Source organism: Mauremys mutica, chromosome 9 (assembly GCF_020497125.1).
Source record: "Mauremys mutica isolate MM-2020 ecotype Southern chromosome 9, ASM2049712v1, whole genome shotgun sequence".
Classification (NCBI taxonomy): Eukaryota; Metazoa; Chordata; order Testudines; family Geoemydidae; genus Mauremys; species Mauremys mutica.
In genome coordinates, this window is record NC_059080.1 from 7,631,189 (window position 1) to 7,775,367 (window position 144,179).

The 144,179-nt window shown below is 41.5% G+C and overlaps 1 long non-coding RNA gene across 1 annotated transcript; it reads left to right on the forward strand.

The window, feature by feature from the left end:
* Positions 1-46,679: 46,679 nt before the first annotated feature.
* Positions 46,680-93,534, forward strand: LOC123376996. Its single transcript, XR_006582029.1, has 3 exons — positions 46,680-46,739; positions 91,601-91,692; positions 93,486-93,534. It is a non-coding gene; the product is annotated as an uncharacterized LOC123376996 (long non-coding RNA).
* Positions 93,535-144,179: the final 50,645 nt, after the last annotated feature.

The window sequence follows — 144,179 nt, forward strand, 5'->3', positions numbered from 1 at the left end:
TCAAGCTCTGTTCATTAATTTTGATTGATCAAATACACGCCACATTGTTTCTATTTTCTGTGAGGCTAAGCACAAGTCTTATAATCAGGGAGAGCATTGAAGAAGATCATGATAACTTGCATCTCTCAGGAAAATGTGGCAGTATTAGAAGATTTTAGAAGATCTTAAAGCCTTTCTTTTCCTGGGCAACACAGGACTTGCCTGGGGGCATCAGCTCTAGAAAGAAAGTAATAAGATTTATGGTCTCAGCGTTGAGTTTCTTTCTTTCTCTCTTTCTCTACTTCTCACATTCATGCAAATTGATGTTTTTCTTAGGGCAGGTCTACACTACAATGGGGATTGACGTTCTGAGATCGATCCACTGGCAGTCGATTTAGTGGGTCTCGTAAAGACCCTCCAAATCGACTGCAGATTGCTTTCCAGTCAACCCCTGTACTCTACCCCCAATGAGAAGAGTAAGATAAGTTGATGGGAGCTGCGGTGTAGACCTCGTGGTAACTCGACCTAAGGTACGTCAACTCCAGCTACGTTCTTCACATAGCTGAAGTTGTGTAGCATAGGTTGACTTACCCTGGTAGTTGCAAACAGCAGAGTGTATCCTTGCCTAGCTGTTTAATTGCTATGGTTAAGCAGCATGCAATTCCATATACAATATTCCAAGTACAATGCCTTTACTATTGTCATTTTCTATCATCCCCATGACAGCGACACAAAGTAACTGCTTGCACACATGCGGCTTCAGCTGTGATCAGCAGCAAATGGAACAGGTGTGGTCAGATTGTTGGCTGTTTTTAGCCCTCTGCTGAGGGCTTTGGGAAAGCTGCCTCTCTGCTGTGTCAAGCAATGTCCCATCCTATACAAAACATGCCACTTCCGGTGTGAATAACTGAATTTGGAGGCTTAGAGGCATTGCTGAATTGAATCCAGTTTAAAATGAGTGAATACTTCTGAGAAACATCTGGGATATTCACCCATCTGTAGAGTAGGCCACACTACCATACAAGCACAACACAATAAAGTTCTAAATGCTGCCACAGTGTTCAGACAGAGTCACCAAAGCCCTGAAATTCCATCCAGGAATTTAGGAGAATGACAGAACATTGGTGGTAGGTAGAGTGCACCCATGAGCTCCATCAAGGGTTGCACATCATTGCACCTGGAAAATCCCCCCACATTTAATGCCCTTGTTCTTGATCATTAACCCCACAATCCAGATGAACATGTAAGCCTTTATTTAAATGTCAGCATGGTAGTGGTCCCATTGTAACAAGTGGGACCCTCTCCTGTGCTTAAAGTGAAGCACGCGCTTAAATGCTTTGCTAGGTCGAGGTGTAAGAGGTGTTGGAAGGGCTGCACATTTGGGTAAGGTTGTGTTAAATAGCTAGAAATCTAGCCTCTAGTAGTTTGCTAGGGGACTATATCCATTACTGGGAACCCAATTCACAAGTGTCTGCCCACTCTGATGTCTGTTGCCTCCATCCATTCCCAGTGGTTGTTTGTGTTGCTGATGGCTGTCTGCTGGAGATACGCCCAGCCGGGAGGGTTTGCCTTGGCTGATTCTGTCCCTGTGTAAGGTGCAGATGGCGTGATATATATTACCTTGATTGATTTTAAAACTTGCCATATGGGAGTTGTGGCTTTCTCTTTAGTTTGTCATTTCCAGGGAGAGAGGAAAAAAGCAAGAAAGATGCTGTGCTAGCCAAGGCAATGTACCAAATCCTGTCTGAAGATAAAGGGATCAGTTGCATGTTTGAGCAAGAAAAATATGTCTTGGCATCCACTCCTTGACCCTCGCTTCAGAACCAGATGGAAAACATTCTCTTGCCAGACTTTGATATGGAGAACAGGCAAGTCATTTTGCTAGTGAAATGGCAGATGTGTCGGAGTCAATAGACTAAGAAACCTCACAGCATGTGCCTCCTTCTGACACAAGAAGGGAGTGCTGGGAACTGTAGTGAGCCAAGAAGCAATAGCAGTAGTAATAGATGAGTCTGTTCTGCAAATAAGGCAGATTCCTAATGACATGCCAGAACACCTGTTATGTCTCTAATGTGCTGGTCCACCGTTTGTTGCCATGGATTGTTGGGAAGTGGATTCTAGGTGCTATGAATCATCCTCAGAAGCCAAATGGTGGTCTGTAGTATCATGTTGTATTTTCATTGCTGACATCTGACTGTGGTGATGTTTCATCACATCCATCATGTAGCACTGCTCTTGGTTCCAAACATGTCACCTATAACCTGTATTGTGTATTCAGGGATCCGGACATCAGACTTCTATAGAGTGTAATCTACCAACACCTCTCGCAGCACAGAGGTCCCCATGTGCAGTCGGCTAGGCATGATTCTGGCACATGTAGGGAGGAGAGAGGACCATATATAGGTGGTGCATACTTTGCATTGCATAGAGCTTGGCTCTCAGGAGCTTCCAACTTGCTGTTGCAAAGAATGTTAGGGAGTGGCCCAGGGCCAAGCAGAGAAGAGAGAGCCATCAAACAGAGCTAGAGGATCCACAGCTATGGGAGTTCCCTATCCTTCCCCCAGTCAGGTGGATATGGGAAGGAGTTAGGGGCTTACTCCACCAACATAACCTTTATTTGCTTTACTTTGGTTCTGAAATTTATCTAGCCTGTTTAAAACAAGTTCCAGAACCCTGTGTAACAGAGGGCTAATGGATACAATTATTCCATGTGTGTGACGGGAGATGGAAGAGGAGATGGAGATGGAGATGGAATCATCTACATCATGAATCTATGATGTAGATGATTTGATGAATCTATTGTAGATGCTTTACACAACTTTTATAGGATAAGAGCATTGATAGAAAAACATTTGAATCCTTATAGGAGTAATTAAACTACAGGGAGTCCTCAGACTTACGACACAATTCATTCCTCAGAATTGTGTTGTAAGTCAAAATGTTGCAAGTCGAAACGGCTTTTCTCATAGGAATCAATGGTATGAAGGCGGGATTGGTTCCTCAACCAAGGCTTGATACACTATTTTCACCAAAATAACTCAGTTTTTGTACTAAATGAATTATAGATGACTAATGTTGCAACATCAATGTATTTACTGTACACTGTATTTTGTAAACAGCATTCAAATAAACATATAAACTCACATATCCTACTCAAAATGCCGACAACACAGGCTCAGAAAGCCAGGGAGAATGGTACACATGCTGAGCCTCAGCCAATCACTGTCCAAGCTTTCTGATTGTCTGAATCCGAGGCTGGGAGCCAATCAAAATTAAGTGCCAACCCTACGTGGCAAGAAGCTACCCTGCTGCCTTGAAGCCAATCAGAAGCGACCCCTTTCAGCTCCATACCAGTATAATATAACCAGGAAGTGATTTCAAGCAAACTTTAGGCAAATCAAGCATCATAAAGGCAAAACAAGCATCATAGGGGCGAAATGGGCAATCACTTGAAAAGCATCGTAAGTGGCGTCCGACTAAGTCAGGAGTCGTAAGTCCAAGGACTCCCTGTACTGAAATGGATACATTCAATAAAGTAATTGATACCACTTTGTTAACTTTTATCATAGGATTTGTTTTTAAAGGTATGAAATCAGTTTTAACAGTCAAAAATACATATGTTTAAAACCCACTTAAATACAGAAACAAACAGGAATATACTTCGTGCCAGATTCTGATGTATGTCAAACTGTCTTAAAATTAAAATACAATAACAGTTCTCTTGCAAATATAAGTGTAACATTTCTTTTAAAAGATTAACCATTTGATGAACCTAAGCAGATGTCTTAATTAAAGTCAATGAGACTAAAGGTGGCTGAGTTAATCTTTCTGAATAGATTATCTAAAGAATTTAGCCCTTCAGTCTGCCCTCCAGCTGATCCTAGTTTCTGCTACGGTATTTGTTCAGATGTGCCGAATAATCTGGATGAGCAATTCACATCCTGTAGGCTATTCACAAAGTGTTTGCTTTGACTACATGTCATTTGCTATACTGTATTGATCGATTGGTCACTTAAGTCGCATAGTAATGTTGCTACCCCCTGATTGGATGACTGAAACTCTTTATACAGGAAAATAAAAAAAAATAGCATCTGACCAGAGGCAGGGGCGGCTCTAGGATTTCTGCCACCCCAAGCAGGGCGGCACACCGCGGGGGGCGCTCTGGCGGTCGCCGGTCCCGCGGCTCCGGTGGACCTCCCGCAGACGTGCCTGTGGAGGGTCCGCTGGTCCCGTGGCTCCGGTGGACCTCCCTCAGGCACGCCTGCGGATGCTCCATCGGAGCCGTGGGACCAGCGGACCCTCCAAAGGCATGTCTGCAGGAGGTCCACCGGAGCCGCCTGCCGCCCTCCCACGGGACGCCGCCCCAAGCACGTGCTTGGCGCGCTGGGGTCTGGAGCTGGCCCTGACCAGAGGTGAAGTTAGATTTATTGGTGCCCTGGGCGTAAAGAACATTTGGGCTCCCCACACCCTGGGGGCCCAGGGGTACTGGAACTGGGGAGAGGGCAGGAAGGCCATGCCCACTTACTTTTAACCTCCCAGCTGTGGGGGGGGGAGGGCTGAGGTGGGCCTTAGCTCCCTTCGCCCTGGGGCTCCTCCCCCTGCTCCTCATCTCCCGCCAAGGCCCATCCCCTGTCCCAGGCCACTGTTGGGCACCCCAGGCCCTCCACCTGCCTTGGGTGGTGTGCCCAGAGTGGTGAGGACACGGGCCAGGGGCTTCTCTCAGTTCCCCCAGCTCCCGACCCAGGGCAAGTGGAGGGCCGGGGGCTCCCCAAAGCAGCTTGGGCTCCCTGGGTGGCTTTTACCACAGCCTGACTCCCGCTTCCAGCCTGGCCAGGGGCAGGGCCTTTGGATGAAAGAGAAGGAACAGGGGGCAAGGCCATGGTTCCAGCGCCCGTGGCTCCCCACTTTACACAGATTCCAGCGCTCCTATGGAGGCTCCCAAATTGGCCAGGTCCCTGGACATGGGCCCCATTGGGCCTGTCCATTAATCTGCCACAGCATCTGACAAATGGTGAATAACAAACGGCAAAGAACAAAACTTCTTGCTTTTGCCTGAATGTGTAACTCTAGGTATTCATACAAAAAGCAACTATTCCTTAAACATTCATGCAAGGCAAAACCAATGACCTTAACAGTAGTGAATAGCAAATCCTAAATGGTACAGACATGATTGAATTACACAGTCATTCAAGATTTGAACAAATCTTCATGAATACCGTCCTTGTCTCCATTGAAGACTATATGAATGATAGTTGAAATGATACTATTAAAAGTACAAAATACTAGATGTTGAAATAAGTCAGACCGGGCTGACATTTATCCTTGATTCAAATGGTGTGATGTGTCAAGGACTGTCAAAGTTACAGAAGGATGCCAAGTTCAGAATCTGCCTTCATCCCTGTTAGAGGTGGTTTCTATCTAGGCCTTACATTATCCACCATGTAATGGAATATACCTCTCCTGCACTGGACAGGAAGGAGTTAACCTCATACTGTGGACTGAGGAAGCCACGCCCCCGGCCCCTGCTGGGCATGCTCCAACTGGAACCACAGTATAAAAGGGAGCAGCCCAGCTCAGTCTGGGCTGACTGCTGAGGAGAGAGGATATGTGTTGCATGCTCCTTCCTGGGAGCTGACAGAGCCTCAGTCCACAGAGACCCAGGCAAATACCCGGCTTCCTGTGGAAGCCCATGAAGGCAAGGAGTCATAGCGAGTTTTGCCGGCCAATGACCTCAGAGACCCAGACGACCTGTGGACTATATCACAGGAAGACAGGGTAGGAGGTAGCAAAGGGGAACTAGACATTGTTCCAGTTGTAGAACCAGGCACAGAATTGGCAAGTTTGGGACGGATTACCACTAACTCCATGGCAAATATACCCACTATTAATAGGGCCCTGGGTTGGGTCCCAGTGGAATAGAGAGGGCCCGGGTCTTCTTACCCCAGCTTCCAATTTACTGCTGTGTGGCAGCCCACCCCTGCCTGATCACTAGGCCATACTGCGCTGCTTAGAAGGGCAGTCCTATTGACTTCGGCCCCTAGGCCATACCACCCTGTCCAGGAGAGAAGCATGGCCCCATTGACTCTGGCCACTAGGCCAGGCTGCCCTGGGCAAAAGGGCAACCCCATTGACTCTGGCCATTAGGCTGGACCACTCTGTACTGAAGGACAGTCTAATTGACTCTGGCCATTTGGTCATACTGCCCTGAATCCAAGGACAATCCCCTGATGGAGTATACCTGCCCTGTGGTATACCCTCACCACAATGAGAAGCAATTTCAGTGTGTGGACTAGTATTAGCTATGACAGCAGCATTATCCAGATGAAAACTCTCCTTTCACCTGTATAAATGCCAATTGTTTCAGTATTCAGACTTGTTAGGTAGTAAGTATATCCTGTCAAGTACATGTATACTAAATATATGCTTGAAGGCAGATTGCTTTTATAGGTGAACAAAAGTTCTCATGAAGTGAGGTCATACTTTCCATTTAGAAAAAAGCTCCATAGATATTGGTGGCTTCTTCTCTTGCTAGCGGTTTGTTGTCACGTGTAGTGATAACTTGAAATGTTTCATTAAAAACATTTTTTCATACAAAAAGTGGCCTTTTTAAAGATAAATATATTACAGAATCATTCCCCCCACCCCAGCATTTCAACAAAAAACTGTAAGACTTTGGTTTTCAAAAAAGCAAATGTGCCTTAGATTTGGAAAACAACTTTCCAAACCTCATGAGTTTTCAGTTTTTGATGTATTGTTGGCAGGGGAGCTGCTCTATGTATCTCAGTGGGTAGGGTATTTAGTAACCAACCCAGCTATTGCCACACATCAAAGGGGGGTAGGGCCGCAAGGGGCTCCATGTTGTGGTTTGCCCAGGCCTCAAGATTGCATGAAACTGAGAGTGTAAGAAGTAGATTAGACTTTCAGCTGTGTCAGAATAGCTCCATTGCTTTCTGCTGACTTAAGCTAGATGGAGATCTGCCCCGGAGTGTCTATTTTGGCAGGAATTTTCAAGCCGAAAGGATTGCTTTTTGCATGGTGATATAAACGGCAAGTAGTCCTTCCTACTTTACCCTTACTCTATACGATAGTGCAAGAAAAAAAACAGGGAGAATGGGAGGTTTTCCCACTTTGATCTCTCCCCACCCCCACACATAGTTTTTTTGTGCTGTGTGGGTTTCATGTGCGCAACTGAAACAATTTTGCTAAAGAAAAGAACTCTTACCCGAGGGGCCATAAAGAAATTCAGTCCTTTCATTGTCTCTCTGTATTAATTCCTCTGAGTATTTATTTCTTGTTCTACTTGGTGCTGATGAGAGGTCAGTGTATAACTAATATGTTAGCTGTGGTGGAAGTGAACAAATACCATATGTCTCATTATAATGGAAGTTGTCAAGTAGATAGGGAGAGAGAAGGAGGTGGAGGTAATTCAGATACTAAGTTACCATACTGCTTAAACAAGCAGAAATGCAGGATGACAGAAGCAAGTTTATACAATACGTAGAATTTGTTAGGCTGAATAGTAATTTGTTATGTTAATTGTTCTGTCCTTGCCATGTTAGATGCATTGTCCTTTAATAAATCTTCCTGAATATGCACTGCTTCTGCTTAACCACAGATGCTAATACTGTGTATATTTTTATTCATACGTCCATTGCTGACAATAGATTCAAGCTGGAAAGATGGGTTTTATTGGGCAGCTTCCAGAGGGTGCTATTAGATATATATTAGAATGTATTTTTACATTAATACAGATTCTATTTAACTGATGGGGAATTATACTCCTGAAAATGATGTGTTAATTTTCAGTATTAATGGGGCGTGGTGTTATATATGGTTATAATTATTTTTTTAGATGTGAGTATATGTAACCGTTATAAGCACCTTTCAGAGTTGCGTACAGCATATGTCAATTTTGTCATCTGTGCTTCCCAGTCTTTGTCCTACTCTGACTTTACCAGAGGTGATCTGCAAAAAGTCAGATAGGGGTGAACCTCATGCTAGGACTAAGCTCTCCTGTGGGCATATCATTATATAAATTATAACCTATTCCAAATTAAACATCCCTGTTATTTCTAAATTTGTATTCAGTAGTATAACACACTTGGCTTCTTGATTGTATTGTAGGACTCCTCAGAATATGAGAAGTAATAATGAGACCTAGTAATGTGAGGGAGGGGGCAGGTTTAACTAATATTTTTGCCCCTTTTCTCATTTTATGCTCTATTATATTTCCTTTTGTGCACTCTCTTTGTGTTCTGTGCCTCTCTGCATGTCTTTTTAAGGATAAGTGGAGGATTTCAGTGGGATAGTGATAAAGCAACAGGATATGCAATGAACTCCATACGACAACACACATTCCAGAATGTGTATGGCGTTTAGTGGTCACAATGGACAACTTTTTCAGCGGGGGCAGCAGCCTTAGCCTTAAATCTCCTTTGCTTCAATAGCTACAAGAGCGCCTGCCATTTTCTCAAATGATCTATTTCCAGTAGGCACGTGAAGCAGTACTTAGCAACACAGCCCACAGTCCATAACTTCCATTTCATGCTTCAATGTTTGACTTTTATCTGTGCAGCTGAAGTACAGCAAAGCTGCTTGTTTTAAGTCAGACACCTCACTGTGGATATAGGACTGACACTTTGCATTTCCAATCCAAGATAGTTTCATGGGACCATTAAAAGTGATAGTTAATTATAGATGAGCAGACATCTTGTCAGCTAGGCACTTGAGTTCATCTATTTATTTATTTTTGTATTTGCCAAAAGGAGGCTAGTTTTTTGGCATTTACAGTTAGTGTCTTTCTACCACAAAGCACTTAACGTTCCTCTGGCTCTATAAAGGCTGCCTGATCTAATATTTACCACCTTTCTGGCTGCAACGCCCTTGTACCACAGAGCGGTCAGCACCACAACTCTTGGATAGCTCCTTGTGAACCAGGCAGCCATTTTTGTTTCTGGACACAACTAACTGCCCATGTGCATCTTCATGAATTCTGAAGTTGGAAGTTGTCCATTAAAACTGTCTATTGTATTATTTAAGTCATATTGTTCCCATGCTGAAAGCCACCTCTCTCAACCCACGGTAAGGCTTCCAGGGAATGTTTCATTGCAGACAACACAATAGAAATTGTGTCCCTCTCACTTTGACTCATAGAGTGGGTATTTATTTCACCCTCCTCTTAAACTGTGAGTAAGAATGCTAATGGCAAAAGCTAGCAGGGGTTGGAGTTGGAGAATAGGTTGGAGAAGGAAAATGTTGCAATATTAAATCTATTGTTTATTTAAAATCTTCTAAATTTTTGGAAAGAGAATATTGTTAACACATTGTGGGCCAAGTTCTGTCAACAGCAGATGCAGTTCCATTGACTTCAATGGTGTTTGGTTTATTTACACTAACAGAACATTTGCCACCTTGCTTGCACACTATTGGGAAAATATAGAGGCAGATGGTTATCTTTGTAAGAGACAGCAGCAAAATGCGTAGCTCATCTGCGAAAATATTCCGCAAATGCAAAAGTCAAGCAATGCTCAAGAGATACTGCGAGTTCCCAGTGTTATAAATCAAACAGGAGTGTGAGACCGATGCCCTTGATGTTCGGTGGGTGTGAAGCAGTAAATAAGTGCCTTCTGTACAATCTCTTTGAAAGAAAGGAGTGTTCTTTGAAGATGCATTGAATAAAAATGATCTCATTTTAACTGCTGTGTTTAACAGCACAAGATCTGTCTATCTCCTGCTCTGTAAAATTCTGCTGCAGTGACTCTCTTTAATCTCAGGACTGTTGTATTAATTGCAATGGAGTAAATGGTCCCAAAGAGTCAAAGGTGTTAAAATGACCCTATAACTGTTTTAGCATTAAACAACATTAAAGAAAGTTTGATGTCTGGTACACAGTGACCTCAGTCTGCTTAGTACCATGGAAAACACACCATTATTTTTTGTTAACCCTTTATTAACGATCTATGAGATGAAACAGTTAAAGCATTTGAAATATAAAGTATTAAATAAGGTGTTTATTTTAACAATGTTCCTGTTTTTTAGAAGGAAACCTCCCCCTGCCCTCGCCTGACAATTTTTTAGATGGTAATAACTGTTCGGGGGGAGTCGGGGGAGAAGAGAAGAAGTTAGTTGAGATGAAATGGCTCTGTTAAAGTCTGATCCGATTTTCTGGAAGACAAAACAAGTCACACACAGGAGAAGAGAAAATAGAACAGCAAAGACTGAAAACGCAGCTTCTCTCTCTGGTGTCGACTCTCACTTGCAACTTTATTGCTGGAAAAACACAGGTTCGGGACGTGGTCTTATTAGGCATTACAAGACCTGGCAGATTTGTAGCAGCATTGGGCTGTTGCTTTTAGCTGACTCTTTCTGGTCACAGGCTTACAGCAGTGTTGCAAAATATACAGCCAGCTAAGCCAGACTCTTATTAGACAGAGGGGGAAAGCAGATGGATAGGAAAGAGAAGAGATACGATGGGGAAGGAAAAGAACAGACAAAGGGAGGATGGAGGGAGGTGACAAAGTCTCACATCCCTCCCAGGCGGTGTTTGGGATGCAGCTGGAGCCAGTGGAGGTGAAGGTGGCAATGGCATCTAGTTCCCTTTCATTGGCTGGGTCTGATCAGGACATTTCTTGGGATTAGAACAATATAGGCCCAACAGTATAAGAGTGGGTCCCAACACACCAAATTTCCAACACACCAGTTTTGGTCCACTGATTTCTGGTCCCACACTCCCCTTGTTTACCAGACATAATTTTAACACAGGTCTTGAATTATATGAGTACGTTTTTTTGTTCAGAGCAATTCCATCTTTCTGTCTTTTGCACCTTTTTCCCCATCAACAGCTACTGCTATAGAGCAGGGGTTCTCAAACTTCATTGCACCGCGACCCCTTTCTGACAACAAAAATGACTACATGACCCCCAAGAGGGGGGGGGACTGAGCTCGCTCGAGCCTTGCTGCCCCAGGTCAGGGGGGAGGGGAATGGGCAAAGTCCAAGCCCCAGGTGAGTCGGGGGAAGCCAAAACCCAGGGGCTTCTGTCCCAGGCAGGGGGTCTGTAAACGGAGCCCCACTGCCCAGGGCTGAAGCCATTGGGCTTTCGCTTCAGGCAGTGGAGTTCGGGCTTTGGCCCCAGAAAATCTAGCCAGCCCTGGTGAACCCATTAAAATAGGGGTCGCAATCCACTTTGGGGTCCCGACCCACAGTTTGAGAACCGCTGATATAGATTGTCGTGACACTTTATAAACTTTTATCCACTTTCCTCCTAAGTGGGTGAGGCCTACTAGGCCCCAGTTATTACTAAAGGCCTTATTTTGAATTCCAGATTTCAGGAGGATTGTAAAGGCTTTGACTTAATCAGGATTGGCCTTTGTTGTGAATATGTGCCTCTGCAGCCATTCCAGTGGAAAACCAGATCAATGATCCAGATAGGACATCACACAAACAATGAATGGTTGTATTTAAAGTTCCAAAGTCTTTTGAAAGATATTAATCCAGACTTGTAACCATGCTTCAGAGAAGTGAGGCATTGAGCTTTCTAGAGAAGGAAGGCTTTTATGTGAAGAAGATGTAAATCAACATATTGTCAGGCTACAAAACACTATTCCAGCATCATCTTAACTAACCTGCATCAGGACAGGATCTCATCAACAACTTCTACTAGATAATTATCTTGGGGAGTGTATAGACTGTCAGTGATCAGCTGAGAATTGTCGTCTTGTGGGTTGTTTATAAGCAGTTGGGGGCCCTGGGTATTGTTTTTTTAATGTACATTTTTTACAAATGTTTGCTAGCCCATTTATTCTACTCAGGAATATGGAGGAAATGTACAGCTGCTCCTTAACACTCTATGCTAAACCAGCAAGAGATAATATTTTATATCTCTGTCGTTCCAGATCCACAAGTCGGGAACTATTTATAAGCAGTGCAGTGTACAATATCCAAAGGTTGCACACTTCAGTGTCCTGTTTTTTACCATCTCCAGGTTTTGGGCGGGTGGTGGTGGTTTGGTTTGTTTGGTTTTTATTGTGTTTAAAGCAATGTTTAGAACAAAAAAGTCACTGGCTATAATAAAGAATACAGCAGTTCTAGTTCTGGGGACGTATTTCTTAACCTTCTTTAAATATTCATTATGTATATGCCTAAAATGTCAGTGCGCACACTTAAAATTTCACTACCCAGGTTTTCACGACCCTAACTAAAGTACCCATAGACAGTAATATCTCTTTTTTTTTACATTGTACATATTACTACATTATAGCCACAATCATCTGTATATGGCTATAAGAAAGGTGAATGAGTTTTATTTCTCTCTGACAGCATTTTGTAAAATCCATGTTACTGCCAGCTGGAGAATACATAATACGCTGTAACAGTTTTCTTTACTTCCTTGGGCATGTCCTATCCTTTCCCTCCACTAATCTGTTTCTCATTGCAAAAATAAGTAATTCAATACCACTTTGGCTCCATGATTAAGCAGAAGGAAGCAGTAGGCATAATGGTTCTATAAATGAAACACTGAAAAAGAAGAAATAAAAAGGATTTTAATTATCTGCTACCTTTAACTGTGCCGTTTATATGATTCTGTGCTTTATTGTATTGTGAGGCAATGCTCACCTTCCAAGTACTCTGGAATAATGTATAGGCATGTGTAATTCTAATAGATGAATGAATATTTATAATTTATTCTAACAGATATATAGATATATAGATAATGGTATCAGCAAGTGAAAAATGTATCAGTTCTGGTGGATAAAGTGCAGGGTTTTTCAGTATCACAAAGGACCAGTCATATTCTGGATGCACTTTGGAGATTTTCCTCTGGGAAAGCTGCATTTCAAAACAAATACAAAGCATAGAAAACTTCAAAAGGAGCTACGGGGACTCAGTCCATGACAGAGCAACTCCCAGCTGGCAGCCACAAGAAATGTTTCTGGGACTTTCAGTCCTGCCATGAGATCTTAAGGGAATTGCGCAATTTCCAAGGGACGGAATGAGAGAGAGGTTGTGAACAGTGAAGGACAACAGAGCCACCTTGAAAGTCAGAGGACGGTTGAGGGATCTGTAAATAGCTGTTTGCTTTCTGGTGAAGAGACATTTTTCCTTCAAATAACATCTCAAACTTAAAATTTTACAACACACTCTCAGGCATGTCCTAGGCCATTTAGGACATTATAGGTCATAACCCACATCTTAAACTCCACCTGGAGTCCAGTAGGTATCCCATGGAGATCCTAGAGCTTAATGAACAAGCTGCTGCATTCCAGTTTCCATCTCTGAATGGATTTAAAGAGCAGCCACATGTATTTGTTTTTAATACACATTGATACAATTGCTGAGCCAGGATGGCAACGCCATTATAAATACACTAAAAGCTGCTTAATTCTTCCCGGTGCAGGCCAAATGCTGTAAGGTGCTGGTGACTTCTAGCTGACCATCGCTTCTGGGCTTGCATGCACTCACCCTGGGTCTAAATATGGCCCCAGGGGTACAGAATAGATGTGATTTACTTTGCCTTCCCAGCTGATGCACCAGTATTTTTCTGTTCTGTTTTCATGCCAGCTGAATGATTTTCTGCTGTGCTGTGTTTTAGTATAATGCCAAACATTGCCCACAGCATTCCCTCTTTAGTATACTGGTTATTTAATGGTCAGGGCTATGAGTCAGCAGTCCTAGGTTCCATCCAGTTTTCTGTGATTTGTTGTATGTAACACAGGATGGCTGACAAAGTCCCAGTGGTTGTTTGATGTACAGCATTTGAAGGATTTCCGGTGAGAGAGAAAAAGGATTTTTAGTTTTAAAAAGGACAGCTCATAGACTATGGGAGTGATCCTGTAGTCAATTGCAAAGCTCTCACAGATTGCAATAGGAGTAGGATCGGGCCCTGGGATTGGAAGAAGAGCTACTGTAAACCTGAAATTCCTCTTAGAGCTGCTTAGCTCTACTGCTACAAAGATCACTTTTTTAGGAACCTAAATCTGGATATAGGAGACTATCTGTAGGGTCCTATTTTTGAAATTCTTGGCCTCCGATCTGTTAGATTATTATAGGCAGTTCTCTGTGTATGTGCCATGAAGCCCACTTCTTGACACAGAATCATGCTTCAGATTCTAAGCTTTCATTAAAAAAAATAATTCTGTTTCTATCCAATAGTTGTGAAGAAAACCCTGAAAATATGAAGTAGGCATAAAGCAATGCAGGTGTATCTTGCTGAGTCAGCAGAAGAAACAATGGCTCACAGAGGGTTGAACTGCCCCATTTATCTCAAAGGATTGTTACATTTGCTAATCATTAGAGCTGCAACATCGAGCTAATGTGCTTATGATGCTATCCCAGACCCCTTCCCATGCCTCTCCAGGCTCAAAAATCTTCTACGGGAATTTAGCTGACTGAACTTCCCGATTCATTGTGCACCATCACTATGAAAACCTTTAGCCTAGTGAAAACTGAAAATATGGGAATGGTGTAAAATAAATATAGACACTTACCATCTAAATAAATAACTTAGGGTCCATTCTCCTGAACGTATGCGTTAAATTCTTATGTAATGTATTAATAGCCTATTTTTTTATTTAAAGAAAACTGTTGCCAAACTTACAATCTGCTGCACCGAGAGGTGCAGTATCCAGGAATCATGGCTTGGAATTTGAGTCCGCTTTTGTAAATCTGTAACAATAAATGTTGATGGGGGAAAAGGTGCAAAATCGACACAAACAGATCCTTCACTGAAAATCCCTCTGCGCAGATACCTTATTTAATTCCCCTTGTTTTAACTGATAGTTATAGGGTTGTCTTGCTGCCTTGTTCAGTTCGTCCACTCTTGGTGGGGGGGGGTTCCCCCCTCTTCTGGGATGTATTTCACCACCACATGAATACTGTTGTGAATGCAAATTTTCCAAACCGTGGCTTATTCCAGCCACAAGGCTCTTGACCTTGTGTCCCCGTCAGCTTCTTCAGATAATACCCTGATAGTCTGTTGTCAGAGCTGATTAACATTACCTTTAAAAAAAATGTAGCAGGAACCCTGTGGGCTACTTTAGTTCCGGCCGATTTATACGCAGGCTGCTATAATTTTTTGGCCGTACTCCCAATGTTGACAAGCTGTGTCCATTGAACAGCCTATAATGAAAGACCGGCATATCTAAGCATAGCAGTCCGTACACTTCTGTACCTCCAGGGAGAAATGTATAGGGTCACTGTCATCAAGAAAGGCTCATTTGTAAAACATTTGGGACTGATTCTGTTATCATAAAAACACAATGGAGTCAGTTATCTGGGTGTAAGTGAGGTCAGAAGCAGACTTCTTATCTCCATGTTTAATGATGGAAGACAAGATTAGACCTCATTTTGATCTAGAAAAAAAACAAACAAAACCACTGGGTAGGTTTAATTCTGAGGCAAGCAAAGGGCACCATAAATACAAATTATTATTCTAAGCAATGAATGCACACAGAGAAACTGTGCCTTACATGGAATGGATCAATTAGTTCCCTCCATATTTGTGCTGTCACTTATTCAGCTGAGGAAATACATTCTAGGCATGGGGTAGCCAACTAATACATCTGCAGAACAGTGTGGACATGAGCCCAGTTGAACAAATTAAAAGTTTCCAGATCCCAACTGGCAAATTGTTGTTATTGTTGATTACACGTAACATGGACTTACTTTGCATAAACTGAATCTCCAGCCAGACCACTTTCCGGCACTAGCTAGAGATCATTCCGGATGATGCTCAGTCTGCAAGGAGGCTACCCTTTGGGATTTGCCATGATGATAACTAGTAATGTGGTTTTAACTAGAAACCCTGATAAGGGATCGGGTCCCCATGGCACTGAGCAATCTACACACATATAATATAAAGACATCCAAAGAAATTACAATCAAGATATTCCTCTGCCAGGTTTTGTCCAGCAAGATGAGAAACATATTGCTCTGCCCACTTCTTGTCACCTCTGTCTCAGTCATTTCTACTATTGGGACCAGCACTAGTGCTGCTGCCCATTAGCACTGGTTTATTAATATTAGTTTAGTTTAATTAATATTAGTTTATTTCTATTGTTGGCTGTTTGCTTATGCATCTCATTTCTATGGCTTAAAAGTCTTATAGCGTAAGAACATAAGAACAAAAGAAGCTGACTTAAAGGACAATTTCATAGTGATAAATAAACAAGGTTAAAGAATTTTATTTCTGATATTAACTTAGCAATGTAAAGCGCTATCATTATAGCCAATCTCAAGTGTTCAAAAATCATGAATCAGGCATCCAAAAATCATGAAATTGAATTAAAATTATATATTTAGGTTCTTTTTATTTGCCTGAGTTGTAAGCCTTTAGGCTTAATATTGTCAGGCTTTTCTCTACAATTGTGACAGCTAGGAACTTCTGTCTGTCTGTCTATCTATCATGAAAAGCTGAGATACTCATAACAAGATGACTCCAGTAACTGGGACTTTAAGAGAAATACCAAATATTTTTAGAATCGTAATAACATTGTAAGAGTTGGCAACACTGCCACCTATGTGTTCACTGCATGAAAATGGATCTTCTGAATGAATGTGGTGTTTGTAAGGAGTAAGACAATTAGGGTGACCAGATGGGATGAAGAAAATATTGGGACACATGGCGTGGGGGGGAAAGTCCCGCCGGTGAAGCAAAATCAAACAAGGAGTGTGAAATATCAGGACAAATTGACAAACGCCTAAATATAGGGACAGTCCTGATTTTATCGGGATGTCTGGTGACCCTAAAGACAATCTGCACATTATGGACATGATTCTCCTGTCACTTATACCAGCTTTATTTACACCAGAGTAATCCTGTTAATTGAAGTGCAATTACTACACATCTACACTGATGTAAATTAGAGAACCAGGCCCCTTGAGTTGCAGTGAATGGAGATCCAATCTGTATAAGAAAGGGAGGGAAGGTAAAGCCTGTGAATATCAAAACTGCCTGTCCATCTGCTGACACGGCCTTTATGATCTGTAGTGTTTGTGTCCCTTCAGAAGGGAAGGGCTAGTAGACCGCTGAGAGTCTCTTTGTGTTTTGCAGAGAAGGAATAAAATGCTCCCAGGTAGCAGTGAAGTAAAAGCGGGGAAACGTTAGCCATTTATAATATTAGAACCAGATGCTCAGGGAGGGTAAAGTGGCCTCACTCCATTACCTTTAATGGAGCTATGCTATTTACTCCAGTAGACGATCTGGTAACTCGTTGTTAGGTAACCACCTTCAGTATTGTTGAGTGTGCTGAAGTATTCCCTGATAGCTATAATCTTCCTTGACTCTTGGAATTGGCGATGGAACTAAAACCATTTAAATAAAGAGCTTCCTTGACTTCTAGAAGGAAAATGTATTTGTGGATGGGAAACTAACCCTGGAAAATCTACAAGATGTGTAGTGGGTTATGGTGTTTGGAAAGGGGAAGGTAGGAAGAGGGGAAGCTGATAGTGGCCCCAGTTTAACAAAGCACTTAAATATGTGCTTAAAATAAAGCATGTGCTTAATTGCTTTGCTGATTCTGGGCACTAAGATGAGTCCGGACTATACTGGTGGTGGTGGGTTTTTTTTTTGCTTTTTGGGGTTTTTTTTTGTTTTTTTAAGGTAAGAGCCACATTTTCTATAGTCAACAAACTGTTGAATCAAAAGCCAGTGCAGAAAGTGTGGCACAGTGGGTTGATGATTGGATGATTCAGTCCTTATCAGAAATCCAGCTGATGCATTCTGGATTTGCTGACGTGGACACAGAGCATTTTCAGGAGACATTGCAATAGTCAAGTGCACTCATGCCAAGTGCTTAGATGAGAGTCTCACCTTTGGCCTGGATAAGGGAATATTTCACATAGGATAAAAAGCTGACTGAGTGTCAGCAGCAATAGACTGGAAAAAGGACACACGCCACGATACTTAATGGATTTTGCTGGCAAAAATAGATATTCCCTGGAACTGCAAACACAGGAAACTCATCTTATCCAGCCTTTTCAAAGAACTATTCAGCAGTGAATCACCCTCCAAAAGGACTCCAGACAGAAGGCAGTCAACTTCTTGCCAAGCATGGGATGCTGAATAGATAGTGGATGCCTGGAGAGAACTGTACATTAAAGACATATAGCTTTGAGTATCATCTGGATAGCACTGGAAACAATGGGCTGTACCAGTCCCTGTAGATCTGTGTGAAGAAGGGATTCAGAAACAGTATATTTCCCTGAAAGGCTTGAAAAGAGCAGAAGACGGGCCCATTATCCCCTGTTCAGATACTCTGTGTGGGTCAGTCTCTGGTATACATATGTGTACGGGGAAAGAATGAATGAGGTTAGGAAGCCAGATCCTCACTGGTCTCCTGTGAACAGCAGAATTATATGACAAATAGTCATCTCATAGATACTGGTTGAGTATTTACCAGACCAATCCAGGTTTGTTTGATATGAGCAGACCAACACTTCCAGTTCCTCTATGGCTGACAGAGTGGTTTGAAATTCTTCTTTGTGGAGAAGAGTAGAGTTACTACTGATGTGGGCTCTTTAACTGGAAATGTCCTGACTTCTTCAGGTTTTAATGCCTCACTATCCAGGCAAGTATTTTTATTCTTTATTATACAAAGATTGCTTTTTATGTTTCATATACAGCAAAATTAGAAATATCTATATTCTACATGTAGGATCATGTACAAAATCACACAGCTGTTAGCAAGCAATACAAATATTTGCAAATCCGATGAGGCAGACAAAACACACTGTGCCTTTATGCTGACTTACCATCCTCTGTGTGTCTCCCTTGGCTGAACAGCAGAGTATTGAAAGTTTGAAAATACTAAATGGAGCTAATAAGTAAGATGGTCCCTACAGGCAAAGGTATTAAGCAGATTTATACCCTGAGAAATTCAATCTGGGTCTAGATTGCTTAAAAAACAACAACAAACTTTAATACCTTAATCAGCAAGGGTTATTATTTTTATTATTTACATTGTAAAAGCACCCAAAATGTTCTAGGCTCTGTACTGACACACAAGAAGACACAATCCCTGTCCCAAAATGTAACAATGCAGTTCCTCATCCTAAAACCACATAAACATATACTTAACTTTAGCCACATGAATAATCCTATTATTAAAAGTGAAGCACGTGCACAAGCATTTGTGGGCAAGAGAAGCAACACATGGAGGGTGCAGGAATACAAGATAACATAGAAGCAAATGAGCAAGATAATGATAGGTATGTAGCATGATACTTGTTAAAACTAATCATATATATATAAACAGGAAGTAGTAGATTCCCTCCTCTGCTCCTGGCCTGCTGGGGTGAGTCACTTCAGGTCTCCATACCTCTGTTTCCCTTCCCATCCCTTGTTGTGCATATTTAGATTGTAAGCTCTTCCTGGGTAGAGACTCTCACACCATGTGTACGTACATATCCTAGCACACTGGAGCCCCGATCTCCAGCAAAAGCTAGGGCCTGTTGGTGCTGCTGTATTAAAAATAGATACAATTATGGAAATAAGTCTATATGTCAAATGAACTACAAGCCCTATCAGAATTTTCTCACACTGAACTAGCACTGTCTGTAGTGTTTATTGAGTGACCTACTGAAAACTCCATTTGCAGCAGAGACTTTGTCAACAGCATAGCCAAGAATAATGAAAGGTGAGTTCAGCTCCAGCGTGCTACAAGACCACAACATACAGGGAAAAGGAAAGCTGGTAGAGCTCTGGTAAAGCTTCCTGATTTGCTGTGGCATATTTACCAACAACCTGAGGACCTGAGCTTTTCAAAGCTGCCTAGGATATAGATCTTCCATTCGCTTTAATCCTGAATCCCCTGGGCCACTTTGCAAGTCTCAGGCTGATTTCTCAACTGAAGCAGCCTGTTCCCTTATGCTTTGGCCGATGAAGGGTTAAATATTCGTAGACAGGGAAGCTAAGTTTATGTGCTGGGATGGAGATGGGAAACAGCTGACGTTACAAAAGGTCTAAGTGAAATATAAATACCTGGATATTGGGCTGGGGTTTGATTCCTAAATGCAGCTAGAAGAAAGAGGAGGTTTGGGGGGTTGTAGGGAGATTATGGCAGAGAGTTATTTTTCTAGAACATCGAACAGGGCTGAAGGGAAGTACAGTAACTCCTCACTTAACGTCTTCCCGCTTAACGTTGTGTCAAAGTTACGTCGCTGCTCCATTAGGGAACAGGTTCGTTTAAAGTTGTGCAATGCTCCCTTATAACGTCGTTTGGCTGCCTGCTCTGTCCACTGCTTGTAGGATTCTGTGGAAGAGCAGTGACTTTACAAGGGAGCATCGCACAAGTTCCTCTTCTCCGCCTCCTCCCCCTCCCTCCCATCGCTTCCCCCGCCACCAAACAGCTGTTTGGCGGCACTTAGGACTTTCTGGGAAGAGGGGGAGGAGCGGGGAAGAGTTTGGTGGCGCGTAGGACTTTCGGGAGGGGGAAGGAGTGGGGATGTGGCCTGCTCCGGAGAGGAGGTGGAACGGGGGTGGGAAGAGGTGGGCCTGGAGTGGAGCGGGGACAGGAAGAGGCGGGCCTGGAGCATTCCTGGCAAAGTCGGCGCCTGTTCTTCTCGGGGAAGCTGCTGCTGCTGCTGCGAAGGTGCTTCCTAGTGTCCTTGCCTGCAGCGGGCTGTGCCTGTTTGGGGTAAGCCGGGGCACTTCCCAACCACAGTACAGTACAGTACAGTATATGGTGCCTTTTGTCTGCCCAAAACAAATTTCCTTGGAACCTAACCCCCTTCATTACATTAAATCTTAGGGAAAAATTAGATTTGTTTAACATCATTTCACTTAAAGTTGCATTTTTCAGGAACATAACTACAATATTAAGTGAGGAGTTACTGTACTCATGTACTGATATGATTCTGCGAGTGGTTTGACCTTTGCTAGTGATGGGCAGATTTATCTGAAGCCTGACTCTCTCACTTCACCCCCCCGATTCTCTCTCTGCTTTGAGAGGTTCAGATAAAAGGGACTCCAATCCAAATCTCTCCTTGTGTACGTTTTGGAAAATCAAATTCAGCATTGTGTTTGGTCATTTCTCGTATTTACGGGATGAGTAATAAATCTTTGCTAAATACTGGATGTTTGAATCCTACATTTCAATACCATCACTTTCCCAGTTGTGATGCACTGAAGTGCTGCTGTCCTCTCTCCCTAAACCTGATTGGGTTTTTAAAAAATCCTATGTCATATTTTTAGTGTGATGATAAACCTAGTGCCTTTGCATAGATATTGGGTAAGTTTGTGTCTAATTTCAAGTTTTTAAAGTTTCCAAAGTTCGACTTAAATTCTAATGTCATAGGATTTATGTTCACTGAACACAGATTCTGGGGGGTGCAGAGGGGTAGACAAAAAAATCCAATGAACAATACGGTGGGAATTGGAGTAGAGAGTCATCAGAATGAAAAGCATGCTAGAAAAGGGATTTCAGAAGGGCTGAGAGAGTCTAATCTCTCTCTCTCTCCCTCTCTCTCGTCTCCACTGTCTGGCATGACTCTGAGATTCCCTTTAGCTAGAAAAAAAGCTATGGATGTGTTTACAGTGAATCCCTTTAGAAAATACTGTGAGTTTAAATCAGGAAGGAGCATTCACAAGCTGGCACTTGCAAATATAGTGTGACAGATTTTTGCTAAACCTCAAAACTGCAGGAAGCTCACCCATTCCCTGCATGGGAAACCACCTCTTTGATACTGCAGATGGCAGTGTCACAATGATCAATAAACTTCAGAAGAAGAAACCATAGAGAAAAACTTGAACTGGCCAAGATGCTTAACCCACTCCAGTTCCCCCAAAGAAAATAAAGAATAGACCGAGAAATAAAAGAGTCCTTTGAGTTCTACTGTGAATCACAGTGGCAAATTAATAGCTAAGGTTTTACACAAATTCTAATCAGCCCTCCTATTTCAGAACCTCTCTTTATAATCAAAGCTATCTCTATTTCCTTTATTTAAATCCTTTTTTTAAATGTAGGGTTGTGTGCTTTTGCCACATGGAGCAAATAGGTGCCTGTTACTTGAATGGTTTATCAGATTTAATTAATCTAGGGCAATACAAATAATTTAATTAGAAAGTCTGCTGTCTATTCTACCTAATGTCAATGAAAATCTCCCAGTGCATGCAACAAAATAAAATAAATCATTATTATAGTGCTAAGGTTACTAATATATTGCGTTCATTATTAATAGACCCTGTCTTGTGCAGAGGATGCGTCTATTCAGGCATGAATAGGCAGCCTACTTGAAAACACAAGGTTTGTTATAGTGCAGAATAGTCATACCAAGTTCCCTTTAGTGTATAGCAAAGCTATACTGTGTTGCTGGATTGTCCCAGGTGATTCCACATATTTACTTTGTGGTTGCTGAAGTTCATGTCTCTGTTTGCTGTTGTGACTTGGTCCCAGTAGCTGCTGCATATATCTTCAATGAGAGCTATTACTATGGAGTTTGTTTTTAATAGTACCCGCAATGTGAGAAGCGCTTCTGAAGGACAATGGAATGCATAGTCCCTGACCCAAAGTACTCAGAAGCTAAAATCAAACAAAGAGAAGTCTGGGTGGGGCGGGGAGGGGATGGACAGGGTAGATGAGGTGATAATTATCCAGGGTGATATATTGGCTGAATTAAAAGCATGAAAACGATAATAAAAAGAGACATAGAATACACCTCTTGAGTTCAAATAGCCTGGCTATTGTAATCTGGATCCCTCAAGCCAGAAGTGGGTCTTTCAGAATGTGCAGAGGGCCATCCACACATAGGGGCAATATGGAAGAAAGCGCAGAGATGTATGTGTGAGAACCTGACAAACGGGAAGACAAGGCCGGTATCATTGCCGGGGCAGAGGGGGACAGCGGAGGGAAAGATGGCATGGAAAAGGCAAGGATGTATAAGTACAGAAGTGAAGGGTAATGGAGGGCCTTGAAGAGGAACACAGAAGAGTGGGAGCTAGTAGAGGGTTGCAAGACAGGGTTTATATTGTCATAATTCTTCTCGCTGCTCTTATGGCATACAGTGCAGGCATAGAGACATTAATGGACTTGGCCAGAGTCCCAGAGAAAGTAAGGGCAGAACTGAGCACACAGCTAGTAAAGGTCACATCAGGAGACTGAAGAATTATAGAAACCGAGTCAACTGATAGTAGCAGTAGTGTTGTAATTATCAGACCCATACTATAGAAACTGAGGCATAGGGAAGTTAATGGACACGTCCAAAATCCAAAAGAGAGTAAGTGGCAGAACTAAGACTACAGCTCTCACTCCTTGACCTGGGCTTTGGTTGCTAGAGCATACATTTACATAGCAAAGCACCCATTGGACATTTATATGGATAGCAAGACTATCTAGCATTATAACAGTTAATGCTAACAGAAAGTTTGGAAGGGATATAAAACATCATGCCTCGGGTCTTAAACCAGTTTAAGATTATCGGGCATTAGGATGAGACCTTCATGAGGGGCCAATAATCTCATATCTCCACCTTCAGGGGGATTTTGCACATTCCTATGGAAGCGTTTGATACTCACCGTTGTCAGAGGCAGGATACTGGACTAAATGGACCAGAGGTCTGATTCAGTCTGGAAATTCCTGTGTTTCATCGACAAGTGGCTCTAAAATCTACCTGAATTGTTACTCCATCTAGTTCCACCTGGATCTTTTAACACATTTAGTAGAGAATTAGAATTGTAGGATCAAATGCAGAAGTGAGTCTAAGCTGGTGTGTAATTTACACGTTCTTCCAACCTCTTCAACATGTAGGCTATGTCCTCAGGCTCATGTCTCAATTTGGTGCATAGAGTTTGAGATGTGTGCGCTAAACATTTCAACGTGAGGAGGAGGGATGAGCATCCTTCTGAACTGCACATAAATCAGAAAAAAACTCTGAGAATTATCTAGAAAGCTTAGTGAGAGCTGCTTTTGCTGAGGTTATTTTTTATTCTTGATTGATTTTTTTTTTATTAAAGATCAACACTGCTCACTGGGTTCAGATCAGTTTTCCTCAAAGCCAGTATTCAGATATAATACACTTGTAAACAAATAAAGATTAGAATAATTTAATAATCTCTCTGCTGTCCACTCAGTTTCTCTTCTAAAACAAATAGCCACTTTCCCAGGATAAGTGTATCAGCCACTGAGCACCAGAGCAAAGTTATCTCAATATATCTTTAAATCTGCATGAATATAGTGAAATATGTATCTATGTTTATATAGCCCCTTTCATCCAGAAGGATCCAGAAACAGTTTATAACCTTGAGAAACTGTTATACAAAGTACATGAAGGGATCATTTCCTCCATAATTGAAATGCAGGCAGAATACCAGACTTGATAGAGCAATCATCTGCTCTGATATGGCATATCCTATGTTGCTGTGTTGAGGTAGGAAACTCTGGGGAATATGTGCATAGAATTGGAAATGATATATTGTACTTGATATATAACTTTATTCAGTAGTTTGGACTGGTAGATATGGCTGATCACAAAGCTGTTTCTATCATCAACTTTCTATACAATAATTGTTGCATGTATTTGACTGGAGTATTAACTGTTTGGCTGAAAATATTAACATACAGTTGCTGGACCAGTCCATACAGTGAGGTAAATGCCTACTTCAAAGACTAAAAAAAACCCACTTCTGGAGTGTGAATAGTGTATTGGAGACCGGCAGACATATTTCTCTATAAATGCCAAAGTACAGTTTACAAAAACTAGAGGTTTTGAAGGTGAAACTTACATTAGCTTTAGGTTAAGTACCCTTTCAGTTTAGTGATCATCAACATTAGGTTTTTATGGTTCCAATTAAAATTAAGGAATTATTATTATTTTATGTGCATTTCAGTATCATCCAGAGGCTCCAGTTAGAAATTAGGGCCCCACTGTTGAAGGTGCTGTACAGATTCGGTGTATGACTGTCCATGCCCTGGAGAGCTTACAATCTACGTAAATAAGACAGACAGCCACTAATAGACAGATAACATGCCCACAATGTGTTAAAAGGAACAAAGGTGGTTGCCTCATAGTTATTTGTTGGTTTCTTTTTATTACTTCACCCAACCTATTCCTTCTCCCCCAACACTCGATACAAGTGCCCCAGCTGACCAGCACCACTGTTGCTGGCCCAAAAGAAAAAGAATGCAGGAGCTGTGATGAAAATTGTTAAGACAGACATCTTGCACAGAGACTGTGAATTCACACTTTCAGATAGCAATCCAGCTCTCTTGTGGAGCCTCCAGGAAGGGCTTTCTTTGGGCAGAAAAATATACCATTATATTCCTCTCTTTCTGCGGGTGCTTCTTCCCACCAAGACCAAAACAGAGGGTACAAATGGACATCTGCACTTAGTTATCTAAGGAGATGGTCTGCGTCTTTGGTGGGCAACCCTTCCGTGGATAAGTTAAGCTCCAAGAAAAAAGAACAGAAGTACTTGTGGCACCTTAGAGACTAATACATTTATTTGAGCATAAGCTTTCATGGGCTAGAGCCCACTTCATTGGATGCATGTAGTGGAAAATACAGTAGGAAGATATATATATATATATATATATATATATATATATATATATACACACACACATACACACACACACACACAGAACATGAAGCAATGGGTGTTACCATACACACTATAAGGAGAGTGATCAGTCAGTGAGTGATCTATTATCAGCAGGAGAGAAAAAGAACTGTTTGTAGTGGTAATGAAAATGGCCCATTTCCAGCAATTGACAAGGAGATGTAAGGAACTGTAGGGTGTGTGTGAGGGGGGAATAAACATGAGGAAATAGTTTTACTTTGTGTAATGGCCCATCCACTCCCAGTCTTTATTCAAGCCTAATTTGATGGTGTCCAATTTGCAAATTAATTCCAATTCAGTAGTCTCTCTTGGAGTCTGTTTTTGAAGTTTTGTTGTTGTAATATTGCGACTTTTAGGTCTGTAATCAAGTGGCCAGGGAGATTGAAGTTTTCTCCAACTGGTTTTTGAATGTTATAATTCTTGATGTCTGATTTGTGTCCATTTATTCTTTTACATAGAGACTGTCCAGTTTGGCCAATGTACATTGCAGAGGGGCATTGCTGGCACATGATGGCATATATCACATTGGTAGATGTGCAGGTGAACAAGCCCCTGATGGCATGGCTGATGTGATTAGGTCCTATGATGGTATCCCCTGAATAGATATGTGGACAGAGTTGGCAACGGGCTTTGTTGCAAGGATAGGTTCCTGGGTTAGTGTTTTTGTTGTGTGATGTGTGGTTGCTGGTGAGTATTTGCTTCAGGTTTGGGGGTTGTCTGTAAGCAAGGACTGGCCTGTCTCCCAAGATCTGTGAGAGTGATGGATTGTCCTTCAGGATAGGTTGTAGAGTGCCTACATGACCATAAGGACTTCTCTTAGGCTCTTTAAATTTCCCCCTAGGTAGCCAGAGCGATGCTTTATGCCAGTTGCTCCCTAGGAATCATGCAAAAGTTAACAGTGAATTTGAGATTCTCAGTATGCCTAGCTTTTGTGAAAGCCACTTAGATTTAGGCAGAACTAAATCTGTATTGTATCTACTTTCAGTATAAGTAATTGTGTTCAGAGAGGACTTGTAGTTAAGTAAATGGAGAGACTCAAGAGATTGCGCTTCAGTTCTTTCTGCCACAGACTCCCTGTGTGTCCTTGGACACGTCACTTAATCTCTCTGTACCTTTGTTTCCTATCTGTAAAATGGGGATAATAATTCTTGCTTTCTGACACTTTGTTCTGCCTTTTCTATTTAGGCTGTAAGAACTTTGGGGCTAGGTTTCTCTCAGGAAGTGTTTGTACAACACCTAATACCATGGGGCTATGATCTCAGACAGGGTCTCTAGGTGCTACTGTAACACAGATAATATGAACAGTTCTTGGTCCCTCTGCTTTGCTTAAATCAGCTTCCATTCGCCTCTCTAAAAATACGAGGCTTTCTAGCTTGAGCTAATATAGAGGAGATTGTTAATTACAATTTCACAATTCAACTTAAAATTAACTTTAATCAAGAACTAAGATATGATATTCTTGAGAGTGTGTCAAACATGAGAAATTTCAGCCAGAGGACAGAGTGCTTGGTGTTTGGATTCTGTATGTGTGTCTGGGGAGTAGGGGTCAAGGAGGCCCTCTTCTAGAGGTCCTGGCTTCCTTTCCTTTTAAAGGTCCTTTCATCTTTCTTCAGACTATGCCTCAGTTTCTACTGAAGATTAATTTTTGTTACTGGGGTGGAGAATGGCAGGCTGGTTGCAATAAGGTGAGCACCAGAGGGCATGTTGACTGCTGAGGTATATGCACTCCTCTCTCAATAGAGAACATTACATTGGTAAACCAGCTTACCTGTGGGTGAACTTGAAGAGTTCATAATCTTGCTGTGTTCTGAATGCCATGATGCTTCCAGATAGACTCCCAATATGCAAATTGTGGGTTTTACAGACTGGGATTCCTTAGCCAAGTTTAGGATAGTTTAACGATAGTTTAGGATAATTTAATTAGCCAAATACTATCTTCTTGCAGAATTGTGATTTTGGAATTGTCACATTTCTTTTACACTTTGTAGATATTAATTTCAGTTCAAGAGTCTGTGAAACGTAACCTTACCCGCATCTCAGGTAACAATATAAGTCTACAACATTTGAATAGAAGCATTTTCTGTTCAACAAGAAATATCACTTCAGTTCAAATAACCAGTCCAAACTGTACAGTTATAAAAAAAGTTATTTCCATATTGCATGGATTTTTACTAATATTGGTAAGAAGTATGCAGTGACCTGGGTTTCTATGCATGTAGAACGTAGAACTTCTTTAGGACTTTGCTTTAAGGTAAGGCTAGTGTGAGTGGCCTGATTGTATTTTCACAAATTATATTGGACTCCCTTTCAAGTTTTAAAGCAAAGGAGAACGGCAGTTACTTTTCTCATCAGGAAAACGTAATCAAAACTCAATCACGTTTATAATGTAATCATCTAAATTGATACCTGACACAATCAAGCACGGCCTTTTAACATTTACTATTTTAATTAATTTTCTAAGGACCAAAACCCGAAACTCATATAAAAAGTACAATAGGGATAATAAAACATTAAAAACTAATACAATAGTTCCATACCTTGAATACTGCAAGGTCCATGCAGTGTTTATTGGAGCAATAGTACCCTAGGAACATGGGAGAAACCTTGACACAAAACAGTGAGTAAATCATGGTTTTGAAGGTTACCAGGCTGAATCCTCCCCTTCGTACCTTGAAAGGTATAGGAGGGAAGGATGGACTCAAGGCTCCTGGAGCAGCTCCGGTCTGATGCAACATCCCCCAACTTGAGGTGGTGCTGGTAGAAGAGTAGGTTGCATGGGCCATGACCAGCCACTCTTGCAAAAGGTGGAAATCCACATCAAGGAGGCTAGTGTTCACAGCTCAGCTTATTTGCACTGGCTTATAGGCTCTTTGAAGCATCAGTAGCATAGTCCTGCTGTTCTGCTACTGCCTGCCCCCAACTACCACAGTCTGTTAAAACCATGTGGCCAGAGTAACAGCTGCTCAAGATAGCTGTAACTTCCAGTACAAGTTACATCCTAACTTAGGCTGCCGTAAGAATGGTACATGCTGTGCAGAGCAGCCGTTGCCCTGATTTCACAGCTACCCATAGAAGCGAGTTCACATATGAGCTTCTGCTCTCTAATGCCTTTGTCTCTCTCATATTCTGGGACCAACACGGCTACAACACCACTGCAAACTCATCAATCCAAGTGTGATTTTCTTGGCTACCTTCTGCACCATACAGTGGAGCGGGTGTGGGATGCGGGGAGTGGGGAACATGGGAAACATTGTAGATGCCTGGACTTTGAAAGGATGTATTAAGCCAAATTGCATTTTGCCTTTCTTGTGAATCAGTGAATTTTGGAAAACCTTTTAATCTTAAAGGGAAGCAGCAATACCTTTGAAGTGAGTAGAGATTTGCACAAGGTCATGTTGAAATTACATTAAATATGTTATAAAACAACCATTCGGAATTGTACCATTAGCTCAATTCGTCCTCATTTTAACAGGTTTGTAACTATCAAGTGTGTCTTCCTATGGGATAATTATTGCAACAGGGACATTACAATGCAGCTAATGCACGCAGTGAATTTGGCTGTAAATGCACTGTATAGAGGAAATTGCAAGGGCATCTTATTTCGGTAAAACTCTGCAAGTGGTGTCAGTCTCAAACGAATTCCAGAGCTTCTCACTGGGGAATGCTATTGAAAACAGTGATCCCAATGGCTCTGAAACAGAACAAATTAACATGGAAGATTCTTGTGCCCTGCGGATTCCGAGTGATAAAGGGAACACAGCCACAGTAAGGCCAAGATGAGTGTTGTACATAGTTTTGCTTTGTAGGCATCAGGCTCTGAGGAAGGCCATTTAGAATTGTGTATTTCAGAGGGGGTTACTGAACATATCAAGAGTTCTGAATCAACTCTAGCAGCCAATGCTGAATGGTAGGACCAGACTTCCAATCAGAATTAAGTTTTTCTATTATCTAGTAAAGAATACATTCTACAAAAAAGTTGGAATTTGAAATGGAACCAGCTCAGACGCCTGGATCTTAACAGCTCCAAACTTAAGGAGATGTCTGATCTGGCCCTTGTCACTGTAGTGGGCTGAAATAATTCCCCTTCTCTGAACTGTTGGGAAGCCTAGATCCCATCTTGGTAATCTGAAAAATCTTCAGTTATGTCTACTGATCTTATCTAGCTGTCTTAAGCTTTTTTATAGCTCCTATCACCACAGTATCTAATGCTTATATGCATTTTTGTCTTAAACATATTCCAAAAAGAGACTGTACTGTTCTTAAAGCTTAACACTTCATCATAACACACTGGCATATTCTGATAACCAGCTCATTCTAATCAGGAGAGTTTTAGGGAAGTCTCCCATCTACACTCCAAACAAGAATGTTTGTCCATTTACATACAAACACAAACTTAACTGCAATGACATGTATCAATGCAGAGGATGACTTTAGGGATTGGGGGAAGGTGCTAAACAGCAACCAGGATGCTCACCCAGAACTCTACTAAAGAAAGTCATGGGGATGAGGGTCATTTGTGGGGGCAGTTTGTTGTTAGGGAAGAGCAATGAGAGCCTTTGTGTTGAGGTGATTTTGGAGAGGGCAGCTGAACTGGAAGTCCTCAGTGGCAGGCTTAACTTCCCCATTCTTGCCAAGTCCAACAAGTCTGCCTGTACTTTTGTCTCCCTTTTTTTCTGATGCCTTCAATTCCATTTCTTCAGCTATCGACAGCCGAGGATCTCTGAATTTATCCATTCCATTCAGCAGAGGTAACTTGTGTCCCGGAGCTTCACCATCTGAACAATGACAAATCCTGTTAAACTTGTCAGGAAAGGACTTTTGACTAAGTGATATTTTCCAGTTCTAGTAGTGTCTTTCGGTTGACGTTATGCTCTGTATTTCCAGGGATGTGTGCCGTTTGATAGCCTACTAGGAAAGCTAAATGTTGCATCCCTTGAAACACTGTATTCAATTTAGGATGACAGGTAGAGAACAGCAGACCAATTTGTCAGGAAAGAAGACCCATTCTTGTCTTGATTCATGTTTACGTGTTGCCGTATGGACAAATCAAACATTACCAATTTCCTTCCTGGCCAAATAGTGTTTTGATGTGTAAAATTCCAGTGCTGCTTACAACTGTAATGATTCTTTGTGAGAGCAGAAGTTGTGCTGCAACTTGAATGAATGTTCAAAGTTAAATTATTTTGTCACAGGTGCGATTAACTGCACCATGCTTGCCACTGTCATTGAGTGATAAGAGCTAGAAGTACCTTATGATCAATATCTGACAAGGAGTCCTATTCTGTGCAGGCATCTTCACGAGTTGCATTTCGCTGTCTTATTCTTGTGCTTCATTTAGGAACTTTTATTTCTGCATCAGGTGCTGCTTCCTACTTGTTACCTCTTTTCACAATATGTTTTTCAGGCTCTGTCTGTTTTTAAAGATGGCTACCACTCGGAAACCTAATACAGAGTTTGTTTAATGTCAGAGGAACAAACTTCTTGTTACAATAGTTTTAAAGTTTCATTACCAGTAGTTTAGAAATGCTTGGACATCTTAGATGCTCATGTCCTGATTCTGCTCTCACTTAAATCTCCACTTCCTGGGCTATGCTGAGTTTTGTCTTCATTCTACAAGAACACATTAAGATGAGCAAAGCTAGAAGTCTGAACCCTCAATGCACCTGGACCCATTTAGAACCAATCTCATCTCTCACCTTTCGCTGATAACTTTCTTATCCATCAGACTCAAGTGCCAACGGGTTTCATTTCATTTATTAATCCTTGATCCTCCCCACAACCTTTAGCCACATATCAAGTCCTGGCAGATCTGTTTTAGACTGGCCAAGAAACAGCTACATATTTTTGGCACAAAAACAGATTTTCTTATGGTCAATTGTTGAAATTTTGGAAATCAGAAATACTTCCTAGATTGAATATAGGTCTAACACTGCTCCATTTCCTCCATGCTGGGCCTCTGGAAAGGAAGAGCCAGAATTATTTTATTTACCATATATACTCGTTCATTAGCCCATTCGTTTATAAGCCGACCCCCAAAAATGGATAGGTAAAAATAGCAAAAACAGTATGACCCTTTCATAAGCTGACCCTATATTTCAGGGGTTGGAAAACTTTGGCTCCCGGCCCGTCAGGGTAAGCCGCTGGCGGGTTGGGGCATTTTGTTTACTTGAAGCATCTGCAGGCATGGAGCCCCTCAGCTCCCTTTGGCCTCAGTTCACTGTTCCCAGCCAATGGGAGCTGCGGGAAGTGGCGCCACTTCCTGCAGCTCCCATTGGCTGAGAACGGTGAACCGCGGCCACAAGGAGCTGAGGGGCTCCATGCCTGCAGACACTCCAGGTAAACAAAACAACAATGTATTAGATATTCAATTCAGTGATTCCATAGAGTTTAAAATCATCAAATTTTGGTGTAGACCCAATTATAAGCTGAGCCCGGCTCTTTGATGCATCACTTTTTACCAAAAATATTCGGCTTATGAACGAGTATATACAGTATGTCCTTTATAAAATAACGTTAACTCCTACTGATACAGTGTATTGACTCTTCTCCATCACTGCTGCGCTGAGCCAAGTCAGCTCACCGTTACATAGATAATTTTGTCTCATTGATTGGCAGGAAGTTCTCCATGTGGCAAAGAACAGATTCAGTGTGGAAGTAATATCCATAGGGCCAATATAGAAATAACTAAATGTATTGTTGCTTTTCCTCAGGCCATAATGAAGAAGTAATATGAGGTGAAAAGGTCCAGCAGGCTGGGTTTAAAAGGCAATGTATCCTGATAGTGTTAATTGAGTAGTTTCATAACAGCAGTTCTTGCATATGTGACCACATTCTGCTCTCAGTTAAACCAAAGTAAATCCAGAATAACTCCATTGACTCCAATGCATTTTGACTTTGAGATATTCAGAAGATCAGTAACATTGTGAGATCAGCAAAGGGTTACTCTACCAAACACATTGCGCACTTTCAAAGCTGAAAAATTCATTTTGGACCTTTTTAATTGTTTTAAATAAAAGTTTCAGAATCATTAATAAAGAATAAAGGCACATAGATAAACCTGAATGCAAAGCACTAGCAAAAGAGAAAATAAAATGTTAAGCAGGCATTTGCCTTGGGAGTTGGCTATGACAAAATATATTTGGACAGCAAATATCATGAACTGCTTGTGGCATTTAGAGGAGTTGCAATGAATGAATCAGTTGTTATCAGGTGCCTCTGGCAATCAGATTGTACATATGACATCTTGAATAAATGACACATATGTTTAAACCACATGGACCAGATTGGACTTTTCCCCTAAATACTTCACTCACTGAGCTATGGGTTAGTATCATTTTAAATCCAACTCCATTGCACCACATCCCCCAAAACCCCAAAACGTTCTGGTCAACCAATCGGTTGCCATAGGCTCGCCAGAGGAACAGCCTCTAACACTGTCTGACATTCTCTTCACTAGTCTCTGTGGCAGGAGACCAAGAACATAACTTTTCTTGAAGCTTGACAGTTATCCACTATGAAACCTGGCTTTTCTGAAGGACTCAGGTGTCCTTGAAATTATTGGTGAAATTATTATAACACAGGGGACATTTCCATGATACTAGACTCATGCCATAAGAAGGGGCTCTTTACAAAGTTTTTATATGTGTTTAACTTAACCACTGTCTGTCCTTTCCACACACATCTATTTTGAGGTGTCAATCAATTATGGAAATATCTAGTCAACAGTAAATTCTTTTGAATTGCCAAGTTATTGCCAATCCATTTGGCACATCTTCAATGAATACATTTGTCAACATAACTAAAGTAAATGTAGTGTCATTTGAAATGAAATGAAGTCCACCCTTCCTCTGCTTTTTCATTAGGAGATGTGTAACCTTCAACACATTTAACTCAAATGCCAACATGTTACTTTAATTTTGTATAAAAAAAGATACAGCTGGGCTTACAAACTTTTCACTGACACTTGGCTTATTAATATGACACTGATTTACCTCTGGTCCAACTCCATAGAGTTCAGGACAGACTTTGGCTCTGTGTTGTCAGTGCAGAAAAACTCCTTCCAACTCTTTTTTTTTTAAGCTGATATCTCAGTGGTTGGCAAGCTTTGGTGGTTGTATCTCAGCTAAGTGCTACATCAAACAACAGCACATATAAGCGATTACAGAGCACTGTCTGTAAATTCTCTTTCCACTGGGTGGGCAGGGATTTTTCATTTCATACATCATTCACAACCTGCTGCAGTGATTCCACAAAGCCATGCAGGAGGCTTAAAAAAGTTGATGGAAAAGAAAAACTTTGTTTTAGGGATTTCTCCTCCCCCACCCCCTTTTAAGTTCTGACATTTTTTTTCTCTCTGTTTCCAACACTGCTACGGTAGCCAGGGACATGGGATGTTAGCTTGAGTTTGTCAGTTTAATCTGGGGAAAACCTTGGAGGTTGTAGCAGCAGGAAATAAATGTGACCTCCACCCAGAAGGGGAAAAGGATAGATTAAAAAATATCCAGTACTGATCGGGTGTTGCCAGTCTGACAAAGCCATGCACTGATTCATCCGCAGGCTCCAGGGATATGCTGAAGTTTCTATAAGATGCTACAGAACAAAAAAGGGTGTATTTTTGTAGCATTGGGATAATAGTAATCCAAAGATGGTTTGAATTTAGGGTAGTATTGTACCATAAATGCCATCCCATATGAAGCTGCAGTCAGTGGAAACTAATGGTATTCAAAACCTCGTAAGAGGTGCTAAGTTTAACCCACTGTTCAGTGTGAGGGCTGAGCTCATGCTCTGTGGCTGATCTATAAAGGGAAGCTCCTTGCTACTGCTTACAGTGATAGGTTAGTTCTTTAGCTCAAGTGTTAGGCAACTGTGTTGCGGTGCAGAGGGTCCAAGTTTCAAACTCAACAGTCTACCCGTGCTAGGGGTTGTTTTTATATAAGAACATTTCAGGACTTGTTTCTCGCTCTTTGTAAGGTAGTAAACATTGAATGACTGGTTCACCTCTTTGTAAAATGAGTTAATTAACTGGCATTACAGCTGTTGTTTCCCATGCTCATTAGAGCTTAACTTGGAATTATTTCAGTTGATTGCTTATTGATTGTTTTCTACTTTTGTTACGATGTGTAAGATATGGGAATAATTTAACACCAGTCTGACTGAAGAAGGGGATGTTCTGCATAAAGAACTTCAGGTGAGGTCATTGCTAAATAGATGTAGGATAAAGGAAACTACAAGTGAAAACTAGGCTTCTGATGTACTGCAAGATTGAATTGAATTGTTATTGGGCCAGACACTGACCTGAATTATACCAGTGTCAATCCAGAGTGGCTCCATTGAAACCAGTGGCGTTTCTTAACCAATGTAAATAAGACACTAATTTCTGTTATACCAGTAACAATCCAGAGTAACTCCATTGATGCTAGTATGGTTTCTTCACCAGTGTACATGAGATCAGAATCTAGCCCATACTTTCTACTAAGCAGATCATTTTAGAGCTGTATGAATATGGGGAAACAAACTTATGGTTAGATTCAGCACCGCGTGACTGCTCTGCTCTGCAATACTAGTGCAAAGTGGTGTATATCACTCCAGTTAAGTGGTCCCTATCACTACCTTCTCCTGCCTGCAGGCGGAGGAGCATGGCCAAGTGCAAGTGGGTGTGGAGAGGCTGCTGTATTGGTCCCTTGTGACCATTGGCAACTGATGCAAGTTAGAGCAGCCTTTAGGGAGCTTTAATTTATGCAAGGACCACCCCCACCCCCGAAAATCCTGAAGAAATCATAGTATCTCCCTATGCTTACAAGCAGATTCCAAATACCACAATCACTTCAGTGTAGCTAATTTGAACTTATAATGGTGTCCACTTTGCATCCCTTCTCTCCTAAACTGTTACAGTCCTTCACAATATGACCTCCTGTATGTCCAGCCAACATTATTAGCATATAACAAGAAAAATAGTCTCAGTTAATTTTAAAAGGATGTTTATGAAGGGCTAATAGATGATCAATAGATGTCCTAATAAATGCTTAATCAGTTGATCTAGGCTGTTATAGAGTCCAGCATGTCAACAGCTTGCTTAAAACTATGCCTTATAACTATCTTTACCACCCTCTGCAGATGTATTTATAATCATTTATAATACTAACTATTCAGGTTCATAGCATGCTTATAACAGCTATTAATCATTTATTAACCCTTTATACACTATTTATATATGTAAACCTGATGTAAAATGTCACCAAAATGTACTTTATATTACAGAGAAAAACACAACCGATGAGCTTTAGATACATTTTTATAGCCAGTATGTCACTGGTGTAATTGATCTCAGACCTAAATTATTAGTTACTCTGGAAACTCAGAGCTGTCAAGTAGAAATGTCTAAAACTCAGTGAGTTTGGTTCATGGGAGAGGGTATAATTTAACCTCTTTCCCAGTTGGCTCATACAGGTTCATATCCCCAGTGTTTCACTTGGACTTTTTGCCTTGTTTTAAGTTGAGTTCAAAGCACCACACTGTCCTATTGGCAAGTTCTGGGCTGGTGCTATGTGGTTAACCCTCTCATTGAACTTACCTGACATCTGCTCATGAGTAAGTCATTGGGACTTGGGGATGATCAGCACTGAATTCAACAGCACTTGACTGCAAATGCACCCTATTGTCAGCTCCTTTTTATCACTGAAATAATATTAACTTGCATGAGAAGTCCCATGTAAGTCAACAGGATCATTCACATGCTTAAAGTTAAGCCTGTACATTAGTATTAGGAGGATCAGGGTCATAAATTGGATTTGTGGATGCTGTGAAAACCAGGCACCGGATATATTGCCATTGGATGCTTCAGAAATTTACCAAAGTTAAAAAAAAATCCCTACCATTTATGAATTGAGTTTGGCAAATTATTTTCTGGCAGTTAATTATTCATATATATGAGGCAGAATTATTGTGCAAAATCCAATAAAAAAGTCCAATTAAAAACCTAAATTATAAGTTTAATCAGAGTCTTCAACAGCCCCAAACTGATTTGCATATATTCTTATTGAGAAATGCTTTGTGGAAGATGAACAATTGCACTTTAGTGCAGTCTCAGCTCTATTAGTTATTTCTGCTGCATAAATTGTAGTATATCATTTTATCAATTGCATTTTTTTTCTTCTGAGACTGCAGTTCTTAAAAAATCTCAGTCCTTCTCCATCTTAAATCATCTATGCTGGGAATCCAGTGAGTTCTTCTCTTTTCTATACCACGGGTACATAGCCAAATATATGGCTTAACGCAATACATTGAACAAGATCAAGGGACTGCTGTGAAAGCAAATGTTCTCTTTACCCCAACTATTTACCATTTTACTCTGTTGAATGTCAATGGGACAGTTGTGTTCAACGTTACAAAAACACATTAATAGGCTCTGGAGTGGCTTTATTGGGTGACTAAAATCACACTGTTTCTAGCAGCATCACTGTAGAACAGCTATAGTGGTGATATTAGTTAACTAAGGATAACAGCAAAGTAGCAGTGAGAGCCCTCATGAAAACTGATCTTATAAATTATGGAAGGTAATTCAATTTAAAAAAAAATCACTTGAATGCTCATGGAACTCCTATTAGTATAGTAGGAGATATGCAGGTCCGAGCAGATTTTAGTCCAGGGTAATTGAACTGCAGTGGTTAAATGATGCAGATAAGGCAGGTTTTAGCACAACAGAATGTTTGGAACAGCCATGGATCAACAAGATAAAGACAGGTGGATTTGTAGCTCTGCTGGAGGAATAAATGTATTCTGCAGGATCAGATACACAGACTTTCAAAGATCAGCCGCCTCTTTCCAGCTTTTCCTCATGTACTATCCTCTAGCTTTCAGTTTATATCTGAGATTTTAAAATACATATTTATTTCAAGATTTGATATAGCCTGGTAAGGATAACTTGATACACTGTTATTTTTTGCATTCAAAAATACTGATGTACAAGTAGGAAATGTAATTTTTTTTAATGATTGGGAAATGTTCTATTTCAGTAGTGGACATAAGTGCCCTATTTAGGCAGAGAAAAAATTATTTTACTGTTAATATGTGAATAGGGAGCAGAGTAGGAAAGCTACAGAAAGAAAGGAAGAAAGAAAGTGGCTGTGCATCAATAGTGATGTGATTGGTTAATTATGTTGGAGTGAGGAACTCTTTGGAGTGCAATAACTAATTTCATATGACCTGGTCTCACTGGTATTCACATTCTCTCCCCAAGGCCACTCTAAAGCATAAATGACTACATCAGTCCTGGTTCTTTGTGATCTCTTGTGTCCTGGCAAATTCTTCAACTCATGGTGCAGCCCTGTTGGCAGGACAAGATCCAGAGAAAACAACTTAATACCACCCCCATCTCTCCTTCATCCCACCGTAAAGCACCAGCGTCGGCACACCAGATACTACTGTGATGAAGCCTGTATGAACACACACACAGCTCAAAGGACAACCTCCCTCTTCTATGTAGTTGTATGGGCCTCAACTCTCATAAGGCTATCCCTGCACCTGCTCTATATAATGCTCCCCATCAGAGATGGGTTTATTAGCTCTTTAACCCATTGTCTGTAGGTTGTGGGATGATAGGTTGTCCACAAGACCAAAGAAGAATGGTATTTTACCTGAGGCAGGCAATGTATTTTTCATAATAAGGCAACATTTTCTCTCCACTCATTATTACTCTATGTGGGAAAGTGTAGCATTGTGCTGGAAGCATCCACTTCGCCTCACCTGCTGTGGTCTTATTCATTGTGTATCTCCGTAAGAGGCACTTGGGTACTACGGTGATGAACATGTATAAATGCAAACACTGGGGAGAAAGTCCTTGTCGTCTTAGGTCTGCAGGGCAAACTGCACCGACTGTCATTTACGTTGTTTGTACTGTGCCTAGAACAATGGAGCCTGGGCCTCCAGGCTCAGCTGGACTTTCCTAAATATGTTTGTAACCGTCAACTATGAAATCAGTACCACAAAGCAGATCAGTAAGTGCAATCTCGGATGGCTATGATGTTAACTTACAAAAAAAGAAGACATTATTTAAAACTAAACAAAGAAGGGGGAAAAAAATACAAGCAAAACAAATTCCCCATAGGACCCTGACAAACACACACAGATTACAAAAAGGCCCCTGAGATGATATCTAGATGTGACCTACACACTTAGAAAACCTTTTTCAGCTGAGCCTTGTGGTAGAGTTACAAAACACAGAGAGAAACCTTGGAATAAAGATGAAATCCACTAAAAAAGTCCAACATTAAGCAACTACTGCAGCAGTTAGACTCAGAAATGAAATCATCTGTGCCTAGGAAAAAGGAACTGAGCAGAAATGTCAGCAAGAGCTTCTAAGGAGGCAGGCTATTGGTGAGGTAGTTTCATAGTTAGACATTCACATCTCATGGTCTGGGAGCACAGACCCAGGAGCCGGGATCTGGTTATATAATGTGTTTGGGGAGAAATGTGTATTTTATCGAAAGCTGCATAGAATAAAGAATCTTTAGGCATAGCAGCAACTGCAGATGCATGTTAGCCAATTGTCAAGGTTAACTCTCTCATCCACTTGATTTATTTATTACTTTGAGAAGAACAAAAGTAAGAAGAACGTACCATGGACTAGCTGCTTGCCAAATGCCATTCCTTAAAAGAAAAACAGAAAAAAACACCAAGGCCATTTCTTTTAGTTATGGGAACACAGGAAGAATATTAAAATGGTAATGTTCTGGCATCTCTCTCTCTCCCTCTCGCCCAACCTCAGCCTGCCTTATTTATTTTTTTTAAATGTGCACAATGAGACATTGCTGGCCAGCTGAGTTTTTTTCCTATTGCAGGTACTCACTCTTTCCTCTCCATGGGAGTGTTTTGGGGTATTTTTTTCTGTCTGTTTAGAAACAAAATTCAATTTGTCATTCAATTTGGATTAAAGCATTTGTCCCGTGGAAATATCTCTTGCACACAATGTGCTGCTTTATTGCAGGACTAAATTCTACCAGTCGGTTATCACACTATTATTGTTTGCTTTAATTCCTGTCATGCTCTCATGTCTTGTTTTTCAGCACCTCCCTGTGGTTTGACTTGCAGGGTGGTATGCTTTGGTCTGGGTGTCAATCTATTTATTTTGTTGCCAGCTCACCAGTGCTGTGAGCTGGTAAACATGTGAACCTCTCTGGGTCCATCAATCATCTACTGATGGCTGTATGAAGTGTTTCAGCACAACCTGTCCTCACCACAAGATGTCCGTTGTCCCACATCCCTCGGATCACGTGTTGGGAGTACCCAGTCTTTGACTGGCATATCTATTTCCCAGCCTTGATGTTTAATACTGTCAAATGGTCATTCTGACCACCCTGGCATCTGTCTGCTGTCATGGAGATTTTGCTACAGAGAGGACAGAGAATACCATGTGTAAAGCTGCAACAGATGGGGTTAGACTTATTCATACCTTTTCTCAGTGTGTCTTAGAGGTGAGAACATGCAGGATAATGTTGCATCCTGTGACCACTTTTCCCTTGGCTCTCTCTTCTTCTCTCTGTCATGCCTAGCGTATGCACATGACTTATTCTAAGCTATCCACCCTCCTGCATGCCCTGGGGCAACATCACATTTTGCATGAGATACATTACAGTAGTTACCTGCTGCTGTAAATTGCCTCTGACTGCACCTGTGACAGGTTCTGCCTGCCCACATTCAGATGTCAGGAGCCTCGCTTGATAAGTACTGTGGTAATGAGCTGAATAAAGGGAAGTCTACAGTATATAGAGAGTAACAATAAAAATAAACACAGAGCATGCACTTAGTAAAAAGCACTATATATAAGAGCAAGGAAGCCCTTAAGATACATAAGAATTTAGTGGCAGACCAAATAGAAATGAGCTTCTCAGTACTTGAGCTATAATGGAGCTGAATTTGCATGATTGCTGGTATTCTCCATTGCTGTATGCAGTGTTGTTATAGCCATATCAGTTCCAGGATATTAGAGAGACCAGGTGGGTGAGGTAATATCTTGTGTTGGACCAACTATTGTTAGTGACAGAGAAAAGCTTTAAGAGCTCTATGTAAGCCTAAAAGCTTGTTCCTCACCATAAGAAGCTGTTCCAATACAAGATATTACCTCACCCAACTTCTTGTCTCTCCTGGTATTCTGTCAACCTAGATTTTACTGAAAGTAAATTAATTCTGTAATGCTGATGGGATTATTATTCAAGAAAATGTTAATGTGGAGATCAGAAAAATAGACATGTCTTCATGAGGGAGAAAACAATACAGTTACATTTCTGTATATGCAGGAATCTGGATTACCACAAAGCCCCCAAAGAAAATAGTTGTGCCCATGTTGTAAAACAGAAATAAATTCAGAAGCAATGCAAAGAATGGAAAGCCTGTAAATCTGAAACTAATGAGCCGTTTGAGTAGGGGTAATGAAAAAGAGAATGTGTTCAGACACTTAATCTAACAGCCAGTGAGCGAAAATTTAATTGAAATTAAATTGGAGATGGTCCTCACTCACTCCAGACATTCCAGCTTGCCGGAGGCCAGTTCTGAGGATGTGTTTGTTCTTAATGGAAGAGCATCAGTGTTTACGCACAATCCCACTACTAGTCAAGGGAATATGAGCTGGGATAACACCTTGTGATCAGCCACATAAAATCCATCCTTGCAAATCACAGTGATAAACCACTGGGCAATGGACTGTGGATTAGACCATGTAAGAGCAGGCATTCAAACCCACCAAGGAATCTGTGACATCCAGATTCTGTATCATCCCATCATCTACAACTCCCAATTGTTTCACTGGCATGACACTAAATTAAAAACAGCAGGAGAAAGTGAAAGCTGAAAGAAATGATCAATATGGGTGTTGATCTTAATCCTAATTACAGCGCCCAAAATAACGACTGCCAAAGAGCCATCCAATCCCCACTAAATCCAGAGAGTAAAATTGTAAATTTGGGCTAGTATGTTAAGCGCATGGCTTGAGGCCAGGAGCTCATAATTTCTTTCTCAGCTTCTGCTATTGATTTGCTGAATGGTTGAGACTTGGTTAACCTCTTTGTGACGCTCTGGCCCCATTGGTACAACGAGAAACAGTAATATTTGCTTACCTCTTGGGTCTGTGGCTCATGTTTGCATGGCATTGTGAAAATTTGGTGTATGCAACAAGTGTTAGTTTTTTTTATAATTAAAAGTGATAAAAGCCATACAGTTTACTGAATTCAGATTATTGTGTGATCCTCTGGATCTTGCTGGAGATGCCCAAGTGTAAGCGGTGATCATGAGAAAAATTCTGTATCACCAAAGTTAAGAAATCATTTAATTCAGTGGGAGCAGAACTGGCCCTATACATTCATGTTTTGAAGCTGTACAAAATTGCAATATTTTGGGAGAAGATTATTGAAAAATTTTGAAAAAAATAGTTGAGATTTTGGGTTTAATCTTCCCAGTTTCACTGGAATATTTAGTGCATGATAAGATGGATTGCTTGAAGGCATAAAAGGAAAAGACATTAAACCTGAACCTGAGAACCCTTATGTTATATCCTTGGGGGGGAGCCGGATTAGAAAGAAATCAGTTGAGGCGAGAGAGCTGACAGCTAACAAAACCACCATTTTATTTACAGAGACAGAGAGCTCACTCAGCCGGCTGAAGCTGGCTGAGCTAACCCATAATAATCTAACTCAGTTGCCATGGCAACAAAAACCATGACAACCAAATACACAACATATTCCTCCCCCCCTAATAAGAACATCCCCTAAATAAAACACACACTAGACTAGAGAAGGAGGGTAGACTGCCTCCATTCCCGGCTAAACCCTGGGGATTATTTTGCCCCATAACCGTGGGTTCGCCCTAGCTAAAGATCCAGCCGATGAGGAGGCCTTCTGTCTCTAGGCGGATTACGGCGAACTTCTGGTGTTATTGCACCCGAAAGCACTAGGGGCTCAGGGTCTGCAGCACGAACGGGTGAGGAGGTGGTATCAGCTCGTGCTGGGCAAAGGGGTATCTCAGCCGCCGGCAGTAATGGAGGAGAACAGTCAGGAACAGGTGACTCGTGATTCGGTGCCTCACCAGAAGTGGTGAAGTCAGACCCCTCAACTGCAGATGGGTCCTGAGGACTGGCATGACCTGGCAACAGCTGATCTACATGTCGCCGCCAGGTAAGATTCTCTGCAGTCCGGACTGTGTAGGAAACAGGTCCTGTTTGAGTGATGACTGTGGCCGGGACCCATTTAGCTCTGGAAGTATAATTCCGAGCCAAAACTGGCTGTCCCGGGCTAAAGGTTCGGTCTTTTGCTCTGGGTGCCCGTCTGATGACTTGATATTGCTGCTGATGTTGCACAGTTTGTCGGGGTTCAGAAGGTTTCAGCAGATCAAAGCAAGTGCGCAGCTGTCGTCCCATCATTAGAAAGGCCGGAGATGCGTGGGTCGTAGCATGAGGTGTGTTTCTGTAGGAAAGTAAAAAGGTATCCAGACGCTTTTGAATGGAGTGTTGTCCCCTTGCTGATTTCAAAGCGTTTTTCATTGTCTGCACAAATCTTTCAGCTAATCCATTGGTGGACGGATGATATGGTGCTGACGTGATGTGGTGTATCCCATTTGCCTTCATAAAATTTTGAAACTCCTGAGAAACGAACTGCGGTCCGTTGTCGCTCACAAGTTGTTCTGGCAGACCAAAACAACTAGTAGTTTTTGGATAGTACTCTCTGCAGAAGTGGACTGCATTATAGAGACTTCTGGCCATTTAGAATGGGCATCTATTGCCACCAAGAACATGCTTCCTTCAAGGGGGCCAGCAAAGTCAACGTGAATACGTTGCCACGGGTTTTCAGGCCAGTCCCATGGGTGTAGGGGTGCCCACTGGGGTGCATTCCTCACACCCTGACATGACATACAAGCTTTTGCCTTCTCTTCAATAGCGCTGTCCAATCCAGGCCACCAAAAATAGCTTCGTGCAATTTCCTTCATGCGCACTATTCCACAGTGACCGGAATGTAGCTGTTCTAACATCTGTGATCTCAGTGGTGGTGGAATAATGACACGTCTCCCCAACAACAAACAACCAGATTGGACCGATAACTCCGTCCGCTTGGACATGTAGGGAACAAGGTTGGATGAGACCGGAGAGGTTTGTCGAGATTTTCCATGCATCACCAGGTCCATAACTTGGGACAATACTGGGTCAACGCGAGTTGCCTTCTTTATCTGAGTAGCAGTGATGGGTGTATTCTCTACCTGTTCAAAGTAGAAGATTTCCTTTTGGGCACTATCTTGGTGTTTGACTGGCAAAGGCAATCTTGAGAGGCCATCTGCATTGCCGTGCAGAGTGGATTTCCGATATTTGATTTCATATGTGTGTGCTGAAAGTAACAATGCCCAACGTTGCATACGACTAGCAGCTAATGGGGGAATGCCTGTGTAGGGTCTAAAACTTGATGTCAGAGGTCGATGGTCTGTGAGAAAAGTAAACTTTCGCCCAAACAGGTACTGATGAAACTTCCGAATTCCAAAAACAATTCCTAATGCCTCACGTTCGATTTGGGCGTAGTTAGTTTCTGCTTTGCTTAGAGTGCGTGAAGCAAAAGCAATAGGTCTCTCTTCTCCTGATGGCATAATATGTGACACGACTGCTCCCACTCCATAAGGGGAGGCGTCGCAGGCCAATTGCAGTGGTAAGGATGGATCAAAGTGCGTTAGAACTTCAGAATTTAGCAATGCATCCTTAGCTTTGTTAAATGCAACATCACAGGCTTCAGTCCACTTCCAGGCCTTTTTCTGCCCAAGGAGCTCATGAAGTGGTTTTAGCAGTGTGGCTAACTGTGAGATTAACTTTCCATAATAGTTCAGGAGTCCTAGAAACGAGCGCAGCTGGCTTACATTTCGAGGTGGGGGAGCCTCCACAATAGCTTTAACTTTTGCAGGGGCCTTATGAAGACCTGCAGAATCAATGATGTGTCCCAAATATTCAACAGAGGGCTTGAAGAATTCACACTTGTCTTTGCGAACTCGTAGGCCATACTCTTCCAGTCTTTGTAGGGTAGCCTCTAAATTCTTTAAGTGATCCTCTTCATTTCTTCCAGTGACCAGGATATCATCCAGATAGCACTGAACTCCTGACAAGCCACACAAGATCTGGTCCATAGCCCTCTGGAACAGGGCGGGAGCAGATGTTATTCCGAAGGGTAGGCGACAGTATCGATAAAGCCCCTTATGAGTCGCAATAGTCAACAGCTCTTGGGACTTTTCATCTACGTGCATCTGTAAATATGCTTGACTCAGATCAATCTTACTGAACTTTTGTCCCCCAGCCAGGCCTGCGAAGAGGTCATCGATGCGGGGAAGCGGGTATTGCTCTGCACACAACACTGGGTTGACAGTGACTTTAAAATCACCGCAAATCCGGAGAGAGCCATCTTTCTTCACGATTGAAACGATAGGCGTGGCCCATGAGCTATGGGTAACTGGTATTAGGACTCCATTGGTGACCAGGCGCTCCAGCTCTGCTTCAACTTTTGGCCTGATGGCATATGGCACAATTCGGGCTTTCAGATATTTTGGTGGACTGTCAGGTTTAATGTTCAATGTCACAGTGATTCCCTTCATACTTCCCAAATCATCTCCAAAAACAGCAGCATGTTTCCTTAGTATAGGGGTTAGACTGGTTTCTTCTTTAGTCATCCGGTGCACTTCTGCCCAGTTCAGTTGAATCTTCCCAAGCCAAGACCTACCCATTAGGGCTGGGTAGTTACCTCTCACCACAAACAGTGGCAATTTAGCAGCCTGTCCATTGAGCTCCACCTTAACATCAATAGTGCCCAACATGGGCACAGCTTCTCCCGTATACGTCTTCAGAACAGTTTTTGTTGCCTTAAGCGGAAGATGCTGTAGCTTTTCTTTATACACAGTCTCTGAGACCAGCGAGACGGCTGCACCGGTGTCCAGTTCCATGCGTATAGGTTTGCCATCCAATAATGGGGTTACCCAGTATTCATGTGAGCCCATTGCCAAAGACAAAACATGCAGTAGCACTTCCTCTTGCGATGAGGTGTCACCTTGATCATCCTGGGTCTGCTCTAGGGTATGCAGGGTTCCTCTTTTTGTCGGCCAGACCACAGGCCTCCTTTTCTTTTGTTTACAGGCACACTCAATGTGTCCCTTTTTGCCACAGTGTCGACACACCAGGTCCTTACACCAGCATTCCGATGCCTGGTGACCCGGCTTACCACAGCGGTAACATTCTTGACTCTGCACAGTTTTGTGGGTCAGTTCTTGTGACACTTTTTGCACCCTAGGGGATGCACCGATGTATTGCGCCTCCCTTGTAGCCAGTTCCATGGAGACAGCAATATCAACAGCCTTCTGTAAGGTAAGCTGAGCCTCTATCAGTAGGCGCTTCCGTATAGCTTCACTGTAGAGGCCACACACTAACCTGTCACGCAGGGCATCATTTAACATTTCTTTAAATTCACAGTGTTCTGCTAGCTTTTTTAAAATGGCTACAAATTGTACAACTGTTTCATCTTCCTTTTGGTCTCTTTTGTGGAACCTATATCTTTCAGCAATTACCAGTGGTTTTGGGGAGAAATGGGACCCCAGGATTTCCACAATGTCACTGTAAGATTTAGTCTTAGGCTTAACAGGATGTAGTAAGCTGCGTAGCAGGGAGTAGGTTTTAGCCCCTATAATACTTAAGAATATTGGCACCTTCTTCGCTTCTGTAATGTCATTTGCAATAAAAAAAAGCTCAAAACACTCAATATACACATGCCACTGCTCCATATTCTCATCAAAAGGTTCCAGTGGCCTGGTCAGAGTAGCCATGATTTTAGTTTCACTTTCACAGTCAGTGCAAACAAGCAGCTTTTTTGTTTGTTTGTTCTTTACCTTGACTTCTACTTCCTTCTGTTACTGGAGCAGCACCGGAATCTCACCCTCGTCGCCACTTGTTATATCCTTGGGGGGGAGCCGGTTTAGGAAGAAATCAGTTGAGGACAGAGAGCTGACAGCTAACAAAACCACCATTTTATTTACAGAGACAGAGAGCTCACTCAGCCGGCTGAAGCTGGCTGAGCTAACCCATAATAATCTAACTCAGTTGCCATGGCAACAAAAACCATGACAACCAAATACACAACACCTTACTCATGCAAGTAGTCATGAGTCATGCTGGTAGCCTCACTGGCTTTTTTCCAGGCGTAAGGACAGCTAACAGTCAGTATATATGGCCTCAAGCTCTTTGTTCATATCTATTAGTATATTTGGCTCTAAAGGTGTGTGTGTGGATGCTTTGCTTTAAGAAACTGGAAATTAGAGTCCCATCAATATAAAGGGGGTGGAGTGGACAGCAGATGTCCTCTGAGATACAATTTCATACTGATTTATATACTTACAAGGCAAATTGGTGAGCATTTGTTGGCTATTCTTGACACACATTTTAAGCACTTTGAGATGCTCAGATGAAAATTCGTAAGTTCAACATAATCGTTGTTATTAGAGCTGGTAAAAATGTTTTCTTGTAAACATTTCTTTCCAAAACTAGCTTTTCAGATAAAAAGGATTTTTGTATATTTTGGTCAAACTTTTACAAACTGGAAACTGAAAACACTAAAAAAAAAAAGAAAGGTTTCAGTAACAATTTTCAGATTTTGAAAACCACCTCTTTTACTGAAAATCACATTATTTTTCTCCCCACAATTTCCCTATGAAAAATAATTAACATTTTTGGACTAGTTCTTCTCATTGTTAATTTATCTTCCTCTTCTTTTTGGTGTTTTCATGCACTTCCTCCTTTTATTCTGAAACGGGTTGGGACTCACCCCTGTGGCGCCTCCTGCTGGTGGAATTAGCTCTTTCCAGTGGAGCGCCTCCTCCTGGTGGTGTCCCATCCGTCGTTCTGTCCTCCGTTGTTGTCTCTGGACCCGCGTTGCTGCGTGCTCGGCGGCGTCCTCTTCGAGGCCACTGCCCTCCGGCAGTGCCCTTTAGTCCATCTGCACCCCCTTCTGGGGGTCAGTGCTCAGCAGTCCCACACCTCAGTCACTATGTCCAACCACCCTTTGAGTCCAATCCCTTTTGTCAGGGATCTGGCATAGCAAGATGGCCGCTCCCTATGGACAATGGCTGGGTGCACTGCAAGGAGTGAAGGCGGGGGGACCCAGGCCCGCCCTCTACTCTGGGTCCTGGCCCAGGGACCCTCTGTCGTCAGCCTTGCTCTCCTTCTCTCCCCTTCGGCTGTCTGTTTCCCTGGGCCGCTTCCCCTATGGCCCCTTGCACCCGCTAGGCCCTTCCCTTCAGGGCCTGCAGCCTGGCAGGCTACCGGTTCAAGCTCCCTAGCCTCCCTGAGCCTGGCCAGCACTGCGCTGTCCGCGGTGCTAGTCTCCTCCCTTGGAGACTGACCTTCCCCTGTCGAAGGCCTGGGACAGACTGACTGCTCCTGCTCTGGGCAGCCCTTTTATATGCCTGAGCCTGGCCCTGATTGGCTCACAATAAGCCCCTCTCTGATTGGCTCACTGTCTGCGCAGGCGCCCTGGCCTGCCGCAGCCCCCTCTCACAGGGAGTGGGGCAATCCGCCCCACTACAATTCCTTCGTCCTTTTCCTTATCTCTTGTGTTTTCACTCCACAAAAGCATGATTTTGACTATTTGAGGTTCTAAATTAACCTGTTCTTTCTTGTTTTACCTTGTTTCTTTTATAACATCCTGCGGCTGTATTGCATAGCTCAGTTCAGACTATATAGACTTAGGAACTGTACGTTTAAAAACAGTAAAATTGTATATTAAGAAAACAGAAAGCTGTGCTAAGACAGCTCTGCAAAATGGCTTTTGAAGTTAAGCAAAGTTGACACAATCCATTTACAAAGTGCAAATGGCAAATGGAAAACACCTACAGTGAGACACATGGAAAATACTCATCTTTCACACATAATTGGAACACCTGAGGGTGTAGTGTTCAGGTAGGTGGAAATAAAACAAAACAGGATACAAGTGTTAGGGAAATTACTGATGACTGCACAAAACAGGATGAAAAACCCACAGTGGAAATAAAGGTAAGTATCAAAAACATCTTAATATTTTGCACTTTGTCTTCCATCCCAGGATCTGAATCCATTTTATAAACATTAATGAACTGAGCCCTACATGTCCCCTTTGAGGTCATTATCCATTATCATCCCCATTTTATGGATGTGGAAACTGGGACACGGAAACATTTAAGCCACTATTTTCCATGAGTTTTAATGATTATATTCTGGAGTTTTAGTGGATGAGAAGATTATTCTGCCCTGTATGTTCACATACTTTCACCCAAATGCAATAGCCATTTTATGGAATACTCTGCTACCGTAAGGACTTAGACATGTGACTAGTCCCGATGAGCTCAGTTCCCATTGGGAGACATTGTGTTCATTGACTTCTGCGGGACCACTTGCATGCTTGAAGTGATGCATATGCTTGAGAGATTGGACCTTGTGTCCTGTGTTCTCACAGCATTTTCACTTGCTCCTTTGTGGATCATGATGGATGTTTGGAATAACAATTAAAGCACAGGAACGACCTATGTGAGTAGACTTCCTTTGTGAGCTAGCAAAATCCACTTGGCCTGTATTTTCAAAAGTAGCCTCCGGTTTTCAGCTTCTCAGGGCCCAGCTGTGCATCTTAGGACTTGATACTTCTGGGTGCCAACACTGCAGTGCCCAGTAATACACTGATGCCTATTATTATTACTGGGTGCAGTTTGTTTAATCTTCATAGCATGTGAGTAATCCGGGGCATTTGTAAGCAACGGTGCAGGGAGCTGGGGAGATGAAATTCACCTCTCCAGCGTGACTCTTGGTCTGCTGCACAGACATTCCATGGCTCCATGACATTTGGATAGAGCGCGGGGGTTATAGCATTTGTATAAATGTGTATCCAGTCATTCCTTCCGTAGCCTCAACATCACTACTTTCGGCACTGGTCCATGAAGGACCAGTGCAGAGATCCTCTTTACAGGACACAAAGGTACCATAGGCAGCCCTGCATAGCTACCCCATACCAGCAGCTGTCCCCTCTTCCCCACTCAGCTCTAATGGAGATTTCTAGTGGCGTAGAAGGTGCACAGAATCCATTCCAGCATGTAATTATGTACTCTGTGTGTGTGGCTATGCCGCTTCCTTGGCATGAAGGCCACTAGGAAAGAGTTAGAGGAATATGCCTGACTAATAAGTAGCTCATCTCTGCACTGCTCATGTTATTAATATTACAGACAGAATGATTCCAACTGATTCAAAGCATTTGGAAGGTTTAAATGATAGAGAAGCTGCAACAATGAAATGTTATTAGAGCAGACAGCTCTCTCATTCCAAATGGTGAAAATCACATTTTAATATTTTTAAATATTAACAGGGAGAGGAATGGGGAAGGATAAAAGGGACACAAGAGAACGTTATTCTGGGTAAAATTCACCCCTGTGCAGAACATGTACAAGGCCTACTGACTGTACAATCCATCAAATTGGGGCTCAAATGAAGCATAGGCATTGTGCTGCCTTTCTGCACAGGGATCTGAGCATCATGTCAAGGAATAATAATAATATTATTCACCCAAGATACAGACAGAAGTCTACATGCCTGTGAAAATAAATGGCTTAGAAAAATGCTAGGTATTAAACTAAATGAATTTATAAAATACCACCATTTGTCAGAGTTCGACAACTCCTTTTCTCCAAAGTTATCCAGAAAAGATGATGGAAATATCTGGGACATAACATAAGAATGGCTGTACTGGGTCAGACCAAAGGTCCATCTAGCCCAGTATCCTGTCTTCCGACAGTGGCCAGTGCCAGGTGCCCCAGGGAGAATGAACAGAACAGGGAATCATCAAGTGATCCAGCCCCTGTCGCTCATTCCCAGCTTCTGGCAAACACAGACTAGGAACACCATTCCCTAGCACATGTGTTAAGAATGAAGCCAGAGCACCTGCCATGTTAGGTCTGCCATTGGGCAGCTGGAGGAACATGCCAAAGGAGCTGACCGAAAAGTTGAACACTACTCAGAGAGAAAACATATGGGCCTCGACAATATGGAGGACTTGCAAAGGGCAGCCCAGGAGAGAAAGGGATGGCAGAACTTTGTCTGTAGCCTAAACAATGTCCGATAGTGAAGGAAGGATTCAGATTCAGAATGCTTAATACATATACCGTTCACAGCATTCACATCACTGTCCAAACATGAACTAATGATCTTCCAGTGGGATAAGATGTGGGGGACACAAGAACATGGAAAGTAAAGGGGCGAACTTTCCTGTTGTAGTTTCAATGTCATTTCCTTCTCTCAGACCAGGGGGAGATTAGACACTTTTCAAAATCTCCCCTGGAATGACTAGTGAGCTTTTCAGACACAGCTATTCCCTTACTCCATTTAGTTAGTATTATGGGCTCTTTTTCATGCAGGTTGCTCCTTGGAATATGATTTAAACTCAGACACGCTTAAATTACTTACAGTCTACCTGATTTTATCTGACAGCCAGGAACACTTTACAATTGGTAACTGGTTCACATTTTTTAGAAAATCTGAAGTAGAATCGGGATTTTTTCCCCCCTTTAGAGATTAGCCCTGTGTGTCTCTCATAATTCAAACTGTAAAACTTTCCTTAGTTAATTAGTATGCAAATTCATATTTCAGGACTCTATAGTGCACCATGGAATTTTACATATTAAGAGCTAACTCTTAATGATTAACTACTAAAGAAAGGGACACAAATGTAGAGAAAGATGTTTCACATGCTCTCACATGTGTCTTGATATTACTGAGGCAATTAGTTTACTAGTATCTGTTGGTATACTGGGTGGGGTGAAGTCAGTGCAAATGACTTCACCCTTCTCCCGCTCTGCATAGAGGGCCGGCGGGGGAGGGAGGGTGGAAGAGGCACACAGTGCTATGCCTGATCCTCGGCTGGCACAGCATCTGGCTGCAGCTGGAATAGCTTGGAGGTTGCTATAAATTATGTTGAGGCCATTGTAGACCCCCGTGAGCCTGAGTCAGCTGGTACGGGCTGGCCATGGGCTTTTAATTGCAGTGTAGACATACCCTCTATCTAGCTATGGACTCAGTCCTATATATTTACTCTGAGTCTGTGCCCTATATTTACACTGGTCACTGGTTCAGTCTATAGCACCCTGGATGTTTCCTCTGGTTACTGTGTTAGTAGGAAAGGGAGGAAGTGGTGGGTTTGGGGGGTTGTGTACAGAATTTTCATACCAGCCATTTCCCTTCTCATAGATTCCTGTAGATTCCATTTCTCACCGTCTAGTCCGCATCATCCAGAGAAATAACACTGACTGCTATTACAGCAGTCTCTCTGTTTCATTCCCCAAAGAATGGAAAACGGAACATTACAAATAAATAAATAAATAAGCGTCTTTTAAATAGAAAAGTAGGTTGCCCTTCTGACGGGTTATTTTTCCCTCCTACAGTGTTGAAATGGGCAAATCTACACTTTTTCCATGCAGTCACCTAAACAATGCAAATGCCAAATATTTGTTCAGGATTGAGTACGACAAGTTATTGAAAATATTTTGTGAAAATGTCAGGTTTCACACCTGATTAACCCAGAAACAAGAATTGTTCATTTCTTCCCGCTCTAAAGAGAACTGCAGTGAAACAGCTAATGTAGGGTTGCTACACTCAAAAGGCTTCTGCCCAGCCTATACATTTGTGTGTCAAAAATTGGTAAGTGCACATTTTTTGTTGTGAAGTTTTTGCTGTATGTTTTCACAGCCCTGAACTCCGATTTTCAAGTACAAATAGTATTTGCATATGCCAGTTGAGTACTTAATCAAACTACCTGATGTCTTGTGCACAAAACTGGTTTGAGCATGCAAAGCTTCATTTTTAGAGACACAAAATGTATGTGCCCCAAAAGGTGCATGCAAAATTTTAGGCAAAAAAATATTTTGGCCTGTTTTAAAAATGTGGCCCTATGTTTCTTCATAGTAACTTTGCAGGTCGATGGATGTGAAGGAAAATGTGTGTGAGGCTGATTAGGATCCTTAGTGAATCCAGCATGTGGACTAGACTCAAATGTGAGACTGAAAGTGAACTATACATGAGCAGATTTATGTCCAAGTAATTATTCAGCAACAAAACAATATTTTTATAGAAAAAAAGCCCTGCAACATTCTGTATTGTGGGGTCTGTTATTTAACAGCATTTTAGAGACTGTTGTGTGCCTTCGCTGACTCAGCTTTTCCCCAATATGATATTCTAGAAGTAATACAACAAAAGACAGAGGGACAAATTCAGCACTATTATCAGTGGGCTGAAGTTAATAGGTGCTGTACATGTTTACACCAAAGCTGAATTTGATCAATTGACTGCAAAATTGGCTCTGAATTACACAAAGACCTTGTTAAACCCATAGTAAATAAGATCAAAGCTCATTCTTAGTCTTGGTATACTATGGTGGTACAGGGTTTGTTATAGTTGTAGATAATGCCAAGTGAAGTTTGTTTATTCTAACCAAGTGTTTGCCCTCATTATTAAGAAATGTGTTAAATCTCCTGACAAGTATCCTTCATTGATGTGGAAACCCTGACTGGGTCCTGAGAGGGGAGAATTTCCTCAGCTGGAAGCCTATCAACTGTCTCAACTGGATTGTCTCGATTTGGGACAGGTTTCAAGTCTTGCTCTGCTTTTCAAGAGTCAAAGATTCCAAGGCCATCTAGCCTGACCTCCTGTAGAACACAAGCCATGAAACTTCCCCAAAGTAATGCCCAGAACTGATCTTTTAGAAAAACACCCGATCTTGATTTTAAAATGGTCAACGATGGACCATCCACTACGACCCTTCATAAACTGAATCCAACTGGTGCAAGATCATTGCCGTATTGCCAAGCCCAAGCATTAAAAAATAATGAGATTTAAAAAAATAATAAATGCTGAACTCGTTTGCCATCTGCTTTTGGCTCCAGGAGCTGGGGCTTTGAAAAACAGTGAATATTTGCAACACTTGCAATAAAATTAGACTGTCTTTTTCTCGTGTGTTTGTACAGTGCTCAGTATTATGTGATCCTCTTATGTGACTGGGGAAGCAGCAAAGAATCCTGTGGCACCTTATAGACTAACAGACGTTTTGCAGCATGAGCTTTTGTGGGTGAATACCCACTTCTTCGGATGCAAGTGCATGTGACTGGGGCTCCCAGTAGACTTACTGGCAATACTATTTGTGGGTCCCCTCTTCCTCCTTTCTTCTTACACTGCAGCCTTCCCCCAGTTCCCCAAAGCCTTTCATGTTGAGGATTGTGCTTTTCAGTCTGGGGGACTGTGTACAAATTATTTCTCCCCATTTGGGAATCATGTAAGCAAAATTAAAACGCAAGCAACCTTTACCTTTGGCTTTTTACCTCCACCTCTGCGATGAGTGACGCAGATGCAGATCAGAGACACGTGGTCTAATGCAAGACAGAGGCATGATCCAGTTGAGAAATGGGAAGCAAGTGTTGGGGTTCCCTCGAGACCTCTTCCGCTTAGTTTCCCAAGAATTCAGTTTGACTCCAATCTCCTCAGTCAGGTTCCTTTATTTGGCATACAGCAAAATTATGCTGAGTTGATCGGACTCAAGCCTACGGGATAGGTATGGAGCATACCGTACATCCAGAGTTATACAGCAAACCTTTTCCTTATGTACATTTCTACCAACACTAATAACATGCATTCCTCACTTTACATTTCATTACACACTTCATGATTGGTTTGGTTACTTTTCAGGAACCAATCCCTGTCTATGTGCTGATCATGTATAACCTGATCTCTAAATTCCAGGTATATTTTGTCCATTGTCCCTAGTACCAGGGTGTTCCTGCTTCTCAAAGGGTACGTCTACACAGGGATAGAAGATCATCTACATAGCAATTTTTCTGCCTTGGAGCTTGTTTCCACACACCAGAATCAGCTGACCTGGGCCAGCTGTGAGTTTTTTATCTCTCTGTAGACATACCGTTAGCTAGCACAGACATACTGACTGCAGCCTGATGCTCGTTACATCCTTATTTACAACTTAACCTTCCATTCACATTCCCAATCATACCCACTGCAAATGAGACAAGTTATTTATGTCAGTTTACTTATACCCAGGCCTTCAGCAAGATGTCTTGAGTTGATTAGTCAAAACTGTGGGGGCTAAATGCTTTTAAATAGTAAATGGCATTTTAATAAAACAGAAATTATGTGGGGGGGTCATTTTCTTCTGGTCAGCTTTTGACGACAATTTTCAAAGAAAATGGAAAATAAAAATTCAACAATTTTAATGAAGATAAAATATAATTTACTCTACTCCCGAGGTCAGTTGGATTTTTGTGCAGAAAATGGGGAGATCAGACCCTGGTTCTAGTTTTGGGCAAATTAGTTAACCAGTAAGCCTCAGCTTAACCATTCGTAAAATAAGGGTAACCTTACTTACGTCAGAAGGGCCTTGTGAGGATTAGTTAGATATTGATTGTAAAACAGTCAATGTCTGAGCATAACAGTCAGTGTGTAACTTTTAAATATCACTGTGTGGAAGTTTCAGAAGCAGTAAATGTGGAATTGCTGGTACTGATGAAAGAAGTTTGTTTTCCTTTCCTACGTCCGTAACAAATCAAACTGGAGTTGAAAAAGTGATTTTGGAGCATGTGGCCTAGTGGACAGTGCACTGGACTGAGACTTGGGAGACACTAGTTCTATTCTTGCTGGGGGGACCTTAGCTAAATTACTTCCCTGCAGCATGCCTCAGTTTCCCCATCTGCACAATGGAGATAAAGATACTGACCTCCTCTTTAAAGTGCTTTGGGTTTTAGAGATGAAAAGGGCTGCTTAAGAGCTGGGTAGTGGTGTTATTATTTATAAAACCAAAGCCCACCACTTTTTAAATAACAGAGAAAAAGCTGGCTCCTGTACCAATACTGTGAACTCAGGCTAACTTGTACAATGATGAATTATGATTCTAAATTATAGTAGCATACATTTTGGCTATAAAATATGGAGTCCTGCTGCTTCCTGAGTTCTAGCCAACATTTAATTTAATGTTAAGGATTCACTATTATAAGCTAAATAGATTGTCTCCTTAAATCATAATAGAGAATCATAGAATCATAGACTAACAGACGTTTTGCAGCATGAGCTTTCGTGGGTGAATACCCACTTCTTCGGATGCAAGAAGAATGCATCCGAAGAAGTGGGTATTCACCCACGAAAGCTCATGCTGCAAAACGTCTGTTAGTCTATAAGGTACCACAGGATTCTTTGCTGCTTCTACAGAACCAGACTAACACGGCTACCCCTCTTATAATAGAATCATAGAAGATTAGAGTTGGGGAAGAGACCTCAGGAGGTCATCTAATTCAACCCCCTTCTCAAAGCAGGACAAACGCCAGCTAAATCATCCCAGCCAGGGCTTTGTCAACCTCTAAGGATGGAGATTCCACTACTGCCCTCGGTAACCCATTCCAGTGCTTCACCACCTCCTAGTGAAATAGTTTTTCCTAATATCCAACCTAGACCTCCCCCACTGCAACTTGAGACCATTGCTCCTTGTTCTGTCATCTGCCACCACTGAGAACAGCCGAGCTCCATCCTCTTTGGAACCCCCCTTCAGGTAGTTGAAGGCTGCTATCAAATCCCCCTTCACGCTTCTCTTCTGCAGACTAAATAACCCCAGTTCCCTGAGCCTCTCCTTATAAGTCTTGTGCCCCAGCCTCCCTAATCATATTTGTTACCCTCCCTGGACTCTCTTTAGTTTGTCCGCATCCTTTCTGTAGTGGGGCCCCCAAAACTGGACTGTACCAGTGCTCACTGTGTCAACACTTTTTATTGTAGCGCAGTAGAGTTTTTAACTAGCGATAGTATTGAGATATTGGCTTTCCATTGTAACTTGAAGAGACCTGGCTCTCAGCAGGTTAGAATATGCATTGATTGGAAATACAGGTTTGGTGACCCCTCAATTAATATAACTGATAGATCCATTTCTCTTCATTTAGTAACTTTGGTCTCTCATCATGTATTTAATAATTTAAAAGTTGTGTCTGTAAATTTTACAACACCCTTTTTTTAAAATGAAAAATGACTTTTAGACTAAATAGAAAATCTCCCCCCCCCCCAAAAAAAAATTTAATTGCAAATTTTCAGGTTTTCATTCAAAAACCTGTAATTTTTCAGTTTCCAGGTTTTCAACAAACAATTTTTTTTTGGTTTTGTAAAAGTCTCTGTGCGTAGTCTGTACATTGCTCTATGCTCACGTATAGCCCCGAAGCCGGTCCATAAAAAAATTCCTTCTATCTGGTTGCTAAGGGGAGGTGGGTCCTGTTTTTCACAGGAACTCTTTGCTATTTAGTGGGTTTGATGGTGCAAGGCAGGGAATCCCATGCAAGACTCTTGGATGTTAAATCTTGTGGACTGTATAATAAAGCTTTCAACTCTATGATAAAACTTATTGTGTGCAAAATGAATTGGGAGCCAGCACAGATCATAGCTCACAGAAATGATATGTTTCCACTGAGAGACACCATTAAGTTAAGTGGGCTGCACACTAGCGGGTTTCATCCTGCACTCAGTGAAGTTAATGACAAAACTCCCATAAACTTAAGTTGAGCAGAATGAGGCCTTAAAAAGTTCATGGTCTTCAGGTGTGGCCTGTTGGAGAGCGCATTATAGTCAGTCAGTCTCCAGTGTGTTTCATTGTGTTCAGGCTGATATACTTGCATAACTAAGGAGCATCTGTACATAGTAAAAAAAGGGCGTTTGTGGATGCTAATCTCTATATATTTTACTTGCAAAACGCCTTGGCTCCTAATAGAGAAACTTGGCAAAACCTTTAGATTTTGCAGGTCCTTGTACAAAATATTAGGCTCTCTCCTTTCAGTCTCTCTCCTGTGATGGTTCTTGGGGTACACAGGGCTGTGAATCCTCTTCCCCCCCCCCGCCTTCAATGAGGTGGAATCTTGTCTGTGCTTAGCTGGGTACCAGCTACCTAACACTGCCAGCCTCCTCTGGGGTGTGCCAGCCCTGTCTAACGCTGCAGGTTAATAATAGCTGCACCCCAGTCGCCAAGTGCCTTTGAATCATTCCCCTGCAATATCCAGCCCCTGACATTGGCAGTGTACTGACGTTTACTAGTTGTACCATAAACCACCACTCCTGTAAACCACATTGCATTTATGAGCACTTATAATAGAGCAAAAGCAGGTTTATTTAAGAAAGATTCTACTAGAAACAAGAGAGAATGATGGCAACAAATGATTACAGCACAAAGCAAAATCATAAAACATGAACCTGGGTCTATACTTATTAATAGTTACCTTGCCTATATAATAAAACTGATTGCCTCCCCGCCCATTCTCCAAGGTTCAGTCTGTCACAGGAACCTGGATCCAATTTATCTTGAGAACATCCCCACTCTGGAGATGTGTCCTCAGTGAATGGATGCAGAGGGTCTCTTCCCTCCTCTGTGTTAAACAGAAACAATCTTTTTTTTCTGTTCATAGGGTGAACCCCTGTCTCGTTGCAATGTTCCTTTTTTACCTTCAAGAGGTAAAAGTTGTTGACAACTTACAAGTTTTCTTTTGAATAAAAATCTCTCTGTCATACCTCCTACCCATGCCCCTCCCCCAATTTATTTGCATTATCCATTGACCTTATCCCTTACTGAAACTTCAGAGTTTTCCTTGGGGGGGTCATGCAGTAAGCCTGAGTCAATAAATACTCTTGCACAGAACCTGCCAAAATCGTTCACATGGAGCATTACAGTCTTCTCAGGTGTGGCTCCAGGGCAAAAACTGCCTGATAATTCACACTGCAGAATGGGTTAATTTTGATATTTGTATTTCATTTCATATTGGGAGGATGGGGAAGGTCATTGCATTTTTAGGTCTGCACGTTTAGTAATAAGGTGCCGAACAACCACACTGCATACCAGTATCTTGATATACAAATTTAGATATTGAATGATTCTTATGCAAGAGGTTCATGATCCAGAATTAATTAAATCATGACGGTGGAGGAATCAGTGGATACTCTTACCAACAAGTCCTTTTAGTTCTGAAATTCTGGGACCAGTTGGGTTTAATATTGACATTGAATGGGGATAAAGAAACCACAGATTACCACATTTAATGATAAATTTCAGTGAATCGTTATGGCCATGCAGGCATAGGCGGTTTGACTGCTATCTTTGGCGGGGGGAGAGGCAAAGCATGGGTGCACATGCATGTAAGCCCAGGGCGCACTCTCCCTCGGGTGGAAGGGTTTCCACCCCAGCCAGCGGTTCACGCACCACCCATGTGCACTGGCCAATCACGCCAGCCTGCGGGGCTCCCCAAAGTGTGGGGCCCGGAGCGGTCGCCCCGATTCGCCCTACGCTAGGGATGGCTGTGTGTACGCCCACATGTGCATGCTGAAGCCAGTTCCCTTGGCCCACTGGCTTTCTCCCCCTGCCTGGAGTGGTACCTGGGCTGCTGGTGCTGGGGGGTGAGGGGTGGGACAGGCTGTCTTAATGGGGCAGTCCGATGTGGCTGGTCTGGTGCTGCTCTGTGCTGTTGCGGCTGCCTGCTGGGGCTGCTGCTGCTGCCATGAGGATACCAAATGCTGGGCTCCTGCTCCCCCCCTTCCTGTGTCCCCTTCTCTTCCCCATCCCCCCTCGCCTCCCAGCTCAACTGCTTTGCCCCCCCAAGGGCATTCACTATTGTACAGGAATAAGGTGGGCACTAGGACCCAGGAGGTGGCGTCCAGCTGCTTAGGTAGCAACCTGGAGCAGCTGCTCTGTCCTGTTGTTTTCTCTGCATGGCCTGCAGGGGTGGGGAGGTGCAGTGTGGGAAAGACAGAGCCCCCCTCCACCCACAGGCTGAGCACAGCAGTTCGGCGCTTGCAGAAATGAGGGGGAGTGGCACGTGTCCCTGCGTGCCCCCCCCCATGCCTGGCCCCTGTTTGAGGGGGCAATGCCCCCCCTGCAGAACCCCAAACTACACCCGTCCATGCAGAAGTATTTGCAACTAATTGATAGGATGGTAGATTCTCATAGGTGTTGGTACAATGAGACACTTTAACTATTTGAATTATGAATTAAAAATAAAATGTATACATTTAAAATTTTTGAAGAGGATCGTCAAATGTGGCCACAGTTGATAAACTGAAAGTCATGCAGTAGCAGTCTCAGCCCTAGCCTACTAAGCTAAATTTGGGTTGAAAACAAAACTGGTTTTGATTTCACAAAATTAGGAGTAACTGAAAATTATTGTTTATTGAGCATTTGAAATATTTCCCCTTTTTTGTTATATTGCTGCACAGCGACTAAAAACATGGCATTGTGAGGCTCCATGTCTGTTTGACAATGACTCCCAGATCAAATAGTCTCAGTTCATAGTTACATAATAGGTAACTGCAGCCTTCTGTTGTTGCCAGCTAATGCAGTCAGTCCTTTAGTTCCAATATAGAGGTCTCTGGTGCAGCACTGAAGGTTTTTAGAGGTTAAATCCTGATGTTGCTGTGTAGACGGAAGGCTTGTTATAGTTACAGCAGCATGTTGTTTTTAGTTTTATCCTTATCCAAAATACCTAGATACAAGAAAATGCATGAAAAGGTCATAGAATAAAAGACAATATCAGAATATATTTATACATGGGGCAGAATTAAGGTGGCATGGGCAACCTTAAATCTGTGTTTTCCTAACTTCTGAGAGCTTGACTTTTCAACTTAAACCGTCTTTTAGCATTGCTTTGTGAATGATATGTACAGAGATTGTTTATAGTAGTTTGGTAATGTGAAATGGGACCATTTGCATGTAAAGCAAACATATTTTATATGTCTACTTTCAGTATGATCACATACATGTGGTGGTTACTGGACAAACAGGTGCTTTTCTCCAGGGGATTAAAAAAAAAAAGCTATACAAAAAATTCATACATCAAGCAGAAGTGTCAGGGCAAAAATGTTGTCATTAAGCTGGTTTTATAAAATACGGGGGAAAGATACACATTCTCTTTTGCAGATTTGTCAGAGTTAGCCAAATGAAACTGCTTTGTTCTTACTGAAAATGAAACGTGTGTCACCGAGAAGCCGGAGAGCTGAAAATGAAAGGTTGGCGTTTTCACAGAGCAAATGTTAACCCTGTGATTAATGGTTATTCAGAGTCAAACCCAGGAGCAGACAGGGATATGGGATACAGAAAGAAAGAGAGATCAGGTGAGCATCACCAGAGAAAATATTTGAGAAACGGACAGCAAGGCCAGGAAACTGGTTCAATCTTTATTTGGTTAATAGTTTTGTTTTTATCTTTTGTTTAGGGGAGATGACATGATGGTGGAAGGAAGCTAGCTGGGTAGGGCATACTGCAGAGGAATTTACATGCAGATCTTAGCTAGAGACAGATGATGCAGTTTATCTTTATATAATAAAGTGCGTAGCTATTAAAGCTGCATACTCTGCACATGGTCAAACGAGGAAGAGTGGACTGGAAGTTTTATTCTACTAGTGCTTTTTAGCGTAGCATTCATTACTGTTGTGAGTCAGAAATCAGTAACAGGTAACAGGACAATTCAGTTAAAGTAGGGCTCAAGGGAGAGGAGGAAAAAATGTAATGCCCAACTGACCTGTTTTCTCTGAATCTCCTCTAACCGAACTGCTGCAAAGGGAAGTTCAGGAAGCATGAGCAAGTCTTAAAGTCACTGGGCTGACATTACCACGGGCAGTGACATGGGAGAAATAGGCATAGCCATGCTGGGGTTTGGAGCCTGATTTTGCTCTCCGTTGCATTGGTGGCTCCACTGATGTCAGGGGACTTGCACATGGGTAAAACTGGGACAAATGCAGGCAGAATCAGGCTCTTTGTCTGCAGCTTGGAGAGCAATGTCATGGCTCAATTTATAAGTCCCTGGGAAGCAAGTTTAAACTGGAAATGATGGCTCACCCATAAAGATAGCAATGCAAATGCTACTGAGCTATTGATGACCGTGTGTGTAATATTCATTCATACTCTTGTCATTATGATTTACAAGCTGCTGCAAAATCACTGCCTAACATATTGCGGATTAACTGGGTAACTCTTTATGTGCCTGTGGAAGTATTCACTGTTATACACACCATGCAGTGACACTGTAGATGCACTGAGGGACCATGGTGGCTGCTTAAGCATTAGCACATGTAGATCAGTGAAACTGAAATATTATCATAAACCAATCATCATCTGGATGAAAGTTATGGGGTACTTCACTGGCCCACCTTGGATCAGGGTGTGATCCTGCATAATTGGAATATGACAATTTATATAATTGATATTGCCGCTGTTATACAATTGCAACAAATCTTGTGCAAAGCATGCCCTGTACCGTGTCAATGGAAAAGTCATGATTTGCTAAGTATGATTATCCAGTTTATACGCAAGTATCATTTTCATATCTGAAATGATGAATATTGGCCAGGGATTTGTATTTTATGCATGTGTTCGTATTCCTGGGTAACACCCACCAGATACAATTTACATTGAGGCCAGATAGCTACATATTGACGGCCCATCAAAGACACTTAGCTCTCACAATGGGCCATAGAAGAAACTCATTCCACCCAGATAGCTCTTCCTGTGGATGCCTAAGCCTCCAAGGGGCCAATGGCTACCCCTTGTGAGTCAGCAAGCCAGGTAAGGACATGGATATGCTCATGTGATCCTGGACTCCACCTTGAGTCAGTAGCTTTCCACAGCCTGGGCTGTGAGCTTCATTTGAGACAGTACATTTCTAGGCACATGGCAGAGGATATAAAAGACCCCTGAGATATCTCCATTTTGTCTCTTTCCTGCCCGATTCTCTGGGCTGTGGATTTACAACTAAAAGGAGCATACTGAACTCCAGACTGAGGACCTTCCAAACTTTTGGAAGTTACCAGAGAGACTTTACAAGCCAGCAATCTATTCCATCATGCTACAAACCTTATATAAGGACTTTATATAATTATTGTAGGTATATGATCTATTAACCATGATTAACTCTCTTCTTCTTTTCTTTGACTAATAAACCTTTAGATTTAGTTACTGAAGGATGCTCAGCAGTGTGATTACTGAGTAAGAGCTGAATTATATATTGACCTGGCTAAGTGGCTGATCTCTTGGGATTAGAAGAACTGTATGTTTGATTCAATTGCTTTTCAGTAACCACTCATCATTGAGCGCAGTGTCTGGGTGATGGGGCCAGGGCTAGAATGCCTAAGGAAACTGCATATTTGACTTCTTGCTAACCAATATGGTGAGACAGTAGTTTACTTTTTTACTGGCTTGGTATGATTTAATGAGAGAATAACCCTCAGTCTGAGGTGAGTCTGCCCTATTTCTTAGCAGTTTGTCCTTTATGTGGCATTCTCAGCTATGACCTACTGAGGCACGGTCATACCATCAATGTTGCATCAGTATTTTTTATAGTGAGAAGTGGAAGCAGCCTTTATACTGAATTGCTTAACACTTTCTATATAAGAGGCTCTTGCATCCTTTATTTGAGAAGCTCAACCACCTCCACTGTTTGCAGCCAGCCTTTGGAATTCAGCAAGGAGAAAGCCTCAGGCTAGAGAAATGCCTTTTTATTTTGTGGTGGTTGACAAAGTTCTAAATTGTTAATAATCACCAATTCTCCTCTCTCACCTGTGTTCTTCAGAGAAATTTTGGCACCCTATAAAAACAGTAATTGACCCCAAATGTTTTAAAGAGTCAGGCCCATTCTGCTGCCTAACTAGCACCAGCACCAGTGCTTTGCCCTGGGGTTGCATGGAAGATGCTGCATCAGTAAGAGAGACAGGGTATAGTTACACTTGCAGCTGTACAACTGAGCAGGGAAAGCGCTGCAGTCTGTCCACACTGACAGCTACCAGTGCACTGTCATGGTCACATTTGCAGCATCTGCAGCAGTGTTGGGCGTGGTGCATTATGGGCAGCTATCCCAGCGTTCAATGTGCTTTTCAAAAGGGGGGGGTGGAGTGTGACAGGGAGCGTGGGGGAGAAAGAAAGAGAGTGGATTTTTGGAGCTGACATTCTGTCAGCAGCTGCCTTGCAAGTTCTGACCCCCTCCCCCATCCCTCTCTCATTCACTGAAAGCAAACAGAAGCTGATAAGCAGCCTCAATGAAATGGACCCCCGCTCCCTCCCTCACACAGCTCCAGGATCCCGGAGTTCACAACAAAACAAAGAGAGTAATCTTTACTTAAAAGGATTATGGGAAGCTTCCGGAGGTCAGTTACAGCGTACTAAGATTATTCCCTGTTTACACTGGCACCCCAGTGCTGCAGCAGCAGCGCTATACTCTTTATTCCTCTCGTGGAGGTGGAGTACAAGCAGCGCTGTAGCCAGGGAGATACAGCGCTGTATGTGCCTTGCCAGTGTGGACGGGGAGTGAGTTACAGCACTGTAAAGCCACCACCAGCGCTGTAACTCTCAAGTGTAGCCAAGGCCACAGTTCAGGCACAATGCGCGTTGTGATCCAGTCTTTAATTGCATGATTATATACTATTTTTTGGCACTGGATCCTGGCTTTCAGTACAACTGACAGGACAAGGAGACAGAATTAAGGTTGCACAGGCAACTGTAGACCTGTTTGTTCCTAATTTCCGACTGTTTGAATTTTAAAAAAAACAAACCCACAATGTTATTTAGGTTGTAATGTAGGGGCTGGTTGTATGTTATTATTTATATAGTGCTCAGAACATGCTGCTTTGCTATAAGGACAAATTTTAAAAAACAGTGCTTGATCCAAAGCGTTTTCAATCTAACAAGAGACATGGTGACAGGCTACCTCACTAATTTTTTTTACACACCTTTCTTTGCATTTTTGTTGTGTAGTCTCTTTCTGGGGCCTGCTATCTCTGGAACTAAACTTTGGCAAATTAGCTGGAAAATTAGTGATGTTCTCCAGTGACTTGACTGTAGGTGCAAATCAGGTAACTAGAGGAGCAAGATCTTTGCATCTTGGTTGCAATTATTTTGTGGATTTAAAAATGCCAGCACACATTGCATTGAGTGCAAAAAGATAGGCCAGGCCTGAGTCTGTTAGAAAAGGGAGCCATGTTCCTGTATTGAGCCCTGCGCGAGGAAACTTATTGAAGTGAATAGGGCTTAATGCTGAGTTTATTGCAGAATTAGAGGTCATGTTTTGTAACACGTAGGGCCATATTCATTGCTGGTTTATTTCCATTGACAACAGTGGAATTACATTGGGGCAAGATGGATCCACAGACTTTGATTTAGTTGGAAGATGAAGCTGCGCCAAACATTGCCAAATTACCAGGAAAAAAACAACAACTCCTCAGGTTGCTTAAGGTTGCTTAAAACCTTCTGTTTGTTGATTGCACAAACAGTCAAATGAGGGATTCAGCAAAAGGTTCATCTGAAGTCAGTGTCTGTTCCCAATAGATGTGGTTTTTATCCTCCATATCATAATCCTTTTAACATGGATGGATCTACTTCTTATTTATTGCAAAGTGTCCACTTCTACAAGTACTTGGATAGTTACACGTTAGTGGTGTTCAGCGCTTCATAAATGAAGCGGATGCCTCTTGACTTGCTCATTTGCAATTGGTAAAATCGTTAATCATGTAGAGTACTCTTACACTGTGATGTGCTAGAGGATAATAAGGACCCATTAGCACACAATAATACTAGGCCATTCTTTCCTGAGCCGTTTTTTATTATAGGATGAAAATGCTAGTCAGTGTAGACTCTTCTGCCCTCATTGAATTTATTTCCTTTAAAGTGAATTTAATGTTCCTGGGAGGTCGGTTCCGGTGATATCTCTAGAGACTCAAGTCCTCTAGTAATCTGTAGCATAGGTACAGCCTGAGAAGTGCACCTTGCCATCTGGTGTCACGTCTAACCTGATGGGATCGCCTTTAGCAGCAAGAGGCTAGTTCATCTTTAGGGTGCTTGGCCTGACCTCTGAGAGGGAAAAATGGATAACATTAGTGAGGGTGGAGTTTTGTCCACTTCATTGCAATCTCATGAAGTCATTCAGTATGAGAGAGAGGAACAGAGAGGACATTAGGTTAGCGACCTAGCCTAGGATTCAGGAATCCTGGAGGTCATATGAATGCCTTGGATAGAGAGAATATTAGATTACTGAGAAAATATCTGATCTCCTCATCTTGCTAAAGTTTGTCAGACTCTCTTGGGGTGACCAGATGTCCCGATTTTATAGGGACAGTCCCAATATTTGGGGCTTTGTCTTATATAGGTGCCTATTACTCCCCACTCCTGTCCCAATTTTTCACATTTGCTGTCTGGTCACCCTAGACTCTCTATTTGTTGATTGCACAAACAGTAAAATGAGGGATTAATCACAAGGATTCATCTGAAGCTAGTGAGTTTTATTGCTCGTGTTTAATTATAGGATTGAGAATCTGATGAATGTCACTACTTCTTAAAACCACTGGGTGTCTGTCAGAACTCACTAGGGCCTGGTCTACACTATGGGGGGGGGGTGTCGAACTAATGTACGCGACTTCAGCTACGTGAATAGCGTAGCTGAAGTCGAACTACCTTAGTTCGAATTTCCTACCTGTCCAGACACCGCGGGATCGAACTCCGCGGCTCCCCCGTCAACTCTGCCACCGCCGTTCGCGGTGGTGGAGTTCCGGAGTCGACGGGAGCGCGCTCGGAGTTCGAACTATCGCGTCTAGATTAGACGCGATAGTTCAAACTCTGAGAAGTCGAACTCTCCACGTCGACCCGGCGGGTAAGTATGGACCTACCCTAGTTTAGTCTGAGGGCTTGGCTACACTTGAGAGTTGCAGCGCTGGTGGAGGCTTTCCAGCGCTGCAACTTAGTAACTGTCCACACCTGCAAGGCACATCCAGCGCTGCAACTCCCTGGCTGCAGCGCTGGCTGTACACCTTGTGGAAGCAGGGAAAGAATTAACAAGGATTTGAAGGGGATCTTAATGCATGTCAGTTAGTTAGCAAGAGTTAGCCCAGCTGTAACCCTAATGACATGAGACTTCTAGAAGCAAGGATAGTGTGAGACATAGGGAAAGAACTGTGTACAAAGTTATTACGACCTTGTAACTGATAACCAAATATGCAGGCTTGCTTTTCCTAGGAGTGAGACAAATAAGATAGCAGAATGGCTTATGTATAAACAAAATGTAGTTGTTGCTCTCTATTGTCTGTATTATTGCTAGTTATTGTCTGTAACAAAAGTATAAAGGCTTGCTGTAATTGTTTACCAGTTGAGAGACCTGTCCGGGACTGGGGTGACCCTGTGTCCTATGGCACTCTCTCCCTCCATTGTAATTACTGGAGAAATAATAAAGTATTTGATTTTGCTGCACCCAAACGAAAAAGCGAGAACTGAGTTTTTCTCCGACAACCTGGTCTGCTTGGGGTATAACGAGTGCAGCGCTGATGATGCAGTGCTGCTCGTCAAGTATGGCCACACACCGGCACTGTTATTGGCCTCCAGGGTATTAGGAGATATCCCAGAATGCTTTTAACTAAATTACTCTCTTTGTTTTGTTATGATGCCTCTCTTTGTTTTGTTGTGAACTCGGGGCTCCAGGAGCTGCTTATCTAAAAAACAAACACAGCTCCTGTTTGCTGTGATCAATCTGTAACTGACTGTGAACAATCAATTGAGATAACCCACTACCTTGCTGTGAATGAGGCAGGCAGGGGGATGAATGTTAGTGTTTGCTTGAGGAGAGAAACGGGGGAGGGGGCGGAGGGGGAGAAAGGGAGTCCGTTGGAGCAGCTGCTTATCTGGTCTGCAGGCTATTTGCAGTTAAGAGAGAATGAGGGGTTGTCTCCAAAAATCCACTCTCTCTCTTTCTCCCCCGCTCCCTGTCACACTCCAGCCCACCCCGCTCTTTTGAAAAGCACGTTGCTGCCACTTGACCGCTGGGATAGCTGCCCATAATGCACCACTCCCAACACCGCTGCAAATGCTGCAAATGTGGCCACACTGCAGTGCTGGTAGCTGTGAGTGTGGCCACACACTAGCGCTTTCCCTACACAGCTGTACGAACACAGCTGTAACTCCCAGCGCTGCACATCTGCAAGTGTAGCCAAGCCCTCAGAATTGTACTGGGTGCTGGGATTCATTTGAACCCTAAACCAAAAGCAAAATAAATTTGAAAAAAAAACCACACACATGGAAATATTGCTTATAAACCTAGACAGACATATTTTTTCACAGTTTAATGCCAGTGATTTCAGGATTATGTTTTTAGGATGCATTTAAACCAACAACCTACAAGAGAAAGCCTCCATAGTAAATTTCCAATCCTTGTATGTTTACAGATCTTTCACACTGAGTTACTGCTAAAAGAACCTTGCAATTGTCTTATAAATGGCCCTTTGCAGAGACATTTGAATGTTTCAAACAATTTCTTCTCTTCCTTTGTTTCTTTAAGAGAGAGCCACTGCTCCCACTTTTCTTCCTTTTAAGAAGAAAAGCTGCTCTGATGCTGCAAAAAGTTGACTTTAAAGGCTTCAAAGCAGAGTTGTTGTGCTCTTTTTGTAACAGAAATCAACTTTAACTGAAATGAGGAAGGCAGAAGAAACTTCTTAAAACACAGGAATAATTTTAGGTGTTTCATTTTCTAATAATGGGGGCAACGTGATTTTTTTTTAACGGCATGTAAGCAAGGCATAATGACAAGCATTAACTTGAATGCTGACTTTTTACATAGATTTAGGTATAATCACAGAAACTCCCCCAATTATTCTTTTTTTCCCCATCTGCCTGCAAATCAGGGAGTCTGACAACTAAAAGCTAGAATTTACACCTGAAATGAACTTTCCCTATAATTTGTACCTGCAAGTCCTGACGGTGGATTGAAGCCCATTTTAAAATTATGTTGAAAACTTGCAAATTTTATCTCTTGACTTTTGGGATTATTTACATTCTAGTAGACACACTGGCATAATAAATCAAATGAAAAATATATTTAGATTTCCAAACATTTTTAAAAAAATCATTTACATTAATTCTACTTTCATTAGGAAAGAGTATAAATCCGTTTCTTTGAGAAGTGAACAGAAATATACTGTACAGTATACTATGAGACCTGTTTCATCTGTTCATAAATTAGAAAACATCCATCCTATAATACAAATCCCACATTAGATAGTCCTGTGAAGTTATACATGATGCTATAGAAGTGTTCCAGATAAAAGTAATTACTTGCTCCCTCAAAGGTTATGGTATTGTTATGAAAGAGTGAAACCTTGTTATAAATTGAGTTAAAAATCTCTGAGATTGATTGGTGTGAATACACCTATCAATTAATATAATTGTAAAGATAAATTAATCACAATCTGCAACCTAAGATAATTTGGGGCCTAAAAAACAAGAAACTACGCCTTTTGCTTTTGGTTCTTCCTGCATTCAGAGAAGAGGACTTTGTACATCCCTTGTAAATAAACAAAACTGCATCAAAGAAAATACCTGACTCCTTGAATTTCTGCTCCACATGGAAAATCCCCAGGCTCAGAACTGTGAGTAGGTGCTTGGGTCTAGGACAGGCAATAGTACGTCCAATTTCTCCTCCTCAACTGCTTTCTCCTAAATTTCCTTTTCACCCAGAAGCAGTGCAAAGTGCAGGTGTTGTATAACAGTGTGCTGAACAGTAGCACTCCATTTTCCACATCCCTTAGTTTGAAAACCTTGTGTTACTGTAGGGCACGTTGGTGTATTATTTGTCTATTCTTTAAAAATAAAACTGGATTGCATTAGTGTTAGCTTTCATTTTTGATAGTCCCTTTTCTTTTAGGGAGATATTTAGAGTACATTCAACTTGTATAGGAAAAATATCCAATCTCACACAGTAGATGCATATAGTTTAGGAATTAAGGTGCAAGCTATGGATCTGATCCTCAGCTAGTGTAAAGCTATATTGCGAAGCTATATTAGTTTACACTAGCTGAGGATCTGGCCTACATATGTTTGCCAACAGAATAGAAAATGGACTGTTGTCAGTTTATAATTTTGTATGTGTAAGCCACTTATCTGAGGAAACTATCAATCTTAAACCATTAGCTTAAAACACTGGTACTCTGTTAAGTAATCAATACAATCTGCTTAAGATGCAAAAATACATTAAGAAACTCCAGCCAAGATCAACCGTGTCACTTTCTGATCTTCACCAAATGCTTGATCCTGCAAGATGCTAAGCATCTCTGACATAGTGCTGAGTGCCCTCACCTTCTATTGACCTCCACTGAATTGCTCAGAGTTCAATGAGAGTTGAGGATGCTTATCAGCTGACATTTAATGATGGTGAAGGGCCGAATACATGTTTGCTTGTTATAAAACAATACATGATAAAGGGCAAACCCTACAAAAAACAACCAGCCCCATCCAAGATTGAGTCCTTACAAAATATTTTGACATTTTGGGCTATGTTCTCCAATGACATAGCCCCACTGACTTCAGTAGAGCTATGCCAAGTTACACGAGCTGAGGATCTGGTCCATTAAAGTGTAAGGAACCTGGACCCATATCCCCAAAGATATTTAGGCACCTAATTCATGGGAGTTAGGCACTTAAATACCTTGGAGGGCCTGGGCCTTGCTGCCTCATTTCTGGGTACCTTCCATCCACTCCAGCTGAGCTGGTGGGAAGGGAACTAGCCATTGGAGGGGGCACTGCATTACCCAGTGCAACAACCAACTCTAATTTCCAGAGCACAGGAAAAGGAAGTTTTACACCATTAGGTCACAGGGAGATGGGAGAGACAGAGGCTGTGTGTAAACAGATGCTGGAAGCAGCAGCCTAGGCACTAGCTTCAGAGAGACGACGGTGGGTAGCCTAGGGGGCTGGGTTAGGATCTTGTAACGGTTAAAAGTGACTGTGCGTTGCATGTTTGCACCTTAATTTGTGGCAGGCCTAGTGTAAGGATCTTATTACTTCCTTGGAATGTGTGGGGGTTAATGGGAACCAACCGAAGGTTAGTCTCTATAGACCTAAGTGTCTGGAGTGCCTACAGCACTTTCCTCCGAAGTCACGGAACACAGAGCATGTTCCCAGTCCTCTAAAATAGACAGAACGCTCACAGCAACCCCTTGCAGCAAGGCCAGTACAACTTTCTATGGTTTAGGGACTGTATAGTTCTTTTCATGATGGAATTTTAGGTATTTTATTTACACCAGAGGTAAACGCAAGGAAGGTAACAGAAAATAAGTGGGAAGGAATGTTTCTTTAGAGCAATGCTGTTTTCGCCCATAGGCCAATAAACAAGTGTTCAGAAAACAATATTTCTATTGACTATGACATGTACCAGCATATCAGCCTGTCAACCGAGGCATCTGGTACAAATGTTCATTTCATTCCAGTTTTTAAGCCATTGATTAAAACTTTAAGACATTTAGACAAATGACTGAAAATGAGGATGAGGCATTTTATCAAGTGCTTCCATTCATTAAATAATCAAAAGACTGAGCCTAATCCAAGCTATATGTTTTTATACCACATATCCTGGTTTATCAGAGAAATTGAAGCTCAACTGACATTGTTTGTTATGCCTCAGCTTCTTTTAGGAGCATTTACACCTGTTTGGTTTGCACATTCAGTTTGGCTATCAGAGAAAGATTTTTGTTAAATAGCTACTCAGTCAGATATGACCGTCTCAGGATTTACATCATAGTCACTCATTAACTTCTAGGGAATGAAATGGGTGGTTTTCTATCCTTCCTTGGAGGATGATATGAAGACTAGAAGAAAGGTTTCTTTAGTAGGGGAAGGTCTTTCTTTGTTAGGAGACAATTGTCATTCCCAAAACTACTGATTTTTTTTTAGTCGGTGCTAGAATTGCCAGTGGTTCATCTTCATATTGCACACATCTGTTCTGGGACATCCAGTTACATACAACAGTCTGTTAGTTCCATTTCCCCCTCCATATTGAAGAAAGCAGCTTCTGATGAGTTACAAGTAGACCCTTGAAAAGCGGAGCAAGCTTGAGCCCAACATGTAGCTTGAACCTAAAGCATAACTCAGGTTGGTGTTGTACAAACTTCCCTGCACAATTCTACCGACGTTTCTCAGTCATGACCTGAAACCTCCATCTTCTCCACCCTGGGACCTCTCTTGATCAGGGTCTGTCCATTGGGTGCTATGCCACTGGAGGTTGGTTACTATATGGAATGCTATTTTCTTTTATCCAGCATGAACGTATGGGAGTGGAGGGGACGTCAATTACATAACATATTTTAAACATATATTTAAAGATGATGGATACAATCGATAGATATTACAGAGAGCCGTAGCAACAATCCTCAGCTGGTTGAAATCAGGAAATCAGTGGATCTATGTCACCTCACACCAGCTAAAGGTCTGGCCCTTAGTTTGTATTGCACAGAGCTAACCTTGTAATATTTTCAGGATCCTTTATTTTCAACGGCTACTGTGAGAGTAGTACATTTATAGTTCACTCTACAGAACAACAGGTAGTCTGTCTAAATAATCTTGTGACACTAATTTGGATTCATGGCCATCACAGGCATAAATTAGAGAAGTGATTCATTTATAAAACTGTCTTTAAGATGAGCTTGTGTTACTAAAAGACTAGGTTTATGGCCATTTGTTAGGTGTAATTGTTTGTAAACTTATTATTGCTAAGGAGGTTATCAGAAGTCTGAAATGCCAGGTTTATTAGACAGCAATCTGCCTGCACACCTCACTCCTGATGTTATTATAGAAAGGTAATTGAAAATGTTTTCGGTCTTTAAGTTTGCTGGTATTTTGCTTAGTGACTATAAAATTAGTATAGTTTTTATGAGACACATTTAATTGCATAATTGTCATGATTATCCAAATTACTTCCCATAAATGCTTGAAACATGATGTATTCTAAACTCCATAATTTGGTTTACCTTCAATGGTTACCTCTTCTGTTCTGATGCTGAAGAGTTTCATTTGGAGACTAAATAATTAATGCTGGACAGAGTAAATTGGCATTAATACAGGTATTAGTGCACAATTATATAACAGGATATTGTCCTTGACCAGGCACAAGTTTAACAGGCTTGTCTCCAATCCATAAAAGTAATAGGCAGTCTAGAGATAAGTCAATAGAATTCTACAGCTCTGTGCTGGGATGGGAGCAGTGGAAAGCTTTATATATAATTGTCTCCTGAGTTAAGCCCTTCACACTGTGTAGAAGAATGCTCACTTCCCAAAAATATAGAGCTTAATACAATAAGTACTGTATATATCTATGACTTGGGCATCACCCCAAAGTATTGGATAGGTCCATTACAAATATTTGGCATGGTCCTTTATTTACACTGTTATCAGCACCCACTGTGGGCAACCTTAAAAATTGTTCCATTTCCAGAACTAACTCTTTCTTAACTCCAATGCTGTAATCCTGTTTTTGCTATGACAGGAAGAAGACGCAGAAATACTGTCATTCTTTTCACTGCTATGCTACTCTTGCAGACCAGGTGTCAGCAGCTCTATCATTTCCTGCTTGCTCCCTCTAGCAGCCAGGGTGAGAACACCAGGGCAAATATAGTATAGAACACATGGAGAGATTTTCACAGGCACAAAGGGCATTTAGGCATCCAACACCCATTGAAAGGCCATGGAAGCCGGGTACCTAACTCTCTCATGCATGCCTTTGAAAATCTCCCCAACATTGCTTAGGTAATTTGAATTAACCGGCCACCCATGCCATGTTTCTTATTAGTTCTCTGAATTTTGGGTTGTTTGGCTAAAATACAGACTAGTGAAATCTTACAATTTTGTACATTTTATTGATCAGATTAAAATGTAATGTTCAAAAGGAAAGGACGGGAAGTAAACTAAAGATGGTTATATGTTGGGTTGGCCAGAAAACAAAAATTCTGTGCCGGGGGGATGAGGATTTGAAATTTGTTTTCATTCCACATCAAAATGAACCCAAGACCTTTTACAATTTTATGAGACACACACCCCATTTTAGCTAATAGTCTGATGGAGAATGGGGATTTGAACCTCAATATCCTACATAACAGGTGAATGTCTTAACCACCAGATTATTGGCTATTCTGGTCACCATCTGATTTTGACTGGAAATTCCATCCTGGACATGAAAAATACTACTTGATTTTTTTTTCTGATGTTATATTTCAAAAGAAAAATTTTCTGATGAGAAAATGTACAAATATTTATAAAAAAATAATTCCAACCAGCTCTAGTTAGTGTGTAAAAAGTTTGAATTAATTTAACATAACATTAGTCAAAAAGTAATAGATCACATCAGAATAAATGAAAAAGTCCTATCACACAATTTATTCAAATTATGTACTAATTGCAGGACATGATCCTGGTACCATTATGGAACTGTGGATTTTTAATGAGTTCTTTGCTTATGGGCTATCAATGCCAGTTCAATCAAAAGTGATTGGAAAGGCAACATTTAAACAGTTACTTAATTAGCAAAATGTCCAATCAGTTCAAAATTGCCTGCCGGGTGATAATTCATTGTCAAGCCTTTTCTTTTCACACACTAACCCCATGCATGCAGTAAATGATTCAAAGCTGGGTTCTTTGCAACACACCAGTAGGTGTAACCATGGCTAATCAGTAATCCTAACCTTAGTTCACTATCAGTTCTTATGTTATTTTTACCAGATGTTATAACAGTGGTAAACTCTTCTAGTTTATATATCATACATTCCTGAAATCACGCTTCTCTCTCTTTAATAAGTTGTCATTTTTGAGTGACAAATCATGTTATCTCTGGGTTGTAATTGCTGCTAACCTTGCAAGGTTTTTTTTTTGTTTGTTTTTTACAGGTTTTTTTCCTAGCTTTTCACTACACATAAACACAGTTGCTGTTACACTAGTTTGGGAAAGAGCTTCTTTAATACATTTTCTCTAGTCTCCCACCATTATTTGAAAGCACATTACAAAGGCTGGCAAATGTAATTTTAAAGATGGAGACACTGACGTTGACAGAGTTACAGATAGAAACCTACTATTGTCTGCTCTAACCACTAGAAAGTGCTTCCTATGCACATGAGGCCATCCACCAATCTAATGTTGGAAATAACACATTGGGGCAGTACCTCATGAAGCTGAATGGATCAAGAGATGAATAGTTTGGGGGTGCATGCGCATTGTGTGCTGTGTGATTGGGGACCACGTGGGGCCAAAATGTCTCATTGAGATAGTGGAGGGCGAATGTATGTGTCTCATAGGGTAGGGTGCACGTAAGAAATCTTATAGTGGGTGGGACAGTCTTGGAGCATGGACAAAGAGGGATTAGTGCCTCAAAGGAGCAGTCACAAGTGAGCTGATCTTGCATGAGATGAGGGTGTCTTCCTGGATTCATAGTATAAAGCCAGATGTTACCATTGCGATTATGAAGTCTGGCCTTCTGTGTAACACAGATCATAGGACGGCCCTGAGTTCGTTTCTGTTAGAACTAGAGCAATTCTGTTAGAAAAAAACACCCAGTCTTGGTTTTAAAATGTCCAGTGATGAAGAATCCAGCTGCAAGTGAGTTGCCTCTGTTATAGGGGGAGAAATATGTGAGTAGTACATCAGAGAACAATCAATAAGTATACTCCCTAACGTCATGTGGTCCAGGGGCCAATCTGGAAAGCAGCAATCTTCTATCATACGTACCCTGTGGGGAGGCATCCATGTGAGTATCTTGGTAATTAGGTGGGTGTCAGTATGATTTAAGATGGAGAAGAAAAAATATTTTTACACAGTGGATGATTACCTTGTTTTTTCAATATTTATTTTTAGCTAAATGGAAAAGGCATTCATGATTATCCAAAACCGTTCTATTGCTTGCACATGATGGATATGCTGTGTGGAAGACAATTAATTTCCTTTTCAATTCCACATTGCATTTACTGTGGAGTCAATAACATTGGATGCTAAACTAAGAAACACTTTGGCAATTTTAATACGAAACATCAGCAGGGTCAGGATTAGGCCTGAGGGGTATTGTATTTGCTCCCTCATACACAGCATGGGTCAAATTCTGCACCACATCACGTCTGAAATCTCCCTGAGGAGCAGACTAACCCCAACGATCACAGCAATTCTTGCTAATGTTTGCTTCATTCCAACAGTGAGAAATAAATATTGGCATTAGCACCAATGTGATATACGCTGCATTTTTAACATCCTTTCCTTATTCCCATCCAAATCTGGATTCTGCCATTTTGCTTATTCTGAGCAGCACCATACTCTGAGAATAGCTCCATTGATTTCAGTGCAACTACACGCTGGGTCAGGTGGGTGAGAGTAGCAAAATCTGTCTCTAAGGCCACGTTTACAGGTATCGATTTATCGCATCTCATCTAGATGCGATAAATTGATCCCCGAATCGATGCCCGTATTCCGCCTCGACAGGAGGAGTAAATAGAATCAACAGGGGAGCTGCCGCAGTCAACTTGCCTCTGTGAGGACAGCCAGGTAAGTCGAACCAGTGTAGACCAGCCCTTAGGCTGAAAATGAAGGTGCTTGATTGTTCCTGGCTCTGCTGGACAACAGAAGCATGGGGGGAGATAGTCCACTGTGCAGGACTGGCCCAAATTAGTACTTACACACTGCTAAATACAAGGTCTATAGAAGTCTAGAACTGCTTCCTGTTCTAAACTCTCCATCTCCAGAAACGGCAGATACAAAGCCTCAGCCCCTGCACCAGGCACTGGTATTAATCGTGTTCTGGGGAGGAAAAGACATATGACACATTGTCAAAAGATGCATGGCTTTGGTAGCTGCCAGAACTATTACAATCATGCTTATTTATTCATTTACTGAATTGGGGGCTTTTTTCTTCATTTTTTTAAGCTGGATCAGAATCTGATCTAAATGACCCTATTAAATTCAGTAGAGTTACCCATCGTTAGCCCCTTGTAATGGAGATAAAATTCTAACCATTTATTTCTGAGTTCTGTAGGCCAGAATGTAATGGTGGAATACACTGAGCCAGTGTAGGTCAGTATAGGTTCACTGACGTCAAAGGAGCAATGCTGATTTACACCAGCTGAAGATCTGGTCCATTATCACTCAAACTTTAATCAATGAAGACTTTCATGCCAAGAAGTCTGTTTTGATCCAGATAATACTATGATATAAAATACTTGTAATGTGAAATCCACTTAAAAGAGATTAATTTAGGAATTCAAAACAAAAATAGTTTGTTTTTAATAATTAGTTGTTAATTCATTTATAAGGAGGCTAAGAAAAAAAAAACACATTACCAATCCAAATAATAATCTTATGAGTGTCAGAGAATCATCAGTGGCTTTAAAAATATGTGCATAAAATTGTAATTAGAGTTGAGAGGGAACAAGCTAATCTGACACTTTAATCCTCACTGGGAAATACCATGGGGGAGCACACTGTAACCCCCATATTCCTCATTTTCATGTAATCGGGATCTTACATATAAAACATGCCTTGTAAGGTATATGGGTCAAGGTTATGATCTGCTGAAAGTCATTTCTCTATCCATATATGTGTATCATTAATGCATATGAAATTATGAGAATTGTGTTGTATGGTGGTAACTAAAACATTCTGTAAATTGGGGAATCAGCCAGATATTAGCTCCCCAGAGGCAACAGCAAGGAAAGTAACCAACACCTGGGTGGGGTGCCAAACAGCCTATCAGCAGTCATTGTCCAGAAAGGGAGCTTCAATGCAATGACTCGCCTGTATGAGGCCACACCAGGGGAATTGTTCCACCTTGCTTGGAGAGATTCAACAATGTCCCCCAGACATGCCTGGACTTGTGCTCCCCAAGCACATGGACTGAGGGTGTAAAACAGGTGGCGTGGACACATACTGGCCCTTCTCCTAACCCCACCTGTGTTGCAAGCAAGCAAGACACTGAGAAGACAAGACTCCAACACAGGAGATTGGCCCAGGTTTAAGGAACACACCTGTATATTAAGGACTGCAGTATCCAGTGGGGTCCAGGCATGTTAAATGCCTTTAACAACACTCGCAGGACCGTACAGAACAAGCTTCGCAAGATGCAGGACTCCTGGTTGAGTGCCAAGGCAGGTGAAATCCAGATGTTTGCTGATAGAAACGATGCCAAACGGTTCTACGAAGCCCTCAGATCCTTGTACGGCCCTCGGCCCTCAGGGAGCTCTCCTTTATTGGATTTAGATGGTGTAACTCTCATTACTGAGAAGACTCTGATTCTACAGCGTTGGGCTGAGCATTTTCAATCCGTACTGAACCGCCCATCTTCCATTAATAACGAGGCGATTGATAGAATGCCCCAGGCGGATATCAACCACAGTCTGGACGTTCCACCATCAGAGTCTGAAATCCTACAGGCCATCAGCCAGCTGTCCAGTGGCAAGGCCTCAGGATCTGATGCGATCCCAGCAGAAGTTTATAAGGATGGTGGTGCAGTGCTTGTTGACAAACTCACTCAACTGTTTCAGTCCTTCTGGAATCAAGGGTCTATTCCTCAGGAATTGAAAGATGCATCCATCGTACACCTCTACAAGAGGAAAGGAAATCGAAAAGTCTGCGACAATCATAGAGGAATATCATTGCTTTCCAGCGCAGGCAAGATCCTTGCACGAGTGTTGCTGAATCGCCTGATTGACCACCTGGAACAGGGTCTATTACCCGAGACACAGTGCGGCTTTCGTAAAGAGCGTGGCACTGTGGACATGATCTTCGCAGTCCGACAGCTCCAAGAGAAGTGTCAAGAGCAGAATCGTGAACTGTACACCATCTTTGTGGATCTCACTAAGGCTTTTGACACTGTCAGTCGTGAAGGTCTGTGGCGTATCATGTCGAAGTTTGGGTGCCCTGATAGATTCATCCTGATGGTACGTCAGTTCCACGACGGCATGACGGCTCGTGTTCTGGACGACGGAGAAGCTTCAGAGGCCTTTCCCGTCACAAATGGCGTCAAGCAAGGGTGTGTGTTGGCACCGACCCTGTTCAGCATGATGTTTTCAGCCATGCTGTCAGACGCCTTTCAGAACAGTTCCTTGGGAGTCAGCCTGAGATACAGGACTGATGGGAAACTGTTCAACCTGCGAAGACTCCAGGCTGTCACCAAGATAAAGGAGACTGTGCTACGAGACCTCCTTTTTGCTGACGATTGTGCCCTGAATGCTGGATCAGAGCAGGAAATGCAAGCCAGCATGGACAAATTCGCAGCAGCATGCGATAACTTTGGCCTTCTTATCAACATAAAGAAAACCGAAGTGATGCACCAGCCAGCTCCGAAAGCCCAACACCAAGAGCCCACCATCACAGTGAAGGGCAAAAGCTGCAAGCAGTGGACCAATTTACATACCTTGGCAGCACCCTCTCCCGTGCAGTGACAATTGACATCGAGGTCAACTGCAGAATCGCCAAGGCAAGCTCTGCATTTGGCGGACTGCTGACCAACGTGTGGGACCGCCGTGGAATAAGCCTTGCTACAAAGCTTAAAGTCTACCGAGCAGTAGTGCTAACTACCTTGATGTATGCCAGTGAGACCTGGACTGTATACAGGAGGCACGCTAGGCAATTGAACCACTTCCACACGACTTGCCTCCGCAGACTTCTGAGGATTCGGTGGCAGGATAAGGTGCCTGACACAGAAGTCCTTTCCAGAGCAGGCCTGCCGTCAGTTTACACTCTGCTTATGAAAGCCCAGACACGCTGGGCAGGCCATGTTGTGAGGATGCCAGACCACCGCATCCCCAAACAACTCTTCTATGGTGAGCTGTCTCAAGGAAAGCGATCGCACGGGGGACAAAAGAAGCGATACAAAGATACGCTGAAAGCCTCTCTTAAGTCCCTGGATATCGACATCACCTCCTGGGAAACCCTGGCACAAGACCGATCGACATGGCGTACGCTGATCCACCAAGGCTGCCAGACATCTGAAGCTAGAAGGATAACACTAGCACAAGAGAAGCGAGCACTCCGTAAAGCCAGAGCTGCAAATGTTGTAACAGTGGTGCCCACGCATGTCTGCCCGACATGTGGCAGAACATTCCGTGCCCGTATTGGCCTTACCAGCCATTTGCGGACGCACTGTGGACAGCTCACAACCTGATAGATGTTAAGGTCTTCTTCGAAAACGATGGACGAACATCATCATCATCATCCAGTGGGGTGAGCAAAACTGCTTAATCTACTTGCCGCCCAGTCTAATAGGGTTGAGAGTTTAGACTGCATGCTTATATTTTATTTTATTTTTGTAACCACTCTGACTTTTTGCCTATCACTTAAAATCTATCTTTGTAGTTAATAAATTTGTTTGTTTATTCTACCTGAAGCAGTGTGTTTGGTTTGAAGCATGTCAGAGACTCCCCTTGGGATAACAAGCCTAGTACATATCAATTTCTTTGTAAAATTGACAAATCCTATAAGCTTGCAGCATCCAGCAGGCATAACTGAACACTGCAAGACAGAGGTTCCTAGGGTTGTGTCTGGGACCAGAGATATTGGCTAGTGCCATTCGGTTGCAAGTAGCTGGGAGTAGCTTACATCCCAGAGGCTGTGCAGCCAAGGAGTGGGGGTTCCCACATTAGAGCAGGGTAAGGCTGGTTCCCATAGTCAAGGATTGGAGTGACCTAGCAGATAACACCAGAGGGGAACGTCACAACCTGCATTGCCAATTTTTGAAGGGTAGGAAATTAATATGAATTCTATAAACATGTCAGAAAATAGTTCTTCATTTTATTGCTGTTGAGGGGAATGATCCTGTAGTTCTTGCTCAAGCAATGATCCATAAAATGATGATCATCCTAATCCAAATATTTGTAAAAGAAACCAATTCTCCATCTTCAAGGAGGGATTAAACTTTACTAGACATTTTCATGGTGAGTGTCATCACTCAGTAACAAGTGCCTCTGGTTAACATTCCACAAACTCATGTTCCGCATTGATCTTCAAAAAGGATAGGAATCCTTCCCTAAGATTGGCCCCAACTGAGAAAAGCAGGGACTTAAACTGAATTTGGCCTCAAAAGACAAAGAAATTGTTTCTACCTAAATGGGTAAACTCGATTGATAAATGAGGACAAACACCCTAGCAGTAATAGAACAGGAAATTGGGATTCCAAATAAATACATTAATAAAACTGAAATAAAATGTATATATAGTGAAAAGTGTGTGCTTTCCACTGAAAATTTCAGTTTATGATTGAAAAATTGAATATCTGTACAGTTATTTGTTTGGTTGGTAGGTTCTTTGTTTGTAAACTTTGAGGCAAAAACTGAAAATGTCAATTGAGACATGCCACCATGGTGCCTCATGGGAGTTGTAGTTTGGGCACTACATACCCCCATTCTCCTGTATGGGCCAGGCTTGCCAGCGGAACTATTATCCTCCACGATATGCTGCCACCATATGGTTCGGAAGAAGGTCTGCAGCAGCTCAGGAAGAGGGAAAGCCATGGTGCATAATGGGAGATATACTCCAGCCAAGGAGCCAGGCCCAGAGAGAAAAATATGGGCATAAGGCAACTGAACTTCCATCCCCATGAGGTACCATGGCATAATTTCTGAATCAAACTTTTCCGCCTGAAGTTACCAAGTTCTGGCCAAATGAATGAACTTTTGCTTTGTTTCTGTTATTTTCCTGGGGCAGAGGCTGGGGGATTCTAACCAGCTTTAGGAACAAGTGGCTTAGATGTACCTGACAGATCAGTATAACTGAACCCACTATACTGCAAGTTTTACTGGCTGTTTTATGAATATTTTGTTCATTTCTGGCTGAGTGTTGGGTCTGGCTGAGTCATGCTGGCTGAACCATTTTTACTTGGAACTCTACATATGACAGTTGCCTTTTCATTCTAAGCAGATCATGACCTTCTAGGGAGCTCAATGGCCTTTTTTTCAGTAACTCAGCACTTTGGCTCAGTCCCAAAGTAAAGGAAGAGCAGAAGCACATGCACTGTGACCTAATGGAGGGAAAAAACAAATTTTGCTCAGCCTCTGGAAAGCTTCATTTTGTGTTTCAAGCAAAGGTTGCTGTTGACTCTTAATTTAACCCTAGTAGCTAGTCCAGTCTCTCTCACCGGGCAGTCCCTTGCTTTACTGTTTCTGCAGAATCACACTGACATTGCTGCAGAATCTTTATTTCTGACACACAGATGATTTCACCAGTGAACACCTTCTGTTGCCCTAATCCTCAATAGCAAATTATCACCTTTGATTCTGCTCAACCCCTCTTTCCTATCCACCTGTGCACTTCCCTCTCTTTCTGCACAGGATCTTGGTAACTTCTTTAGAGGTGACATTGACAGGATCCAGCAGGAGCTCTCAATCCTTTGCTCCTCTCCTCTTCAACTGACCCCCCTTTCCTCCTCTGATTTTCTCTTTTCACATGTGTGTACTTTTCTAAAGTCTCCAGGCCTCTGTTCACCTCAGACCTGTGATGTTGACCCCATCTTCTCATGCCTCTGAAGCGCCCCCCTGGTATCCTCCCTCTCTCCCTCCCTTCTGGTTTATTATCATCAAACACTCTCTCTCCTTCGGGTGCTTTCTCTCTGCATTCAGGTGGCAGTTCCCCCTACCTTAAAGGAAACCACTAGACCCTGCATCTCTCCCTATTGTCCCCACCCTCCCTCCACTTCCCCTTTATCTCTAGGTTATTCAGTGCCAGGACTACTTCTCCAGTTCTCTCCTCAGTCCCCTCTGGTTTGCCTTTTGACATGTCTCATGGAGGTCACTCAGGCCCAATTCTCATTTTCACTACAGCCCCTTTGCGCCACTCTGGGAGTGTCCAGGGGTTGTGTCATGGGAATACAGACCCCGTAGTATCCCAGCAGTTAAATGGTTACCAGGAGTTGAGCTGCCTCCTCTGCTGGGGCTGATGGTTGGCCCACAACAGGGCAGAAGTGAGGGATGACTGCCAGGGAGGCTGAGGAACCACTGAGAGCAGGATTATTCCAGAAGGGACTAGCAGGAAACTTGGGTCTTCAGCAGAAGAGGATCACAAAGTGTGAGTCTGATAAACAGCCTACAAGAGAGGTGTGGTAGGGAGCAGTCCAGAAAAGAAATGAGGGACTGGGAGAAATCAGTTCCAACTACCTCATACAGGGTCCTTGGAGGAGTGAGTGGACCTGAGTTCCCCTACTAACCACAACAGAAGGGACAGTAAAGCCTGAAGAACAAAGACTGGAGACTGTCATCCCTTCACATAGAGGCTGGAGACTGTCATCCCTTCACCAAGGTTACCGGCCTCCTGATTCACTAGACTCTGCTCTGAAATGGAGAGACTGTTAACAATCTGGCTGGAGTCATACTGAGGAACTACCAGACGTGGGACAAAATGGTGATTGTCTGAACAAAGGGGAAACTGAGATAGGCTTCCCCAAAAATCCTGCTCAACCACAAGGGAGCTGAAAGCAGCCCTGGACACATCATAAATTTACATTTACATTTTTGTCTGTTCCAAGGCCCCTTTACACCGCCAGAGTGGTGTAAAGGAGAATCAGCCCCAATCACGTCTCTCCGTCTCTCTTTGACACATCCTCCACTCTCTTCTCGAGATGCCCTATATCTGGGGCTTCATTGACTAATCAAAATACAGTTCCACCTTCTATTCTGTTCTATACACTTCCCTCATCTCTGTAGCATGTGAGCACCTTCATGCATTAAGCAATGCAACTAACATCTATCACTTCAGGTTCATTCTTCTCCTCTTCCCAGGAAGATAATTGTGTATGCAATGAAGTGGTTTAAGGTTTTATTTATTTGTGTCCACACTGCTCTATGAGTGCTAGAGAAAGAAGGTTGAAGGAGTGAACCTTACACTTGTCGCAGAATATGGTCAAGTTTGGGATGGTCCTTGGTTCTGGTGGGAGTTAATTCCACAGTCTCAGAGTGGTGTCTGAGGAGAAAGTTCTGTCACCCACATAGCTTTAACCTTCTGGGAGAAAATTCCATTGTACCTGAGGAGCAGAGTTGTCAACCACAGACTTAATCCCTGAGTTTTAGGCAATCTTTTAGATATTCTGGGACCAGGCCACTGAGCTCTTTGAAGATAAGGATGGACACCTTGCACTTGAGTCAATATTCTATGGAAAGCCAGGATAGAGAGTAGAAGATGGATTTGGTGTGTTCACAGTGTCCCATGGTGGCTGAGGAGATATTCTGCATGTACCACTCTTTCCCCCACTGACTTCCTTCCCTCTTGGCCTTTCTCAGGGTGCACATACAATTATCACAAGTCAATGGCAAAACTATCTTTGTCTTCAATGGGGACAGGACTTAACCCATTATATCTATTTCTTTTACCCACATCCATCTCATCCTTATCCCCTATTCTTCAGTCTATCATCTATGTTAGTCTCATTTAGATTGTAAAATCTTTGGAGCAGGGACCATAGCTTTCCCACCCACCCCATCGTTGAAAAGAGCCAGGCAAAATTATGGAGCTATGTATGTGTTAATATTGCCTTTTGCTTCAGAGCACTGTACTAATTCAATAAATGTGCATTATAGATGCCTTTTCTCTGTGGATGGTATTTACCACTATTGAATATTCAGCAGTTGAACTAGAGTACAATAACAAGTCTGGAATGTGGTACTGTATTCTCTTAACCATCTTTTGTTCCCTTTGTTCCATCAAATGTTTCACTTAATTGATATAAATCCAGCAATTGTCAAGTATTTCTCCATAAACCTTCTCTGGAGTTTAGGAAAATTTACAGCTAAATAGCATTTGACATTTTAATAAAGAGGAAGTGTGGCATTATGCTGCAGTCAGCATGCTTGACTAGAAAACAGCCAACCATGCGGAGAAGATTATAAAGCTTTTCTTTTGCCCTTTAACTTGAATCCAGTCATCAGAAGATTGATTTAGTTCCCAGACTTAATTTGCCAGCATAATTCTATTATTTAAAGAAAAAGACACGATCTTTTTAATCTATAGGTTTCGCTCTGCTCATAATAAACTGATATACCTCACCACTCAATTATTCCCAAACACTGCAAGTGCTGTGATAAGTTTGGACTTCATTACCTTAAAAAAATGACATCGTTGCTCTCATTACAGTCGAACCATGTCTGTGATTCCAAATAATCTTTATCCCTTAGATATGGAAGGATATTAGTTTTAAGAATTGGGGCATGTTCTGTAATCAGTTCAGGGAAAGGAATATCAAAGCCTGCTCCTGGAATGTATTCCAGAGTACAAAAAGAAAACTCAAATATTAAGACAACCTCACAGTTGTGTTTTGTAAAGATAGATGTAATGTAAAATAAAGCTCTTAACCTTTGTCCTAACAGGTACAGCTCCAAGTTTCAGAGCTTTAATTAACTTTTGATATTTTCCTGGTGATGTACATAGGGATAGAGAAATCTGTGTCAGTTTGTGGAAAGTTTAAGCCAAATAAACTGAAATCTGTATATTAGTACTGGAAAAGCTATTAAAGAAAAAACCCAACACTTTGCTACTCACTCTTCAAAACTGGAATAGATTAGATGGGCAAAATTTTCAGACATAGATGCTTTAACATAAGCATCAGAATTGAAATTTAGACACAGACTGGTATTTTTCAAAGGCTCCAATTGAGTTAGATACTCAGAGCTCACTGAAATTCAATGGGAATTGGGTGCCCAGCTCCCTTAGGTTCATTTGAAAATCCCAGTCTTAAATAGGTGGCCTGATTTTCCAAGTCTTTGAGAATCAACAACTGATCCAGACTGGCAATGCCTATGTTTCCTTAATGCAACTTGTACTTAAGGGTGAAGAGGCCATTCTTCCCTTCAGTTTTCCTGCTATATATGTGAGTGTGTCTAGGGAACAGAGGTATTCTATCATAGCTAATAGGAAGGCTACCCATCTACTGGCAATGAAGACATTGTCTCTTTCACCCTGCACCACTCCAATTGCTGATTTCATGATTCAGAGGAGCGATAAAGAGGTTTCTTGTCCCTTCTTCATATCCCTACATGACAGCTCCATTTCAAAGCTCAACCAAGGGTGTTCCACTCATAGAATCATAGAATATCAGGGTGGAAGGGACCTCAGGAGGTCATCTAGTCCAATCCCCTGCTCAAAGCAGGACCAATTTCCAACTAAATCCTCCCTTTAAATCTCTTCCATCCACCAAAGGAAGTAGCTACCTCTTGACGAGCCCTCTTGAAACAGAGGGAAAACTCCATGTCTGCCTTGTAGAGCTGGTAAAATTCTTCTGTGTGGAAAGTGTTTTCTACCAAAAATATTATTTCATCTCGACTACTTTTTTCATAGGGATTCCTGAACAATTTTTCAGATTGGTTCAGGACTTCCCAAGGGAAACCCGACATTTTCCAACAAAAAAATTGAAATGTTTCTCTTCTCCAGAATTTCTTAGTTTTCAGAAATTTTGGTTTTCTTACCAGCTCTGCTGCCTAGCAAGGGAAGCTTCATAGATATTCAGTGAATGAGCATCTATGGAGCTGGCTTTCTGCTAGTTATGGGCATTTAGCTGGATTACTGATCAGGCAGTAGATAACCCTACAGCACCGTGAAGATAGCAGTTTAAAACAGCCTATTAAAATGGAAAAAAAGGCCAGAGCATTTCATGAATGTAAAACTAGCCCACTTCATCATGCAGTGACTCAAAAATGCTCAACAGAGAGAAAGACATTGCATACTAACTCTGAAGTTATACTGAGCCTGTGTATAGCCGTAAATGGTATCTGAGTGATCATATATTCATCTTGGACCTCTGAAAGACCAATTCAAAACAAAATGAGTTAATGTTGGAAGGGAAGCCGACATTAGAATACTCTGGACTTTATGGAGTTAGGCCAGATTTAAAAGTTTATTTAGCATTTTAGTTAATCTAATGAACTCCCCCTGTGATATGTAAAGAAATCTCTTGATTTCCCTCTTATTTTTTCCAACATTAATAATCTAATATTTTAATATGATGTATTGCAGGGGAGTTTTACTCTAGGGTCTAGTCATTACCTTTCTAGGAATAAACTTTGCAAGAACAGAAGATGTAACGGGATATAAAGTTATTTCAGTCTTCTAACAAGATAATGAGAGAAATATTTTTTTAAGTTTTGATTAATTAACAGCTGACCTGCCAGGGAAGAGACCAATAAAATAATTCAGGAACATCAGTAAGATGCATGCTATACAACTTGCAGAGAATGAATGTGTTGCAGAAGAGATGCAGTTGCTGTCCTGAAGGGTGTTGATCATTTTGCCATTGGGCATCCTCTAGTAGCTTGTTCATGTTGGTCTTTGGAATAATCTATTAAAGAAACTGCGTACTTAGTATTTGGGAATTTTAAAAGTGCACCCTGTCTCTGAGCACATGCACACAAATAAAATCAACCCAATTGCATAATATTGACAAATGTCAATTTAATAGACTCCCACCCCAGAATAAAGTTCAGTGTATTCCCCTCAATCACACCAGCAGGCAAAAATATGAGTAATGAATAGATCAGCCTCCCTTTATGCTCTGGCGGTCGAGAAATGTGGACTCTGCTGGACTAAAAAGAAACAGTTAATTCCAGAGCTAAGGACTCTTACTGAGAATGTCCTGTCTCCATTTGTGCACAGCTAGGAATGTGGAGCCATAGCATCTCAGTTGTCACAAGGACAAGTAGGTAGAGCATGGGACACAAATCAGATAGGACTTTAAAGATCCATATCAGTACCTCTGATTTCATCCATAAGGAAAAAGGAAGTCAGTGCAGTTTATGGAAAATTAGTGTGACATGCTCCATATGGTTATCACCACTAGATAAGCAAGCAATCATGTTGTGTAGTAGCTGCAGCTTTTGAATGGTCTTCAAAGGTATTTCAATATAGGGCACATTGTAGTAGTCCTGTTCTGGAGGCCACAGAGAAACAGCTAATGTCAGAGATCACGACTACATGGATAATGCCAATGAGATCTTCACAGAAAAATTCTTTCAGACAATTAGCGAAACATAGCTGGTGTAGCCTGATTTGGGGTGGGTTAGTAGGGTCGGTGGAATTTATCCACTTAATTTAATTGTATTTGGTTAATTATTTTTTTAAAATTAATTAGTAATATTAATAATTAATGGATATTAATTAATATGGGTATGGCTCGCCAATGTGTATGATCAGAAAATAAAGTTCGTCCTGAATCAGGCTTCACAGAGTTTATAAAAGGAACTTCGGGGTATATGACAGGAACTTACACTGAGACAGAAGGTGGCTTGTTTGTATACCATGTCTGATGGCTCATTAAACTAAACCCTTCAAGAGGCATTGTCATTGTATACAAGCCTCATTGAACTTATTGATTGCCCGCTAGGAAACACTGAGGCCAAGATGTAACTGTTCCCACACTGGGCTGCCAGGGGGCGCTCCAGGGCAAGTGCCTTCTATTACAGCTGGTGCGTTTCCATTTCTTTATCAGTAAAACTAGGCTTGAATTGTTTTACACGGCTACAGAAGAATACTATTCAGTCAGCGAAGCATGTATCTGAATAATGTGTTACTGTGAACACTGCTGTGCTGTGAGTGTTTTAGTATAAACATTGGTAACCACCTGAGTGGAGACTATGTGTGTTATTGCGTGGGGGAAGGGGAAACGTGTTATTCTAGCGATGATTCAGAGTCTCCCACTTCGACTCAGTCTTTCAACGCTTGTATTGCACTAATGAGTATGAAACTGTTACGCCATATTCTGTGAAAGTATTTTTTAAGGTCAGATCTGCCAGCATTTACCAAATGAAAAGCAAGAGAGAAGTACAAATAACACACTTCCACCATTGTTTTTTTTTTCTCTGTGTGATTCTAAATTCCCTGATAAGTTTAATATCCTGATGTTTAACTTGTCAAAAATATTCTTTACAATAATAAGCCCTAGCTCTTAGCTTGCCCTTTTCATCCATAGATCTCAACATGTTTTTCAAAATAAGTCTGTATCATTTTTCCCTTTTTACAGATAAGGTGCAGAGACTAGCCCATGATCATACAGTAGGCCAATGGGAGAGTGAGGAATAGAACCCAGCTTTCCTGAGGTCCTGTCCAGTGTTCTATCTACTAGGTCACACTTGACTGAAAGGTTTAGACTTACAAGATAATATATAGGTCTGCCTCCATACTGTTCAGAAAGTAGTAATCACAAGGATGGATAGATGGGTGGGTGGATGTACAACTTGCCCAACAAGTAGAAATATCAGATTCTGTGGCAAAACAGAACATGAGAGCTACATAGTCATATAAGAGAAATGGATGCAGAGCTGACTCTTGTTTTTTTGTATAAAAGTTATAGCAAGTAGAGTGCTTGTCAGAAAGGAAATCTGATTTCATACATCTTTGCAGCATCCATCGCCTGCAGGATGAGCATTTGCTGTTAGAACTCAGACATGTGCAAACACTGCACTCCACAGACTCTAGTGTACTGTATGTAAAACCTGCGCTGAAGGCTACTTTCACAAGCTGCTCCTGTGGGTTCACTCCCATCACATACTCTTTGTTTTACAGTCTTAGACCAAATCCACTGTCTGGAGCAAAGCTGATCTTGTGTGTATTTTATAGAGGTACATTAAAGATCTTTCTCGCTTACACACACAGTGTTGTAATCCTGAGACGCCTGCTCCATATTAATGCCAAAAAACAAATGAAAGTTATTTCTGGCTAATCACATGACCTAGCAACCAGCTTGTACTTTAGGACAGCAAGAGAACTAGCCAGGTCATAAATTTCATAGTAAGGATCAACACTTGTGCATTTACTTACACTACTGTAGTTCCATTGGCTTTAATGAGACTAACGGCTTGAATAAGGCAAGCAGGGTTTGGGCCACTGTTCTTTCTTGGAACAACCAAGTGAATTATCTGATTCCCTCGTTCCTCTGCTCTAGGAGAAATAAATGATTGACTGCGTGGTGCTTTCTGGTTATTTAAAGTAAAGTTTTCAGGTAGAAGTGGTGCAGAATGTTGATAAATTATCCAGGAGTCAAAGGAATTCAATACAAAACTTAATGACCCCGCCACACTCTGTAGCTCAGTATCAGTCATATTTCATGAGAGCACTGAGCCTAGTTATCAGATAAACAAACTATTTTATGTTCACATTGTGAACTTAATGGCAGCTCTTGTGTAGTCCTTCCAAGTGTCTCCTGGCGTTCTAGAGAGGGAAAAGAAACATGGAGAAGCTTCTAAAAGAATAATCCCTCAATTAAAAATGAATGGATAAGGAGCAATTCAATATACCTTGTTGGCAAAAGAGTCTTCAAATGAACCAGATATTACCTTGTGTGTCTGCGTCTATGTTGAATAAGCACAATCATAATAAAAATAAGTACTATTCATTTAATGATTTTGTTGAATAAGTATTATTAATTATTGTACCTGGAGGCCCAGCTAAAACTAGGCAGCAAGTCAGCAGCGGAACCAGGACCACAACTCAGATTTCTTGAGTCCCAGTCCCCATGCCCTGTCCACAACGTCACTTTCTTAAACAGCCCTCAGTGCTTTTTACAAAAATGTGCAATGTAAAAAACCCAATACTGCAAGCCACCCGTCACACCTGCCATGTAACTCATGATTTGACTGATGATCAGTTAAAAAACCCTCATACTCAGCCACAAGACTCAAAGAAAGTTCTATGTACCACCCCTACGGTATATGGCCCTCATCCATGTAGTGCTTGAGAATCCATTAATATATTGACCCTTACAAAAGCCTATCAAGTAGGAAACATTATTGTCCTTATTTTACAGATGGAGAATAGAGGCACAGAGAGATTATCTCACTTGCCCAGGCTCACACAGAGGGTCTCTGATGGAGCCAGGAACCAGGGCTGCCCAGAGGATTCAGGGGGCCTGGGGTCTTCGGCAGTGGGTCCCGGGGCGGAAGGATCCCCCGCCGCGGGTCTTTGGGGCACTTCGATGGCGGGTCCCGGAGTGGAAGGACCCCCTGCCACTGAATTGCTGCCAAAGACCCGGAGTGGAAGAAGCTCCAGGGGCCCAGGCCCTGTGAGAGTTTTCTGGGGCCTCTGGAGCAAGTGAAAGACCCCGCTCCAGGGGCCCCAAAAACTCTCATGGGGGCCTGGGGCAAATTGCCCCACTTGCCCCCCTCTCTAGGCGGCCCTGCCAGGAACTGAGCTCAGGTCTCACCAGTCCCAGTCCGGAATATCCTTCCTCTGCTCCCCAAATACCCAAGATAAAGGACGGGCTTTGTAAAAGAACCAGAACATAACAAAACTGGGCTCAGGGGACCTAGGGGGGAGCAGATTCAAGGGGCATTGGATTCACTGTTAGCAGTTCACTCCTATGGAAACTGAGAGAAAGAAACACCATTAAATTAGGTAACATTCAGAAATGTATCTGCCTTTTGTTTTTCAGGTCTAAGTGCTGCATTTAATAATGTCACCTATCATCATAATATCATAGCACTAAGGAATTGCACAATTAACAAGGCTGAGTGGCACAGTTATTTGCTGTATGATCTACAAAACAGGGGCCCTGACACTGTACTCTTAAATTACTTTTAAAAAAAAATCTCAATCTAAGTACTATACATAGCCTATGCCCAAATCCTTACAAAGGATTCAAGTTGCTTCTTACTTTAAAGTAAGGCGGTGTAACACAGTATCTTTTGAAGTGTAATACTGTTTAATGTGCACGTCAACCTTTTAACATCCTTTGGGCTGCATGGTCTCTCACACAAAAGCATTCTTCAAAAATCAGCCTTGAAATACATCTGTCAAAGCAGCTTGTCTCTTCCTCTCGAAGGGAGAGGCAACAGAGCCAGAGGACTGGTCTGGAGAGGCTGACTCCTGGAGCACAGCTGTCTGGTGAAGGAAGCATTTGTGCTATCCAGTGTAGCTTCTGGAATAGGCTGGATCCCTGTTGGGCTAGGAGAGCGGAAGCATGTCTACACGGCAACCCACCTGCCCCCGCCCACCAGCGAGACTCAGAGCCCAGCTCTTCAGATTTGCAGTAAGGCCTTAAAAATAGCCATGTGGACAATCGGGCTCTGAAACTCACCCCCATCGCCGAGCTTCAGAGCCCAAGCCCCAGCCTGAGCGTGAACGTCTACATGGCATGAGCCTGTCTGTAGACCTAGGCTCTCTGAGACTCGCTGCCATGGGTTGTTTTGCCACGTAGACCTACCTAATGGGTCTGTAAATCATGGGCCTGTAAATCATGGGCCAGATTTTCTAACCAAGTTATTTTCATTGATTTCTTAGCAAATCTTATGAGGACAGTTAAATCCTGCAACGCTGGAATCTGAGGTCATCTGAGGCATTGGAAACCAAATAACTGGAATCTGCAGAATGAGGTTTGTTTTCTTACAACAAACTCCCTGTGATGTGTCTGTTGTGCTGATCCCAGGCCTTTGACAGAGCACATGTGATCACATGGCACAAGTGATTAAAACTATAAGCATGGGTCATAGATTGAGACTACTATTTTCAGGAGACTAAGTAATTATTAAAGAGGCATTTTGGATCCAGTTTGGCATAAGAACAGATGCCTCTAAATCCTTAAGTAACATTGAAAATAATTCTGGCCCAAGACCCTCTATACCCCTCCAGCATACAGGGCCTCAATAAGAATTCCCTTTATGATGCCCCACCTAGGGCTTGGATTGGAGGTGGGATGGAATTGTGCTGATACTGCTCAGTGCCATGATTCTGGACTGCCCGTGGTAGCTGTGGGGATCCCATGGTAGCTGTGGGAAGGCTGCTGTAAGTTAGATCAGCCCCACACGCTCTGTAACTCACACTGGGGGCTTAAAACCATCTTTGCCATCCATCCCCCTGGCTGCCTTCTACATGGTGCTTCTCTGGAGCCGCAGACCAGAATAGGCCCTTTTAAATAAAATGGGCACCATCAAAGCCTTTACGAGGTCTCTCTTCATGTCTCCATGTGGATCTCAGAGCAGTTTATCAATATGAATGAATGAAGTGTCATCACCCCTGTGAAGTACTCACATCCCTGTTTTAGTAAAGCTAGAACTAAGAAACTGCTAGTCTGGGTGACTTGCCCCAGGTCAAGGAAGTCTGCTGTGGAGCTGAGAACTGAACCCAGAAGTCGTGTATCTGAGTGTAATGTTTTAATCACTGCACCATACTGTTATGTCACAAACAGCCCTAGACAAAGTTTAGCAAAACACTAGCATTGGTCTTTGCAGCATGTGTCCTGTAGTGTTTAGGGGTGGAGTTACAGACACAAGCCTGTAACCTCCAGGCATGGCCAGTGGCACTACCAAGGTTGAGAAGCTCTACACTTTCCTTGGTTTATAAATTCTTTTGGGCTGGAATCACCTTTGTGTTGTGTGTGTACAGCACCTCACACTATGGGGTACTGGTCCATAGCTTAGTCTCTTAAGCATGCCTATAATACAAACAATAAACTTCATACTTGCTCTGGCCCATGCTGCGCCCCCTGTCGCCACTAGCAGGAAGGACATTGCAAGTGGCTTGCTCTGGGAAATAAATCTGATGCCCAGAGTTTGAGCAGTGTGCTAAATATAACAAAGTGGGAAAAGATAAGACAAGATGCAGGAAGATGCATTCTGAGTTGCATTGGAAGTAAAGAGCTGAGAATTATCCGTAGTGACTCAGAGGGCTATTTTTTTTACTGTTTTGTTTTTAAAGTGATTCTTTATTATTATTATTTTTTTTAAATTAAAAGATCTGCCCAGTGCACAGCAGCTCTTTCCTGTTCAGATCAATTCTCTTTCCCAAGCCTAAATGTGGGAATAATGCATTTATAAATAAATGAAGAGCGGGATAATTTAATAATCCTGCCTCTGCTGTTCACTTGGTTTCTCTGATAAAAGGCAAACCACTTTTCAGGACTAAGTGCGCTAACTTCTCTGCACTGTGGCAGTGGGATTTTAATATATCTTGGGATCTGAGATGAATGAACCAAATCAAATTTCGGCGTTAAGTACAAATTTGATTTGACCTCAAGCAGGAAGCCAAGCCTGGCACCTCTAGCGAAATGACAAACTTGCACTTATACTGCATCTCCCAGCCAGAAAGACCCAAAAGCATGTTACAGACTCAAGGCCTGCTCTAGCTCCCACTGAAGTAAATGGAAATCTTCTCATTTTCTTCTCCTCAGAGAGGCTAGACGGTGGAGTGCCAGAATCCTGCCCAGGACAAACCCAGGTTAGACATTTCTTCCTTGATCCTGCTCGACTGGTCACATAACCTCCCCCCGATACAGTACAATCTCTGTGTCTGTTTAAGTGGGTAACCATTCCCTGTACAGCTACCTTCTCTCTATAGGGCTGCTCTTTAGCAGCAATGATATTTGCCATCTATGGCTTAGTGAAGGAGGAAGTATATCCTATAGGACAAAGACTGCCCTTAAATGGTCTTTCCCTGCTTTTTGGCCTCTGGCATCTCCTTCCCTTTCATTCTACCATTTTTTTCTTTGCACTCTGTGCACCTAAGTAATAACAAACGTAAGTGGAAAAAGCCATTCATGCTTCCTATGCCTTGTACCCAATGAACATGAAGGCGGAGGAAAGGCAGGAATGAAATATTCATTTATTGTCCAGATCTTTCTAGGATGGTTGTTTGTCAAAGGGCAATTTGATGTTCCAGTTTTTAACCCCACACCCTCTTTTCCCCCCACTGCCTCCCTACCTTGCACGTCTAGCTGTTGTGGTTAACGGACTGGGACTGATCACAATCATCTCACTGTTACCTCGCCAGACCGGTCGGTCTGTATGGGTCCGCTATTGTCTCTCATCTTATTCTCCGAGCGTAAGCGTTTCTTCAGGGCATTTTGGTTATATGTCTGTACAGCAACTTGCCCAGTGGGGCTCGAGACCATTGGCCCTACTGCAGTACAAATACTATTTAATACTCATTGTATCCAACTCAATGTCCACCCTGACGCAGCAGAGTTTACGCTTTCCCCGCATTGCATAGCAGCTTCCGTACAGTTGATGCCTCTGTGGGTTTATTTAAACATTTATTCAAACGTTAAGCATTTTAAATCATCTAGATAACACCGTAATTAGTTGTGTCAGACGTAAAACAGAAGAAATAGCATCTCAGCTCCGCTTTTTTGGTTCTTAAGCCATTTTATCTGGTAACAAAAAACAAAGCAATTTCCCATTCAGTGAATAGCCAGAACAGGGCTAGCCTATTTCCAGTAGGAGATATGACTGGGCTGCAACACCTCCAAAATCACTGATACAGTATAGTCCAATGGGTAGGGTACTAGAAGGAGACGGTGTGGTCTATCCCTGGTTCTTCCACTGGCCTGTTGAATATCCTTGATCAAGTCACTTTGCTTCACTGTGCCTTGGTTTCCCTATCTGTGAAATGGGGAAAATGATACTTGGTTCCTTCATAAAGTACTTTAAAAACCAATGATAAAAGTAGCTATCTAAGAGCTAGGTCACTGTTGTATTTAGAATCAGTTACAGTTAAATGAATCATTTATCCTACTGCAATATTCTTTTGCAGGCTTGTTTTATTTCCACGGTAGACTTGTGGGCTATTCTGTATTTAAGATTTACATATCTAATTATTAAAGGGAGCTGCAACTTCACAACTGCAAAACTGACACTTTAGCTGATGTGACAGTTTCTTTATCCTGTTGCTTCAAAGCCTAGAAAACAGATTTGCAGAAACAATAATTTAGATCACAAACCCTGGGTCTCATGCTTTGTAAAGTCAGAAATAGCATGCTAAGCCAAAGCTAATGAGTTATCCACTACAAACTGCACATCTATATTGGCTTGCCAAGCGCAAAGCAGTTCAACATTATAATCATTTCTACATCTGCCTGTGACTATGAGAGATATCTCTCACACACCAGTTTTAAGTCGCAGAGGAAAAAGTCAGTGTCCGCCTACTGCACGTATTTTGTTTGGGTAGCCAAATAGATATGAAATATCAGCGTTGCCTTGATTTAGTGGTAAGACTGATACAACACATTGCCATACAGGGTCCAGTTTCCTGTGAGCACGTCTTCAGTTTTAGCAATAACTCCACTTCCCTGCATTAATATTTGCCACCCCTCTTAGCTGTACTTCATCTTAGCTGCTGAGTGTAACAAACTGTATGGCCAGGCTGTTATCAATCCATCTCTTTAGCACCAGTCAAGCAGACACAGAAATGACATCAATTCCGCCTACAGATAGGTGGAGGTACAAAAATTGCTCCCTCAAAATGGGAGTCTGAATTGGGCCGTCTATCAAAATCACCGGCTGGTGTGTTGGAACTTGTATACAGGGCTGGGAGCACAGCAAGGAGTCAGGGGGAAAGAAACCAGCCTGGAGCAACTGGGAATAATGAGCAGGGAGACTGGGCGTGTGAGGAGACCAAGACTGGTAGGACAAGAGGACCAGGGATGAGAAGTATGAGGACTGGAGATTGGGACTGGCTAAATAAGAATAGGCCTGGGATGCGGAGGTTGGAGCGGGGAAGAGATAGGACTGGCACAGGGACAGGTTGAAGGAGATGGGGCAGAAGGGGACAAGCTTGGAGGGAACAGGAAGTGGAGTCATTCAGTGTGCGGGATGGACATGTTCAGGGGATAAGGGTTGTATAGTGAAGTAGAGTATTTTCTGTAATAACTGTTTTCTATAGCTTCATTTGTAGCAAACGTTGGAAGGTGTCTAGTGAACGAGGCAAGGGATTGCAGGAAGAGAAAGGATAGTTTCATGGTTAAGGCAGTTGAATGCTGCCCTGAAGAACTGGATTCCACCCTGCTACAGAGTTCCTGTATGATGCTAGGCATGTTACTTAAACTAGGCTTTTCACAGGCAGTCACTAAGTGTGTGCTCCTCATTTTCTGGGTTCCTGGATTGAGACCTCGTGGTCTGATTTGCAGAAGTGCTGAGCACTCACAGCTGCAGCTAAAGTCAACGGGAGTTGTGCTTTGAACATATGGAGTGCTGTATAATGCTAAATGCTCTAAAGACCTAGATACCTCAAATTGGGCCCCCTAATTTGTGGATGCTTTTGGCCTTAATCTTTCTGTGTCTTTGTTCCCTATTTTACAAATGAGGCTAATATCACCTCCCTCCCAAGGATGTTGTGAAAATGTATTCATGTTTACAAATGAGGCTAATATCACCTCCCTCCCAAGGATGTTGTGAAAATGTATTCATGTTTGTGAAGATTGGCTCGTCTATGGCAAATTGCAGCATAGACGAGCCAATAAGAATATTAATAATTCTGTCTTCAGAGCGGGGTTTGAATAATGTGCATTCTAGGGCCACGTACAACAATGAGGAGAGAACAAAATGTTGAATGGCTTCTCATTCAATGAGTACTGTCCATCCTGCATGTTGAAAAAGTCAAGGCCCTCTGGAAAAGATAATATGTGATCATATAACTAAAGACTGTATCATAAAAGATATGCTCATGGGGGAAGAATTAAGGTTGCATAGACAACATTAATTCTGGCCTTTCCTAACTTTTGAGAGCTTGACTTACTTTAAGAATAATCTGTGTGTGTTTGTGTGTGTGCAAAATACATGTTGATAGAGGGCTAGATCCTCAGCTGGAGTAAGGTACTATCCAGTGTGAGTAAGAGTGGCAGAATCTGGCCCGTGCTGCACAATGTTAGTTAACTGCTGTACAACTAATGGAACAAATATGTTCCTCCAGAAACATGGATGCCCATGCAAAGTGTACCACCCTATGTGTCCATGAGGAGAGAGATAAAAGAAGGAGAATTCCTGTCATTCATTTGGTGGAGATTTATACTGTAAATAGCTAGATATTTATTTAGAAGATGAACAGGATAATGCTCATGGACTTTTCCTGTTACACAAATTTCTCCATTGGAAACTCCCTTAGTTGTCTGTCAGCATTGGCAGCTGGCTCTGTGTGAGAAGGATGCTATTCTTAGAGAATGGACTAAAAGATTTGATTACTGTTTAGGTATCATTGATTTTATCTGAGACAGGTCATGAGAAACTGAATCCTTTTGTTTCCTCAATGTGGTTAACAAATACAATCACATTATTTCCTCGTGCTTGAAATTATACCTAAAGCGGATACATTTTCCATGAGAACTGGAGAAAGATAAGTTAGTTTACCTTTACATGGTGACCCTCAGTTTTGAGAGAAGACTGCCCATTCTAAAATTAATTTGAGTGGGGGGTGAGAATATTTAATGATCTGTATTAAAAATTCCTCCAACCAGATTTAAATTTATTCGCTAACATCTGGTTGGAGCTGACCCAGGGACTCATCATTCACAACATGCTGAGTGTGACTTGTTTGAACTCAGTTTTGTAAAGCAACATGATACAGTATCAATTTGCTCTCCACCGGAATGCCATATTTCAGAATTAAATGAATAATTGCACAAGGCCAAATTGAATTCATTTTGATTTCTGATATGTAGTCCTCATGACTACATGAGATTGTGAAACAGACCTTTGCATGCATGTTTCACTACTTCTGTTTGGGTATTTCATACATGATAATTCCTTGGCAAGGTTTTTCCAAAAACTTTTGCCCTCAAACATAGGTATGAACCAAAGCACTGACACCACAAGCACACAGATTGGGCCAAAACCTCAGCTCCTCTGGAAGGACTACCATAAGTTATGACATGAAACCACAGCTCTTCATTGGGGGCAAGATGGAGAAAGAACCCACATCAGATCTCTGGGAGGCTTAATGTTCACCTCAAATCCTGGGGAGTGCAGGAACCATACCACCTTAGGTTATAATGTTCTTCTCCAGCCATTTCTGGCCCTCTCTGTTGGCTGGTGCAAATGTGTGGAGCCATTGTCTTGCATCCACAGTGTTCCTTTGCATATGCTAATGGGCTTTCCCTTACTTGCACTGTAGGCTGTTTCAGTCATTGGTGACCTGAATAGATCTGCAGCCTGGAGACAGGGAGAAAAATCCTTTTCCTCCTGCTCCTTGACTTTGTGCATCTGTCCCTGGCAGTTTGGTCTGTGTTCAGTGTCCTGGATTTGGGTCTATCAAAAAGATAATACTCCATAAATAAAGATACTGATGGAATTAAAAATGCAAGACCAGACCTGCTCCTGCTGGAGCATTTCTATATGGGGCCCTGTTTCCATATACAGCCGTCATTTCCCCCCACTTAGAATAACAGACTCAAGGAAATGTTGCCAGGGTCAAAAATAAAAATAAAATGCAAATTTAGAAAGAAATCTTTCCTTAAAGCCTCCCTCTTGGTGATTCATTGGTGGATGGTAAATTGCCAGAGCCGTTAGAAATGTTTCACGTTAAAAAAAACAGCAAAGCAAACACACCGTTGTGGAAATCAGAAAAGGCAGCCTCAGAGCAAACGATCAACCTGCTGCTCCTCCAACTGTGGACAAAGGATAAATACTGTGTGACTTGCTCCATTTGCACTTTACAATGACCTCAGTTTGAACCCTAAATGCATGGCAGTTTCAGAACATTTAAGGATAACCTTGTAGAGAAAAACTGTTCATCTCCAGTCTCAATGAAAATGTGTTGACATAATATATATATATATATGAAGCTGCCCACTGCTAATTCACAAATTCAGGTCAAGTTTGAACCAAGGCAAATTTTGAGAGCATTTAATATGAATATTCAGGATGAATATTTCAGATGGTAAGAAAGCAGTCAGCAGGAGCTAAGCCATCAATTGAAAGAAGAGCCGTACTCTCGTTGTTTGAGACTCTTTCTGCACTTTTACTGTGAATGACTGTTGTATCAACCAGGCAAGGTACTAACAAACTTCCACAGGACTTTATTTTTACAGTGGAAACCTCTTTACCAAGCTGCTGCTGCACCCGCTGCAACTCTCACTCTGCCTCCTCAACTCCTCCCCCCTTCTTCCTGTTTCCTGGCCTTTCAGACTCCCAACAGCCAGTGCTCCCAGTTCTAATAATCACAAGAAACATCTAAACCCCACAATGACTTCTATGCATTCAAATTCAGGTCCAGGATACTCTGCTTTTGATTGGAATAATAGAAATCTATTTACCAACAGCACCAAATGAGCCATGCAAATGAGCCAAATTAAGGACTTATTCCAACTCCCACTGAAGTAACTGTGAGACTTCCCATTACATTCAGTGGAAATTGGATCATGCCCTACACCACAAGCTGTTGTATGGCTGTGTATCTGTCAGGTGCGTTTTTGCATTTGTTCTTCACCTTCTCCAGCCACATGGATTCATCTTTTAAAAATGCAACTAAGCACAGTATGGTACTGGTGAAACAAGACAGGTTCCCAAATATAGCACCTGCTGAAGTCAATGGGAGTTTTTCCATTGACTTCAGTGGACTTTGCAATGGCCCTTACCCAGTTACTCTGTGTAAAGGTTTTTAAAAGTTCACAGAGTTTGGGTTACAATAATCCGATGATGATTCTCAAGTACTTAATATCCTTTTTCTTGTCAATTAACTCAATCATTCTAGGGACAGACCGTCTTCTCAGGGATTCTATAACCTCCCTTTAATCTTTCCGTTATTCATTAGAGTTTTAAAACCCGGAGGGCGGGGGTGGCGTTATCCTTTGATATCAAAATATTATCAAATATTTCATAGTTACCTGGCCTGTGTATTACCACATAGTTATTAGCCAGGCATTTGATATTCAGTCGAAATAAATAACACTGACTGCCTTGAGTTGGATCAAGAGGTAGCTCATCAGTATTAGCAACAGTAATGGGAGGAAGAGGAAAACAACTACAAAGTAAGAGGAATAGAGATAAGAGGGAAGATGTAAAGAGGGAAAGAAAGTTGTTCTTTGATTGTACTATGGGCTTTTTCCCTAGTGCAGACCCTTCTCAAGCTAGCTGGCATGTGATATATTCAGCATTGCAGATTATATGACTGCTGATTAGATTAAGATTTTTGTTTTTAATTTTCTCTTAAGGCTACATGGATCTGATCCAAAGCCCGTGATGTCAATAGAAGTCGTCACACATCATTGTTAGGCTATTGTCTAACACAGCAGCTTGACTCTTCTAATATGCGCATGCTCCCAAACCATTACCAGGAGTCTATGAAAGGAAAGAGGCTCCATTGGTTCAACTACAGAGACAGGACATCTAGGTGGAGTGGAAGACCAAATGCCAGGTCTTCTTCAGAAGTTCTTACAGCAGTGCAGGGCATGAATCCTCTTTGGAAGATGATAATCTTGAAGGCTTTTCCATTTTAAATGCCTAGTTCAAAAATCTCAGGGCAAGCAAATTTTCCATTGACAGCCGATGGGCCTTAGCTTCTGTAAGGACAATAGGAATGATCCCTAATTTACAAATGTCTGAAAAGTTGCAGTCTGGTGACTGCTATTTTCCTCTCAGATTTCTCCCTGGTGCTCATCCCCATTCTGAAAAGATGAGAATCCAGGGTGTTTTTGTTTTTTTTTATAGAACTGCTGCATTATGGGGGTATTATGTAGCAAGGAAATATACCAGCTCACTAACATAAACCAAGTTTTTTCTACTGCAAAGCATCTGTTCGTTAATGGTCTCCATGGTGTCTAATCTAACTCCCATTAAAGACAATGGGAATCTTTCTGTTGGCTTTACTGAGACTTGGATCAGGCTCCATCAGGGTAATTTTTTATCTATGGTAATTTCTTTTGTATTACAGCACGTGTGGATAATTCTGTTTGTTGTATAGCAAAATAGCTTAACTGCCAATTTTTATTATGGTATTTGGCGCAAATATTATTTATGCCAAGAAATGTTCTATCTGTGTAAATAAAAACAGCAATCATGTTCTCTGGTTTTGGTTAGTTGGAGGAATAGATCTAAAAATATTTAATATTTTTTTTTTAAATAAACATGGTATTGGAAACAGCGAGGGTTTCTGATAATCATATTTAATTTTACACATGAAATAAGTGATTTGTGTAAAGCAATATCCTTCCTTGGCAGAAAGTCTTGTAACATCTGAATGTTGATGGTTTGCTCATCACTGATCTATTTTGAAAGCATGGAAAACTTGCTGTGAAGATGTATTATGCCCACAGAGTACTTGTATCACACACACATCTGCTCTTGGAATTATTTTGGGGAAGTTCTATGGCCTGTGCTATCCAGCAGGTCAGACTAAATAATCATAATGGTCTCTTCTGACCTTAAAATGGATTAATCATATTCTATAAATCTTTCCTTTCTGTTATTTCTCTTTGTGTAAAAATAATGTTGAATATCATCCTTTTGATTAGCTCTTTTTAAATCTAAGATTGATTTAAATATAAGCATCAATATTGTAAGAAAACAAGAACTAAAAGCAGTGTTCTATACAGAAATGTGTGGGTACAAAATTAGGCACAACTTGTGCTGATTGATAGTTTTGTTGTGTTCTTTTTCCTCAATGTATTGGGTGCCTTCTCCAGCATCATAATAGGTGCCTTCTCCAGCATCATAATATAGCATGATTTCCCTCATGATTCATTAACATGTCAAATTCATCTACATGCTCAATGTTAATTGATGGCTATATTAAATTAAATGGATAATTTATTAATATTTCCAAAGCACGCTGAGATCCTCTGAGGGGAAGTAGCATAGAAGTACAACATATTGGCATGACATAATATTCAAGGCAGTAAAAGATTTGTTGGAAAGGATCAGTGCTACCCAGTTGTGCTACAGCATGCAAATTTCACACTGCACTGTGTGGGTGGTTAGCCGAGAAGTTTTCATCCCACCAAGGTATATGTTACAGTGTCAGACTTTATAATCTTGATGCAATTGCCTTTGGATGGCACTGTTTATGGATATGTAATGAATGACCAGCTATCTTTGTTTATCACACCTTTAGTCTGCAAAACTAGGAGTTGGGTATGGGGTTGAGTAGTCCAAAAAATCATCCAAGTGATGTTTTGTGAAGTTTGATTATACAAGCTGAAAATTGTGATGTGACAGAGGTTGAGGAGCAAAGAATCCAATTCACTGTGCTAAAGATTACTGAGTTCAGCTAAAATTTTACAAGTGATTAGAAGTGTCACTAATGGGGGACAACTCATGAATTTGTTTCTGAATTTGTCTAGCTTCCACTTCTAGTCATTAGATCATGTTATAGCTTTTTCTGCAAGACTGAAGAGCCCATTACTATATATTTATTGCCCATGTAGGTACTTAGATTGTAATCAAGTCATCTCTTTATTCTCTCTTTGCTAACTAGATTGAGCTCCTTGAGTTTATCACTATAAGGCACATTCACATGGATAATGTAGTTGGATGAACCAGATTAATTAAATCAGGAAGGTTTTTTTCCGGGCTGACTGATAATCAGTTAGGGCACTGAAGGAAAGAATATTTGGGTGAAATCCAGATCTCATTGACGTCAGTGGCAAAGCTCCCATTGATTTCAGTGGGGCCAGGATTTTATCTGTGTGTGTAAGATCTGGATTCATTGTTCAGGAAGATGTGATCTTTGTAGTTAATGATATCTTGGTCTATCTGCTAAGTTCTAGTCCCATCGTTTGGCCTGACCAAAACTGTATCCAGTCTTTCAGAAGAGAGGGTAAGTTTTGGATTCATGAATGTTTGTGCTGTATGGGTGGATTTGTTTCTTTATCTTTCCCTCTTGTTCTCCTGAAACTCTGCCCCATTCTTCTCTCCTTCATATGCACACCAACATTTACCCCCCCCCCCAAATATCCATGGTCCATTGAAAAGATTGTGAACTCTGGATCAGGTTATGCAAAAGAGGCATCTTTCTTATCTCTTGCGCTTCAGAGCCAAGTATATGAAATAAGAAGGTCCCTCAACAAAAAGTATAAGTTATTCCAGAATAGTTTATTTTATATTGAAATAAAATTATTTAAATTGAAGATAAATTGTATGCAGCATCTATCAAATAATATATCTCTCTCATTTTTAAGGCAAATCAGCTTTTCTCTTGCATTATAGAGTATTTACAATCTTTAAATATAAGCCATAAAAATACATACACACACACACACACACACACACACACATATATATATATATATACACACATAAAATACATATATACACACAATACACACAATACACACAATTTTGTGAGCTTGTCATACAAATAGAAGACTCAGCTATAATATTATGCAGCCTGGATGCTAGTAGGAATGCCAAGAATTAGGGGTTATTTAAAAGGTGAGTGAGTGATGATGAAATGGCTCAGAAGAGTATCTTAAATCTCTAATGGTCATTCACATAAATAACACTTCACCATTTCCCATCTGTCATTCTCCGCGAAGATTTGTGGTACCCTTTGATCAGACGACTTGTCCTTGAAGTACAGTTAGCATTCTAGTGTGAAATATCAACTGTTCTGCTATGACAGAATGAGTTCAGTCAGCAAGCATCAAAAGCTCTGCATGACACTTCTCATAGGAGCTGAAAATAAAATGCGATTTCAACCAGGTGGAGCAACCAGCACTAGCTGCCTTATTAGAATGGCAAACACCTTAAAATGTAAAATGAATGTATTCTGACGACAATAGTATTAGCCAATGAGCTGTGGTTAACTGATAATCTTGCCAAAGTGCTCAGCCTCCTTATTCAGTGAGTTTCTTCATCATCTTTCTTTTCTTCTTTTCGTAAGAATGTTGTACAGTAATTCCTGACTTTCACTCCAATTGTATCACTCTCCCCAGTTTTGCAATTTGTTATAGATAGGCCTGTGTCACAGATCTGCTTAGGCTTTCTCTACTGGGCACTCACCTGATTGCTGGGGGTGCTGGGTCCAAATGCTGACTCCTAAATACCCTGGGTTTGCTGGGGTTGGTCAGAATTTAGGCACTGTTGCTGGCTTTGTGCACACTCTGTATACACACTCCAGGTGCAGACCTCTTGTCTGAAACCCCTCTTAGCAGTGGAGACCCCCCCTGTGGCTCAATTGAAAGTAGCGTAGTCTCCCCTTAGCCTCCCCAATATCTCTTGCACATTCCCTAGAATCCCACCAAAGGTGTGAGCCTTTTGGTTTACAGGTTACCTTTGCAGGGGCACACTGCAGTGAAAGCCAGCAGAAACAGAGTCAGAGTTTGCACAGGATTCTAAACACAATTTGTTCTTTACTTAATGACACAAGAGACACACAGACCTAGACAAAATAATAAACACACCCGTATTCGTTTTCCCTGTTTCAGTTTCTTCCCCACTGTGGAGAGTTCTTTGGGTGTAGGCCAGAATCCCCCAAGGGATCTAGGATTCTCTTGCACAGGGCTTCTCATCCAAAACAAGGAATCCCTGTGTCTTTCTTTTTCTTAAATAGCTGCTGAGACACTCTCTATTTTATAACCTCCAGCCTCCTTTGTCAGAAGACTGCCTGATCAGCCGCAGCAGGTGAGCACAGAACCCTCCCAGGCGACCTCATTGCCAGGTGACCTTTCCCCTGTAAACCAGTTCTCCTGGGTAAGGGCCAACCTTTTGTCTCAAGGTATTTCCTTTTGAATAGAGAACAACAAAGATTTAATGAATCTCTATTCTACTATTATCTCCTGGAATTTCCTTCCAGCATGTAAGTAAAAGGACAACAGGGAAGGCAAAAAAAACCCCCTCACATTCAAAATTGTACTTAGGCAGTTTCCCCAAATTGCCACATCCTGTACCATAAAAAAGACTTGATGAATAATATTGACAATGTGTAATCTTAAACTGAGTGTTAAATAGAGTTAGGTAATTTCCAATAATAAGCTAAAAAGAGAATGAAAACAACATATTACTATATTATGTTGGGAGAGAGGTTAATTAACTTGATTGTCATTTCGTCAGCATCTAGGGTCATTAGTGGCCTGAACTCAGACAATTCTCAGGACATCCATGTATTGCCTCCTAAAAGACTAGATCATCAGATGATGTTAATTGGTATAGCTCCATTGACTTCAAAATGAATGGAAGTAATCTCAACACTTATAAAGTATATACAAATCCTCCTCCTAAAGGATCAGCTCTTAGAGCTACCACAATTCACACCAGCTGAGGGTCTGACCCTCGAGGAACCCCAAACAAATATGGTGGGATGAGGAATATTTGAAATATTAAATATTTGTAAATGAGATCTCTACATATGGTGAGGGGTAGCAGGGAATGCTGAACGTACTTTAGTAGAGGGACTGTACATACCTTTTGTGCATCAAGATGAGTTTAATTCAGACCCTTCCTATAGTCATTATAAGTAGAAAACTCTTGCCAAATGCAGCACGATTGGCTTCATTTGAATGCAGACTATATGTCCAGTCACAACAGCCCCCACATGAGCTATGGAACTCATGAATAATTGACTGAATGCAAGACTACAAAGGATTATTACTTTGTTTTTATTCATGCTTTTCCTTCCACTACCATTAATTTGAATACAAAACCAAGAAAATGCCATTGCTTTTATGGTACTGAAGTCGTTATCCAATTAGATACAATGATTAGCTTTTATTCTCATATTGGCTTCAGTGTTAGTTTTGTCTGAAGAAAGAATAAGCAAAAAATTAGTAAATACTCCATGAATTGGCTCATACAAAATACATAGGAATAGACTAGTCATCACCTTATAAGTCCATAGAAATATAAATCTGTTCACAATTTATACATAGAAAAACTAGAGGGCTTTAGTTGCAAGAAATTGAGAAGGTGATAAAAACAGAGGGTCAAATTCTCTGATAGTGCAAATGGGTGACATGCCATTGAAGTCAATGGAGGTGCTCCTGTTTACCAAAGTTTGGCTCTTGGGTTGGAGAGAAATAGGTCCTAATAATTATTTTTTTTACTCCAGTTACATGCTGGCATTATTCCAGTGAAAGTAATAATGGCATAAAGCCAGGCCCATAAAAAAAGAAAAGAAAATACAAAAACGAGAACTAAAATAGTCACTAAGGGACATGCATAAACACTGCCATTGATAAAGACTGAAGGACAAATTCTGCACTGACTCATAGCCCATGTAAGCTTCTGAATTTGGCCCAGAACAAGAAAGAGAGATTTCCTCCAAGCAAACAACTCACTCTAGATCAAAGTGTGCTCTTTGATTTGCACATGTCACTCCTGTTGACTTTAGTGACAGTTTCTGAATGCATACGATGGTCTAATTTAATCTTATTTATTTGATGACACTCTTCCTGGTCATAAAGGGTGAAAACTACTCCTGTTCAGAACACAAGGCATATGCACTGTTTAAATCCCATATAAGTCCTTAAAATAGGAGTTAAATGGTTTGTACAATGGCATGAGCTTTGGATTGGCTCCCTAGGTGAATTTTACTCCCCAGTCAGTGACAGTTTTTCATGATGTCAAGTATCAGGGGGGTAGCCGTGTTAGTCTGTATCCATAAAAATAACAACTCACCAGCAACTACACATCACACCACAGAAACACTAACCCAGGAACCAATCCCTGTAGCAAACCTCGTTGCCTACTCTGTCCACATATCTACTCTAGCAACACCATCAGAAGACCCAACCACATCAGCCACACCATCAGGGGTTCATTCACCTGCATGTCTACTAATGTTATATGTGCCAGCCATGCCCCTCTGCCATGTACATTGGTCAAACTGGACAGTCTCTATGTAAAAGAACAAATGGACACAAATTGGACATCAGGAATGGTAACATATAAAAGCCAGCAGGAGAACACTTCAATCTTCCTGGACATTCTATAACAGATTGAAAATTAGCCATCCGTCAACAACAAAAAAAACCCTTCAAAAACAGGCTTCAAAAAGAGAAACTGCAGAACTAAAATTCATTTGCAAATTTAACACCATTAATCCAGGCTTGAATAGGGACTGGGAGTGGCTGGCGCACTATAAAACCAGCTTTGCCTCTCCTGGAATCGATACCTCCTTATCAGTTATTGGGAATGGACTACATCCACCCAGATCGAATTGGCCCTGTCAACACTGATTCTCCACTTGTGAGGTAACTCCCTTCTCTTCATGTGTCAGTATATAATGCCTGCATCTGTAATTTTCATTCCATGCATCTGAAGAAGTTGTTTTTTACCCATGAAAGCTTATGCTTAAATAAATCTGATAGTCTTTAAGGTGCCACTGGGCTCCTTGTTGTTTTTGTTTTTCATGAGTTGCAATAATGACACTGAGAAGGAAGAGGATTGGAGAAAATAGGACAGAGTATTTAAGGTATAGTCATAAACTTTCAGTATAAAAACAGATACATTCCTTCAGTGTTTGAATTGCTAGAATGGCCATCTTGGAACTGTCTGTTCCATTTTGTGAGATGAGTCAACAGGTTTACAAGGGCCATTCAAAGGATAACCACTTCACCAGCTCCACTAGGCATGAGATTATTTCCAAGAGTGACAAGCAATGTTTGTGGCATTAATTGATATCCAGAGCCCATCCACATAGCCCCATCACATTTAGATGACATGAGGCATAGTGCTGATATGGCTTTTTTTCCTCCTTGTTCTACAATGGCAGTTGAAGTGAAGAGCAGTTCACTGATGCTACAGTTTCTCACATTCTGCTAAAAGCCACTGCATGCTTTCCTAGCAACCCCTTCCAAAGGGAGGTCTCTAGAAGCACAGAAAAGCACCTCAATGAATGAGTATGTTAGCCTCCCATCGCCACAATAATCATAATTTCTGTAGGACTGTTACTGAGCAGTATGAGTCTGCATACATTGTAAGTCATATCCCAGCTCACTGATACAGTAGCTGTGAAATTGCCAGTGGACAGAAAACTTTCGGTGCTTGTGTAACACCAACAGACCCTAGTTGTGGGTAGGAAGGATTGAACTGGGGCCCTCTGGAGCTTAGTGCATGAGCCTCTGTTGCATGAGCTAAAAGCCAGCTAGCTGTTAGCTAAGGCTGTAGAGCAAACTCATTAATCAATATCTTTCTTTTCCTCCCTCTCCCCCACCCCTCAATGGTCTTGGTGCCACTAGATGGGACACAACACGACACCCAGGAGGTGTGTGAGTTACACTTGAGTCATAATTTAAATATAAAGCTTAATCTATTCACTAATCATGATATTCCTCATAGAGAGATGAGATTAGGTAACAATTTATGATTGAAATAACTGTCTGTTATGGGAAGATGCAATTTACATTTGTCAGTTTCTTTCCAAGATGATCATGGATCTTTAAATCCCCACTATGACTTTTACTGCTCTTGGTCCAAAATAGCCCAACTTTAGCAGCCTGCTGGTCAGGCTGCAAAAGATATCTTGTTTTATAGAATTTTGGGTATGTTTTGCAAATGCTAGAGAGGAGGTTTTATAGGTGTCTGACTGAGTTCTTTTTGAATTGATTATTTTAATGCAATTGATTTAATTGTATTGTTAATGGTATTTTAACAATAGAGCCTTGGATAGGTGTCTCTTTTTTAGGTTTCGTTTTTAGATTTAAATAATATTTGCTACTCTTTTTTCACATCAAGAGCTCTATGAGTCTGTTCCTGCATTCTTTCAAGTCAATGGCAAAGCTCCTATTGACTTCACGGAGGAAAATTTAGGCTCTCTACATATGAAGCACTGTTTGTGTGCATGTGTGAGTATATTAATATAGGTATGATTTTTCAGGCAAAAACTACATGAAAAGAATTTTTATCTTGTGACTTAAGCCCTCAAAAGGATGAAAATTCCCCGTTAAGTGTTGAGCTTCTAATACCTTGCTGCAAAAGGATGCAGCGAGATAAAGTTAAAGTGGCTCCCCGTCGTGCCTTGATCCGCACTTATGAATGTCTGTTCTTTTGTTGGTGCAGACAAAAGTCAAAGTGCTGTTCTTTTAAAACTAAGGCAGGCACACACCTCTCCATGGGTTGGGAAGGTGGAGACGTCTGCACTGGCTGGCGCATTCAGGACTTGCAAATTTCTTTCTGTGAGTCAGCCTCAAAGAAATAGACAGAGCTTGAAGTGTGGGCAGGTTGACACTGAGGATGCCAGTTGTTTTGGGAAATGCTACCTGGGTCATCTCCCCAAAGTACCACACAAAGGTAATCGTCATCCCCTCCTATCCTAACGGCTGTAACATCTTCTCGGAGACCCAGCAGAGAAGTGTCTGTGACTGCATTCATTAATGTCCTCCTCTCATTGCCCGACTAAATATAAAGGGAAATAGGGGCCAATACTGGGGCAAACCTATGAAGCTACAGAATGTTAAATGGTAACTTAAGGTAACAGATATGGATTAGCTGCACAGTGGAAAAGCAGTAGTGGAAATTATGTGGAAGAGGAATATTTATCCTTTGTACCCCTATGCCAACGAGCAGATCTCTCTGGTATGTCTCTGCCATGCAGCATAGGAAGGTGATAGGACAAGCCAGGTGAAGGTCTAATGCAGTAGTTTGCCAGCTCATTTGATTGGGTCTCCCTTCTTTGTGTCCATAGTTGCTTATGTGCCCCTTCCCCCACATACATATACTGCCGCCCAGTTCTGGAGGCAGAGTGGAGGGCAACGGCTCCTGGCTGGATGCCCAGCTCTGAAGGCAGCGCCACCCCAGTAGCAGTGCAGAAGTAAGGGTGGCAACGTGAAAAGTGATATTTGTTAATACCACTTTTCACAGCAGATTTAACGCCCCATGGCCACCCTTACTTCTGCGCTGCAGCTGCCCCCCTGGGTCTGAGAGCTGGAGCCCTGCTGCCACCTCCCGGTGAGGGATTATGGGGGAAAAGGAGAACCTGAGCCTGGACTGCCTCCCGGTGAGGGATTGTGTGTGTGGCGGGGGAGGGGGGGAGTCCGGCTCTCAGCTCCTAAAATACTTAATTAACTTTAGAAAAAAACAAATAAATATGCACATATACATGTCCAAATCATTGTCATTTATGTATGTAGGTGCTTACCATGTTTTGCTCTTTTTTTAGACTTGCTAGCTAGTAAGTCTGCTACTGTGAAAAGTGACATTTGTATATTTGTTAATATCACTTTTCACAGCCGACTTACTCAGCCCTTCTGAGCTGGGGAACAAACTAGGCCCTGGATGGGGAGGTGAGTAGGGGACTCAGTGGCAGTGGAGGGAGGGAGGAGCCCAGGGCGGAAGACTGGGGTCCCACTGCATGGCTGGGGACCGGAGGAGGCAGAGGAGGTCAGGGGCAATGTGTGAGAGGTGAGCCCAGAGCTGGAGCCCAGAGCTCTGAGGCTGGGGGATGGAGCCTGCCACCAGACAGCCAGAGACTGCCATCCACCGCCCCCAGGCTTAAGCCTGAAGCCCGAGCCCCACCGCTCCCCGGAAGGTGGGGAACTCATACTGGCCGCCTGCTCCTACAGTGTTTATGACGCCTGAAAGGGACATGCACCAGCCCCTACAGGTGGCCACAGGACAGGTGCTGCTGCTTTGCTCCCTCTCCAAATCACTGCCCAGGACCGCAAGAAAAGCCCCTGGTGGCCACATTTGAGAAATGCTGCCCTAACATGTCACTCCATGGAGGAAAAGCAGGAGATGCTAGTTAGCAGCCGATGTCGTAGCCCTGCCCTTCCCCTCGATCTGCAATGGACAGGGGGCAGCTGTGGAGCTGAGCTCCACTTCATACACTGAAGGGGTATGTGCACCCTTTGTACGACCCACCCAAACCATGCGCCTCCCCTTGTCCTGTGGGAGTGGTGTACTTCCGTTGCCAATGAGGGACCTTTGCACCCAGGGAGTAAGCAGCAGGGTTAGCTCCTAAATTACACAGAACCAGAAGTATCTGGTTGAATGGCTGCGTTACTAGAACTATATTACAGTTCAGCCTGGCCAGTCCTCAAATGTAGTTAAAGAGCCACTAGGGCGTTTGTAGATGCCAGGGTACCTGCACTAGGCTGACTCCACTTATTCTCTAACTCCAAGCCAAGGTTTGTATTTCCTTTTCTTTTTATGTTTTTTATTCTCTTTCTGGAGAACATAAGCCAACATCGGATTATGTGACATGTGCCTTGACAACGCAGGAGTCAAAAATATAAATCCCCAGGGATGCATATCATATTGCACTGAAAGAAATATTCCTAGTAGATTCTTCATCAGGAAGGCTGAGGTAGGTGACAGCTGGGACCAAACTGATCAGCAGGAGCAAAGGGAATGAGGACTAATAAGAAACACAAAATGGAATGTTACATTATTGTCTCATGCATCCAGAAATTACTGTTATGGGTCTTCCACTTGCTGCTTTGTGAAATAGCTTCATCTGGTCAAAGGAAGGACTTATCTATGCAACCTTTAAACTGGTGAAATGCCCTTTCACATGCAAGCCGTCAATGTGCCTGCTTGTAGAAGAGTTTCAGAATCAGGCCCTATGCACTCCAAAACGTCAGACTTCCATGCTCCAGAGAAACTGGTGTTGTGCGTATCTATCAAGGTTCATTTTATGTCATGACTGAGAGCTTCATCTGGCCCAATTGACCTTATTTGCACAAGGTGAACAATCAGTGTAAAAGGGCTCCTGAGACACTAGGGAAACTTTCCTCATATATTGTTACAGTAATTTCAAAATTCACAATGGGCGAAAAACAAAAACAAAAAAACCCAAGAAACATCTGAGCCAGGTTACTAAGCAGCTTCTGACATCTCAGATTCTTTGATGTCCCTGTATCCACCAATCATTGTATGGCCCTCAGAACGGTTTTCAAAATTGTTGTGAATGATACCTGAGCCGCGTACTAGCTTGTTCATTGGACAAGAAGCTGAGCCTGTTAGATATGAATGAAGATTTCATTTGTTGGAGAAATACGACTAAAATCAGACTCAATTTACTTGTCTCTTTGCTTCTCCAACACTAAGTGAAGACGATGGTAAAGAATTATAAATATCTCAATAAACATTACGCCTATTAAAGTGACTTTTTTAATGTTCTGATAAGAGTGGTTTGGTCCTTTCTGAAAAGGAGCAAAGTTCCAGTGCTTAGTACTGTCACAGCAATAACCTAAAATTACCCATCAAATTCAGTCCTGTACACACAGTAATAATAGAGCTCTCTTTCTAACTTGGCTGGAGAGTTACTGCTATGACGTTCATTATCACTGAGTGCTCAGACTAAATTCATCTTCCTCATGTCAGACATGATAATTGGCTCCGGTACACTATGTCTAAGACAAAAGCTTGTGACTTCACCGTTTTACTAGGGTAGCACTTGGAGCATCACCAGACTGTAAGTTGAGTTTATGTACAGTACTAAGCACCGATACACTCCCTGACAATCTATAAATACATCTGTGACCAATTACAGAAAATCATAATTTAAAGTAATCTTGAGCTGGATTTTTATCAGTTACTAACAGATTTTACTGTAAAATAAGAACAGACAAGTGCATTTGTTGGAGACAAAAGTATTATCTTGCATCCTGGAAGATTTCATTTGCCAATATTTGTCAAATATCATTTAATGCTTTAGATTTCATGGACATTTCTTTATTCTCCCTTCCATGAAAATTAAATTCCATTTATTGTATATTTCAATGTAATTTAATAGGATTCAGTGGTAATCTAATTTTCCAAAGCCCTTTACTGAAAAATTCCTTGCTTCAGGAGTTTCAACTACAGAATCCATAAGACTTTGACATACAACGTAAAGTTCTTCAAAATGAAATAGACTGATTGGAAACCTTCAATAAAATGCATCACTGAGGTCTGAAAGAAAGGAATTGCTATCTATCCATTTTTTTAAAAATAGAGGGTGTACTTTAGTCAATGAGAAAGTAAAGGAAGTTCTGCATAGAATCATAGAAATTAGAAATGGAGAAGATCTGTTAGATGATTATTTCATCCTCCTGCCAATGCAGGATTGTTTCTTGTGCAAAGATGCTTAAGCAACAGATGCTGAAAATCCTTGAGCGTGTAGTCCTCATTCATGCAAGAATTCGAGTTGAACCCACTGGGATTACTCACATGAGTGAGCACTTCATGCCCTTTTATCTGTGGGGGATTTGTGGTATCTGGCCTATATTTGGAGGTGGGGCAGTTTGAAAACCCATATAAAACTACAACGGAGAAGATGATGAAGTTTGGAAATACCAGGCACAATGACCATGCATACAACAGTCATGGAGTATTAGTGCTCTATATTTGGAAGCACTTCTGGGAATGAGAATATCCAAGGTCACAGTTTGAACAAATTCAGATGAAGGTCACAAGGGAGAAATACATGCCCGACCTGTTGGCTTCAGAGCACTCCTGGTTTGATAGGTGAATGTAGCTTGCAAAACTAATTTGACTGGTCTGTAACAGATGTATGTAATGATCTATTTTTTCCCCCAGTGTGACAATAAAGATAAAAAGCAACAAAGAGTCCTGTGGCACCTTATAGACTAACAGATGTATTGGAGCATGCATCTGACCAAGTGGGTATTCACCCACGAAAGCTTATGCTCCAATACGTCCATTAGCCTATAAGGTGCCACAGGATTCTTTGTTGCTTTTTACAGATCCAGACTAACACGGCTACCCCTCTGATAGTAAAGATAAACTTCATTTTGTCTACCTCAGCAATGAAAGAAGGACTAGAAAACCTAAACTGTGCATTACATACACGGAAGGGCTAATGAGAGCTGGAAAAAAAATCATATTACTGATCTCCTGGGCATAGATCTATTTAATTAAGGGTGACGGTTGAAGTCACGACCGACTGTACCTTTAATCTGCTGAATGACAGGCCCATTGTGGAAAGTAATTATACTGCATGTGCATAAAATGAAGGAAAATAAACAATTCCAGCTGAGGGATTAATTTGTGATAGGTGTTTATTCTTAAAATAAAAATAGGGACAAAAATCACAAAGGCTTTCAATAAATACCTATATTGGTACTGAAATTAAAAATACCATTACAAAGAAAGATGCCTAGCAGTGGAAGTAAGTCTTTAATGAAATTGGAAAAAGATAAGGGAGAGAAAGAGGGAGTAGTGAGGCAGAGTGGCCTTCCTCCGAACTGGAGAACGAGGGACCACAACACTCCCCCTAGTGCGCAGAGCTAAATCTGCACTGCCTCCCTCACCAGAAGTCCCAGGATAGGACAAGAAGAATAAAAGGAGAGCCCTGGAGCTTAGTTGATGCTGAAGCACTGGAAGGAGCAGGTGTATCTTCCAGGAAGCTGAGATCTTGACTATGCCCTGAGTGGAGCTGTGCCCTGTGGTCAGAGGAGACAGATGAATACCCTGAGTAGCTGCCGGGACTGCTGGTGTCCGAGTACCCTGAGGACATGGAGGATCTTTGGACTTGGTGTCTCCTCCAAACACAGGGGCAACTGAAGCAAACTATCTGTAGCATGACCCTAGGCCATGAGGTGGCATATGGGAGGTGATTGGTCTGGTTACGCAAAGAAGCAAAGAAGTGACTAGCTTCAGTCCATGTCAATGTTTCTGCCTTTCTACTGTGTTTGCCTCTCAGACACACTGGTGGTGAGACCCATGTAAGTATCTAGATAAGTTATTGAATATGGTGTAGTATTTTATTATACATTTCCAGTAGTTCCCAGTGTACTAGGCGCTTTCCAAATATAGAAGAAAATCCAGTCCCTGCCCTGAAAACCTTACATATGATGGCCCTACTCCTGCAACTTCATCAGTGCATACATAATGTGGTTTGATTTTTGCTTCCATGGGTGCATTTGCAGGATGCCTAAATCTAATAGACAGGGAAACAATAAGAGGCAAAGAGAAAATAAAACACAAAATGCATTAGGTGCATGTTTTGTTAGTTTGTTTGTTTTTTTAAACCAACCCTGTAACTCCATTCCTGTTACTCAGTTCCTGCCATCTTCAATCCCTATCTACTCAGTAAAACTTGTCCTCTTCTCCCCTGCACAAAACCTTCCATAGGGTCAAGTCCATCATTTTCAGAAGAACCCAGCCCGCCTCCCCCTCACACTTTTCCAGTTAAAAATGCAGTAGGCCAGTCCTGGAGTTGTAGCAGAGCTGTGCTATTTTGCACCAGCGTGGCTCAAAGAGTGGTGGTCTGATTAAAAGTTGTTACCTCCTTGAGGAAGCTGGGGCCTTTTTATTCCTACTGCATGTAACCAAAGGGCACAGGGAAATCCCAATGTAGGTCGGATGCCCATAACACAGAGGGGGCCCCAGCTGCCTTGTAAACTGCTCTGCTTCTCAAAGGGAGCTAAGGGCATTCTAAAATCAATAGGTCCATCAAAGCTGGGAGAGATCAAGAAGAGGTTCTGCTTGAGGCCCCATGCTCAAGAAGGCAGGTGGGAACGCCAGTCGGCACACTGCTCCTGCTGAAATAATATAATAGCGCCAAATATTGTGTGTGATAGCTTAGAAACCATACGAAAGGAAATACTCATGTGCTGAGTATACATAGTTATAAAGGTGATATGCAATACATCATGAAGTGTATTGGTTCCTAGACAATTAGTACACAGATTTGCTTTTGAGATGTTTTAGTGGGCTTCCCAGCTGGAACAAAGGAGGAGAAGGGCAGAATTGGGACTCCTCCAGATGTGGTGAAAACTTCTTCCACTTTCTTAGGACTGTAATTGAAGCTTGGTCCATCTAGTAATAAGCAAAATAATATAAAAGGGGAGAATGGTTATAACCTGGGGTGTGGCTGACATCAGTGGCACCGGTCCATGCTCATAGTTATTCAGAGACTGATAAAAATAAGTTGATCAATGTTTAGGGTCAATTTGTGCTGTTGATTTTTTTTTTTTAAATCAAAGCGTCCAAACCCAGTTCAAATGACAATAAAATGCAAACCAAATACACTAAGCTGAACATTTCATTGGAAGATGTGTCTAAGACTAGCTGTATATGTATATCCAAGTCTACTCTACAGCCTTTGTTGAGCTGAGGTGAGGTCTTCCATCGTTTCAGAATGACCACAACTGAACCTAAACCAGTCACATTTGCAACACACCAGGCTGCCGAAAACTTCTTGAAAAGGCAAAAACTCGCTCAATTTCTCAATTATTTTTTTGTGTTCAGTGTGTAGTGTAGATTAATTCCTCCATTTTTTGGATAGAAAAAGATGGCCTGAGGAGGCAATGTTGGTTTATAACACGGATCTCTGCATCACCTTCCCCACAAGAAGATTTTAAGTCAAAAACTTCAGAGCAGTTATAACAGAGGGATTTCCTGTTCATGCATACATGCCACCCACTCGTAGGTCTAGTAAATCCATAAGCTAAGACTTAAAAATAGCTGGGAATAGATCTTGACACTGGAAACCATAGTAACAGGTCCAGAAGGGCTGTTAAGTTTTATAGTCTCAATTTCTCTTATAGGCACTCACTGTAACACAAAGCTGAGCTACTGCTATTGCTTGAGTCTTATGCAGATCTCGCCATACTTAATTTGAGATGCCAGCACCCACAATGTATGAGGTAGTGAGCCAATGTTGCCATGGCAATGGGAAATCTTTTTTGAGTGTGAATGACTTCACTTTTCTCTTGATGCTTGGGGGGTGGGGAGGAATAAATCTGCTTAGGTGCTGAAAGTCAAATATTTGGGCTTGAGTTGCTCCATGATTTGCTCCATCCTGGGGGAGGGTAGAAGTGGAGGGTAGAACTGCTGCTACCTAACTCCATAGGAGACTAGTTTGATATAGGGGGCTCTGTAGGCATTGTCACTGCATCGCAGCTACAGGCTTATGCTGGAAGCCTGCACCCAGGGATTCAGTGGTGTAGCCAGCTAACTGGGGCAGTGAATTTGTCCCTCTTACTTCACTAGCGCTTACATTGACCCTTTAAAATGAAACCAGATTTCCTTTAAAAGCCCTAAACAAAAAATACATGTAACAATCATTTACAGTGGAAAGGACTATGCTTTTCAGACTAGCTCCACATGAGTACCATAAGTAATGATGTTACAAAGTATAGTCAAAATGTACACAATAAAGACTAGGGCTTGCCCTCCGGCAACAGTCACAGCTGATTGAGTCACATCGCTTTTATTTTCCTTTTAAACAGCAACTCTATAAATTAATAAATCTCACCTGGAACTATCAATAGGCTAAGGAGTCGTGTCAGGATTGGACTTTAAGACTTGTTTAAATATGCGGAGGGAAAATAAACCTTATTGGGATCTCCTACTTAAGCTTAAAATCTTGAACTATTAGAGATCAGGAGGAGATCTTAATGTAGGGGGCAGGTTATCCCACATCTGCAACTGAAAGATGCATACACCTTCCTCTGACGCAGCAGGTACTGACCACTGCTGAAGGCAGACTACTGGACTGGATGGCACTCAGGTCTGCTCCAGTCTGGCAATCCCTATGTTCCTTTGAATAGGGATGAAGGATGACATTTAAACAATAGTTCTGATGAATGTGTGTGTGTGGGAAGGGAGGGGGGAATAGAGGAATGGGGCAGCTCCTCAAACTGGTGTCAATTGGCGAATCCCCATTAACCACCAGTGAAGGATTTGGCCCAGGATTTATAAATTATAGGCAATAAAATAAGAATCTTTAGTGTATTGTTCCCTCCCTCTGCCAGCCCATCATAAGGCGAGCATAATAGTGCAGTGGAGAATACTGGAAGTCAATGGGAATGTCAAGGAGCCAGCTCCCCAACAGCTGTCAATTTTCATAGTTCCATTAATTTTACTGGAACTTTGTTGACTTACCCAGCTGAGGAGCTGGCTCATTGTAATTTGCACTTTAAAACATTTCCTTTCTGTACCTCAAAGTGCTTTTTGAATATTAATGCAATGTGCCTCACAACACCCCTGTGAGAGAGACAAGAACAATATTGGGTTCCTCATTTTCCAAAGGGGAAATAGATGAGGGTTAAGTTTGTGTGACCTTGGGCAAGTCAATCAGTCCTTGTGCCGGGATGAGCTCCTCTAACTCCTGACTCAGTCCTGTGACAGAGGTACAGTGACAACCATGCCCACTGGAATTCAGCAAGCATCAAATTCCAGACCTACTCGGGCATGTCCTTGCTTAATTTTAGGCTCAAGATAGAGCCTTTAAAGCATCCTCACTATAGCTTTTGCCATGGAATAAATGTGCGTATAATAATGATAGCTCTTAATTAAATATTTTATAACAGTCTGACAATATTGGTGACTGTAATTCTATTGACCTGCAAGCTTCCAAAATGCTCTGACTTTATTTGGTAATGATATACCCAGTACTTTGTCAAAAGACTCACAGATTATCCTCCTTTCTAGCCTAACTGGTTCTATGTCTTCCAGTGTCCACATCCCTACTGTTTTACCACTGTATCCTAAGGCATCATATTGCTTTGATCCATAAGTATATTGATTACTGATGTATCCTTCTAGAATTAAACTCAAGTTATGATGCACCAGCAAGGGCTCTTCTTCCTATCAATTCTTTCTACTGAAGACAGTAAGTTCAGAAAAAATACAAAAATATGGTGTATATATTACAAAGTTCATAAATACAATTTACTTCATATCTTTAGATCTTCTTTATTAAAACCTTAATTTCATTTCCCTTTGTTTCCAGCAGGATTGTGCCTACCTAACTCACTGCCCCAATTCACAAAAATGTCAAAAAGGCTACTAAACGATGATAATAAAATTTTGCACTTTAGCTATCATGCTTCCATGACAGGATCTCAACGTGTTTAATCAACATTAAGGGATAAAGCCTATGAATATCCTTCTGGAGGAGGATTATTTAGACTGTAAACTCCTTGCTGGCAGGGACCAGATGTGCCAAGCCTGTGGAAAAAACACAGAAATTGGGCTTGGTTTTGGCTTAATTGGCTTGTGAGTTGCTTGTTGGCTAGTTTTTGGCTTGTAGCTTGTTGCTTGTTGTAGCTTGCTGCTTCTTTCTTTTGATCGGCTCCCAGCAAGCAGGGGCAAGGGGCCAGGGAGAGAGTCAGGGGTGCACAGTGGGCCCGCCACAGTCCCAGACTGCACACTGTGAGAATCTAGTCACATAGAGAGTTGAGGTTCTTAGGGATTGGGTTGTTTTGGCCTTGTTTTGAAATGGGATTAGCTAGATTTTTGGCTTATTGTGCTTATTTACCATGTGAAAGTTGGCAAATGTGGCAGGGATCATCTTTCATTCTGTTTGTGTAGTGCCTGGCACAATGGGGAACTGATCCTGCTAGTAGTCTCTAACCACTAAGGCCCAGATCCTCAAAGGTATTTAGGGACCTGACTCCCAGGGATTTCAATGGGATTGAAATGCCTAAATAGCTTTTGAGGGGCTGTGCCTAATGTAATACCCCTAATATTCCCAGCATACAGTAAACTGAGTCACAAGGAGGATAAAAGACTTGACCAAAGTCCCACAAGCAGTTTGTGCAAGAGCCATGTTGGGATACCGCTATCTTCTGACTTCTCGGCTTGGGTTTCAGCTACATGCTCATTCTTCCCCTTAAAATAATGCTCAACACATAATGCAGTGAAGCTGTGAAGTTCATACCATGTATTTGTCCAGGGTCTCCTGTTCTTATTTAAATAAAAACTTGGATTGGTTTTCTGAGTTATTGATCTCACTATAGGACAGGCTGCCTTTAACAAAGTGACAGTACCCTTTGGAGCGTGTTTTCATTCTAAGAACATAAGAATGGCCATACTGGGTCACAGGGTCAGACCAAGGGTCCATCCAGCCCAGTATCCTGTCGGCTGACAATGGCCAATGCCAGGTGCCCCAGAGGAAGTGAACCTAATAGGCAATGATCAAGTGATCTCTCTCTCCTGCCATCCATCTCCACCCTGTGACAAACAGAGGCTAGGGACACCATTCCTTACCCATCCTGGCTAATAGCCATTAATGGACTTAACCTCCATGAATTTATCCAGTTCTCTTTTAAACCCTGTTATAGTCCTAGCCTTCACAACCTCCTCAGGCAAGGAGTTCCACAAGTTGACTGTGCGCCTTGTGAAGAACTTCCTTTTATTTGTTTTAAACCTGCTGCCCATTAATTTCATTTGGTGGCCCCTAGTTCTTATATTATGGGACGAAGTAAATAACTTTCCCTTATTCACTTTCTCCACATCACTAATGATTTTATATCTCTATCATATTCCCCCTTAGTCTCATCTTTTCCAAGCTGAAAAGTCCTAGCCTCTTTAATCTCTCCTCAGATGGGACCCGTTCCAAACCCCTAATCATTTTTGTTGACCTTCTCTGAACCTTTTCTAATGCCAGTATATCTTTTTGAGATGAGGAGACCACATCTGAACGCAGTATTCAAGATGTGGGCGTACCATGTATTTATGTAAGGGCAATAAGATATTTTCCATTTTATTCTCTATCCCCTTTTTAATGATTCCTTACATCCCATTTGCTTTTTTGACTGCTGCTGCACAGTGCATGGACATTTTCAGAGAACTATCCACAATGATTCCAAGATCTCTTTCCTGATTAGTTGTAGCTAAATTAGCCCCCCATCATGTTGTATGTATAATTGGGGTTATTTTTTCCAAGGTGCATTACTTTACATTTATCTACATTAAATTTAATTTGCCATTTTGTTGCCCAATCACTTAGTTTTGTGAGATCTTTTTGAAGTTCTTCACAGTCTGCTTTGGTCTTAACTATCTTGAACAGTTTAGTATTGTCTTAAAACTTTGCCACTTCACTGTTTACCCCTTTCTCCAGATCATTTATGAATAAGTTGAATAGGATTGGTCCTAGGACTGACCCTTGGGGAACACCACTAGTTACCCCTCTCCATTCTGAAAATTTACCATTTATTCCTACCCTTTGTTCCCTGTCTTTTAACCAGTTCTCAGTTCATGAAAGGATCTTCCCTCTTATCCAATGACAACTTAATTTACATAAGAGCCTTTGGTGAGGGACCTTGTCAAAGGCTTTCTGGAAATCTAAGTACACTATGTCCACTGGATCCCCCTTGTCCACATATTTGTTGACCCCTTCAAAGAACTCGAATAGATTAGTAAGACATGATTTCCCTTTATAGAAACCATGTTGACTTTTGTCCAACAATTTATGTTCTTCTATGTGTCTGACAATGCTATTCTTTACTATTGTTTCAACTCATTTGCCCGGTACTGACGTTAGACTTACCAGTCTGTAATTCTACAGGCTTGCATTGCCCCAGGAGACTTTGGCAGGACTGGGCTTCCCTAACTTGTTGGCCCTTTTCTTCCCAGGCAGCAGGACAGCCACATCTTTCATGATTCCTGACTTCAGGTTACTTCGCAAGGACTCCTGTGAGTTATGCCATCCCCCTCCTCTTCTGACAACCATATTAAATAATGGAAGGTGCAGCCCCTTAAAAGTTTCTTTCCTCTCTTATCCTTGTCCTTGAACAGCTTTGTGGCAATTGTTGGTTGTTTGGGACAACTTGCTGTTCCAGGCTTATAACAGTCCCATGCTAAAGGATGATCGAAACCAACAAATCTTTATGACAAGCCTCTAAAACTGTGGCAAGATGAATCCTTTGGGATTTGTTCCTTTTCCCTTATGTCCCTGGACTTGGAGTCTTTTGATTTATTGGGTGGGGCAGGTTAATGGGAAAAGTACCTGCTTGCAGCCTGGCTGATTTAAATGGGACAATTCACCTGGTTAAAGTTAAGCATGTGCTTTGCAGGACTGAGGCCTGAGTGCACAGCACCTTTCAGGACCAATACCGTATTGCTGAAGTTTAGTTGATACAGGAGTTGTCTGCATGTGATGTTGCTCCTGATTAACCATTCCTGCTTGACTAATTGCTCTTGGTGAACTTCATGTGTGGGCACTCTTCTTCCAGAATATTCAGGGACAGTTAATCAAGAACAACTCCATGTGTAGAGAAACCCTAAAATAGTTCCCTATTCATCTCTCTGAATCATCTGATCCTAAATCAGGAAAAGTAAAATCTGTCCATTTGCTGACCACAGGTACAATTTTTAGCCATGAGCAAATCACCCCTTCCTTTCTTGGCCTTAGATGAAGCAAAGGGAGTCTTTTCATTTTTTAAAATAAACTTGACAGCCGCCTGCCAGCATCCATCTCTGTTTGATTGAAAGTGATGTGTCCTTGTTCGTACTTTTATCTTTGTTCTGCCTTTTTTTACTCTTTACAAATGTAGACCTGCTGACGTTGTAAGTGGATCTTGCTGTATGGCAAATGGCATACTCCCAATGAGCCTCAGAAAGACACCTAGTTCACCGCATGTTTAGTGGAGTCTTCCTGTTTCTTTAGTGTTTTCTACATACTTGTTCAGATATCACGGGAGAGAGCCAAAGCTAGAAGTCAAAGGTGCAAAGAGAATATCATTAACAAAAGAAACCGATGAGCCTGCTCCGTTAAGCCTTTCCATTGACTTCAGCTGGCTTTGGATCAGCCCCTTTGGAGTGGAACGTTGATTTTGTGGTCAAAACATTTAAATTTGAGCTTAAGGAACTCTGGAGATGTGGGTTCAATTCCCAGCATTGCCACAGGCTTCCTGTAATTCACCGGGGGCCTGATTTTTCAGAAGCCAAGTGCCCACAGCTTCAGATGAACTTAGTGGGAGCTCTGGGTGTACAACACCTAGGCAAATCTGTCTCCTCTGTGCTATAGGTTCCTGTCTGTACAATGGGGATAATTTTGTCTTTATTGACTCTTTAGCTTATAAGCTCTTCAGGATAGGGACTGTTTCTCACTATATATTCTCAGCACAATACGGTCCCAATCTCCATTTGTGGATTTGTTACTGCAATACAAATATAATAATAATAATAATATATGGGGAAATTACACCTCCATGTAGCTCCAGCTCAGTTTTCCCACTTTAGAAACCCTCATTCTTCCTCTGCCCAAAATTAATCTGTTAAAAACCTTTTCTACTGTTATTTTGTAAGCCACGAGGCCTGTGGTGCCAGGAGAAAACAGTTTTTACAGTGTACTAATAATCAACAGCTTTTTTCTACTATAATGGAGCAGTACTGCAATCTCATTTTAATTATGATAAATAAGCACTACAAATACCTGTAGGTTTTTTTTTTATTAGCCAACCCAGAGATGTTTATAATGCAGTATATTGTACAAATGTTAGTGCAGTAAAACTTTGCTATTTCTCACTTGAATAGTTCACTAAGCCGAAAATTCTCAGGCACAAGCTCTGTCTGTCTGTCTGTCTCACCCCATTTTTCAGCAACAAGCGAATAGCAGATATTTGTAGTGAGGCTTCTTATTAGTAAGACTCCATTGCTTTTTAAATCAATGCACTGCAGCACATTTACTGATGTAATATGAAGGATTATAGGAATCAAACTAGTGCAGGTTTAACATCATATAGCCTACTCCTACTTTTTCGATTAAAAATTTCTTCAAGACTTTGGTGGAGGAGGTGCTTTAAGTTTCTGTAATAATCATACTTCCATGGATTTAATTGCATGTATCACAGTTGATGGAGGAATCAAGCTTCCCAGAATTTCTCTTGGGAGCTAGAGGAGTTGCTGAGTGAACTTGAACTGAGAACACGAAACTGTCCTGACTGTATTAACTAGGATTGTGACCACTTATGGGACTTCAGTGGCATAATGGATCAACACTTTGTTCTGCTTCCAAGTCAGTTAGCTGAACACAAAGGAAGCACCAACACAGGAGACTAGCTGAAGCTACACATTAGAAATTTTTAAGTCACCAAAAGAGGCAAACCATGGAGAATGTTCCAAAGAAACAAAGCTACCTCCTACCACAGTCCCTGTGACAAATTTTCTCTTGTCTGCTGTAACAATACAAGCTGAAGTGCTTCAGCATCAAAAGTGTCAAAGTTTCATAATAAGGATTTCTCTTAGTCGTCGTCATCTTCTCTCCTTTAATAATGTAGCTTCTCTCCCAACTTCTTCATGCTGGCAACCTGTCTGTCAAGCAGACAACCTTTTACCAGCTATAATCCTCTTGAGCCATGTCCCACTTTATGGGTGCACCACATTGCACAGATTTCACCCCAATGGGAAGTTCACAATTAAAGAAACCTGACAGCTACAGCACACTGTAACTTCCCAGGGGCAGATAGTCCAGTGGGAATGTCAATAGAAGAAAAAACGGCTTCAGTTAAACCCTATATCCAGCCCACAGCAGAAATCTTGCCTGAAGTACAGCACTTCAAACACATTGCCTGCAGATACTCTACCAAGTTAAGAAGAGTCGGAGGTAAAATCCTGGGAGAAGGTTGAAAAAAACTTTTTTTTCTTTTTACAGGTACAGGAGAATCAGTGGCAATTCAGTTGGCTCTGCTGAGTGCTAGTGTATATTTTTATTTGGGTCCAAAGAATTGTTCATGTAGTGATGCACTTTGCTTTGTGACTGTCTTGGGGTGCAGGCCGTAAATCGTGAGTATATAATAATATTATCTATATTTTTTTTAAAAAAAGAGAATACTAAATTAATTAGTAGGGCTGGTCGAATAATGGAAAAAATAATTATTTGTGAATAACTAACTTATTCTAAGAAAAATGCCCAGATTCATCAACTAAATTATTTGCAATGAAAAAAATAAAAAAGACCAACTCTATTAGTTAATGTTACTACCAGGTTTTAAAAATGTAAAGGAGTGTGGAAGTGTTAAGTGTCAGTATTATAACCATAGAGTTACTTTCATAATGCTGTTGTGTTGCATTTTCAGAATAAATTAAGGAAAAAAGAGCGTTATGGATACTGATGTCACACATGGAACATTAATGTACTGAGTCCTGTGCAATACGCTGTACATTTTGGTTTGAAACACTGACGTCAGACCTATCTTTGGAAAAAAGCATGCATGCAGACTGCATGCAGTACTGCATCAGCTGTGCCAATTTGCATACTGTTTATATTAAAGATCCTGATCAGTATCACAGCTGTATTGTCTGCTGTCTTAGGTTGGGTACTGTACAAACAGAAATGAGGAGACAGTCCCTGCCCCGAGAAGCTTACACTTTATAATAGGGAGCTCACTGTTGGCACATTGGAAACTGATGGAGGTTAAACAAATACTCATTTGTCAGACCAATAAATAGCATGGTTGTTAACACACAAGGGGCCAGATTCTCAGCTGGTTTAACTTGGCTTGGCTCCATCAGCTGACGATCTGCCCCATAGTTTTATTTAAAACAAAGTATCTGTACATACTCTTCCCATGGAGATAGGAAAAAGACGCGTACTGGCCTGATTCTGAACTCTCAGCTACAGAATAAATCAGGAAGTCAATGTAGTTGCACTAGTGATTTTGATGGTCCTCATCCATAACTATTTTAATGGACCATCTTCTGTGATAGACCAGGAGGGTGGTGGCAGAGAGCGTGGAGAGAGAAATATGGTGTAACATTTGCTGTGGTGGTGCTGGCAATTTTATTTTAAAATACAAGCAAGTCTTGGACTCAGGAAGATTCTTGCTAATGCCTTGGGACTGTAACTGCTATTTATGGACTTGCAGTTTGCATATGTTATAATACTTTATTCTTGTAACCAACCAACACCAATTTGAATGTAATTGAACTGTATATTTCACTTTTTGTTAGTTTATGAGGTAGGCCCCGATCCTGCAATCTGAGCCACATGGGTGGGATCCTTGTGGATTTAGCGATCTAGTGAAAATCCAGCTGATCCTTACTGATCTACGAAAAGATCAGTTTGTATGATATAGAGTCTGAGACTGATCCCAAGCCATCTGGAGTTAATGGGAGTATTTCACTTGACTTCAGTTGGCCAGTGGCCTTTAGATCAGTCCCATAATGAGGGAGTTCAGTATCTTCCTAACTGTACAAATAGATTTCATGTCCCCAACCAGTACTGCGGAACAAACTATGTATTTATGAAAAGAGATTTTACCGATTAATGTCTGCTACCCTAAAAAGAGACATGAAAGAATATCAATACCAGCATCCCTGAAAGCAGTGACTGCAGAAGACTTTTATTACATTGCTAAGGCACTAGCATTAAATGACTTTGAATGTTCTGTCTTCAGAAAATGTTCTCATCTTGAGCTCTTCAGAGCAATTGAAAGCAGGAGCTTCCTGGTGACCTGCAGTTGCCATGGGTATTATGCTACTTCCAGCAGCTTGTACCCAGTTTAAGAAAAGCACTCTTGTATCAGCTTCTGTTACGTCAAAAGAGATAATCGGCCATGATATTGCACAGAAGAACCTGATCAGAAATGACAAAATGACCTGGCATGTCAGGAGTTTAAAAGGAGACACACGCCCCAAATATGTACTCATAGAATTATTATTTTAAAGAAATACTCTATTTTTTTTTTAAAAGATTCTGATATCCTGTGATTTATTAAAACGTATAGTGCTGTGCAATATCACTGTGCATTTATCTTGCTATGCAAAGTCCAATTAAAATCAAAGATGTGCATGTGTTATTTATTGCAAAGAGGTCAGGAACCAAGGGACCACTTTAGCATGGCAGCATCTCTCACCATCCCTAGTTCTTTTTGTCTTCCTTTATTCCATCTCTCCATCTTGATGGAAAAATGATCGTTTCCTTTAAGCCAAGTTAAAACATAGATAAAAGTCCCTGCCTGAATGGGTTGCTTTCTATTAATTGAGCACAATTTATATGCCAGAAGGTGAAAGGGGGAAGAGGTATAAAGATGCCCTTGATTTTTGGCTTTCCCAGTGTCATGAAACAAAGTTTTTGTAGGAAGAAAAAGAGATAAGAGTGAGAAAGTAAATTTTTATTTCCTCCAAGTGGTGCTCTGTGCCCTGATTCATATTACTGTATTATGAAGCCTTGAAGGTTGTTTTTTTTTAGCAGACTTATTTGCATTTTCTAGCAATGTACATACTTTTTATTTATAGAAAGAAACAGTAGTATTACAGTGGGGTGTTGTAAAGGGAGGAAAAATAATATCCTCACTAGCCATTGATATTTCTCCAGTATTTTTGTGAGAGCAGCAGTAGACAGGATAAGAGTGCCTCAGATTGAAAGGGAGTTAGTTCGGAACCCTGGTAAAGTACAGAGTGCCTCGTCAACAACATGGAGGATGTGAAATGTAAGAATGGTGGAATGTTTGCTTGGAGTTGGAGTTTTCGGAGGCTCCAGCAGCCCCAACCCATGAGTTTGTTTAAAATTAATTGTGCTTCTATGTTCCTAATGGCTACAGCTGGTCTGAAAGTGGACTGTCTGTCTCGTGCAAAAAAAAATAAAGTTTTTTTTAATCGGGGCAAAAAGGCAAAAATTCAATTTTTTTCATTAAATGAACTACCGTCCCCTACTCCACCCACCCGTCCAAAATCATTTCAAGTCAATTGATTTGTTTTGTTTAGTTAAACTTGAAGTATTCCCTTTTAATTTTTTTATAATCAAATAAATTCCATTTTTTTTTCAAAAAAAATCAAAACTGGATATTTTTAAAATTTTCACAAATCTTTCCCCCCACTGCCCTGCCCTAACTTTTTTTCAAAATGACATTTTGTCTAAATCAAATGGATTTCACCAACAAACCTTTTTTTTAGTCAAAATGACCTTTTGTGATCGAAAACTGCTTTGACAAGATTCCAACCAGCTAAGGACTCCTCCAGGTATGTGCTGAGTGGGAGACAACCATCATTCAAGGTGAACAGGGCTTTACTTTTATGTTCCTAAACATGAAGTGTGAATAAGATTCTCTGTGTGGACTTGAGTCAAACAAGTTCTTTATTTTTTTTAAAAGGACCCCTATGCATGAGAATCTCTCTCTACAGTGGGTCTTCCATAGGTTAAGAGAGCAGGAGAAAATCATGTTTACCCTTCAAACCTCTGACAACATTTTGGCCATAGAAGTGGGTTTCTGGCTCCATTTATCCCCTTCTTAGGGAAACCAGAATCCTTTAATATTAGATTTCACAGATACCATAGGAATTGTTCAGCGTCTTTGGTCAAATTCTGATCTCACTTAAAATAGAGTAAACCAATGTACATACTCCAAATTTTAAACCAGAGTAACTGAGAACTATAATCTGTTTCCCTATTTTTTAGCTTATTCTACATTTGATGAAATTATTTCTCTTCCACAGTATAATAATCATTCTGAAAAATATGAGGACGTTCATAGGAACACTTGTTTTAATAAATTATCTTCTTTTTTTATTTCATTTGGTAACATAGACTCATAGACTTTAAGGCCAGAAGGGACCATCATGATCATTTAGTCTGACCTCCTGCCAGGCCACAGAACCTTGCCTACCCACTCCTGTAGTAGACCCCTAACCTCTGCCTGAGTTAATGAAGTCCTCAAATAATGATTTAAAGACTTCAAGTTACAGAGGAAACAACATTTACACTAGTTTAAACCTTCAAATGACCCGGACCCTATGCTGAAGAGGTAGGCAAAAAAAACAAACAAACCCCACAACAATATGGTCACTATGGTTGTTCAGCCCACTCTCCACCCCAATATTATTTGATGTCTATGTTTCTGCCCTTCCACGGAGAACCAGCCACCAAAATCCACAATATTATTTCCTGCAGCTCATTAAACTAGTGGAGGGATTTCAGAATGTTTTACATCTGCCACGTGCCCGATCAATACCACAAGCAGTTTCAGTGTACAAAGTTAGGGGAAAGCTTCAAAGAGATTGAACGTGTCTGTTAATATATCTCTTAATACAAATGAGCACATTTTCCAAACCATTGGGAGAGCTGAAAGTTGTTACTAGCTAAAGCAATGCTGATGGAAACTATCTTTAAGAAGCACAGTCCAGTAATTCTTTATTTTGTAAATATAACAGATAACGGATTGTAGGTTCCTATTGTTTTAATTTCTTTAATGTTGATCGTAATCTTTGGGTATTTGCACTGTGAGCTAACATGCCAACTCTTCTAGACATCAAACGTCAAGACTTAATTTTCAGCCTTTTCTGTAAATGTGCATGGAAGTTTGTGTAGAAAGATGTACAAACATTCTCATATCCTTATTTGCCCTGGATGGTATCCTACTCCACAAATGATCCCATTGACTTCTCTGGGACTCCTTGTGGAGGACAATGCTACTCCACATGAGTAAGAGTATAGATTAATAGATTATGAGGCCAGAAGAGACCACTGTGATTATCTAATTTGACCTTCTGCATCATGAACTAGATTATCTCTTTTAGGAAAACATCCAATCTTGATTTTAAAAGTGCCAGTGATTGAGAATCCATCACGACCCTGGGTAAATTGTTCCAATGGTTAATTGTCCTTACTGTGAAAATGTTGCACCTTATTTCTAATGTGAATTTGTCTAGCTTCAACTTTCAGCCACTGGATCTTGTTATTCCTTTTTCTGCTACATCAAAGAGCCATTTATTATTATTATAATCAATTTTTGTTCCTTTTGTAAGTACTTAGAGACTAATCAATCACCCCTTAACCTTAACTTTGTTAAGCAAAACAGATTGAACTCCTGGAGTCTATCACTATAAGGTATGTTTTCCAGTCTTGTAATCATTCTTGTGGGTATTCTCTGAACCCTCTCCAATTCATCAACATCCTTATTGAGTTGTGGACACCAGAACCAGACACTGTTTTCCATGAGCAGTTGCACCAGTGCCAGATACTTATGTAATATACTCTCCAAGGATCACATTAGCCCCTTTGACCACAGCATCACACTGGGAGCTCATGTTCAGCTGATTGTGAGGCTGGGCAACAAAGGGCCCACCACAGACTAAATGAATGCAGTGCTGGGAAGAAAAGGGCTATGGTTGACACATCTGATTATTATGCTGATTCAGTGGCTCCTGCTTGCACAGTTCTTATGGATTTTGGTGGCAATCACAGCTGTGTCCTCTTCCTGGGACTCTTGTAAAACTTATTGCAGTTGAGGGCTCTTGCAAATGGGATCTATGCCTGATGATTCATGTTAAAGACAAATCAATGAAATGTAGAATTCTAAAAATATATCCAGACCCATGGAGAGAGGGAAACACTGCATCTGTCCCTGCCACACAACTATATCATCCTTCGATAATTGGTTCTTTGGCTACATATCAAATTAATTCTTTCTACTCTTTGCTCTCTCTCTCTCTCTCTCTCTCCAAAAGGAAATGTAACAGTGGTGCAGAATTGAACACGCAATACAAAAGCTGGGAAAAGCAAAGCAGCAACACATTTTATAGGGCGCTATTAACAAGAACAGTTTCAAGGGAGGAAAATTGATCTGATGCATCAAGAAGGATCTGCACACTTCAGGCCTGATGTTAGTAAGATTACTCATGTGGCTTTCTTTATGCAGCAGAGTCCCTCACCTGCAGAGCTGGTCTCCCCACGTTGAGACACATCACTGGAAGTGTTTAAGAAGTGCAGTATTCCCATGCTATGCATGTACTCTGGATTAATTGGAGCACTTTTCCTAGAACTATCAAATTCCTGATGACTAATTCACCCAGAAATATAAATGAAAAGATATTGGTTTGGCTTAGGAACCAGAAGGAGATAGGGATCAATTACCCATTATAGCCTCCCACTCTCTGTGGCTATTTGCTTGTAGCTATGCTGCTGATATTGCCACTGTTGGTAGGCAAAGGCATGGGTAGAAAGATACCTTCCCTACTGGAAGAATGGTAGATATTGTCATGCTACAAAACAGCAAAATCTTCATTGGCGATGCATATATGTTTCCAAGACACACTGACAAACAGGGCATTTTTAGGTTTGTGTTATTCTTGATCATACATTCATATACAGTGATATGAAAGATATGAGTGGTTTTCTTTAACTGGGATTTTATATTTTGAAACAAAATTATTAGAACTGTACACACTCATATAAAAGAAGCCAATCAACTTCAATTATTCACTGATTTATTTTCATTTGGCTAGTTACTAGAAGGGTAAGTCTATAGTCTGTAGACTAGACGATACACTGTTTTTCTAGTAGAATTTCTTAAGCAAAGCCGGTGAAATAGAAGGTCATATACATTATATCATTTTCACTGGAGCTAGCTGATTGTGATTGATATCTTTGTGATATGCCAAATGCCTTTTAGCATCTCACACAGATCATAAATAACTTATTTTGTAATATGATCTAAAAGGAAACATAGGGATCATTACTTGGTTGAAAAATTTGTATCCTGGTTTCAAAAAAAAGGACTTCCTTGCTCCCAAAGGGTAAGCAGCAGCTGCTGGAGTGAGCTTCTGGCAATTTTACAAGATGTTTATGATTTAATTTCCACCCCCTCCCCCACCTCGATGTGATATACCCTGAGAGTACATTCAATACCACCTGATAAACCTGGGGATTAAGTTATATTTTATATATCAGCTATTAATACAATCCTGTATCATATCATATTTTATTACTTTCCCCAAGTAATCACTGGGAATTACTTCTGTATTAAGTAAGGACAAGGCCTCATATGCTGTTTGCACAGACATACAATGGGGGCCGGGGGAATGTTATCACGTGGATTTGACGATAGGAAGGATAATTCCCTTGATCAAGTTCATATTTATTTGTATTTGCAATTTCCATATTTTGGACCAAGAACCCAAGTTTTCAGCCACCGTCCTGCAGCATGTTCCATGTAACACAGGGAGTTTGTCAACACTATGCAGATTAAAGCAATCCAAATTTAAGGCAAAATCTGAACATTTCAATTTTGTACTTAGAGTGTAAGCTCTTCAGGGCAGGAGCTGTCTTTTTGTTCTGTGTATGTACAGCGCCTAGCACATCGGGGCCCAGATCCCTGACTGGGGCCACTAGGTGGTCCTGCCATGCAAATGAATAATAATAATTTGTTTCCCTTTGGAGTCTTGTTGTAGAACAATAATTATTAAATCAAAATGTTTGACTCATGTAACATTTACCTCGACACAATACAATGGCCAAACTGAAAAGGTGCTTTAGACTATCCCACTAGGTGCCTATCTGCATCTTTAGGTAAATATCTTAGTAAATCTGCCCCAAAGTGATGAATCTTTCTCCATTAGAAATGTTACTGCTCAACATGTTTTTCAGTTAATATTAATTGTAGTATAGTGTCCTGTCTATCCATCTGTCTATCTAGCTATCACAGTTACGGCAATATTGGAGCACTGAAAACAGCAGTGCCATTATCACCACAGTACTTAAAGTACTGCTATATATAGGACAAATTGCATGCAGAGCACAGAATTGTATTATAATGTGATGTGCATCTCATGTCACAATTTTATATAGCAATCAATGCACTAATTACACTGACCACAAAGGAATATTATTTCCCATTAATGCAGGGTTTCTCAAACAGGGGTCGCCGCTTGTGTAGGGAAAGCCCCTAGGGGGCTGGGCCGGTGTGTTTACCTGCCCCGTCCGCAGGTCCGGCCGATCACGGCTCCACTGGCCGTGGATCGCTGCTCTGGGCCAATGGGACCTGCTGGAAGTGGTGCAGGCTGATAGACTTACATTTCTGTGATTCCCATTGATGTTTTCTTGACATCAGGATGAAATTAAATGGAGAAAGCATGTTCCTCACTTTCTTTTTTGCTATATTTCATCTAAAATACTAGTTTTCCAGTTGTGACACCTGAGTTGAAGGGGCCTTTTGTTCTCAAGCTTCAGGTCAAGGACTTCTCTAGTAATGAATAAGCGTTTTCTCAGCTCTAAATGCCAAGTTCATAACATAGTGTTTATCTATATTCTTTCCAATTAGATATGAGCGAGACTGAGCAGAACAGAACATTGGACACTTAGCTCTTGGAACTGCATCTCTTTTTCACCAGACGTGGCTTTCTGCCCCTGCTTGACAGTGTAATCTTGGCCTGATCCATATCCCACTGAAGTCAATGGAAAGATTTCCATTGATTCAAAATCAGTGGGAGCCTTCCCCTCACTCTTGACCACAACCCAGAAAAATACTTAGGCATGTGCTTAACTTTGCAGGACATGACTATCCCATTAACTTCAATAGGATTGCTTATGTTTTCAAAGTTAAGCGTGTGCTTAAGTGCTTTGTTGGATCGGGCCTTAGTTTCTCCATTAATAAAACAGGGTAACAACAGTAAGTGTCTGTCTCAGAGGGAGATAAGGATTAATAGTTAATAATGTATCATTTTGAACAGATGAAGTACTACTTAAATGTTAAGTATTATTATTTTTTCCCAAATGAGCAGCATTTTTCATGCTTGTTTTAAAGACTGATACATTCTCCAGGATTTATCTCAATGGATAAATGCTCTCCTTAGATACAATATACCAATATGCCCTCAAAATATAGGGCTGAATTCTGGCAGGAAATCCACAGAGAAGTACTCACAAAACCAGAAGAGTGGCCACATAAGAGATGAAGGCAGCTGTTCACTGAATAAAATGTGTCACAATTCTGAGGGAAAATAGTGTGTTGACAACTCTATGGGTCTTGGGATATTTGGTGATATTTTTCATAAAGGCCCTGTTGCTGGAATCAAGAGATTGCCTAAGAATCTCAGTTTTCCTTTTTAAATAAAGTTTCTTTCCCTTGTTGTTGCTTCAAAATGTGAAGCAAGTGTGACTAAGGACTCAGACAGCCAGAAGACAAATAAAAATAACACCTCTCCCAAGAAAAAAAAATAAGCTCACAATTGTTAAGTCAGTCTCATGATTTTTTGGAGGGCTAATTCATAATTTTTGAATGCTTGGGATTGGCAATACTGAAAATAGGAAGGAAACCTATCTGAAATGAGCCTGTAACACTGCTCTACAGGCAAAATGCTTCTGAAATAAATGTAGTCAAACGTTACTAATTCTGGGTCACTGAGAACGAAAATGATGCTTAAAATTGTTGATTGGCTCTAGTTTTCGAGTTATGCTATTGGGTCAGTATATACGACCCTTGACTTGGGAATAGCGGAGGATAAGTGAGTTATAAAGGGAAGGGATCTCAATTTAAACCAGAAATGACTAAAATACATCTTTGACTGGATCTATGAATAAATCTATGACTGGGTTTGGACAGTACTTGCTTTTTAGGCAAAACAATGAATGATGCAATCTGAAGCTGGTATTGCATCATACATGATATGAATTGCATCATGTTATTCCTAGAAGTCATGGATGATGCAATCATAACAAAGCTTACATCACTCTGCTGAACAAATTGCCCTATATCAGCTCTAGAAATCATACAGTGTCATGATCTCTTATTTGTCAGTGTTTGATTTTGCAAAGGGACACATTTCTGTTTAGCCAAAGTGAGCAGAGATGCCTTGTACTTGTGTGAACAGTGCAGATAACTTCTGCTATGTTTGTGGTGAAGTGACTTTTGCATCACAAAAGTGCAGTATAACCACTATGGTTAAGAAAGCCTATCACCTTTATTTTGGCTGCAAAATTGGAGATCAGGACAAGAGGTGGGCCCCACACATATGCTGCAACACTTGTGCAACAAATCTTCGCCAGTGGTTGAACAGGAAAAGGAAATCTATGCCTTTTGCAGTGCCAATGATTTGGAGAGAGCCAACAGATCATACCAGCAATTGTTACTTCTGCATGGTGCCTCCAGTTGGGAAAGGTGTGTCAAAGAAGAAAAAGTGGACTGTGCATTATCCAAACATTCCATCAGCTATACGCCCAGTACCCCACGGAGAAGGACTGCCGGTTCCTGATGCACCAGAATCATTCTCACTTGAGTCAGACGAGGAAGAGGATGAAACTTCTGGTCCTGAACCATCAATGTCACAGGACCCACATTTTTTCCTATCCTCCTCCTCTGAACCACACCTCATAACACAAGGTGAACTGAATGACCTTGACACTGAATAGGACTAAACTATGTACATAATAGTTTTTTGCCTTTTGTTTCATAATAAATTTTAGTTAGATAACCCTTTTGCTGATTTTTAAAGTGTTACATAAACAGGACAGGTGAAATATTATCATGTAAAGCAACCATAAACACATGAAAAGACCTCAGTTTACAATTTATGTTAAAACTCTACTATCTACACAATATACATAGACATAAAATGTAAAAACTTAAATATCTTAGAAACAGTAGCCAATCAGTTGTTTTAATTGTCATATTTGAATTCAGCACATCAAAATACATAATAAATAGCACATTTTATCTCTGAAGCAGACGACTTCTCAAAAATTGTAGACCATTGTTGGGCAGGGCCTGACAGGCTATTATGGGTGCAGTCTAACCAGAGGTGGGAGTGGCAGACCACTGTGCTTGTGATACATTCCACTGCCTTAAATTGCATGTTATGCTACAGGACATGCATGCACAGAAACATATACTCGCTGAAGTCCAAGGGTGAATCCTGCAGGACGGGGGCCTTTTGTAAACTAGTCCTGGCTAATATACCCTCTCCACCAGTGTCAACTATTCCTCATCTTATTGGCAATGGCTAACAAGTCTAGGTAGATTTACCAGAGCTGTGGAGTTGGTAAGCAGGTTTAATTGCATAGGAGAATAGATTCAGTCTGATGCCATTGAGATTCAGTCTCAGAGCAATTTTATGGTTAGGAGGATCCATTATGATCCTTGTAGTGTGTTTGGTTTTGCCTCCCTTTTGAGGACATGTCGTTTTTCACATGGGGGAGGTCAGGATTTGCCGTGTTAGAAAGAATTCTTGTACTAGCTGAAAAATGAAAGACTGGAAATGGACCAGCGGACGGGGCAGGTAAACACACCAGCCCGGCCCGCCAGGGGCTTTCCCTACACAAGCGGCGACCCCTGTTTGAGAAACCCTGGTCTATAAGGTGCCACAGGACTCTTTGTCACTTTTTACCTTGTTAGATAGAACATTTGAATGTGCTTGGATTATATTTTTAATGAGACGCTGACCCTAATAAGGTTTTGTGAAGTCTTTTAAAACTCCTTTCTTACCTTTCAATCACCACAAAAATCAGGAAAGTTCCCTGATTTTTTATATATATTTCACACATGCTTTTTTCAGGATTATTTTGTAGAAACCTTCTCTCAGCTTTATAGCATGCTATATTTTGAGAAAAGGAAGAAATTTGCATGTCTCTGCTGCGTGATGTATTTAATAATAATGATGCTCTTGGCTCTTTAATAAAACTACAAAACAAATCCATACTAAAACAAGGAATAATTACTCTGGACCTATATTGCTAAATGATGTTCTTCATTAGTAAAGAAATAGACCTGATATTTTCAAGAGCAGCATGGAGTTTGCTTCAGGAGTTGCTATAATATAGTCAGTCCAGTGAAAGCTTTATCAGCAAGACATGTAATAAAGTCTTTTCCAGCATTTGCAAGCTGGACACTCATACCAATGCAGCGTGGGAAAATTAAAATTACTGAGGAAATTACTCATCACGGATAAGAGCTGGAGGGCTGCACTACATAATACTGAATTAATTCTAATATAGACCAGATACAGAAACCCTCATGCATATTGCCACGCTGGCCATGTTGTTTCTCTATTAACCGAGTACCTTTTCAAATGCCAGGTTACCTACCGGTAAGAGGTGTCAGAGTAAAATGGAATGTCGTTTTCATAGGTTAACATTAATTCCAGCAATTGTTTTGGGGGCTGATTTGGAAAAATAATACTTCTCTCATGAACCTGAATAGAATGTGCTAAGGTCCCAGAGCAGGTTAGTACAGGAGCTCTCCATTTTTTACATCTCTTTGACCCCATCTGAATAGAGACTGAGAGTGCAAGCTGTGGACACTTCATCTTCTGTTTGCATCTCCCTGCTCAGCCATTATTGGGTAATAAACAGCATTTGCTCACGTGGAAAAATTCTTAGGAAAGTATTGAATGTACTTTTAATGTGATTTAGCACCGGGAAGCAGGGAGGTGGTACCAGTGTAATGCGATCAGCCAGCTTTCCATGGATCACTAGCCAGTACTTTATGGGCCACACCTTTGAGCCATTGCCTTGGGCTACAAATTCTTGAGTTGTAATGACTCAACTCTCAGTCACACCACTCCGAACCTGAAGTATGGCTGCTTAAGATACTTTGGATTAAATCTGTCTAAATGAGAGCAGGATCTGATGCTTAACCTCTGTGTGCCAAGGTCTGTTCTCCGTTACAGTGGTATCGCTCCACTAAAGTCAGTGGAATTAGTAAGGGTTTGTACCAGTGTGAATGAAGAGAGAGTTTGGCTGTGTGTGGCTTCATGTATCCATCTGTAAAACAAGGACAAGACTTTCCTATCTACCCTCTCCTTGACTTCAAAGGGAGCTTAAGAACCTCCAAGGTAAGGCCTGAACATAGCTTCTCATAGGGGAAGACCCTCACTGATTGGATGTTTTGATGTTACAAGTCTTATGATCCTATCATCTGGCCAGAAACATCTACATATTTCACAGCATTTATTTAGGTATTTAAACTGCTCGGCTTTACATTTTTACTGAGACATTCATTTTAATGATTGGGAAATCTCAGCTGCTTTCCTGCCAGTGATCCCTTTTCCTATCTTGATGCACTAAATAATTGGATTACCACGATCTTGAAAACGCTTCTGAGGGCTTCCCTATTCAAATCTCCCTGCTAATCTAAACGGCCCTGATATTCTGTACTACCTTCACATTGAGCCATCCCAGGCCTGGCACTGCGCTCAACTTTCAGGGCTTTTTATCAGGCTGCCCTATAAGCATGTGTGCTGCCTGTACATCCCCAGCCCATCTCCATTGTTCCCTTTCCCCCTTTCCCATTTCTCCCTCCATGTAGATTACTTGCAGCGTATTTTCAGAATGGCCTGTTTCTTAAGGGCACCAGCTCTAACATTTCTCTTCTGTCCACACGGCCCCCTAGGGGTATTTTGCCCAGGATCTCCACTCTCCACTTCCCAAACAGATCGTTTCATTAGAATCTAGGGAGATTACTTGCAAAAATGAGTTAAACGCAGTTTTGCTTCATTTCACAGTATGACTCCTCCAACCCCCTGAGCTCTTCAGCATGCCACAATAAATATTATTCACTATTTTAGACGTAAGTAGAGCATGTACAGTACTAGTGGGCAGGGCACTGAAAAGAAGCTAAATCACTGGGTTTTTTAAACATCTCGGAACACCCAATCCATGAAAATGATGCTTTTCATGTTATTTTTCAAGATAAAGAATTTTCAGCCATTTTGAGTAACAGTCATTTTATACATTCCAGGAAGAATTGGAGAACAAAGTAAAAATGTTTATGGTAAATTAAAGCTGAATCAATTACATTTTTTTTACTACATATTAAGACAACATGTGTTCCTTCTATGCAACATGTGTGTGATGATTACCATGAGCTTTGCACATCAATTTAGTTAAACTTCAAGTTACATGCACTTATGAGTACAGCAGTAATTACAGTGCTCAAAGGACATATTGCAATGACCTTATCATTTGTCAGCAGGATACCACTGACTGCTGTCCTGGAAAATTTATAATAACATCAGTGTTTACCAGTTTTCTTAATGAATTGCAACAAACAATGGCTCTAGTGTGGCTAAACAGTTTAATACAGAACAAAGTGTGTTAGTGAGGAATTATGGGCAATCAGAAGCAGTACTGTTAAGAAACAAAACTGTGCGTATATCTGTCAAGAAATCCTGTAATCAGGGTCTCATCCTCATTGACTTTAATGCAGCTACAGTAATTTGTTTGAGGCCCAGTCCTAAAATGAAATAAAAAAGGCAACGCTCCTTAAACTTGTATGAGAGTTTAAAAATGAAAATAAGAAAGGAAGGATTAAAACACACACCCACCCCAAAACCCCTTTTAATTAAGAGGGTGAAAGTGAAGGGGATAAAAAAAATCAGGAAAAATTAAAATCAAATCAAAATGTTATTAAAAGTAGTGGAGGAGATAAGAAGAGAGGGGGAACACCATTCTGAAAGAGCCAGGAGGGGTAATAAAGGGTGAAGACAGATGGCAGAAACACACAACCCCAAATTTTTGTGTGAACTTGAACAAGTCATTCCACGTCTTTGCCTCAGTTTACCAAACTGTCAAATGGGGAGACTAGAGTAATCGTTCCCTCCTCACATGATCACTGAGGCCTAATTAATGTGTGTAAAGTACTAGACCTAAAAGTTCTAGTTAAAAGCAAAGCACTATTTCTATTCTTCAGAGTTAGTATTAGCATCAGCATCTGTACTGTGGTTATTTTTTGCGCATATTGGAATAAATAGTTGTGATTTTACTTTTAGACAAAAACAGTTAAGTGTGGAGTGGCAATTATGTTGAAATCACTTAGAATAATGGACAAGGAGGAGTAAGTTCTAAAATGGGTTGCATATTTTATTAAAACAAATGTAAACCAACACAATGAGATTGTATCAGCTAAGATGTTTTCTGTGACAGACCATAAACACTACTATTAAATTTACTGTCCATGACAAAGATTCTAGGATCTAAAAACACTCACCCCTGACGGTATTTCTACATTGTGTTTCTCTCTGAAGCAGTTTCAGTATTAACAATCCCTATCATTCAATTTAGGACCTCCAACAATCATGAGATTTATAAATAAATATTGAGGGCTCATTGCTTTCTGAAAATCGGGTTCCTTTAAGATGTTTTATGTTGGTCACCCCCAAACTGAGCCACCGAAAGTCATTAGCCACTTTAGAAAATATAGGCCACTTTTTGGCTCAAGAAAATGGACTCTTGGAAAATTCCTTGTGCTTTGAGATCCTAAAATGAACATACAAAATGTTATGACTCATTCATTATATTTATTATTGTTCCCTGCACTTAATGGTGATATACATTCAGTGAGAACTCCTGAGATTTCCAGTCCATGTTCCAACCAAAACCAGATGTTAAGGTAGAGTATAATTATTTGTTTGTTTGAAATTTGCTGAAGTTTTTTGAATATGATCAGAGACCTTATGCTTGGGTCAAGTTCTGGGTGATCAACTGGCTAGTTCTTATTTAATCCCCACCTTTTCACCCATACCAACTTTGTAGCTAGATTTTGGAATCTGGATTTCTTTGGGTTCATTGCTGATCTGTGAGAGGTGGCTGGTAATTCTCATTTGTGTCTTAGGTGTTCCTGTGCTTTGTATGCTCACCTTTCATGCAGGCAATAGCAGAGCAGGGGTTGAGTAAATGGAGTATTTTGTTGCAACAGCTATGATGTGGTCTATTACTGATCTTTCCCCAGCCTTCCCAACCAAACGTCGTTAGCCAGATACACCACAGCTGGACTCTGAGTTAAGCAGTTTGCTACTGGTGCTCTTTCTTTCTCAATGCAGAGAGAATTCATGACTTGGGAGGGGCTGGCAGGGAAGAGAGGTCATGTTTGGGGAGCATTAATCAACGAAGAGATCAAGTAAGAGACATGAGTGAAGCGGGGAAGGTAAGTCCTGTTTATAGGGGATTTCAGGTATTTCCCTCTCAGAGCAAAATGTAGCTGAGGTTTAAAGAACAAAGTGATGACTGTTCCTAGTTGTGAAAAATAATGTGGCTTTGTACTTTGATTTATAAACAGGCAGCTTGACTTAGTGTTGGTTCATTTGTATGGTAGCGTTCACGTTGTGTTGTCCATGATTACAGGTACATGGCATGTAAGCATAGTGGTGGAGGTTTAGAGAAATGCTGCAAAGTGTGCTGCTTATCAGAGATTAGATTCTGTCCCAAAGTATTCCTACAATTCATGTATTCATTTGACAGCCTAATCTTCTACAAGGATTTTGCTTTTACAAACAGGATGGATTGGGGGCTAGTAAATATCTATCTATGTTAAAATGTTTAAACCTGCATCTACTGTTTCTTGTTCAGAAAATGGCATATATTTCTGGGGAGGTGACTGCTTGTGAGCTCCAATTTCTCATCCCTGGGCTTCAGCAGAAGCAATTTATAATGTTTTCGTAGCCCTCACCACCACGGCGAGACCTTTTTGGCCTTTTAAAAAATGAGATTTAGATGCCTAAATAAATCTGATGTAAGTACAGTGCCCTTCTAAAGTTTGTAAAAGCAGGCCTATGGCACCTTGCTGCACATGACATAATGTAGTCATTAAATGGGGATTATCTTTAGAAGGCGAGGCAGAGATTAATGAGTCAAACTAAAATGATGAATTAGATGTGTGTGATGAGGTGCAGATGTAGGAAATAGAATCAGAGAAGTCAGAAATATTAAAATTAGATTACTAGAGCCACATCTATAAGATAAGAAGTGTAGCTACCTATTCCTAAAAGAAAATGCTTGTATTGTACAGATTAAACAAGCACCTAGTGTCTTTTTGTATAGTCTCTCTAGCAACTGTTTTTCCATTTGCTCTTTTGCCTGCCTGCCTGTGGCTTTGACCCAACCAAGTAATGGTGATTCAAGAAAGAACAGAGGCAGCAACTCATCAGGTGCTTTTCTATATGCTCTTCCTGAAGCTTCGCATTTTGTGGTAGATGTAGTAAATGCTCCTCAATTTATGAAGGTTGGCTGAGTCATGTTTTACTGCCGCTAGTGTGTAGACATTGGGCAAACCTCACAGAATCCTGTTTTGTGACAAGCTTCCTGGGTTATACAGGAGGCTTATGACTGTAAACCACGTTTCAGGGGCAGTAAATTGAATTCATGTGTGGCTTTGAAGATGGTGAAAAGTTGTGATTCATTTTGAGCACATGAACATCTGTCCCTTCTTGTCTAAGTCTGGCCTCTTCTTCCAGCATGTGGGAGGAGAGTTTATAGTCTCATGTGAACTGCACTCTTCCACATTAAGTGCTCAATCCTGCCAGAGGAAAGAGTTTTTCAAAATTGCTCAGCACCCAACATATGCCCAGGGTCTGAATATCTGGACCTTTATTTTGGTGCCTAAATGGAAACTGAGCTGCCTTGAAAATCTGGCCCTAAACGTATTTTTCTAGCTAAAGGGAAGCCTGCACCATATATTGGGGATGCAATACTATTCCGTCCATACCCTGCCATCACAGAAGTGAGTCTAGCACATGTGGGTGGTTTGTATATGGCTGATTATGTTAAAACGGCCAGATTTGATGAGCTCAGACCAGAGGGAAGATGGCCTTAAGCCTTTTGTGTTGTCTGTATTCTGACCCAGTCCACACATTTACCTGACTCCCCATCTGAGTTATGGCAGCTTCTGCCAGTATCACGTGCAGGGTGGTGAGATTCCTTGAGATGTAAGCGTCATGTTGGTATAACTTCTGTACTGAAGAGTTGCAAATTAAAGTGTGGTGTAGATCAGATGGAGACCAGGACTTCACTATAACTGTTCGTTCACTTTCCTGTTAGTCCTAGTCAGTACTGGAAAAGTTGTACTGGCTGACTTTTTTTTTTTTTTTTAAATCCATTCACTTAGATCTAATTAACAGATGCAAATCCCTAATACAGACACCAAACCGGTTTAATCCTTGTGGAAATCAGTTTGCCTGCCTTAGTAACTTGCTCTTTCTTAATGCACTTCTTTCCCCTGATCCCTTCAGCATGTGAGTTACATCATCTTAGATTACCTTACACTCCATTAGATATAATGGACCAAATTCAGAGGTGGTATGTGCAAATTGTCTGTTGGTAAATGAGGGTGAGTTTGAAGGAATAGAGAGAGAGTCTAATTAGGTGTAATGTCTAATTAGGCGTATTGGGAAGACCAAAAGAAGGTATGAATAAGACGAATTTAGACTTCATTTTGGGCTCATCTTGTTGAATCCAAGAGGTCTAAGTGGATTTAAGATTAAGCCAACCAAGTTCACCCATCCTTATTAATTATGGAATTTGCTGACTGCAGTTAGAATATTCTGTCCACTAGAGAGTAAATCAACAACTGATTATTTCGTGTTCACTACTTGCTAACTATTTCATGCTCATTACAGCAGGGCAACAGTTTTGCTATAACGAAGGTTAAGACCAACTTTTTGTGTTAAATCTTGACTCTACATGCTCTAAAATCTACATGGTTACTCAGATTGCCTTGAAATTTGGTACGCCTCGTGGGGGGATAGGATTCTGTTAGTGAACTAAACTTGGAGCCCTTTGATCAAGGGATTCCTAAGATACAACTCCGGTTTCCCCCCCTCCAAAAAAAGCTTTTCTTAAAGTTGAATGAATCTAGAAATCTTTTTGCTCACAATAGAGATCAAAGCAGGGATCAGATCATTGACACTAGTGTTTCAAATGCTTGAGGTTTACCCCAACAGAGTTCATGGCACCCACCAGCCCTTTGGGGACAGGGGAGTCAAATTAAAATGTTGCTTCAAAAAGATTTTGCTTCTCCAGTTAGGTTCCTTGAAAGCCTCCTGTGCTTATTCTTGCTGTTAATGGATTATACTGAGCATGTGCAGAGTTTTCCAGCTAGTCAGCCTCGCTCCACCTCTCAAGATGTGGGTGGCTCTGAAGGCATGCCACTCTTGTTGAATTTGGGCACTGACCTTAAATCCAATCCAAGGTAGAAATCTGAAGCAAAATAAATCAGGGTTATTGCTCCAATTGGGGGGAGGGGCACTATTTTGGGGAAATGTAGTCTGAGTACAACAGAATTCAGAAGGTACTGAAACTAATTTTTTGAAACAAAAATGAGCAAATGCTTGCTGGGAAGGGAGGTTGATTAGGTGTGGAATGGGGAAAAGGGGTTAGGGATGTGGGGGTGAGTGATTGGGACATGCAGTCATCTACAGGTGTATGATTTCCGCTCCCCACCCCCCACTGCCCTTCCCTGCCCGCCTTCATATGATCCAGGTTCTGGTGAGGGCTTGCCTAGCTTTGGAGTGGAATCCTGGAATCCAAGTCCCTCTCTCCTCTTCCCCCCACCCCCCATGTGCCATGTGACCTGAAACACTGAAAGCAGTGGAACAGTTTCAACAGGAGAGACTGAGAAAGCCAGGCCTTAACCACTGGACTAAGGCTTATAAACCGGACACCAGCACCACCTCCTCTTGCTGTTTGTGTGGAGTGACGCAGGTACCTAACTCATTCCCACATGCAACAACTTGGGCATCTAAACTGCCTGACCCAGGAGAGGGGATTCCCTGATAGGTGCCTAACTCTGTGAAAGGGGTGGGATGTAGCACACCCCTCTCGTGAGCCTCTCCCATTGGCTAATCTTCCTGCCTAGCTTACTGGTTTTTGAAGATCATGTTCTTAGGTGCCTATCTCTCCCCAGTTACTGTATAAGGAGCCTAGATGCCTGACTCAGGAATCCTGTTCAATTTTTTCCCCTCTAGCTGCCTAAAAGTTAGGTATTGTTATGCTCTGCATTGCAATACCCAAGTCTCTTTGGATCCAGGCCTTAATATAAAAAACAGATAATACTTTTAAACCT